Source organism: Mytilus californianus, unplaced genomic scaffold (assembly GCF_021869535.1).
Source record: "Mytilus californianus isolate M0D057914Y unplaced genomic scaffold, xbMytCali1.0.p SCAF_8, whole genome shotgun sequence".
NCBI lineage: Eukaryota > Metazoa > Mollusca > Bivalvia > Mytilida > Mytilidae > Mytilus > Mytilus californianus.
Genome location: NW_026262734.1, coordinates 61,520,454 through 61,664,632, shown reverse-complemented (window position 1 = coordinate 61,664,632; position 144,179 = coordinate 61,520,454). Strand labels below are relative to the sequence as shown.

The 144,179-nt window shown below is 32.5% G+C and overlaps 1 protein-coding gene and 2 long non-coding RNA genes across 5 annotated transcripts; 2 read left to right on the top strand and 1 right to left on the bottom strand.

The window, feature by feature from the left end:
- Positions 1-37,815: 37,815 nt before the first annotated feature.
- On the bottom strand, positions 37,816-104,817 carry LOC127712132 (complement C1q-like protein 2). Of its 3 annotated transcripts, none has more exons than XM_052218398.1 (3): positions 104,748-104,810; positions 39,242-39,378; positions 37,816-38,264 (listed from the first exon to the last, which is right to left on the bottom strand). In XM_052218398.1, the coding sequence occupies exons 2-3, from the start codon at positions 39,375-39,377 to the stop codon at positions 37,837-37,839; spliced, it is 564 nt and encodes a 187-aa protein (XP_052074358.1). In that variant the 5' UTR covers position 39,378; positions 104,748-104,810; the 3' UTR covers positions 37,816-37,836. The 3 variants fall into 3 exon arrangements, with proteins under 3 accessions (XP_052074358.1, XP_052074356.1, XP_052074355.1); XM_052218396.1 differs by lacking the exon at positions 104,748-104,810 and adding an exon at positions 40,571-40,636; XM_052218395.1 differs by lacking the exons at positions 37,816-38,264; positions 39,242-39,378 and adding exons at positions 101,920-102,368; positions 103,749-103,891 and having other exon boundaries at positions 104,748-104,817.
- A 13,699-nt stretch (positions 104,818-118,516) lies between these two features.
- On the top strand, positions 118,517-124,473 carry LOC127712136 (uncharacterized). Its single transcript, XR_007986960.1, has 3 exons — positions 118,517-118,946; positions 121,282-121,375; positions 124,085-124,473. It is a non-coding gene; the product is annotated as an uncharacterized LOC127712136 (long non-coding RNA).
- An 8,687-nt stretch (positions 124,474-133,160) lies between these two features.
- Positions 133,161-140,217, top strand: LOC127712133 (uncharacterized). Its single transcript, XR_007986956.1, has 4 exons — positions 133,161-133,259; positions 137,323-137,367; positions 138,035-138,168; positions 140,122-140,217. It is a non-coding gene; the product is annotated as an uncharacterized LOC127712133 (long non-coding RNA).
- The last annotated feature ends 3,962 nt before the right edge of the window (positions 140,218-144,179 follow it).

Here is a 144,179-nt window from a genome sequence, read left to right as displayed (position 1 = left end):
AGCTCTATAACCTATCAATATTTTTAGCTTATTTTGTTCCTTTACTAATTCCCTTCTGACTTATAGTATCAACTTTTTAAACTCTAGATTTTTTCAATTTTACCTAAGTACATCCTTTATCTGTAATATTGTTTTAAAAACCAATAGAAATATTCGTGCTGTTCAAATTAACATGTACATGTAGTTTACATAAAAGCTTTTGCAAGGAGACATTTCAGACAGGTGTCAATATTTACACACCCAACGATAAGCTGTCATAAATAACGCATGTTGAAGCTGCCATAGGCGGATCCACGGGGCTCTGGGTGGCCCGGCCCCCTCTTTCATTGGAAAAATTTGGTTGATTATATAGGGATTCAATGAAGGTCAGTCAGTAGATTCAATAGCAATACAAAGTTTGCTGGTGACCTTGACCTTGCGATGGGGAGGGGCACGTGGCCCCCTCTGACTCCAAGTAAATCCGCCACTGCAGTGATCATTACGTAAACAAGAATATTTCACCCCCTTTCCTCGGAGAAAATATGCCTTAAAATTGATTCTTACTGAATGCCTGATTACTAGCATGACTAGTATCATAAAAAGAAGAATAATGGTGTATTATTATGTTGCTGTTACAGTATATTAACACTATATGTATAAGCTTTGTTAAAATTGAGGGTGGGAATGGGGAATGTATCAACAACAACCCGACCCTTAGACCCGACCAAAGAGCAGTGAAAATAGATCACGTGTTCACTTAAAAACATGCATTTAGTACACTTAACCCATTATCATGATTATTGACTATACATTTTAACTTGTTCTAAATCACAAAAGATAAAATTTCATGTCTTATACTCGTACAGCGTTTAAGGATTTGAATTTTTCGAATTTTTCGATGTCTTTTAAGATCGATGCATGTTTGAACACGATTAAAGATCATTGAATTAATTCTTAGGTTTTTCATCGTTTATTTCAACAAGCGTAAATTCATTGTACAGCCACAGTTATAAATATTTGTTAATCATGTATAAAACATACCTGTCGCCAATTTTGTTCTTTTTTTCACTTTCACTTCTTTTGTCGTAGATGGCATCAACATTCATTAAAATACACAACAACATATGGCAGCATTGTAAATGTGAAATTTTACGCGTCATTAAGTTGGATGTGCAGACGAGATGATGACGACTATTTCCGAGATCTGTAGTAAAATCATGCAGTGATTGACAAGCATTTAGTGTTGTGGGGAATTATCAAGATTATACAGGCACACAGTAAACCGTACTGTTGTTCGTTATGAATAATTTAGACACTTAATTTTACATTTGTGAACGATAATCATAAATTGTGTTTGGATATTGTGTAGTAAACTCAAGTAGTGAGAAAAGTAAAGACAACAAACCTACCAGGAGCATAAGGAGTGATACGTTCAGGTACATATATAAGATTTAAAATATTTCTTTAACTTAAACTTTTGTAATTTATGTATCATCAGAATACGTATGTTTGTTTCGGTTTTTGTTTTATTTTCAGAGAGATTTGTAGGACTTTATATGGTTTTCTTTGTTAATACGAATAAAATTAGTATTCTCGCATTTTCTATTATTATGATTATACCGGTTTTTTTGGAACTATATAAATATAAGTAGATGTACGTGGTATGATTGCCAATGAGACAACAATCGACCAAAGCTTAAATGAAGAGGATGTAAACAATAATTATTATATGCAACCGTCCGGCCTTCAACAATAAGTAAACCCGCACTTTATAGTCGGCAATATAAAATGTTCCGACCTCAAAATCATGTAACAATTCAATTAGAAAACAAACGACCTACTTCATAACAAAATAGTCGACAAAAAACAAAGACATGTGTCTGTATATCATGCACTGGTATACAGGCCATGCAGAGTCTAGACGCATTGCATAAATCTAATACAACCTTTCCAAGATCTGACATCAAGACCTACATGTACACTCTCCAATGACAAAATAGTATTACAGGCAAGATATATCAAAATATAAAGAAATTTTTTGCACAGAACATCATTTCAAATTCTACTTTATATCAATTAGAACGAAGAAAAGGCATTCGTTTTTTTTCCTAGTTTGTGTAGTCTTCGAGAAATAAAATACGGAACATCGCTGGTACCATTCGGAATATGCATTACGAATAATTGCGCTATTGTAACCTTCAAACTAGTGTAACCCCGCCACATTCTGTCTTTGCCTGTCCCAAGTCAGGAGTCTGTAATTCAGGGGTTGGCATTTCATGCTGTGTATCATATTAGTTGTTGGTTCATTTTTTAGTTCATAATTTAGTTTTCTCGTTTGATTTGATTTACATTTGTAATTTCGGGACCTTTTATAGATGACTATAAGGTATGGGTTTTACTTATTATTGAAGGCTGTATGATGACCTGTAGTTGTTAATTTCTGTTCAATTTGGTCTGTTGTGGAGAGTTTTCTCAGTGACAATAATACCATATATCTTCTTAGTTATATAATTATCAACTATAGCAATGATGCTTATCATGCATCAAAATATATCGGCAATTTATTAGTTATGAATCTATTAGCAGTAGCACTTATTATCGCCTCCTTTGGTTTCCTTTTTGATGTCATCAGCTGAGAGGAGACGATTTGTAGATTTGTAGACTTGTAGATTAACAAAAACATAGGCAATATATGTTAGACTCAGATCGACGTCCGGCCTCTAATCGACGTCCGTTCCTCAAATCGACGTCAAAATCTAACGTCATATTCTCAAATCGACGTCCAATATTTTTATCCTCAAATCGACGTCCAAATCTGATGTCACATTCTAAAATCGACGTCCAATTCTGACGTCATATTCTCAAATTGACGTCAAATATTTTGATCCTTTAGTCGACGTCCAGGCATTACCAAAACAACGACCTATTTATTGTGGTCTTCTGTAATCAATGTCCAATATCAATAAATAATAAATTACTGCACTAACACTAAATAAGGCCTTTACTTTTCTAGTTCAAACATTTTTACATTTTTCATGTGGCTTTTAATCATGTAGCGGCTTTAAATCATTAACATTACCGTATGTTTTTTTTTTATCATTGTTGAAGGCCGTACGGTTGCCTTTGTTTCAACTCTGGTGGATATTTGTCTAATTGAAAATCATACCACATCATCTTATTTTTTTATATAATTTCTTAAATTCCGAAATTAGTATCACAATCTAATTACATAGTTGGTCATTAATTTTAAAAAACATATTTTTTAAATATATTTTATTTGTCACAGAGAATATGTTTAAAAAAATTGTAAGGTCTAAGCTGATATCTGTTGAGTTCAAATTTGTATTTTGTGTTGTCATCTTCTATTACAAATAATTTACCTCTTGACATAGTATTGATAATATTTATGCATCTTCCTCTTCTCCAGTATCCACTAACAAATACAGCTGTTCCCTTGTTCATGGCGGGGTTTGTCCTAAATTGTAACACTTCCCCCACCGTAGGTGTGAATACGTTTTCACAGTCTCCCCCAAATAACTCCAAGGGATATAATTCTAACTGCTTTGCCTTAAAGTATTCCATAAGTCCCTCGTTGACTAGTTGATTTTGTGACGTACATGAGGTAAATATGGTATATGTAACCATCCGGTTATCAGGTTTATCAAAACATTTGTACATAATTCCGGTCAAACTTATATCACGATGAATTACTCAATATGTGGAGTCGTGTGTAATGCTGATTCAAATTATTATGTCTATAAATCTTACATTACTTTGATTTACTTGAAAATTAATTGAAGTTGTATGACTTGAAATTAATAATTAAATGACTTTGAATTGTGCATCTATAGTGTTTATTGGAGAATAGAAATATCATGGTCACCTAGACTTCTACAAGCCGAAAATAAAATCCTTACTGACGTATAGAGTGCATGCGGGATTTATAATTAAGCAACCACTAAATTTTGAAATGTAGGCCTTTCATCCAGATCGACCCCCGGCTTAACCAAAGTACAAAAATACACGACAAAAGGGACGATTTTTCGTTCCTTATTGTTAATTTTCCTTTTTTTTTTTTGGACGGTGGTGTTCCTTCTGCACCATCTTACGGTGTTTATGCATCACAACTCGTTCGCTATGCACGTGTCTGTTGTGACGTTTCGGATTTAAATGAACGTAATCTATTTATAACTGGTAAATTATTAAGTCAGGGATTTCGTTACCAAATTATTTAAAACCTTTACTAAACTCTTCCATAGATATTTAGATTTGGTTTGGAAGTTTGGTTGTATTTTAATCGGAAAGCACACCCTAGTTTTTACGGAGATGTACATGTAGTTTGCCGAGCCTGGAAATTAAGATACATGTACGTCCCGGGTAAACTTATCGTTCCTTTTATTAAACTTATTCTAAAAAGGTTACCAATTCAACGCTATAATTATATCTTTTTGTACTGTTTTCATTGGTATAGTAGTTATCAGTAAATTAAAATCAAACTAAATATTAATTTAAATAGGCACATTCATTTATTATAAATCTTTACACTAAATCCATTATATACATGTAGATGTTGGATGTGAACTTTGATATTATAGTCTTAGATGCATGATTTTATTAGTTATTATTGGCTTTGAACAGCTGTCAATAACTGCGAGTACACTCAGATCTGTACTTAGTGTCTTTTTGTAGTGGGGATGTATAGGTACCCTGCCACGTCCACTCTGCGTTTTTGTAAGATGTATTTTTGCTTTGTTTCGATCTATCGAGTTTAGCCATTTTCAACTGATTTTTATACGACCGCAAAAATTGAAAATTTTTTGGTCGTATATTGGTATGACGTCGTCGTCGTCGTCGTCGTCGTCGTCGTCGTCGTCGTCGTCGTCGTCGTCGTCGTCTGGCGTCGTCCGGCGTCGTCCGAAGACACATTGGTTTTCGCACTCTAACTTTAGTTTAAGTGAATGGATCTCCATGAAATTTTACCATAAGGTTCAATACCACGAAAAGAAGGTGGGGATTGATTTTGGGGGTTATGGTACCAATAGTTAAGGAATTAGGGGCCAAAAAGGGGCCAAAAATAAGCATTTTTGTAACTCCCAGACAATAACTTGTGTGTAAGTGTATGGATCTCTCTGACATTGTACCACAAGGTTCCATATCACAAAGGGAAGGCTGTAATTGATTTTGGGGGTAATTGCCTCAAAATTTTAGGAATTAGGGGCCAAAAAAGGGGCAAAAAACAAGCATTTTTCTAGTTTCATGACAATAACTTGTGTGTAAGTGTTTGGATATTTCTGAAATTGTACTACAAGGTTCCATATCACAAAGGGAAAGCTGGAATTGAGTTTGGGGGTAATTGCCCGAAACGTTTAGGAATTGGGGGCCAAAAAGGGGCCAAAAATAAGCATTTTTCTAGTTTCCAGACAATAACTTGTGTTCAAGTGTATGGATCTCTCTGAAATTGTACTGCAAGGTACCATACCACAAAGGGAAGGCTGGGATTGAGTTTGGGGGTGATGAATCATAAGGGGGTTCAAAAAATTTGGGGGGGGGATTTTTTTTTTTTCTTTTTTTTTCTTTTTTTCCTTTTTTTTTTCTTTTAAAATTTTCCATTTTAAGTTGGTTATTTCTGATTAATATTTAAAAGCAAATAATAATGATATGGTAGGAGATACACACCAAACAGGATGTGTAAATTATTATATAATAAGTATTGTGCAATAGCAAGAAATTTTCAATTGCACAGTATTGCACAATTGTAAGAAATCTTCAACTGCACAGTATTGCGCAATAGCAAGAAATCTTCAATTGCACAGTATTGCGCAATAGCAAGAAATATCCAATAGCACAATATTGCGCAATAGCAAGAAATTGTCAATTGTACAGTATTGCACAATAGCAAGAAATATTCAATTGCACAGTATTGTGCAAAAGAAGATACTTCGTATAAATTGCTTATTTCTTGATCAATTTCAATGGGGTTTTATTCTTGAATTCTTGGGGTTCTTTAATATGCTGAATCTAACCGTGTATTAAGTTTTTGGATTTTGGGCCCCGTTTTTAAATTGGTCCACATTGAGGTCCAAAGGGTCCAAAATTTAACTTTGTTTGATTTCATCAAAAATTGAATTATTGGGGTTCTTTGATATGCCGAATCTAACCGTGTATTTAGATTCTTAATTTTTGGTTCCGTTTTCAAATTGGTCTACATTAAGGTCAAAAGGGTCCAAAATTAAACTTAGTTTGATTTTAACAAAAATTGAATTTTTAGGGTACTTTGATATGCTGAATCTAAACATGTATTTAGATTTTAGATTTTTGGCCCAGTTTTCAAGTTGGTCCAAATTGGGGTCCAAAATTAAACTTTGTTTGATTTCAACAAAAATTGAATATATGGGGTTCTTTGATATGCTGAATCTTACCATGTATTTAGATTTTTTATTTGTGGGCCCGCTATCAAATTGGTTCATATTGAGGTCAAAAGGGTCCAAAATTAAACTTTGTTTGATTTCATCAAAAATTTTATTATTGGGGTTCTTTGATATGCCAAATCTAACCGTGTATTTAGATTTTTAATTTTGGGTCCCGTTTTTTAAATTGGTCTACATTAAGGTCCAAAGGGTCCAAAATTAAACTTAGTTTGATTTTAACAAAAATTGAATTTTTGGGGTTCTTTGATATGCTGAATCTAAACATGTGTTTAGATTTTTGATTATGGGACCAGTTTTCAAGTTGGTCCAAGTTGGGGTCCAAAATTAAACTTTGTTTGATTTCAACAAAAATTGAATATTTGGGGTTCTTTGATATGCTGAATCTAAACATGTATTTAGATTTTAGATTTTTGGCCCAGTTTTCAAGTTGGTCCAAATTGGAGTCCAAAATTAAACTTTGTTTGATTTCAACAAAAATTGAATATATGGGGTTCTTTGATATGCTGAATCTACACATGTATTTAGATTTTAGATTTTTGGCCCAGTTTTCAAGTTGGTCCAAATTGGGGTCCAAAATTAAACTTTGTTTGATTTCAACAAAAATTGAATATATGGGGTTCTTTGATATGCTGAATCTAAACATGTATTTAGATTTTAGATTTTTGGCCCAGTTTTCAAGTTGGTCCAAATTGGGGTCCAAAATTAAACTTTGTTTGATTTCAACAAAAATTGAATATATGGGGTTCTTTGATATGCTGAATCTTACCATGTATTTAGATTTTTTATTTGTGGGCCCGCTATCAAATTGGTTCATATTGAGGTCAAAAGGGTACAAAATTAAACTTTGTTTGATTTCATCAAAAATTTAATTATTGGGGTTCTTTGATATGCCAAATCTAACCGTGTATTTAGATTTTTAATTTTGGGTCCCGTTTTTTAAATTGGTCTACATTAAGGTCCAAAGGGTCCAAAATTAAACTTAGTTTGATTTTAACAAAAATTGAATTTTTGGGGTTCTTTGATATGCTGAATCTAAACATGTGTTTAGATTTTTGATTATGGGACCAGTTTTCAAGTTGGTCCAAGTTGGGGTCCAAATTAAACTTTGTTTGATTTCAACAAAAATTGAATATATGGGGTTCTTTGATATGCTGAATCTAAACATGTATTTAGATTTTAGATTTTTGGCCCAGTTTTCAAGTTGGTCCAAATTGGGGTCCAAAATTAAACTTTGTTTGATTTCAACAAAAATTGAATATATGGGGTTCTTTGATATGCTGAATCTTACCATGTATTTAGATTTTTTATTTGTGGGCCCGCTATCAAATTGGTTCATATTGAGGTCAAAAGGGTCCAAAATTAAACTTTGTTTGATTTCATCAAAAATTGAATTATTGGGGTTCTTTGATATGCCAAATCTAACCGTGTTTTTAGATTTTTAATTTTGGGTCCCGTTTTTTAAATTGGTCTACATTAAGGTCCAAAGGGTCCAAAATTAAACTTAGTTTGATTTTAACAAAAATTGAATTCTTGGGGTACTTTGATATGCTGAATCTAACATGTGTTTAGATTTTTGATTATGGGACCAGTTTTCAAGTTTGTCCAAGTTGGGGTCCAAAATTAAACTTTGTTTGATTTCAACAAAAATTGAATATATGGGGTTCTTTGATATGCTGAATCTAACCATGTATTTTGATTTTGGACATTGGACCATAATAGGTAAATTAAAAAAATTGAAGTTCTTAGACCACATTCTTTCTGTGTCAGAAACCTATGCTGTGTCAAATATTTAATCACAATCCAAATTCAGAGCTGTATCAAGCTTGAATGTTGTGTCCATACTTGCCCCAACTGTTCAGGGTTCGACCTCTGCGGTCGTATCAAGCTGCGCCCAGCGAAGCATTTTATTATAGTTCGTTTTGCACATACATCAGGCTTTCAGTTTTCTTTTTTGAATTGTTTTACATTTGTTATTTCAGTGATTTTAACAGCTAACTATGCGGTATGGGTTTTACTCATTGTCGAAGGCCATACGATGACCTATAGTTGTGTTATTTTGTGTCCTTAGAAGATTTGTCTAATTAGCAATCGTACCACATCTTCTTATTTTTATAATGACATATATAGATTAGACCGTTAGTTTTCCTGTTTGAATGGTTTAACACTAGTCATTTTTGGGGCCCTTTATAGCTTGCTGTTCGGTATGAACCAAGGCTCCGTGATGAAGGCCGTACTTTGACCTATAATAGTTTACTTTTACAAATTGTGACTTGGATGGAGAGTTGTCTCATAGGCACTCATGCCACATCTTCTTATATCTAATATTATGATGATATGGACAAACGAATAAACTATTTAATAACAAAGCCTCGTCTCAATTTTTATGATATTCTATGAAAATTCTTTTTTGATCTCCTTACATACGTAGACGTACAGTGTGCCACCGATTAGTTCCAAATTATAAATTATGTTTATGCTTTGAGTATACAATTCCTTGGCGTTACATAGTATCTACAATCCATAGTTCACAGCTGGTCATAATCATCTAGACTATTCTGGTCATCAGATAAGTTCATGCTGTGAAGACAAATACACAAACGTTTGACTAAATTATTTACTGATTAACTGTATGTGCTGGCTACGTAGGGTTGAAAGGAGTGTCGATATGGGGATAAAAATATATAATCTCATTTTCCAACTACGTCACGTTAATGTTTAAAAGCAACGCAATCCAGTGGCGGATCCTAAAGGGGGGGGGGGGGGGGGTCCTTGAGTTGGAACTCCCCGCCCCTTTTATCCTGGGTTGGGAACCCCTCCCCCCTTTTTGAAATAGCCCCTGCAATCGTCATAATCACACCTTGCTTTTCTGATAAATTCGTCACATCTTAAATACTTTCCACTATTTGCCCTTTGATATCTTTCAGTATGAAGAAATTTCACTTTCAATATACAATAAACAAGTTTGGTCAGATAAATGTAGTGACACCCCATGGCCAGAGATAGATTTATATTATTGAAAAACTGATAAAAAGTTACATTGCCGTTCCCTCTTAAAAGACGCTGACACTGTCATGACTGTGGAATTTCTTTAAATAATTGTTATCATGTTTCATGTATACAAACCGTTGAATGTTAATTAGGTGCAAATGTCAAAATGGTCGGATTTAACTGCATCAAAAATAGATACTGACACCTGATTCAGATACTTACAGTGACTTATGATATAATCAAGCAAATGATAAATTCAACCTATTGATATATGTTATCTGAATTTCTCATATGGAGCCTGAAATAGTGAACTATTTCAGTGGCTCATCCTTACCACTCATTACATTATTACATTAAGTGCCATCCCCCCCTTTTCCGATCAAAGGATATATATATTCGTTTGCATAATGGTTAGGAAGGTCATTTCATACGAAAACAATATTTGTTTTGATTGAATTTTGCGCTAAATCGGTAAGTTAAAAAAACTTACGAAGCCGTGTTACAAAGTAGGTATGCATATTTACATTACGGCATTTATCAGATTATCAATTATCGAAGATTAATATCATTTGTATATATATGTAAAAATGTTGCTTAAATGAACCTAATTATATAAATAAAGGCTAGACCTTTAACTGGGATAAAAAAGCAAATACAAAATTATTTGTCAAAGTTTCAGTTTCACAAATAAAATTAGAACTATTGTATAATGAGAACTGGATTGCGATTGGCATGAACAAATATCTGCATATTTGTTTGAATTGTTTTACATTTGTCATTTTATAGCTGGCTATGTGGTATGGGTTTTGCTCAATGTTGAAGGCCGTACGGTGACCTATACTTGCTAGCTTCTACGTCATTAAGTCTCTTGTGGAGAGTTGTCTCATTGGCAATCATATATGTACCACATCTTCTTATTTTTATATTTATCAAATATTTGGAAAAAAAGAGAGACAAAAAAAGAAACTTTTATACAAATTTTCTAAGTATAAATCTTACAAGCGGTGATCAAAGACATCATTTGTTGAAGTAGAAAAAGGAGAAATAAAATAATTGTATTCAAAATTTTAGAATAAAGTATAAAAATGAGAGAGTTTTTTCAAAGTCGTGTTATCAGACAGCCCAACGACACAAATAACCAAAAGACAGTTGGACAGACAGACGTCCATATTTAACATTCTGATTTCGTGATGAAAGAAAATTTATAAATCATTTGTTTTTGTCCAGAATAAAACTTGATAAAGCAAAGTATAATATATTGTCATTTCTGAAATACGGATTATAAAAATAAAGCATAGCACCATATCGATCCATTTTGCGTCTTGTGAAACATCTTCATAGCAATTATCATTCGTAATGTTAGAAAATTTTGGATAGATAATGTGTTTTTGTTCAGAGTAATTTTTGATAAAACTAAGTGTATATTGTCATATATTCATAGCTTTCGTCAATATAATGATATATATTCAAAGACGAGGAATTACTGCCATGCCGATTCTTTTTTCCTCTTATGAAACAATGTTGTCATTTTTGAAATATGGATCATCAAAATTCCTATTTCTAGCATGAATACCACTACATGTTCTCAAAAAAGAATACCGGTAGTTACTGCGAGAATACCTTACTGCGATACCAGTTCCTTTTTGCGTCTAGTGAAACATTTTAATTGTAGCATATCAATTTGAAGAAATAGTTTGATTGTATCATTTACCAGAAATTAAAATTTATATTATCATACAAATATAAAACTGCTTGTTTAACTTCCAGTGACAAATATTTCAGACATATGCAGAACGAATCCTCTGTCCAAATGACACAATTATGACGTATTTTTCGCTAACAAATAGCTAGTTAATTGGTATAGGTGCGTACCTTGCAAGGTCCTTATGCCCATCTGACAGTTTTCAATTGACCTCGAGCTCATTTCATGGATCAGTGAAAATGCAAGTGTGTCAATTTTTAAATAAAGCATGTAATTACTATCACAACAAGATGTGTTATTTGCTAGATATTTATGATGCATACAATTAAAAGTGAACAGACAATACCGTGCTGTAATCAATACTTGTGGGAAAGTCAAATGACCAACGCTTAGTGAAAATGAAATAACAAACAACCATCAATTCTGAAACTATCTTGAACACAAAAATTCACAGCTGCAGACTCCTTCATCTCTTCTTCTACATTTGCACAAGAGAAATTTTAATAGCAGATACCCGATTTGATGCCGTACCAACCGTAGCACGACATGGAAGCCGAGATTGAACGAAAATAATTGATATATACGCTTAATATCAACGTACGTTTTATGGATCATAATCAACAGTATTGGAAGTATTTTTAGCTGCATCATGGCATTATTTTCACTTGGATATAATACGTATTTATAGCAAACGATAGTGTGTGTACTCGATTATGCTTTCAAGTAACTGTTGCACGAATGGTTTATAAGCAGATTTAGTAGACATTACTTTATATTATATCTCATGCTATAAATATTATGAAAAAAGTATAACATGAATAGGTTGGAATTTTATGGGTAGGATTTTAGAAAACATGACAAAATAAGATCAATTTCAACATACACAAGCTAGTAATCTCATTTTTAAGGTATTAATGCCTCGCACACCAGGATCAAGCTAGCAGCCACTACGCTTGCAGCCAGTTTTCAGATATGACTATAAACCCAAAAGTTGCATCAGATTCAAACTTAGTTAACTTGAAACCGTTTTTATTAATATATAGGGACTCTGCAGGATTTTTTGACGCAATTGCATCATACTTAAACTATACATCATTTTAGAAGATTAATTGAGGCAAAACTGAAAAAAAATATTTTGGCGGGAAGAAATGTGATTTGAATGGTTAAGGATGAGTTATCGCCTTGTTGGAATACAATGTTTATCTGCATTGTTTGAACATGACTTACTTGCAGCATTGTCATGAAAACAAGTAGATTTAACATGGCAAATATCCTTTAAACACTGATTTTAAGTCTTATAAGTCTCTAACAAACAAAAAAGCTTACTACATTGTACATCTGTTAGAAATGGAAAATCATGTCCTCTGATAATTACTGACAGCTTTAATAAGATGGAAGATGTTTGGCGAATAATTCCTAATTCGACTTGCTTGTTTAAAAGCATAAAAGTTGGGTCCAATTTGTTTTTACATTGAACAAGCTCTAGTTAAGCAATGTCAGTCAAAATATTCTGTATATTATTCCTTTACGGACATTTCAAGATTGCGTTAACTTTTTTTAGGTCCAGAATTGAATTTTTATACGTATACAACTTACGTGCAAGAAATTTATCCATATTGTAGTAATAATATGAACAGCGTGTAATTCAGGAGGACCGACTGAGAACAAATGATTACTTTTCATGCTATTATAAAGAAAATGATTAATGAGGGTATAAAAACAACTGTGAGGTCTAAAGCTCCAGATTCTGTAATACAGAAATGATAGCACCGTTAAAGAACTACATTCTACTGACATTGCTATCAAATCACTGTATTGCAATCTATGAAATCAACAAAGCTACTCCTAGTGAGGCTACTTGGTTTTAACTGTGACATGATATTATACTCTATGTGGATGTTTTCTTAAATGAAAACTATGAAAGTGTTTTATTTATTTTTTATATTTTTATATGAAAAAAAGAAGAATAGTGGTATGCGTAAATGAGACATCAGCCCAACGACACAAAAGACATTCAGAGTTCGACAAAAGGTCTCCAACAGTAGACAGAATTCTATCCAATATGTGAAATTCTAAATCGACCAGATTCTTAAAAAAAGTGGTTACTAACTACATGGATTTTCAAAAAAGTCAAAAAATGAAAACTAAAAAAAGATTATCTTAATGTTTATTTTGTATGAAAAAAACACGTGCACTTTGAATTGTTTTTTTTTTCTTTTTTTTTCATGAATTAAGCAATATCTTTCTTTTTTACATTACTATATGTTTATCTTTGTCGTTTACAATTATCATCGTTTGATATACTTCAAGAAATTGACGAAACAAAACGTGGACCTAGTATATCGATAGTTTTCTTTATAAAAACCCAGAATCCATGTATAGGAACCATAAAGATAACTTTCATGGCTTGTATTCGCTAACAGTCAATTCAGAATTAAAGATTGATATTTTCTGCGAGAATGGAGAGGGGTAGTGAGTTCGAACCCCGGCCCGATGGAAACCGAAAAACTTTACAATTATTCCATTTGGACCCGCTTCATTTAGTTTGATATTTGTATGTGTAGTCTTTTGTATCGTATTATATGAATACCTTTATGTGTATATTATACTAATTTATGTATGCATGTATGTTAACTCAAGCTGCCAAAATTAAATTATTACTGGTTTATATTTCCTTTATTTGAAAGCCCCGCAATTTGTAAACCGTGTAATCGTTGTCAAAACCGTAATCTGCTATATAATATGAAAAGTTCACATTATAATGAACAATTGTCCTTAATATAATTTAATGTTGATGAGACCAGCCCTTCATGATAAACTATCTAAACCAAAACCTTAACCAAATATGGGACGGACTAACAGAACAGAAAATATAAGCCCCCTACCCTGTTCTATCGTAGGTGGGCATACAAAAGAATGTTACAACCATAATACGCTCTTCATTATTTCAGATAGGAAATTAAAGCTTCAGTTTCTTTATTGTTAAAAGTTTAAGTTAATACATCTGTACTCAATACTTGACCTTTATGTATTATTATTGGTATCTATTTTTGTCATGCATTTAATATTTCCGTCTATAGGTACTATATCGTGATTTCTATTGTTTTTCTGTCATGTGGTTTTCTTTGTTTGAATCAAACAAACGTCAAAGTTCAAGTATTTCCTGCAATTGTTGTAAAATTGTATGAAAAAAAGTGTAAACAATTATTTCCGCATTAGTTGAAAATTCCTGTTATTGGTTTCACGTTGTTTGATTCGGTGTGATGTAGAGCTTCATATATTGCAATGTTGCACTCTAGATGTCTTCTAGTTATTTGTGTCGTTTGGTTGCCGTCTCGTCGGTATATCGTTTAAACGTACTAATTTGTTCTAGTTTATCATTCAAGTAATCAATCTCAGACTAACAAGTCTGTTACATGTATATTGTATAGAGCTCCCTTTTGACTATCGTGTGTCGCTCGGTACATTTAAGGCAATTCTAAGATATATGAGCTTGTCAAAACATTAAACGATCTTCATAATAAAGAAATATATTTTAAATCTGTACAAGATTATGCCCCACGTTAAGAATTTTTGTCCGTTTTCTACATCTTACATAAAAACGAGATTAAGTCATGCATCTTTATTTATTAATTCCCTGATCTTTCAAAGCAAACAGTTTATTATTTACTGTCATAATCCCCATAACCAGTCATAAAGTGTTTACTATACCGAAAAACAGACTTTTCAAAGAAATCCAAATTCCCCGGCCTCGAGCAATAGTTGATATCTCAGGGACAACAAACTTGCTATTACCCTCATAACCAGTCAATACATGTATAATATTACACCATAACCAGTCAATACGTGTATACTATTACACCGTTTTTTTTTTGTCTTATAGTTTTTATAGTGTCTTGCTTTTAAATGAAAGTTTATGAGAAGTAAATGTCAATATAACTATTTCTCAAACAGTTTTTATTCACTTCATAGTGGGGTGATCACAAACGTATGTATATGAGTAACATGTGTTGGTAAAAAAAAGACTAAATACAAATGCATTCAAAGCATGTTAATACATTAAGCCAAGGCTGGTCATTTCACATCAAATAGTACTTATTATCCATGTTAGCACCATGCTTTCCAGAAATGCTCGAAATTGACATGATCAATTCTAGTTTCTTTTTTGTTTTTTAAAGGTAAAAATAGATGACGTAATCGTGATAAAAATAGACGTAAAATACTACTTGAATTTTTAGTGATACCAATCTCAAATGGAACGCGCTTTTTGTATAAGAATAATCTCTGTACACGACAGTCCGAACTTTAATTATTTTTATCCGTAGAATTGAATGGGACTGGTATAAACTGCGAAATGTTCCACAAAACCCTAGATTTTTCAATAAATCTGAAATGAATGCATTTGTTTGCTGCTTAGCACCATTATTTTGATTTTATACCTATCTTAAACGAATTAGGGTATACAATACTTAATATCTTATGTTTTCTCATATTTGGATTTCTGCATATAAAATAGCGAAATGGTCTTAAGTGCGATGTGCTTGTTAGAATACGACCGCAAATTCAGAACGTTAACAATGCACACATAACACTGGATCATCAAAATCGGACTTTGAGTGCTCTTTTATCGTAAAATTATAGTAGAAGAGTACTCTGTGGAATATTGGTTTTCGCTATATATAATTTTTAATGTGTTGGTTTGGAGGAAAAGTTATTTGTTTTTAATATCAGGAAAAAAGGGTTTGCCAAAATTGCACTGTGGCAGATATAACGTCGGTAACGTCAGAATCCCCCAGAGTCCCTATAATATATGACTACTAAATTATATGTTTTAAGGATACAATTAAGCAGTCAAAGACACTCTGATTAAATGAATTTCAAAATTTCAGTTCGTGTTCATTAATTTAACGACAATTCATTTAATAGTGTCTTTGACTGCTTCATTTTATATATAAAACACACGATTTAGGGGTTACTAGTATATTAATAAAAAAAAATTAAGTAAGAATGAAACTTATGCAATTTTTTTTGGTTTATAGACATATCTGAAAAATGGCTGCTAGCGGAGTGGCTGGTCGTTCAAACATACATTTAATTCGAATTTGAACGATCTTGGTCGAGCGGGTATTACTATATAAATAACACATAGCTGAGAGGGTGATAGAGCAGATTGTTACCCCGAGAAAACATTGTCAACTGAGGCGAAGTCACTCCTTAATGCTGCGTGCTCAGCGTAGTCGCAGCAAATGTCACTTTTAAAGTTTTTGTTTTGACCAAGCCGGGTTTCGATCCCATAACCTCCTGCACTCGATGCAAACATGCTACCACGACACCACTGAAAGTTGTTCTTGTTATTTTTATGCCCCACCTACGATAGTAGAGGGACATTATGTTTCCTGGTCTGTTCGTCCGTTCGTTCGTCCGTTCGTCCGTTCGTCCGTCCCGCTTCAGGTTATTGTTGGTGGTCAAGGAAGTTTTTGATTAAGTTGAAGTCCAACTGTACACATGTTCCCTATGATTTGATCTTTTTAATTTAAATGCCAAATTAGATTTTTGACCACAATTTTTACGGTCCACTGTATATAGAAAATGATAGTGCAATGGGGCATCCGTGTACTATGGATACATTCTTGTTAATTATAATTCATTGCTTCTAGATATTGCTTTTTTCATCGGTAACAGACTTCTAAAGATTTATTTTCAAATTATATGCCCCCGCCGTAGCGGAGGGGACAATAAGTTTTTTTATCCTTGTCTGTCTGTACTTTCTTAAGAACGTCCCAAAATTGGTTTCCGTTCTCTAACATTAGTTTCCCTCAACCAAATGTTATGAAACTTATACACAATGCTTATTACTACAAAACACAGATCAATTTTGAATTTTGGTGGCGTCACTTTTGCCATTCTTGAGTTATGGCCCTTTACAAATGGAAAAATTGCTGATTTTTTTGTTTCCGTTCTCTAACTTTAGTTTGCCTCACTTAAATGTTATGAAACTTATACACAATGCTAATTACCGCAAAACATAGACCAAGGTTGAATTTTGGTGGCGTCATTTTAACCGTTCTAGAGTTATGCCCCTTTACAAATGGAAAAAATGCTAATTGTTTTGTTTCCGTTCTCTAATTTTAGTTTGCCTCAACCAAACTTTATGGAACTTATACACAATGTTTATTACCATAAAACACAGACCAAGTTTGAATATTGGTGGCGTCACTTTTGCCGTTCTAGAGTTATGCCCCTTTACAAATGGAAAAAATTTTGTTTCGGTTGTCTAACTTAAGTTTGCCCCAACTAAATGATATGAAACGTATACACAATGCTAATTACCACAAAACTTAGAGCAAGTACAAATTTGGGTAGCGTCACTTTTACAGTTCTTGAGTTGTGTCCCTTTATAACATTATATGCAAGCGAGGTCAGCATCTGTGTCCATTCCCATTTATTTGGTTTATTTTTTTAGAATGCATTTCTTTAAGGTTTGATTTTTAGCGGAAAAAAACAAATTCGGTGACCTTATTTAATTTCTACTGTAACGTCACCACAACTTCTATACTCTATAACGCTATTATACCATACAGTGTCGTAAAAAAATCGTGAGCGTGAACTATTCCTAACTATTGCCAATTCTCAAGCGTAGTCAATTGATGAGGAAATAGACTTACTAGTTTTTAAGGACATTTCTGCTGCCAATACAAAAACGCACATTGGCAAATATGTAAATATACTGCAAGTCAAAGAAAGTAACTGTATAGACTGTAACTCCATCTTTTCTAAATTAGACAGGGTTTCACATCTATTTTTAAATATTTGTTTTGTCCTAATTTTTATGAATCAAATATCGAGTTTGAAATTGTCCCGATTAACACAGTGTTGACAGAATGATTCTCATGATACATATTCTAAAACTGAACTTATAGTTCGCGCAAACCTCCTCAAAATTTGTTGTATACTCAGATATCAGAATGTCTGTAAAGGTGCTCGTACTCTTTCTAAATGATATCAAAATTGCCCTATGCATGTACAATCTTCTCATTTTATAGATATCAACGTCAGAATGACGATAACAGAAAGTATTGAGACATTCAATGCAGTTAACCCTGTAACGATATACATATAGCAAGCTTATTTATACGTAAGAGAGCTACCATTTGACTTTAATTGGGGGAAAAAGGGGGGAGGATGAAAAATGTTGTCCTGCATTTTTTTTTTTAATTGTAATCTCTGTCCTGCCTTTTTCTGTTTGTTTTTCCCTCTATTCGGTCCTGACGTTTTTTTTCAAATTTCATCCCAGCCCCTCCCCTAAAAAAATAAAATGGAACCTTCCTTATAATATTAACGTAACGTCTCACTGTCTGGTACATGTAGCAATCTTTTGTATCAACGATTTATCTATTTACAGGAAAGGAAAAGAACTTCTACCCAAGGCATAATATATTTACAGGAAAGAAAAAGATGACTTCTACTCAAGGCATGATACATTTACAGGAAAGGAAAAGAAGACTTCTACTCAAGGCATGATATATTTACAGGAAAGGAAAAGAAGACTTCTACTCAAGGCATGATATATTTACAGGAAAGGAAAAGAAGACTTCAACTTAAGGCATGATCTATTACTGCTGTATAAAGACACCAAATAAAGGACAGAGCTTATTTTCTATTTAATCTGTATGGTTTGAATTATAATATTTGCTGTAAATGTTGAACAGTTGAAATTAAAACCACATTCTGCAAGATTATAAACTCACTTCAAATGTGTCAATTTTTTTCATGGTCTCCCATAGGGTGTAATTTTTTTAAAACGGGCTGGGAAATTCACCAGATTAAATTGATTGATTGATTGATTTGTTGGTGTTTAACGCCACTTTCAACACCATTGTGCTATTTCGTGGCGGTCATTTTTTATTGATGGGGGAAGCCGGATTGCCCGAAGAAAACCACGAACCTTCGATAGGAAAACTGACAATCATGGGCCTAGTCAATTAAGATTGGAGTCGAGCGCACCTTGCACGAGCGGAATTCGAATTCATAATATCAGCGTTGACTGGCTAGTGATACAGTAGTTGGACTACTTGTAGCACTTGGCCACCGAGGCCCCGACAGATTAAAACATACGAGTTAATGTATAGCTATTCATAAATAAGAGGATCGGGTATGATTGTCAATGAGACAACTATTCCTCAAAGATCATTTTAAGTGATTTTTAACAATTAATGGCAACCTTACGGCCTTCAACATGAGAAAAAACATACTGTTTAGTCGCCTATTAAAGGCCCCGATATACATGATTACAGTTAAACAAGATTTTGTGAGGAAATTAGCCCATTTCCTATACTGTATCATCTCTATCTCTCAGTGATGTTTGTTGTTTAATTTATCAGTGTGAATGTTTCCCCAGCCAATGATTCCTTTCAATTGTGTTATCTGCTGCTGAAATGTTTCACCGCAGTGACTCTTTTCTATTCTTACAGTATCTGTTAGACGACATAGATCTCGCTGTTGTATACAACGGAATGTGCAATCATTGTGCAATGCATGAGTATTTTTCTTCAAGCCTGTGAACTTATTTTGGTTATCATCTCTGTGGGAATAATTCCCCAGTCTATAGATAACTATTTGGTTAAAATCTTTGTGAAGAAATTTCCCCAGTCTGAATATTTTTTTTGGTTATCAACTGTGTAAGGAAATTTCCCCATTCTATTGATTCCGGTATCGTTCCCATCTTTTTTGGGAAATTTCCCCAGTCTATTGATTTATTTTTGGTTATAAAATATTAGTGATTTCGTTTTCGTTATCATCTTTTTTGGGAAATTTCCCTAGACTTTTGATTTTTTTTTGGTTATCAACTTTGTAGGGAAATTTCACCATTTTAGTGATTTCGTTTTCGTTATCATCTTTTTAGGGAAATTTCCCCATTCTATTGACTTCTTGTTGGTTTTCATCTTTTTGGGGAGATTTCCCCATTCTATTGACTTCTTGTTGGTTATCATCTTTTTGGGGAAATTTCCCAATTCTATTGATTTCTTGTTGGTTATCATCTTTTTGGGGAGATTTCCCCATTCTATTGACTTCTTGTTGGTTATCGTCTTTTTGGGGAAATTTCCCCATTCTATTGATTTCTTGTTGGTTATCATCTTTTTGGGGAGATTTCCCCATTCTATTGACTTCTTGTTTGTTATCGTCTTTTTTGGGGAATTTGACCATTCTATTGATTTCTTTTTAGTTTCATCATTTTGGGGAGATTTTATCATTCTATTGATTTCTTTTTCGTTAGCATCGTTTTAGGGAAATTTCCCCATTCTATTGATTTGTTGTTAGTTATCATCTTTTTGAGGGAATTTCCCAAATTATTGATATCTGATTGGTTATCAACTTTATTGGGAAATTTCCCCAATACTTGTTAACAAATAATTTCTACGTTTCTTGTACATGTAAAGTAAAACGTGTTTATTTCTTGAGATTGTTCTCCAAGTTTTGTTGTGTAGTGTTATTGGATACCATCATCAAATATATATGTTACAATCATGCCAGTTAAATGTTTGTTGGAATATTTTGTTCACACAAATAGAAAACATTGAAAAAAGAGAATAAAATAGAAATTCTCTTTTTCAAATAGATTGCGTTATGTTTAAAAGATATAATCAAATTTGGATAGGTTATTTTTTTTGTGAATTCACTCACAGCTCTATGTTTTCTTCTCTCTGTATCAGGAATTCACATTGCCGCTTTGAAAAAAATAGGGATTTTTTGTTCATGTAAATCATAAATGGCTTCGAAATGAAATATTGTCAGTTCCAGTCATGGATAAATGCAAACAAAGTATTCCTGGTTACAGCCTTAAATTGGAATCAGCTATGACGGAAAGGTTAATTGTTAGCTAGGCACCTATTGTTTGTCCTTACTGAATGCAATATTTTCTATCAGTTCTAACGTGATTGCCAAAATATTTATTATACCCAGGTGTATTTCAAAACAAGAGATTCAGACCGTCTGCGCATGAAACACGATTTTCCCAAATCTTACTGTTGTGTTTCACATATGGTGTAAACGTTGGAAATTGCTATAATTTCCATTTTGTTAATGATATTGCAAATAATTGATTATTTACAGTGAATCTCTTTTTTTTTTTTTTTTTTTTTTTTATTGTAGACGTATCTTACTTTTGTTAATCAGCTATATTGATGTGAATTTCCCTTTCTAATGATAAAAGTCTATATGAAAAACAAAAGTATTCTTATATGAAATAATATGAATAGCTCACTCTATTTAAGGATTTGTAAGAAGATATAAATTAAAGTTATTATTACCTGCCATATCGTTAGCCTGTTGAGTGTAAAGTGCGAAATGTCCGTAAAATATTCTTTTGCTTCCTTCCAACTAAAACGTCCCGGTAACACCTACGCAATGCTTTTTTATTTGTATTTTAAATTCCACAAATTAATGGTGGTGGAAATAAAAATCTACGAAACAAAAACATGGACAAAAATTTACAATTATTTATCACTTTGAAATTGTAACTGAATAATAAGACTACATCAGGATATGATAAAACATATATCGTATCGGAGTGGTTAATAGCAAACGGGCAAATTAAGGGAAAGTATATTTTTGAGCGCTCATTTTCCCAACAGGGTGCGACAGTGTTGAAACAGCAAAACATAATAACGACTAAGTCTTGTAAAAAAAAAACAGTTGGAAAGTACAGCAAAATGACACACGATGCATAGTACCGAACTTGACAACTTCCCATCAAAGAACACAAAAAAAAACGCACACACTAATACAAGAACAGATATTGATACTTCTACCAATCGAGAAAAGTCAATTTGCCCACAAAAAAAACTCACCAGTAGTCTATGTTCAAGGGGACAACACTTACAAAAAAGTAAAAGAAAAGAACGTTTATTGCTTTTCCTCATCGTACACGTCACAGTGAGGTCTTCAACATGATACAAAATCTACCACATATCTGCAACTTTAAGATGACTCGTATCAACAGTTTCAGCATGTTTTTGTTAGATGTCGATCATGCCATATTTGCGGTGAAGAACACATCTTCATTTTTATATCAAAAAATGATACATTATATCAAGTAAAGATTTCTAGCAAATATTATCAGAATTTCATACTCCTGTTTCGTGTAATATACATGTACTCGTTGTTTAAATTCAGCAACACTTTCATGTTACTTTTTTAAAGGATTTTCTGAATGGCTTTTCGCATGATTTTGATTGATTGACGGGTGGTTAACGCCACTTTGAGCACTATAAGTTATTCTTTGGCGATCAGTTTTAATTGGTGGAGAAGAGAAAGCCGGAGTGCCCGGAGAGAACCACCGACATTCAGCAGGATATCTGACAATCCTTGTCAATTAAGATTGGAGTCGATCGCACCTGCCATATGCAGGGTTCGAACTCACAATCTCAGTGTTGACAGGATAGTAATACAGTAGTTGAACTATTTATCCCACTCGACCACCGAGGCCCTGGCTTATTTGCACCCCACAATTGTGTGGGGTTGTCATACATAAACCCATCAAACTTCCTATGTGTTTTATGACTATATCATAAATTCGAAATTCGTTACAAAGCGATTATTAAAGTTTGTTTGTAGACAAACTGTTACAGTATTTTAATTGAAACTTCAAATATCTATAAATATTAATTTTCACAGTTCTACTACAGAGACAGGACAAAGCAGTAACTCGAGAATATTTCGGTTTTGAGTTCCAGGATGGTTTTCCAAGAGACAAGCGTTTTAGATTGAAAATCTAGCATGAAAAAAATGTTCGGTGCGTGAATATATTCATTAAAGATATTCATTCTTTAATATCATAAAAATTGGTTCCATGGAAATATACAGCATTTATATTTTTAACTACGATAATTGTTTGTTTTATTTCAAACGTGCTGGAGTCATATCAGTTTTGGGCGAGTAGACACACAGGGTTAGTAATATAGAAAAAAAACAATACATTTAAATATACATGTCAACAGTTCCTAGACTTTTTTTACGGATAAGTTGTATGTTTAATCATATACTCGTGCATATTTTCCTTTAACCATAATGTGTATGGTAAATTGCGAAAAAAAAAACTTTACCAAATTTGCGGAAATGTTATACGGTCGTTAAAGTTCGGTTTTAAACAGGACGTCGACTAATTTCCGTTTGGAAATCCTCAAAATCCTCAATATTTTTTGGTATGACATTTTCGCTGATATTACTAATAAAAATTATTCATCAATAGTATGTGCATTTTTTGATACAAGAATTGAAGCAATTGTTTGTAGAATAATTTAAGGCACCCCGTAATGACAATGACACATCCGGGACCGTCCGTGAACACGACTGTACATGATGCATTCTACATTTGTAAGTTTCCGGATGTATTAAAAAAAACGTAAGAGATAGAGAATAAGAAAGATTTTAATTATGTAAATTACAATGAATATTAATCGGATACTTTTTAAATTATATCTTGACTGGTTGCTGAAAACGTAATTGTGTCTTTTGGGTTTTGAACTTAAATGATTTTCGTGGATTGTATGGTAGGTGTGATGATGTATGTTAAAGGGATATACTCGAGTTTGTGGGAATGGCATATTTTTTATTATTTACAATTGGATCAGATCCTTATATTGCAGCATAAAGAAAATAGAGAATTATAATTTTCAAATAAATCATTTAAAACTATGAAATCAAATGTTTCCCGTGGCAGTCACGGATATATATATATATATATATTTATATATAAATAATGTCTTCCTGGTTACAACCTTGACATAGAACTAAATACGACAGGAAGGTCAATTGTTAGTCAAGACTGGTATTGCTTTCCCGTACTGGTTGCAGTATTCAGTCATAACTTTATACATGTTTCCCCAAGTGATTCATATATACCCATTTGTATTTTCAAAAACAAAAAATATAAGACTGTCTGCGCATATGAAACATGATTTTCCATATTCTTAGTATAGCGTTTTGGAGTAAACCCATGACAATATCATTTCCTATTTTTTAAATTGTATTTGAAATAAACGATTTGTTAAAGTAAATTTAAAGACCTTGTTCCTTCAACTCCGTTTTATTTATCAACCATGTTGATGTAAATGCATTTTAATTTCAATTTACCATGTGAACACAGAAATTAATAATGAAATGGAAAGAACATATAATATAACAAGAAGGAGATGTGGTATGATTGCCAATGAGATAACTATCCACCAAAGTTTAAATGAAGTGGATGTAAGAAATTATAAGCAACCATGAAAAACCCATACCGTATAGGCGACTATTAAAGGTTCGACATGAAAATATGGAACAATTTAATTGAGAAAACAAACGGCCTAATTTATAACAAACCAATATACGAAAACCAAATGACAGACATGAACCAACGACAACCACTGAACTACAGGCTCCTGACTTTGGACAGGCAAATAAAGAATGTGGTGGGGTTAAACATGTTTGAAGGCCCCAACCTTCCCCTAACCTAGGACAGTGGTGTAACAGTACAACATAAGAACAAACTATAAAAATCAGCTAAACTCATCAGATCGATACAAAGCAGAAAAACATCTAACAAAAACACTGACCGGACGTGGCAGGGAATTTATAATTCCCTAAAAAAAAGACGCCGAGTACAGATCTGAGAGTACTCGCAGTTACTGACAGCTAGTTTAAAGCCGAGAACAATTAATACAAAAATCATGTATTCAAGACTAAAATATCAATCAGTACACATCCAAAATCTAATGGATTTAGTTCAAAGACGTCATTAACAGTCAGAGAAAACCTGACACAAAGGTATTGACATTGGTACCGTGAATGTGCATATTTGTATAACAATAATTTTTAGTATGGTTTTAATTTACTGATAATGAAATCAATATTTATACATATAAAAACAATATTCAAAGATTTTATAACAGTGATCAATTAGTAACCTTTTAGAATGCTTTTAATTAAAGGATTGATAAGGGAACCCGGATCGTATCTTTTCCGGGCTCGGTCATCGTACATTTGAGGATGGCTACTCCCTTTGAAATAAGTTTTCTACAGGTACAGCCAAAATCCAAGCCAAATCTTTGTATCTTAGGAATAATTTAGTAAAAAATTTAGGTAATTTGTGGTAACGAAATCCCTGGCTTAATAAATTTACAAGCAATACATAGATTACGCTCATTGAAATCCAAAACGTCACTACAGACACGGACATAGAGAACGAGTTGGGATATATGTTTTTCATACTTCATATAAAGGTTGTGTAAGAAAATTAAAGTTATTGTTGACCTGTCTTTTTGTTGAAGGTTATTTGCGACATGTGTTTTTCTGAAAAATCTTTTTTCTTTTCCTTTTAGGTAAAACAACTTTTCGTGCCTATATCACCTAATAGTACGTAATAATTGTAATTTGTATTTAAACTGTTAAACCTCAGATATATTAAATTGGATGAAAATGAGAAGCACGATACAATATAAAACACAGGGACGAATTATTTGTTAATATGTCGTTTTGAGATTCCACAAAATGCGTATATACACTAATTGAAAATGTCCACAGAATTCGCACAGTTACTAAAGCGAGCAAAAAGTATCTAACCTAAATTGGGTGCGTGAAATGATATTTCAAACTACACACAAACATCGATGATCGACTTCAGAGAAGATTTCATGGATCAACGCTCTCGGCAAATTAAAAACTCTTGCACCAATTATTTGAGTGGTCCGAATGTGGCCAGCTGTTGAAAATCTAAATTTTTGTCCTTATTCAATATACCCTCATTTTCCAGTGGCATTTTATAGTTTCACGTCCAACCTCACTGTTGACCTCCTATTGCACGACCTACCCATTGTATTTAAATCTATTTGTTATAGTGATGAACATGCATGACATATTTGCCACTGGACGAAAAGCAAACAAAAATCAATCAACTTCATAAATTGTTCCATGTACTTAGCACACAAAGACAAGATCTTAGTAAAATGCTATAATGTACAATTTCCATTTAAATCTTTATGTTTTTTGGGTTTTTTTTTTTCTTCAATTTATTACATTACTGACTGCTTATAAAAAAGTTTTAAATACTTTTTACTATGCTTCTTATCTAATGTTTTAATACGGTTTATAACATATGATGTTTTGTCAGGCAAGGATAAAACTAAGAAAGGTAAAGTTTTTTCAGGTGTTTTTGCTTCATTTAGACAAGAAAAGGGAATAACGGACGACTAGCATAAAAGAGTTTGTTTTCACATAATACATTGAACTTGCGAAAATATCTCAACCCAACACGTTTTGATCTGACCAGTGAAACCTTGTTGATGCTATATATGTTACAATTAGGTTTTTTAATACGATTTTATTCAATGAAGTTTGCATGCATAGTTTTTATCTAAAAAAAAAACAAAAAAAGCAAGATCTATTAATTAATTGGACTGAACAGACAACACTAATTATTTTGCATTCGCATGTAACGTAGTGTTGGCAAATTACAGAATCAAACACAAAATGAACATTTACCGGATGAATATTGTGAAAGGCCTTATACATCTAGGTCTGTTCGATTAGAAATTCTGAAACAAGCAGTTTAAAAGTTAATTGTCGGAAGAATTTACTTACTGTTTTCTAAGATCTGGTCTTTACGAATCTATTTCATGATTACTGACAGATTAAAAACATCAAATATATATAACAAGACGTTGTTGTGCAGAATATTCATTGGTCAGTTATAAATGAGGTCTGTATAGGGTTTTGATTGTCTCATTTATTAAATAAGAAATCGTTATTTCGAAAAGTTGGATTCAAAAATATGAATTTAACCCCTAAGTTTGTAAAACTATCATTTGGTGTTATTTTAATGCTAGCAAATTTATAATAAATAAATAATAAAATGATGTACTGCCATTTAATCGGTCCGTTTCCATTGCAATTTGGTAACTGTTAATTGTACATATCAGTCTGAGTAATGTTTAACTATCAATTAAGTTGAACATCTTTAGACTCGTCCAATTCAGGGGAATTAGGTTTCTGCAAGTGCTTTTTGTGTATTTTTCTTATGTTTTTGACGGTTTGTAAGTCAGTAAAAGTTCAATGATTAAGGTAATATTGACATTAAAAGAACTCCCCACAAAAAGGGCTGTTCAAATCCCCTTGCCCTTCGGGCTCGGGGATCTGAACATCCCTTTTTGTTCGGCGGTCTTTTAATATCAATATTAACTTATCATTGAACTTTTACTATTACTAAAACAACATTAAGAACTGGCATCTAGATATTTACCTGTAATTCACCTGTATCAGTTCTTAAGTAAAATATTGTAAAAAGGGGTATTTTGTTAAAGATATATTAAATAATATTAAAACATTAAGGTTCATCATAACAAAAGGACAAATATGGCCGTATTTTCACCTCAAAACCTAATCTGTGTACAGATTTACCTGTGCAGTTTGGAAAGTTTTAAGGCCTGACATCCACTAGATATATATAAGTTAATTTCATTTTGCATATCAGAAAGATAAAAAAAAATTTTGGATTATGATGGGCATTTTTTTTTTTCGTTCCTGCAGAAGGTGTAAAAATCAACTAAGTTGGGATACAACTTTGAGATGCTCCCTCTCAGGTAACAACTGGTTTGTATTGTATTGATTGTCCTTGATTGGCATGGACAATAGATATCTACACATCTATAGGTGAGTTAAAGGTAGAAACTGAGTGGACAGTATCAAATGCAATTCAGGTGTTTGTTTATTTTTACACCTTCTGCAGGAAGGAAAAAAAATGCCCATTAAAATCCAAAAGCGATTTTATCTTTCTGATATGCAAAATAAATTTAACTTTTATATATCTAGTGGATGCCAGGCCTTAAAACTTTCCAAACTGCACAGGTAAGTCTGTACACAGAGTAGTTTTTGAGGTGAAAATACGGCCATATTTGTCCATTTGTTATGATGAACCTTAACAAAACATTTTTTTTTTTTATTCAATAAACGGTTTTTCGTATACTTTTAATTTAATATAACCAGAAAATGTTACGTAATTTTTTTTATCATATACTTATAGCAAATAACATATAATTTTTACAGTATGATAACAGCAATGAATTTACGTGAATTCCATATTTTTCCGAAATGGTGTTTAGCGGGCTGATATGAAAAATTCATCACATGCATCGATTATTATCTCATGCCTTTCGGTAACGTTATCGCATGGCATTCCGGCGATACTCGACAAATTCCGGAAAATACACCTCAATGGTACGTTTTCAGTGAAAAACATTACAATTAAAGTAGGGTACAAAACAATTATGACGATACAGGATAATATTTTATGTAAAATAAAAAAAATAAATAAAAAATGTTCAAATAAATGCATTTTTAAAAGTTTCCAGTACAATTTAGAAAGTTACTTTACAAATGTTTTTACAAATTTTTCCAAACAGTGTTCATTATGTTTTGTTGATTTTTTTTTATCGTCAATATAAAAATATATCATGCTGTTGTTTTTTTCCCCTCTGTTGAGGCATATGTTAGAAAGATTTCATATCGGATGTACTACATTTTGCGTCCGACGTCCGTAAACTTTTCACTTTTTGAACTTCTACGTGAGAACCACTAAAAAGGATCACTATATTAACTGTTATTTTTCTCTATTGTTGAAGCATATGATAAAAAGATCGTAACATGTCATTTTTCATATCAGATGTATTATAAGCCCTCGGTCAATATCAGCCCTCGAGCCTTCGGCTCTTGGGCTGATATTGAACCTTGGGCTGATAATACATCTGATATGAAAAATGCCATGTAATAATCTGATATTATCCGTGTTTGAATTAATAAATCAAAAAAGTTATTCAACAAAAAGATTTCACAAATAAACAAGGAAAATTCAAGCATTTCTCCTTCAACTGTGAAAATTCCATACAAATGTATCTCAAAAAATAATCTCAAAATGATTTTTTGAAAAACAAAAGTTTTTTTATTGAGAATAACATGACAAATCGAAATGTTCACTGACTGTACCTCATTTTAGTGATTTTTTCAATTACTTGATATGTTTTTGGTTTTGTGTTACATGTAGATATCCAAATATAAAGTTTTGCGCAACAAGGACGTTTTATGTACATATATAGTCATTGAAAGCTGTTGTCTTCTAATGCGAAAAACCATATATCGTCTTCCTGATAGTTCTGTCTGTATATAATAAGAGCCGAAGTCAATTTATCTGGCATTACTGTCTTAAGTAGATGAAAAAGTCAGTTGTATATATGTTCACTTTTTCCTCGAAAAAGGTAGAATAAATATTGGGTACACCACGTTGTGAACTGTAGGATGTTTAACTTTGGAAACTGGCTTGGTGAATTGTGAGCTACAAGTATTCTCGATTTGTCACGTAAGCTTTTGAACAATTAATGCAAGCTAACTAAAAAAATTAAATATACTACATCTTTGATAATAAGCAGCATTTGCTACTTTTATATAAGCCTAATGACTCAAGCTATTATAAATTCTTAAGCTCATAGGATATATAATGTTAGTTTTATTCAAGATCGCAACATTGTAATCAATAATACATTATTATTGAAAAAAGAGAAAAAATATGAAAACAAAGTAAGATTAGAATTTACATCACTGTGCTAGATTATATCGACTTTTAAAATCTTTGGAAACTATTTAAAAAAATGAATTACTGGTAAATAGCAAGATGCCAGTTTTTCAGAGGACCACCCTAATCCTTTATGTTGTTTTAGTCTAATTATCAAATTTTGGATAAACGTGAACACACCTAGTAAATAAATAAAACGAAGGTGAAAGAACAAGGTATTTAGAAATTTACGTTACAAAATCTCAAATACATTCAAAAAAATAAACAGAAATTATGGACATTTCAGGGTTTACTCAACAACGTTAGTCTGAGATTATGAAAAATCATGTTTCACAGGTGCAGACTGTCTTAGATTTTTTGTTTTAAAAAACCACATGGGTATAACATGACTGAATACTGCAACCATCGTCCGCTACACCTTTACCAGTGTTGGAACCACAACCCTGACTAGATTAGACGTGGCATCTTGAAATCGAAACTAACTGTTATGACAAATTAAAATTAGATCATTTTCTATTGGTTTTAAACACATGGAGACTTGTTGCTTGTAAACTGATGAGATAAACTGATGTCTCCCGGTTGTAATATCAATAGTTAGTTATCACATATTGGTATACATGTAGATATTATATTATCTCCCTTAAAGCAGCATAGCAGCGACATACGAGCTCGCCTAAGAACAAACTGTAGCTTCGAAATATGAAGATCACAGACCATAATATCATATAACCATGTGTTGTTAACATTTAGAATTGTAAATCTAACGTCCATACGACATATATAAATCCGACAACTGTATGTGCAACAATACGAGTAAGGAAGCCCATATGGCTCTGAAAAATGGCTGACATCGAAATAATAAACAAACTTCTTAAAATGATTTGAATCTGAAAACTGTTTATTCAGACTATCCGATATCTGGTGTACCTACTTAATTCAAGTTACCATCATCTGACAAGGGTAAGCGTGTAATATTTGAAAATATTGATGAAAATTTGTATGAGGAGACTGCACGCATGGTTGCATTTCGAACCTCAATTGGCCCCTTGAATAAAATGCCTACAACTTTTATATTATGAACATTATGGGAAATTGGCAAACTATACAGTTCATTGGTTTGATGAACCAGACAATTGGTCCAGCAAAAATATCCGGAAACAGAATAGAATTGCATTGATTTATCAACTAAAGCAGACACAATGAACCCTTTGCTCTACTTATTACTGTTTTTATAAACACAGGTCTTATCCAGACCCATGGAACCCATAAAGACACATTTATAGCCAAAGACTTCCCTTTGTATTAGTAATTGAAGACAAAGTGAGTAATTTTAACACATGCCTAACTGATGATCCCACTGACTCCTCTGAAATAACTACAGTTAATTTAAAAGCAACACAAGTTTCTAAGAAAATTGTCAATGATGAACAAAAAACGGTAAAATGTGTAGATAAATTTATTGAGGAAAAAACAGCTGACAAACATGTAGACACAATAAGTGAAACAAATATTCATGACGATGAGAATCACCAAAAAGATACCGATGCGAGCAAAAGTAATGCATCAGACAAAAGTATGGCGCTTTATAGGCCTGATAAGTACATAGAAAATATTCAGGCAAATTTTACAACTGCCCTTGGAACAAAAAAAAATACTCCACAATCTAAACTATTTGACGCTAAATTGAAGGCAGTAGAAGAGAAATTTATACCAAATTACTTGAAAATAACAATAAGAATTTTAATCAGCTTTACTAATAATTATAAAGTCTTTAAAGACCCAACCTGAGACCGACAAATTTAACGGGCTGATTTCATCTCTTGAAAAAGAACACATTACTTTAAAATCATCTGTCAAGGAACTCCGTAATGATTCTTTTTTAGCACTGAATGTTTGAGATTTAAGATGGATAACCAAAAAACACAAATGCAACTACAAAACAAACATATGAAAAATCTGACAAAGATTTACAGACCGCAGTTGATACTCTACAAACATAAATACAGGGAAAGGATGATAAAACCAACAACAAAAAAATGTCATTGGACGATACGACTAGGATTGTTAAACTAACAGAAATTGAAATCTTAATCTTGAAACTAACAATGAGTCAAGACAATACCAATGCGTTTCAGGAAGTTAGAAGTAAACACAAAAATAACACAAAAAGTGACAAACAAGTTATAATTTATAATAGGAACCTCAAATACTCATAGGATATACCCTACAAAATTGTTCTCAAAATTTTATACTGCGAAGATAAATGCATATAATCTTGATGATAATGAATAAGCTAATTAAGCATTACATGATGTTCTAGACGTCCTTGTCTTACATTCGCTTTCAAATGACCTCAAAACAAAACCAACTGAAGAGTGTGTTAATAAAATGAACAAAATTATAGATGATATTCAAAATCAAGACCGTTATCTCTCTTCCTACACCAAGAACAGTTGATGAAAGTCTAAACATTACACCGTAAATGTTGAGCATAAAATTACACTATGCGATAACAGCAATATTGCTTATAAAGGGACAACAATCCAGAATTTCTTTTTTAAATTCTAAAGACAACTACCATTTATAACATATTGGTATTGATATGTTAGCAGCAAATACGCGTTACAGTACTGATCAAGTTTTGGGTTTCCGCCAGTGTTCACCAATCTATGCAGCCAAACGAAAGAATCAATCGAAAGGCACAAAATACTCTTCATGATAAATTTCAAGTTACCAGTAATTAGTATGGTCCAATTTACATACCAAATGAAAATCGACAAGGTTAAAATAGAAGTCGAGGGCAGTGGATAAGATTTAGAGGTCATGATCAACACTTTTGAGGCAACAGTTTTAACCAAGTTTTGAAAACAGTCGCTGTCAAACGGACATATATCCCATATCTCCTTTTACGCCTCACTGATGTAAACAAAAAACTGAGGTGATCGAGATATATGTTGGCTTCTTTTGTTGTTGGATTGTTGTCTTATTGACACATTATCCATATTTCCATTTATTGATCACTTTGCATTCAAAGATCTGATTTTGTTTTATTTAATGGTTTATTTTTTATTTTGGAGTAATTGCCAGGAACATTGAACAATTTTTTATGATTTTACTTACAGAAGTACTTTTTTTTCTTAAACAGCTTTTGAATATAAAATAAGATGATGTGGTCTTGAGAGCAATTGAAGTAGACGTTCGCAACTGCTTTCTTTGCTGACATGATTAAAAGAATGCAAGAAAATACCAATAAGAAGAGGAAAACATTTAATTAATTTGAGAAAACGATATAGACCGAATGAGCAATACATAAGTTCTTCGGTCTGTCGATGTTTTGACTGAAATAAGCTTTCTGTCAGTCGCAGAAATATTTCATCTAAACATGTACATTATTTTCATATCTTGTGTTAATTATAATAACTTTAGATTACATAGAGCATCGGTTTGCATATCAAATGTATCATTATGTCAGCAATGTAATTACCAACCAGACAATGAAATTGTTATAAAATTGAGAATGGAAATGGGGAATATGTCAAAGAGACAACAACCCGACCAAAGAGCAGACAACAGCCGAAGGCCACCAATGGGTCTTCAACGCAGCGAGAAAATTCCGCACCCGGAGATGGTCCTCAGCTGGCCCCTAAATAAAATTGTGTACTAGTTCAGTGAAAATGGACGTCACACTAAACTCCAAAACATATAAATGAAATAAAATTTAAAAAACATACAAGACTAACAAGGCCAGTTGCTCCTGACTTGGGACAGGCGCAAAAATGCGGCCGGGTTAAACATGTTTTGTGCGATCTCAACCCTCCCCCTATACCTCTAGCCAATGTAGAATAAAGAAACACATAGCAATACGCACAGTAAAACTCAGTTTAAAAGAAGTCCGAGTCCCATGTCAGAATAGGTAACAAAAGAAACTAAGCAAAATGACAATGATACATAAATGAACAAAGGACTACTAGCAGTTACTGAAATGCCAGCTCCAGACCTCAATTAAACTGATTGAAAGATTATGTCTTCATCATATGAAAATCAAGTACAATCCCTCCCGTTTGGGGTTTAGTATCATACCATCATAAAATATATGAGAAGAACATAACCCGTATCATGGCAACAACTGGTTTTAGAACAAATGTGTTTATTTCCGATGCAACGACCCTATGAGTGAATCAATATTAATACCAAAATATGCAATCTGGTTTTCGGGTAAGTTACTAAATAAATGTATCTGCATTTGTTTCATTTGATGACACACGACTTTAACGTTTTCAACCGTCAACGCAGAATATGTTATTACAAGAAATATCTTCAAAGCATCTGACAATATTTTTTTCTACTGATGTAAAATTGTTATACGAATATCAAATTACAACCACTGGTTGATCTCCTGGTTCCTGAAAATTGAACAGTGTTAAACTACATGTAAGGCGTTGGACCTTATCTCAATCACTTTTAGTTGGTATAGCATGTCTTTCGCCATCTTGATCGCTAATGATACAACTAATCAGTCCAAAATTTGATAAAATGTACAAATGTCGATACAGAAATACACTTTTTGAGACTTTCGTTTAAATGAAGAAAAGTGTCATATGTGCGATTGTATCTTATGAAAATATAATTTTACCAAAAAAATCAAAAATTATTATTTCAAATAATTTGAAAACTTTACATAGATATCACAGATAAATTAGTTTTATAATACTATGGAGACATATTTAATCAAAAGTTCATCTCTACATTGAAATCTTGTTCACAAGCAATGTAAACTTTATCCCACTTTCAGGCTGCGTCTTTAATGATTATCGACTAGAATGTCTTCATTTAGGTTACTGACGTTTAAAGGTAGAACTATAATCATTCATTTTTAATTTCACGTTTTAAAAATAAGGAGATGTGATATGATTGCAAATGAGACAAATATCCACCAGAATTCAAATGACGTGAAAGAAAGCAATTATAGGTCAGCTTCAACAATTAGCAATACTCATACCGTAAAATTAGATACAAAAGACCCGGACATGACAAAATGTAAAGAAATTCAAAAGCGAAAAAAACGAACGGCTTAATACATAACAAACCAATTTACGAAAAATATACGCGATAGTCGTGAATTAACGACAACATCTGAATTGCAGGCTCCTGACGTGAGAAAGACATATGGAATTTCGTTTTTGAAAGAGGCATCACTGCGTAACAGGAATTTCTAAAATATACACTTTTTTTTTATTGTATCACCGTGAACGGTTAAGGATTTTTTAATGACATTCTGAAGGAAAGGAATGTAATATTAAAAGTTTGAATCTTTTATTGCTAGAAGAAACTTGTACTTATCGGCCATATTAGTGTCGCTTTCGGTTGTAATTTTTTGGTACAAAGCGGCTTACTGTTTTGATACACTATCAACTCTGTTCTTTTATAAAGTGCTATAAAAACGGGATTACCGGCATAACTTCGAAGAATAATTCAGTACTTGCTGCGTTACCTATTGCAAGTCCGTTCCGTAACTAGCAATTGACCTGTGGACAGGAAAGCGTACCATCGAAACCTAAGATAAAAACCCAAAATACATATACATTACCTATACAATCATTGATTTCCAAACAAAACATTGGCTGACAATTCCCGGTCTACACTCATATCGTAAAAATGAGGGAAATAAAACATGACATCCAAACATGCCTACACAGTAATACCATGAAAGATGGCAGTTATATCAATGTGCACGCACATGATTTGTCGCCATGCATGCGCATTACACATTTCTGAAAAAAAACCCGAAATCTCATGTTATGCGGGACGTTGTGTACTGCTCATTGGTATCAATATCATTCGCAACGTCTATACGGTTACTCTACTTAAATCTCGTCATGATCCTTGAACATACGTTATTCTTCCGTTAGTTGACATTGAGGGCCATACTAGTATTGAATTTAAGCGATACTATTTTCGGTTGAACATGCCACCGGATGCGCTTTTTTCGACATCCGTTAACATTTAAATTTGATATCTGGATAATGTCACGTCACTATAGTACGGTTGTCGATGTTTTATGTAACAAAATGGATAATGATTATTTATGTCTGCAGTGTCCGTTAGCAAATTTCTATTGGACACTACGCCTCAGATTTTAATGGTCAAACAGAGACAGTTATTTTAATTTGTGCTTTGATGCGCAGAACATTGTCACTCATTCAAACAAAAATATTGAAAATAAGAGATGAAAAAAAATGTTTTACGCCTTATTTCACAAAACACTTGACTCAACGTGCACATAAATTCAAGAAGACCACGAGCACAAGAAACATCCGTCGTGCATGAATATCTTCAAAAGCATTATAATGTCTTTTGATTTTGTTACGAATATATTTTTTTTCCGCCATTTTTCTTTCTGAGTTGTCGCTTATGTTTCGTAACATTTATTGAGCTTTTGAAACTCACCCTTTTTAAGTAAACTCTTCTTTATGAATACTGTTTTTCTTGTTATCGTTTCTCCTCATAAACCGTGAAAGATATAGCTAAACATTGTATTTTCTGAAGTACGATCTGTTCAGTTACTGAAAGTCAAAGGTCAAGATTTTGTTCCTAATTTTGTTATTGCAACTCCTAAATACCTTTTAAAACATGACGTTTTTTGTCTATTTGTTAGTAACGACTTGACGCAGTGCTAAAACGATTGGGCCGAAATACACTAGTGCCTTTTTAAAGGAGTTTTCTCCACTTAAATATTTAAAATAAACAGTTTGGTAGGATAACTTCTTAGTCATACATATTAGAGACTTGGAGTCTTTTGGTTTGAAAATCTTGATCTCTGACCTTGAAATTGAAGTCAAGATCAAAGTTCAATTTGACTTTTCAGATTTTGACCTTTGGTTTAACTTCTTTCATGTACATGATAAAGCCATATATATATAACATATTGTTTATAGTGTTGAGCGACATATGACCCTGAAAGAAGTTAATCTGAAGTTATATTTTGTACCCAAAAGTGTGTATTTTTGCCCTTATTTCATGTTTAAGTATCAAGAAAACCTATTTTTAGAATCAGTATAAAGTAACCTATCATATGAACAAGATGTAGTATTTCTAGACCGGAAGTGGTCCAAAGAAAAAAAACATAGAAACCATATATTTTTTCGATTCAGTTAAAATGGGCCATCTATTGATATTTTAAAACCGATGTAGATTATTATTTCACTTATTTCATAGAAAAGTACCAACTAAATAATTTTGGAATCTGTGCAAGATAAGTTATCTTCTGGAACAGTTTTTTAAACGAATGCTATATATATTTATTTCATTTTGCATACAAGAGAGGCGGAAGATACCAAAGGGATAATCAAACTCATAATTCGAAAACGAACTGACAATACCATGGCAAAAAACGAAAACCGACAAAACACAAACTAAAGTCTACAAAATAGAACCTAGAAAACTAAAGACAAAGCAACACGAAGCTTCCTTTAAAATTTCTTTATCAACATCTTAGGTGGGAAGACCTCCAATCGTTCTCTGAACAACTGGTCTTTGATTTTTTTAAAGAAATTGGCACAATAAAACTATTTAAACTTTTGGTTGGTAAAATTTAGGCAGATATTTTTAGGATGCATAACTTACTTTTTCCTCTAGAATATATGGTCTCGACTTATCAACGTAAGAAGGTTGTCACATTTGATGCAGTATTTGCTAGCCCTTTCGGAGAGCATAATATCACCTCCGAATTTTGGTTTAGTTTATGTTGCTCAGTCTTTCTTTTGTTTTCTGTGTGTTTGTTTTGTGGACTTTGTTTACAGTTTCACTTGAACTACTTACCTTTGAATGCCCCTTGGTATCTTTCGCCTCTTTTTTATAAGACATAAAAAAATGATGTCGATACGGGCGGAAAAGAGTAAATCATAGACTGAAGAATTAACTAATAATTGAAGTTTGATATATTTTTAGTATTTTGATACTATTTTTTACTGAGATCACATCAAGCGACAACAAAACCAAGGAACTTTGTGTAAAAATATAGTGATGTTTATTTAAATTGGACTTTTAACAAAATGAAGACTGATTTGACCCTTTGCTTTCTCGTGCTGTATCAGGACTATAAACAAACCGAAACACACATGAACACTGTTAAATTTCATTTATTAGAAAACCCTAAAACCCGAATAAGATGACCAGAAAGGGTATATGTGCTTTGCAGAGTTACCATGCGCTGCCACATTGGCTATGTCGCCTTTCTCGAGTTTTACTACTACGGTTTTAGTTGCAGGTAGATACTGCTTGATGTTGTAAGCACTGGCACGATTTCCTGCAACAACTTCACCGTTGACTACAAAATCACTTTCAAAACTGGTATTAGGTGACGTCAATGCAGTCCAAGTAAAGCTATATACACCATCCTCAGGACAACTAAACAATCCGTTTGATGGGTTGTAAGCCTTTCCCATGTTCAGAACGACTTGGTCGAATATAACAACGGCTTTTGGACTCAAATTTCTTATGTCTGATCTGAGGTTTACATGAAATGCAATATTTTTTTTGTGATCAGTACCACTGCATTTACATTTATGTTCTGCAATGAAAACAAAAATTCATATATTTTCTGCATTCGATTGTACTCTCATCGATTGTACTCTAACACAATTTTCATACAGTCAAATTAAAATCAATTCTTCCTTGTCATATAAAATACTAACAATAAAATATGGTCGTGTCCATTGAAAAAAAAGAAAGATAACTCATGCAATACAAGTTATTAAAAATTGTATATCAACAGTCCTCTGACCTCACCTCTGCAAGGGAATTGGAATAAAGTTGCCTCCTTTTTCAAACGATTTGATGTTTATGATTGACCTCAAATTTCTGACAATTTTATATTTAAATCTTGTGTTTAGATTATGGTCACTTTGAGAGAAGGGTGAAATATAATTTTCTTTTTGAAATATATTTACTATAAGAGAAGACTTGATATTTATCTTCAACCGTAAATAACCCAAAAAAGCTCTTCTGTGTCTTATATTTCCATATCCTATATAAAATGTGAATAGATAGCCAATTCTTATTTTAAGTTTCTAACAGATTGCTGTCAAACTCTTCTGATATAGTCTTGTTTATCTAAATTTTGATATTATTAAGGTTGTAATTTCACAGTACGGTATCTGTATCATTCCGGAATTCGAAAGGGTTTATACATGTTATAACGAATAGCTAATTGATAGTCGAAGTACGATTACACATTGCGAAATGGCCAACCAAACAAACGCATTTGTTGTAAATCACTTGTTCATATCACAATGTGATAAGTATATCTTTACGCGGGAAAAAAGATAATAGGCCATAATCGTAAAAGAAAGTATTAACCAATTAATGTAATTAGAGCACTAGGTGACTATGATCATATCATTTGATGTGCAAGTAATTATACGATCTGTAACATTATTTAATCACAATCATGGACATGGCAAATATTATAGCAATATTCATGAAATACATTTTCTTTAAATAGAAAAGGAAAGTAGTTGCTCTAACATTAATTTACTGAAACCTCACCATTTTCTCTCTGTTCTATTTCTTCAAAACGTTTTTTTACAATTTCAAGAAGCTCTTTCATGCTCAGTTTATCGCATTTCTTTTCCAAAGCTCCGGCAGACACAATCGCAATCACAAGTAACACTGTTGCTCTCATCCTAAATAATAAAATATGTTATGGACTTAGTAAAAATTTGAGTAAGATATCAAGGAGTCATTTGTAGATTCTTAATACTTATGACTTACAATTTTTAGTTCCGTCGTATGGCGGAATAGATAAGAACTTCGAACGGCGATATCTGGGGTAATGTTTCATGAAGTTAGTTAAATCATTTTGTCTAGCTGAATGCCCAATCAATTTTCACATCTTTTTCAAAAATGTAACTGTAACAATTCACAGAATTGAATTATGGAATTAATGGAGCTAATTCGTGTTGCTCAATCTTTATTTTTCTATGTTGTGTTTTGTATGCTGTTGTTTGTCTTTTGCACTTTTTTATGCCATGGCATTGTCCGTTTTTTACGACTTACATGTGTATAACTTTGAATGTTACTTTGTTCTCTTTTGCCTCTCTTTAATCAGGTTCTTCGTGTGTTTGGGAGTAACATCGCACTTTAAATCTTTTAAATGACAAACGAATCATATATGACTTCAATGTATATACATATGTGATATATTCGCATTGTTTCTGGTATAAAAGCCCATGGGATTTTTCAAATCCGCGAAAATTTAATTAAAAATGTTATAATATTACCGAGAAACACAGTGACTAGATAGCTTGGTTGATATGATCTGAAGCAGGAAAGCGTATTTCAAATAAGGTGGTATTCTTGTGTTAATATCAATTTAAGTACACAATACAAATAGATATAAGAAGATGCGGTATGAGTGCCAATGAGAAAACTCTCCATCCAAGTCACAATTTGTAAAAGTAAACCATTATAGGTCAAAGTACGGCCTTCAACACGGAGCCTTGGCTTACACCGAACAGCCAGCTATAAAGGGCTCCAAAAATGACTAGTGTAAAACCTTTCAAACAGGAAAACCAACGGTCTAATCTATATAAAAAACGAGAGACGAGAAACACTTATGAACCACATCAACAAACGACAACCACTGAACATCAGTTTCCTGACTTAGGACAGGTGCAAACAAATGCAACGGGTTTAAACGTTTTAATATGCGTCAACCTTTACCTTAACCTGAAACAATAGTGTAACATCACAAATGTTTATTTCTGTTGCTATTGTAAAAAGGTCTATATCATTAATCAAAATTACATTCGTGAAATCTTAGAAACTGTACTGATAATAATTCATATTGATAGTAATTAACATTATTTTACTAACCTGTTTTATTTCCGGAACTCTTTTAGTGTAGAGGGTGATCGAGTCTTAGTGTATGTGGCTATGTACACATACAATACAAAATTATAAACAGCGTGAACGAGTATTTCTTTTGTCACATATGATACCTGTCACGGAATATAATAATTAAGGAAATGTATTCTACTCATGTTGCGTTTTAAAATATTATGCCTTGTTTTTTTCAAAATAACATGGAGTGGTATGTTAACATAATGGTTAGTCATAAAAAACGTTGTATATCGGCAACTTTCCATTTTGCATATGGTCTCTGAGTAACATACACTTAGAAAATTTAAAAAATGAGATATTAAACAACACGACGTGTGCCCCATGTGGAGCAGGATCTGCTTACCCTTCAGGAACACCTGAGATCAACCCCAGTTTTGGTAGGGTTCGTGGGGCTCAGTTCTTAAGTATTCTTTATTGTCTGTTGAATACTGTTGTTTGTCGTTTGGCTTTTTTTGCCATGGCTTTGTCAGTTTATTTTCGACTTATGAGTTTGAATGTCCCTTTGGTATCTTTCGCCTTTATTTTGTAATTGAACTGTTATAATTATCATATTCTTTTAGTAAGCAGATAATGCACTGTGATTTACTGTGATAAACATGATGTTGCTCTGGGATTTATCTGCAGGGGCAACATCATATTTGTAATAGAAGAAAGACAGGTGCTTTATATAAGCAACATTTGAGTGTTTGAAGATAGATGTAGCATGGGTGTTTAGAGTTTTCATTATTACTTGTATCATTGAAATCACTGCCTTGCACGTACGGAATGAGTATGTATTTCTTCTTGTTTGAGTTAAGCCCTATACCAAAGGGTCATTCAAACTCATAAGACGAAAATAAACTGACAACGCCATGGCTAAAAAAGAAAAAGACCAACAGACAAACAATAGTACACAACACACAAGAAATAAAACTAAAGAGGTATTTTCGATTGAACCGATTAATGACAAAGGAAATTATCTAAATTGATGGCACAACTGGTTTGAAAAGTCTGTAACGGACAATATCCGAAATGATAGCTGTATTTGTTTGAAATGGGTATTTGAAATATTGGATCAACAATAAAAGTTGTACAGAGAATAAAGTATCGAAAGGAATCGACCTATAACGGTAGATAATGAACATGTACAGATGGTTTTGTAATTTGCTTATGATTCACAGTAAAAGAAAACAAATTAACAGTATTGTTATTAAGGAAGCTACACAATACATGCAATAGTTTCACTTTTGACGCTAGCCAAACGGATCATTTTATAACATCTGATTTTACGTTGGATATTGTAGGGCTCAATTATTAGTTTTCTGCGTAGTATGTTGTGAAAAGGAATTATTTTGTTTGACTTGTTTTCTTCTGTTGTAGGTTTTTCTTCTAATCATGTTTTGATTGCACTTTGGCATCATTCCATCCTGTTTGATTAACTACAGATAACTACCAGATCGAGTAAAAGACATTTATTATTTACTTTAACAGATGTTCATGAATACGTTGAACGCTGTGTACTAAACCACGTTGATCGAATAATGATCGTGCTAGCGCACAAGGTAATAGTTTGCAGTACGAAGTCGAAAATAAACTGGCCATGGCTAAAAAAGAAAAAGACCAAAAGACAATAGTGCACAAACACACAACTTAGAAAACTAAAGTGGTATTTTTGATTGAACTGATTAATGACGAAGGAATGGCCATGTTATTACGGGGGACCTCAATATTGTTCAAGACCAAGAGGTTAAAAACTTTTTGAAAAAAGAACCAAAATATCGTCCTCCATCTAAAATAGAGTGGAAACAGTGTCGTCAGGTCACAAAAGACGCCCTTTCATCGTATTGTAAAAATTGGTGTAAACGGAGAAAATCTGATAAACAATCTCTTGATTCTTATTTAAATAAATGTATGAATGTTGTGGATATTCGAATATCACATTTTGAAAATAATTCAGAAAAAAATAAAAGAGTACATAATACGCCTATTTCTAGAATAAGAAACAAACTGCAAGTATTTTCAAAGCGGTGTGTCTTTGTACCGGCCGACAAAGCAACCAACAATGTGGTGGTGGTATGCCGTAAATACTACACGGACGTTCTTTAGAATGAAACTTTAAATTCTTCTACAATCAAGTCCGTGCGCTCCACAGAGAGTCATATAGTAAACAAACATACCATAACCACATCACAGCTTAAGGCCTCTTCTGAACATTTGAAGGTCCCTACTATGTATTGGCTACCTAAACTACACAAAAAACCAGTAAAAGATCGTTTCATATCAGCCTCTAGTAAGTGTTCTACAACTAATCTTTCAGTGCTTTTAACTAGTTCCTTAACTACTATCAAAGAACTTATCATATACTTTTGTAATAAAATATATATTGGAATTAACTATTTTTGAAGTCTAAAAAATTCTTTGGATGTTTTAGATAAATTACGTGCTTTTGATGGTCCTTTTGATTCTGTTGACAGTTTTGACTTTTCAACTCTTTACACTAGATTTCCACACAATCTTATCAAACAAAAGTTTTCCTATTTAATAAATGGTCTCTTGGTAAATCTGAATGCAAATATATTTGCTGCAACTCATTCAAAGCCTTCTTCTCTAATGAGAAAGGTAAATATGCTATATATACTTACTGGAGGTGTGATGAGATGATTCAAGCTGATAATGTTATCCTTGATAATATTTATATACGGTTCGGCAATAAAGTTTATCGACAGGTGGTAGGTATTCCTATGGGCACCAATTGCGCCTCTTTATTAGCAGACTTGTTCTTGTATTGTTATGAATCACAGTTTATGTCCAAACTCCGTAAAGACCCGTCTAAATTGAATTTAATTGATAAATTCAACTTCACTTAAATAATCATAAATTTTCTAAATATACTGCCGAAATTTACTTAAAGGAGCCTAATTTTAATAAATCATACATAAACGGTAATAACTGTCCTTTCGAAAATTTAGATATTTCAGTTTTTCACGGGAAACTCTTCATTAAAATTTACGACAAAAGGGACGAATTTTCGTTCCCTATTGTTAGTTTTCCTTTTTTGGATGGTGATGTTCCTTTGGCACCATCTTATGGTGTTTATATATCACAACTCGTTCGCTATGCCTGTGTCTGTTGTGACGTTTTGGATTTCAATGAACGTAATCTATGTATTACTTGTATATTATGAAGTCAGGGATTTCGTTACCACAAATTAATTAAAACCTTTACTAAATTCTTCCACAGATATAAAGATTTGGTTTTGAAGTTTGGTTGTACCTGTAGAAAACTTGTTTCACAGGGGATAGCACATCCTAATTTTTACGGAGATGTTGTTTACCGAGCCCGAAAATTAAGAAACGATCTGGGTAAACTTATCGATTCTTTAAATAAATTTATTCTCAAGGTTACCAGTTCAACACTGTAATTAGATCTTTGAATATTGTTTTTATTGGTATTTATATTGATTTTGTTATCAGTAAATTAAAATCAAACAAAATAATTTTTTTTATATACATATGCACATTCATGGCTCTACAATCTGTCGATACCTGTATCTTGGCATTGCACAAGGTCATGTTTTTCTCTGACTGTTTATGACGTCTTTACACTAAATCCATTGGATGTTGGATGTTAACTGATTGATATTTTATTCATTAGTTGTTATAGGCTTTGAACTAGCTGTCAGTAACTGCGAGTACTCTCAGATCTGTACTTAGTGTCTTTTTGTTGTGAGATGTATAAGTATCCGTCCACGTCCACTCTGTGTTTTTGTTAGATGTATTTTTACTTTGTATCCATCTGATGAGTTTTTAACTGATTTTTATAGTTTGTTCTTATTGTGTACTGTTACACCACTGTCCCAGGTTAGGGGGAGGGTTGGCACCTTCAAACGAGTTTAACCCCGCCACATTCTGTATGTGCCTGTCCCAAGTCAGGAGCCTGTAATTCAGTGGTTGTCGTTTGTTGCTGTGTAACATATATGTTTTTCGTTCATTATTTTTTACATAAATTATGCCGTTAATTTTCTCGTTTGAATTGTTTTACATTTGTAATTTCGGGGCCTTTTATAGCTGACTATGCGGTATGGGCTTTGTTCATTGTTGAAGGCCGTACGGTGGCCTATTGTTGTCAATTTCTGTGTCATTTGATCTCTTGTGGAGAGTTGTCTCATTGGTAATCATACCACATCTCCTTATTTTTATATATCAACTTCTCCGACACCCTTTTCCAACTCTAGTCTAGTAGATGACAAAACATTATATACATTTTCATTTGTTTGGGGTGCCTTTCTGGTTTAACTTCATCATGAACGCTCAGATTTAAACATTCGAATGTCAGGGATGCATAAATACGTAGACATAAACCCATCAAGGGTTAAACTGTTGTACGCCAGACGCGCATTTCGTTTACAAAAGACCCAACAGTGACGGAAGAATAAAAAAAATTTAAAAGCCAAATAAAGTACAAAGTTGAAGAGCATAGAGGACCCTAAATTCCGAAAGGTTTTGCCCAATACAGTTAATGTAATATATTCCTTGAGTAGAAAACCCTAAGTATTTCGATACATTCAAAGTTAAGTAAACAGTTAATTTATAAGTATGACCATATCAATGATAGTTCATGTCATCTCAAAAGTGCTGACTACTAGGCTGGTGATACCCTCGTAGAGGAAAATCCAGCAGCAGTAGCATCTACCCAGTGGTTATAGGAGGTATATGATCAAAATGGACACAAAAAGAGTAATCATATTAATTAAAGGTCAACTTTGGCTTAAGGACTTATAAACTTTTTTTTATTTTTTTAATAATTTCTTAATTTGAATATCGAAGTGGAATGAACACAAGTGTATGTTATAAATCATATCAGCCCCAAAGCACTGTTACTACGCTAATGATACCCTCGTTGACCAAACGTCCACCAACAGTGGTATAGACCTAGTGCTAGTAAATGAAAATAAATCTGATATAAAATTATACAATCATTTCTTTAATTACAGTGAATAAATTCATTCAATCATATCAATGTGGCACATCGGTGGATTGTTCTTAAAGTTTATCTTTGGAAAGTCGTCATCGTCACAAATGTCTGGTATAAAATCAATATTCTCCTGTTTAGACTCGTAAATCATATGAATGATATATTCCTCCTAAAATATATGAGAGCGTTTCTTTTAGTTTCACGAGATCATTACTTCACTGATAATATCAATATAGAAGGATATATTCCTATCGTCGATGCATGAAAAACGTGTTACTGAATGTTGATTTAAAATGACTTCTATAGATTATTGTGCAACCGTTAAAACATAAATCTATTTTCAGATTTATGTTCAGAAACGTGAAATAAATCATTATATTGTACATTATAGATCCTACAAAAATATGAAAACATTTAGAGAATAAACATTTTTTAGTAATGTATAATTCATTTTATTGAAAAAGCTGGTTGAATTGTGAACTTCTGCTAACTTATGCTGTAAAAACATTTGACACCAAAATTTTATTGGAACGATAAATCGACTCACCAACAAACACTCATAAAACGTGTTCAATCCATAGCGATGTTCAGTCACAAGTGGTATTATTCTTTATTTACACAACGGTTAATTTTACTTTTGTATTATATAGAAATAGAATATCAAAACTCTTTTCCGTGTAACTGGTGTTAGATAGATTCCCTTTATGTTTTTTTTTCATTTTCACTGTAATCTTTTGGTGTATGAATATTTGTGTGTTGCACTTATGAAATCGAAGATCGTCAATTCGATAAGATTGATGCAGATTTTGCAATTATGTGAAGTAAAGGGTTGTTTTAAATGCACATGGACTATAAAATGTTGATATGTGACACACTTTATAAAATAGTTTTAAGTATCTAGGCGCAAATCTTCAGTTGGAATTCTCAAGTGAGAATCCGGCGAGATAATGGTAGGGGGTCTCACGGGTGAAAATAAACGATTTAATTGATCACAATGGTAAATCTATAAAAATCACTATTGTCTATATAATAATTACTAGTGTCCGTGATTAAGACTCTCAGAAGATAACAATCTTGTGCATAATAGCATTGTCTTGTGACTTTTAAACATGAATAAATGCATCTTTCATACCTATTGTTTTATGTATTACCGTCTTTATAAATGATCACATACCTTGGGTCTCCGGTGTTTCTTCATCGTCATTGTCAAATATTTAATAAATACCAGCATACCAATTGAACTAGCTACTGCGGCAACCAAGGCAGACACCAAATGATAAATATGTCCTATTTTGAAGCATAAATTGAATTAATTATGTAGTATTCATAGAGAATGGTTTCGAGTCAGTAATGGGATGGTATTTAGTTCAATCTAATCAATAATTATTTATCTTCATCATTACTGTAGAGAAGAATTTCATAAGAATTATAAATATTAAGGTGCTTTACATTGTACCATCACTCAAAATAAAAATCTATGCAATCAACCACAATTCTCGCAGCTGTCAAAATATTGCATTTTAAATCTAACACGAAGGATGCCACATGTGGAGCAGGATTTGCTTACTCTTCCGGGGCACCTGAGATCACCTTTAGTTTTGTTTTCAAGGGGTTTGTGTTGCTCTCGCTCTAGTTATAAATGTTGCTCTTTGTTCTTTGTACTTTTTAATGTGTCAATGTTTGTATTGTTTATACCGGTAAAAGTCTCGTCTATTCTTTGTAATGAAAAACGTGTTTCAATTTCACAATTTCACATTTGGTCAAGTTTCAGGGTTAAAAAAATAGTTTACGTGACCGATGGTTTAGAATTTGGTGATGTCTTCGGGTAAGATAAGAGTCAATTGCCAATCCGTTATTGCGTGATGTCCAATCACTTGATATAACTTATCAACGTTTTTTTTTAATAGGAGTAACACGACGGCTGTCACATGTGAAGCAGGATCTGCTTACCCTTCAGGAGCACCTGAAATCACCCACCGTTTTTGGTGGTGTTCCTGTTGCGCTGCCTTTAGTTTTCTCTGTTGCGTTTTGTATACTGTTGATTGTCTTTATGATTTTTCTTATTTGCCATGGCGTTGTCAGTTTATTTTCGACTTATGAGTCTGAATGTTCCTTTGGTATCTTTCGCCTCTCTTTGAAAATCTTATAAAGTGAAAAAAAAAACACTTCATCAATTTCCGGAACCTTAGCTCCTTAACAATTTCAAATTTATCAACGGAGAATTTACCAGTAAACTGTTATGCATCAAGTCAGTACCGAAGCACTGACAACTGATTTGATGATATATCCTCGGGGAATAATAGTCAATTAGCTGTGGTATAGACCCAGTGGTAGCAAATCGAAAAAATCTTGATTATGAACGTTCAAACACAAATCTTTTGAAGCCAAGGATGTGTAAGACCAAAACACATGCAGAGTATTATGTTTGTTAGGGACCTAAAAATAGCCAAACTCCCTTAAGCTCAACTTTTCATGAGAGAGTCAATACCTTAGTTTCTTAATAATGTCTTAATTATCAACGTAGAATTTACGAAAAGTGTGTTATAAATCATTCCATTACCGAAACACTACTTACAAGGCTGTCAATTATATTTGTGAAATCAATTTGCAAACAATATCGTTTCTATTACCTTCAGTATTAGGGATTGGCACTGGCTTTTTCGCTCCGCTCAGATCTACAAAATAAGAAAAGAGAATTCAATCTTGTATATCATTTCAAAATTTATGTCGATAATATAGGAGCAACCGCATCGTGTTGTATTCAAGTAGCATACAAAAGTAAAGTAGTTTCTTTCGAAGTACGAATGTACAGTTTATGTAACAATTTGAAATGAAAATTAAAGGTAAAATTAATAATAATTTAATTACAAAATTATCCTATTATTTCTCGGAGAGTGGTTTTGTACTTGAGTTTTCCTGATTGAACACTATGCGTTACAAAATCTTATGTAATGTAACATGTGCAGTATTTAGTTATTTGGTATATAAAGTTAATTCATTTATCGACAGACCAAATATGTTCTAGGATAGGAATTTGCATTTACTGTGTGCGTATTTACTTTATCATTCGAGCAATGAGCCTAAAGTTGGAGGAGTAAAACAAAGTTGGAATTTTGTTTAATGCTTGTACATTGTGAAAATTAAACGGGAGCTACCAACAACAAGCCACAACCATGTTATATAACGTGACAAAAGGGAGATACGAAAAACAAGAAAAAACCATGTAACACCACTTTAATAAGATGAATACACCAGCAGTTTTCTATCAACTCCTGATGAATTCTTTGACTTTGCTTTATCATGCATTTTGTCATATTGTATTGTGCGCCAACCAAATAATTATTACAAAATATTTCCATCATGTTTAATTAAGTAATGTTTTTTACGATGACATTATTTTCCATGGACGATTGTGCGATACCGGGTGCGTCAATAGGGTAATAAATCAGTCGTTGTTTTTCTTGTTTCAATTGATCCAGATTTGCAATGCCGTGAATTACTATACGGTTCACTTATTCTTGAATGACCACGCTGACTTTGTATAGTACATCCGCGACTTTTGGTCTGTGGTGTAAAGTTGACTCATTGGAAATGATACCATATTTTATTTCTATACATAAGTCCATATTGTTTTTATAATGTGTATTACTACTATGTAAAACCATTTCCTCGTGGTTTACCAGGCTATAAAGTTATAATACATCCATGAACAGAATCAAACAGTAATGAAATTTACCTTCAGCTGTTTTGGTTTGATTCGTTAATGTTACGTACAATGCATACAGTTTATTCTCTGAAGGCAAGTATATGAAACAATTGGATGATTAAATATACCTTAGACATTGTACTAAATATATTTTGCATTTGATGCATCCACATTTTAGTATATACCATGCAGGTTTGAAATTTTGCATTTATTTTCCATTTTCATTAAGCTGGAAACGAAAAAAAAAACACTAGACCACCAATTTTTCGTGCGTCATTTTTTGGTGGCGTTCGTGCTAGTTTTTTATATATACATGTATATAATTCAATGTACATGACGCATTGTTAAATGTCTCAGTTCGTGATCATCTTGTTTTATTTATACTATTTTGCCTGCTTTTCTTCAACTATCCTCCTTATTACATGTAGTGCCATCCATCTTACAATATTTTAAGTATTTTTTTTTAAACATCAGTGATAGATCAACTGGCTTAAAGGGCCAGTATAAGCTTTTGCTATCGCCTAGTGTCTGTTGGTGTCCTCCGTTAACTTTTACAAAACTCTTCTTCTCTAACACTTCAGGACCAAATTGAACCATACTTGGGAATCTAGTTTTAAAAATGTGTCCAACAACCCCCTGCCAACCAACATGGTTAACAAGGCTATATATAGTACATAGGGGTAAAATGCAACTATTGTCTATTTTTAAACGGTAAAAGGTAGACAACATCTAACATTAAAAAATATGTTCAGAACGTTAAGATCTACGTGCTGTCTTTTGCTATGCTGACCAACATTAGTAGACCACTACTTCAGGTATATCTTGCCTTAAAATGTCGATTACACCTCTTTGTTTTGGTTTTGCTAATTATCTGAAAATCTTTAATAGATATGAAGAAATTTACTAACAAATGTGATCAGCAAGAAAAGATTGACTTATAAATGAACGTGGCTGAAATTGTTAGTCGATTTCTTATAGGAGTTATTGTCCTTGAATGATGGTTTTTAAAATATGTTTTACCCATTTTTGCGAAAGTATAGAAAAAACATTAACACAGCAAATTTATCTCCGAAACGATTGGTATACAACTTGTACAGTAGGCACCTAATAAAACAAATTAAATGTAAAAAGTTTAGATTTTTTTTGTTGCTGTGTTAAAATTGCATAATGCATCGACGTGCCTGAGGTCAATGCTCCTTCTTGCAGTTTTTAGTGTATATTCCTGAGATGAAATCAGTTGTCAAATAATGTATGTCGCCCTCTAGTCTTATTTATTTCTTTTTTGTCGTTGATGTGTGTCACTGATGTAAATTTCTCCTTATTCAAGAGGTTAAATAAGCAAAAAAGCATTTACACAAACAGATTAAAACGTTGGCGCTATTCTGTACCATAACTGGGTATGACATGAAGAGATAAAAATATGTAAAATAAGGAGTAAACAGATTTTTGAAAATATTGTTTTTATTTGATTGCAGTTGGCCGAACATACTTCCAAAAATACAACGATTATAAAGTCCACACACAATATTTCCCGTTGTATTGCTGTTTCAAAATTTAACAACTCTCCACTGATTTATATGAACATTGGACTGGAGAAGATAAAACAGTAGACTACTCACACCAATACTCACGGTGAACTGTCATAGTTCTGCTGCTTTGAAGTAAAGACAATGCTTCTGTATGTTTAGCATTGATAGTAGTACTCAAAGGACTATCAGTTTCCATTGTTGTTTTTCCGTCACCAGATGGATAATCTTCGACAATTCTCGCTTTTACAAGAATAAGTATAGTTATTACCATTGAACGAAACAGTTATAAACGTACTTAAGTATTAATTACTGGAAAAATAAATGACAGTTTCCATTCAAAGCAAAGATAGCTCTTGTCCATAGATGAGCATTTGTTTTTCAAAGTATACTAGTAGTTTTTAGTAAAGGTACTCTACGTAATTTTTTTTTAAGATAATAGGCAAAAAGACAAAGAAAATGGTAAAACTGTCATTTGTGGTCTATAACTCCTGTACGTAGTCAATTAACGGTTTTATCAATGTTGCTGCGTTTATCAATCATGCTGATAACTTTTGCGATTTAAAGTTTCTTTCTACCAATTATAGTTTTCAAGATAATATGCATTCTCATTAAAGTAGGGCAATAACTTCTCCAAGGAGTCGTCTGACAGGTGTTGTCTTAATGGATAATAATTAGTTCTCATCAGTTCAAATCTTCCATATCTTTAGTACTTTACAAGAAAGATAATAGAAAATACTTGCATTTTTATCACTATGTTATTTTTATTTTATTTCTTTGATAGCCATATGAATTGACAGGAGGATTCACTGGGCATTTTTTACCTAGATACACAAGAATTAATGTGGGCAAGTTTTATTTTAGCCTAGTAGTTTCAGAGGAAGAGCTTTGTGTAAAAATAAATGGGAGACGGACACCCAGTGATAGCAGTAGCATACACATGACCTCTGGGCAAGGTGAACTAAAACAAATGTTATACATACATGGAGAATATATAAATCGTTGTACAAATCAAACTAAAGGAATCGCATAAACTCGAAATGGAGTATGACACGTTGTTTAGACATGGTAAGCATTTCCTGTTATGCACATTCTGTCTTGTATAAACGTTAAAGAAACATTTACGACATTTCTGCTAATTTCATACTTGAAGCGACAAATGTTACATACAATCAACATGACTAAGCAGTCTGTAACGTTACTGAGAAATAATTAACGTATATGTTATGGAAGAAATACATGTCTCAAAAAGAAAGAAAAACATATTTTAACATCAGTACCATTAGTTTAACACAAAGTGATGAAGAATATGTACTACCCTCAAGTTATAAAATAAAAACACAAAGGTACAAGTAATATACCTTTCTTTACCATTTTGTTAAGTTTCGGGTAGACTCAATTAATTTACATACGTGTATAAATAAACCTATCATAGGTAGTACATCCTTCAGCTACATGCATCTCATATTGTTTAGTTGTCTCATCCCCATAACTATCGTTGAACGGTAACGCGGCTTCTTCTATGTTCAATAACTGGCAGGTAGAATTCAATTTGTTCCAAACGAACAGTTCACATGGAATTCCATTTTCAGTACTTTCATTGCATTTTAGTAAACAATCGGCTAAGCTGGTTAGCCCGACTTCAAATACTATGTTTAACCCTTGGCCAACAGGTCTCACGTTTTCAAATTGTGTGTAGTAGAATTCCTCTGAAAAAAACACATCAAAAAGGCAAAGTGTCGAATTGTCGTCCTTCAAAATGGTGTTGGTTATGATTTTAACTAGAAGATAAGAAGCGCTTGCGTTGACCGTAAAATTGGTACTGTAATGCATTTGTGTAAGTGTAATTTGGCTCAGCATGATTCAATCGACAATGCTACATACATTTATTCAAAGGCATTGCAAGAACAGACAATTTATCTTTCATTTACTTTGTTACGAAAACAATTGAAACGTACGCAATTGATCTACGTTTTTTTATGTTAATTATTTTGTTAAGTCATTGAGTGATACAAAAATATATTCAATCGGAATTCTATTTGAGATAAATACTTATCAAATACCTCTTTTCAATGGTTCTATTTAATAACACTAAATCGAATCCATACCGTATAAATGTAAATAACAACAACTGAACAGATATTAATTGACTGCAAACCAATTGTTTGAAAAGTACTAAATGTACCGCTGTGAATAAGTCTGAAAATTGACTGAAAAAATGAAAATGAATTAAAAATTCATTGTCTAGTCTTTTAAGACAGGTAAGAGCTGTTCAGATCGAAATGACGGTTTCGTATCAATACTAGTTTACTACTGTCTAAAATAAAGAGAATAAGATGATATTAACAAAAACATATACCTGATTCCCTTTCACAGATAAAACTTCGACTACTGTTTAAACAAAAGTCCGTCATCCAGGTTAATACGTTTTGCTCTAGTGGTCTTTCTATAACAACGTATGCACAGTAACTTCCTCCAATTTCAGCCTTATTTGAGAAACCGTTTATTGGCAATGGTGAGACGGAAGAAACATAATTGGACGTTCTATATTTTGTCCAGAAAGAATTTATCCTACAAAAACATCCGTAACATTAAGTGCGTTTTTACGAAAACCAATGCCAGGAATTAATTTTCTTTTCTCAAACAAATCAACTATGTACCAGGTAATAGTGAATGAATATGTTATTGGGGATGAATTTTCTTTCAATTGCATTCTTATCTATTTATTTCTAGTGTCCTTTAAATACGGCCACATGTTTAAGTCGTAAAATGAGTTTCTTGTAATTATAATAAAATGAGTTTCTTGTAATTATAATGTTATCATAATATTGAACCAATGCATGCATATATACTAAACTAAGTCATGTATGCACGTGTCTTTTTTACTTTTTTTACTAATCTATAACGTCTAATATACAAATAATATTTCATTCAGTGATTGTTGTTAACTTTCGAGTTTTGTTGTCGAAGTTTATTGAATCGTGACATTGATAAACAATCAAAACAAAGCACTTGAAGTACGTGAGAAAAATGTTAATTGATAGAGTCATGATATTTTTTATATTAACCATTCGTTCCCATTTTTTTCCATAACAGGTATTTGTTAAATGATTTGGTGATTTAATTTGTTCTTTGAAAATCAGTTATTAATATTTACCTTCCAGTGGACGTTTGTTTACATTCGTTCATCACGGTTTTCTCCTCGCACTTTCTGTGCGATGGCCGAAATTCTAACAGAAGTTTTCATAGATAAAATCACTGCATACGGGAAAATATCCCCGAGTTAGAGTACGGGAAGACAATAATTTAAAAGCATTACACTTATGAAGATTTTGATAATATAACGGATGTCCTTTTACAAGAACGTTCATGTACACTTGTTTTATAGTTAAACTTAGCCATTCAAGTATATAAAACATATTCAACTTTTTTTTTAATTTGAAGTTTAATGTGGCTTTAAGACTTACTTTAATTTTAAATATATCATTTACTAATATTGGGAGATAATTGTATGAAAACAATCAAAAAGTGGAAAAGTATGGCCCACAAAATATCATGCTCATTTATAATTAAGGTCAGTTACCAACCAAGTGTATACAATAATTTCAAAATAACGTTTAGTTTAAAAAATGCGTCTGTTCTACATTTCAAAACTGAATTTTCTTTATAAAGTTTAGTTACGAACCTTGCATAAGACCAGTGTCCTTTTAGCAATAAATAGTCGATCTCACCATATGTGAACGGCCCGTTTTCTAGCATAAGAGAGCTATTTCTTTCTTCACAGAAATCATTTGCATTTGTCCAGGTTAGATTGGCTGTATATAGTGTCATCATCTTTTTATCTGAAAAAAAATTAAATCAAAAAGACATTAAGTTATATCAAATTATGATGTATTTTCTTAATGATGTTGTTACATTTTTGTAAGTATAAAAACATCAGACGTTTTACTTAAAGCATCTTCTTTAAATTTGGCTAGCAACGTGCATAAAGTGTCACTGGTAAATGTATTTTAGTCTTAAACGGTCATTTTGATCTAAACATCATCTGAAAAGTCTGACCAACAAACAGGTATGTCATGTTCAGTCTTTCAGTCAATATTCAGACGTATCTACTGCAGTATGCTAGTATTCAGTACGGTTCAGATAATTTGCAACCAATTAAGAAATGTTCAGTAGCTTCTTAGATAATTCAGTATAGTGTACAGGTAAATAACAACTATTCAACAGTCTAAACATAGACTGAACATATCTTGATTGACTGAAAGCGAATTGAATGAACAGTACTGCATTTACTGCTGCAGTGGATATTTCTGAAATTGACTGATGGGCTGAAAATGTCTGACTTATTTATTGTTCAGTTTTATTCGACTCCCGAGTTTGAATGTCACTTTGATACCTTCTCTCTTCTCTTTTAAGAGTTTATAAGATTAAAATGACCGTTTCAGATTTAAATTGATTTACTAGTAATTATGTTCAAAGAAAAAAAGACTGCTTAATCATACAATAGAATTAAAGAAGCATTCGGTACTCCATTACACCTTATATTACTTTAACAATATACTTAATTTACGGCATACTGAGAGAGACTTCATCCTCCAGTGCTGACCCATGACAGAAATTCATTTAAATATAAAAATAAGAAGATTTAGTATGATTGCCAATGAGACAACTCTCGACAAGAGACCAAAATGACACAGAAATTAACAACTAAAGGTCACCGTACGGCCTTCAACAATGAGCAAAGCCCATACCGCATAGTCAGCTATAAAAGGCCCCGAAATGACAAATGTAAAACAATTCAAAGTCTAAATAGTCTCTATAACAAACGGAATTTAAAACTTAATATTCGTGTACATAGTCTAAATAATAATAATCATACAAATTAATAAAAAAAAATGTTCAACGTCAACACGTCACTCTCCACGACTATCATTCTCGGTTTATCTAAAAAATTTATCGTGAAAGAAGAAGTAAGCTTAGTCAAGTATTTCGATAAGATCATGACAGATCAGGTATGGGATCGTGAAGGTGATAAATGACATAATAAATGTAAACAAACATGATTTTTTTCATTATATGAATGACTAAATTACTTTTTTCTAAACACTTTCGTTCTATCTAAAAGCTCCAGATGGCTCTCAAAATAGTTTTGAAGTAGCTTTATCAGAAATATTTGAATATTTGAGTAGGTTTGGTATTTATGATCAGAAAAGATTGTGTACCACTTTTTTGAGATCGTAAAGAGGATCGTGAAAGATCCGTTGTCGCTTATTTTTGACATTGAACAAATTTTGAAAGTGTTCAATAATATGAAAATTTACTATGTAATTGGTACAGCAAAAGACTGGACTTTTAATTGAGTTTTTTAAAAGGTTTGTTTTCAGAAAATGAGATGGCTTATAATTGCTTACATCAACTTCATTTTAACTCTGGAGGATAGTGGTTTCATTGGCAATCATACCACATCTCCTTATTTTTGTATCGATGATTAATTACACTCAAAACAAATAGATTCTTATTAAACATGTTAGAAAAATAACTATTGCTGACAATTGAAAGTCGCGAGTCGATAGTTGAGATTTTGTTCAATATCATTTATCTCGATATACATTTGTACCCTTTTACGGTCTTGACTCTTCCGTGAAAAAACAAGACGTTTAAGCCAAATCCGAATATGAGCAAGAAAATTTCATATTATGAAATCTACAAGATAAAAGGCTTGATTAGTACAAATTCATATTTACTTTCTCCTTTTTTACTCTATTTGTCACAAACAAGATATATGCTTTCCTCTCATCATTAAACATGATATGTATTTGAAATATCATAATAATAATCACATGATACATAGCTACCTTTAGGGAATACTATATCGCACACCAATCCGTGACGTGCTTTGCTATCGTTGCATTCGTCTGCCTCCCATCCGATTATTTTATTCGCATCCTCGTACACAAGGAAAACGCACAGCAATAACGACGAATCATCTTTGATGTTGTCAAGCGGAAAATTGTTATAATACCTTCGTGCTTTAACAACTGTGTGGTTACTCACTTGATGAGCTGTCCAAAATGTGATGTTGCTATGATTATAAACATGAAAATAATGAGTATTTAGCTTAATAATGTTAATGTATGATATAAAATGTAGGCAAACAATATATTTCAAATTAGTGTCGTTGTCATGAAGCTTGAATCTTTGATAGTTTCAGTGAACTTGAAATTAAGGATAATACTGATACTAGAAGGACTGCTTCATACCTTGATCTTTTTCTCAATATTGACACAGATGGACGACTTCACACTAAAATCTATGACACACAGGATGATTTCAACTTCCAGATGGACGACTTCACACTAAAATCTTAGACAAACAGGATGATTTTTACTTCCCAATTATCAATTTCCCATTTCTCAGCAGTAACATACCTTCTGCTCCGTCGTATGGTGTTAAAATATCTCAATTGATACGATATGCTCTTGCATGTTCACACTATACGGATTTCATATACAGGAGTGTGCTCCTTACGCAGAAACTCCTCCAACAGAGTTATGAGAAGGAAAGTTTAATAAAGGCAACAGTAGTATATGACTATTTGATTACAACTGCCACATTCCTGACTTGTTACAGGACATTTTAAGAAAAATAGTAGGTTGAACCTGGTTTTATGGCTAGCCAAATCTCCCGCTTATATGGCAATGTTAAAAATCCCGCTAAAATGACAACATTACGTAACAGGAATACAGTACAAATAAACGCAAGAACACTCAGGACAGAGAAATACATAAATAAATAATATAATAGTACATTCCAACATGTAAACCACAGAATAACAACGGACACCTTCCATGAATTTACGACAGTACACCAGGACACCACAATAGAATTATAAACTGTGCGTCACACAAATGTTTCAACGCCACAAAAAAGTGACGTATTTTTTGTGACGTCACAGGTAAATTTCTAAAAATTTCTAAGTGTTTAACAGCGGTATACTACTGTTGCCTTTATTTGTATATATTTATATTTTAAGTGAATAGTGAATCATCCTTACAATGATGTAGTATTTCTGATTCTTTACTTCCACCCAATCATGCCTGGAACCTGTACTTTTTTATCCAACTTTTATGGCAACGCCGCCTAGCAATTCGTATCTTTCGTATCTCTTCCTCCAACTATAAGAATCAGCTTTCATTCTAGGAAGTGTTACCTTTTCGCTGGTATTAAACAAGGACGATTAATCGCAATACACGAGGAGGAAATAAGGCGACTGCGCAATGCTAGGCGACGTTACCATAGAAATTAGAGAAAAAATCATAAGTTCCAGCATCACTTAGGGAGGAAGTAAAAAATCAGATCTACTATAACATTTTATGGTTGATTTTCTAGGCAATCTGTATATAAATATAAATATACGTAAACTCATCAAATATTACAACTTCATGACAAAAACAATAATAATTAAATTATACATGTAATACTTCTGACTCCTTGTTTTTCCCCATCATAGCAAATCCAATGAACAAGGTATAATTTACAGTTGTCACTACACACACAACTATTTTATGTATCTCGCATTTGGTTTGTTCCTACGAGTGTCCATATTACACTTGCCTGGTACTAGATGTATTGCAGATTTGATTTTATATATAGTTCAGTCTAGGTGGCCGAGTGGTGTAGAGCGCTGGACAAAGTGCAGGCGGTGTTGTCACGATATCCCAATAGCATGATAAAATTGAGAATGGAAATGGGGAATGTGTGAAAGAGACAACAACCCGACCATAGAGCAGACAACAGCCGAAGGCCACCAATGGGTCTGCAATGCAGCGAGAAACTCCCGCACCCGGAGGCGTCCTTCAGCTGGCCCCTAAACAAATATGTATACTAGTTCAGTGATAATGGACGTCATACTAAACTCCAAATTATACACAAGAAACTAAAATTAAAAATGATACAAGACTAACAAAGGCCAGAGGCTCCTGACTTGGGACAGGCGCAAAAACGCAGCGGGGTTAAACATGTTTTTTTGAGATCTCAACCCTCCCCCTATACCTCTAGCCAATGTAGAAAAAACAAACGTACAACAGTTCGCACAGTAAAACTCAGTTTAAGAGAAGTCCGAGTCCGATGTCAGAATAAGAAACAAAAGAAAATAAACAAAATGACAATAATACATAAATAACAACAGACTACTAGCAGTTACTGACATGCCAGCTCCAGACCTCAATTAAACTGATTGAAAGATTATGTCTTCATCATATGAATATCAGGCACAATCCCTCCTGTTAGGGGTTTAGTATTATACCGTCATAAAATATATGAGAAGAACATAACCTGTGTCATGCCAACAACTGGTTTTAGAATAAATATGTTTATTTCCGATGCAAAGACCCTATAAATGAATCAATATTAAAGCCAAAATATGCTATCTTTAATGACCTGACAACAGTATCGTAACTATATCCCTTCTTAATAAGTCTGTTTAAAGGTTTTGTTAGCTTTTGAGGTGAATACTGACATTTTTGTGCTTTGTAAAGAATATTACCATAAAATATTGGATGTGAAATACCCGAACGTATAAGATATCTACATGTTGAGTTATATTTACGAATGATGTCCTTATACCGATGATAAAATTTAGTAAATGTTTTGACTAATTTATGATATCGAAAACCCTGGTGTAATAATTTTTCAGTAATATATAAATTTCTCTCGCTAAAATCTAATACGTTATTACATACACGAGCGAATCGTACAAGTTGAGATATATAAACACCATAAGATGTTGACAAGGGAACGTCACCATCTAAAAATGGATAATTAACGAGTTCGAGTTCTAGCGAGCGAAGATCAAAAATTTGCTTCCGCAAATTTGCAGATGTAACATTGTTGTGCTGATCTTTAGAGTAACTATGTACTAGTATATACATATAATAAGAAAAAGTAAGTCAAAATACCATCATGGAATTTTTTGATGTAGTAAACCTGTATACCACAATACCACATGAATATGGATTAGAAGCAGTCGGGTTTTGGGTTGAGCAATTGTCTTCCAAAATACCTGATCGGATAAAAAGACATTCATTATTGAAGGTATAAAATTTATTCTTCAAAATAATTTTTTTGAATACAATTGACAATTTTACATACAGAAATCGGGTACAACCATGGGAACAAAAGATTTGCCAACTTATGCTAACTTTGAAAATAGCATATTTGGAGATTCGGATATACAAATGATCTCAATTACAATTCGGTTCCGATTCCGTTAATGCATTTTAGATAATATATATATATATAGCACAAACAACATTTTCCAAAAGACCAAAAAGTGAAACGTATATTTTAACAAAACGCATTTGACTAACAGGTCGAACAACTGATGTTCTTAAACCCTTATGACTGCCATTGGCGATTGCCAAATTGATTGATCACCAGATGTTACATGGATCTTAATTATTAATTTTAATACCAAACAGAAAACAATAAACTTGCGAAAAGATGGTATATCGCAAACATGAGGTGCCAAAAAATTTTATACACCATATCCGGATTTCGACAATTAATGTCTCTTCAGTGAAGTTAGGGATCGAAACGGTATTTGGAAGGCCATATAATTTACCTCAATTTAGGATAGACTCTTGCTTTTTTAAGAGTCGAAATAGGATGAACGGATCATATTAACCCGAAGGAAAATATAATACAAGCCCAAATTAAAAAAATATAAACAACTCTAAATTGAAATCAACGTTCAAACCTATGATTGCGTTGGATAAAAACCGCAATTTTTATACGTGTGCATGTTAAACAAATTTCTTGGTAGAGGGGTCTGAATACAGCACAAACAACATTTTCCAAAAGACCAAAAAGTGAAAAGTATATTTTAACAAAACGCATTTGACTAACAGGTCAAACAACTAATGTTCTTAAACCCTGCTGACTGCCATTGGCGATTGCCAAATAAATTGATCACCAGATGTTACATGGATCTTAATTATTAATTTTAATACCAAACAGAAAACAATAAACTTGCGAAAAGATGGTATCTGTTGGAAAATGTTGTTTGTGCTGTATTTAGACCCCTCTACCAAGAAATTTGTTTTAAAAAAGTCAGGAATGGGAAACCATACACAGGTTAAAAAACAATAAAGATATAATAATCCAAGAAGCAGACAAGGGAAGTGCATTAGTTATTTTAACGTCAATTATTATACTAATACTGCAAATACCAAATTACAATATAACATTTAGTATTAAAAATTAAAGAACTACAATCAGTCAAAAATATGAAATAAACTTATAACGATCTTTCAAGAAAAAGTAAGTAAAAAAAAACTACCATGGAATCTTTGATATAGTAAACCTGTATACCACAATACCACACGAATATGGATTAGAAGCAGTTGGAGTTTTGCTTGAACAATTTTCTTCCAAAGTGCCTGATCGGATAAAAAGACATTCATTATTGAAGGTATACAATTTATTTTTCAAAATAATTGTTTTAAATGCAATGGCCAATTTTACAGCCAGAAACTGGGTACAACCATTGGAACAAAAATTTTCCCAACTTATGCATGTTATGCAAACTTTGTAAATAGCATATTTGGAGATTCAGATATACGAATGATCTCAATTACAATTCGGTCTCCGATTCCATTAATGCATTTTAGATAATTTGAAACGTTATTTGGATGACTGATATACGTTTCAAATTCATTTAAGGGCATTATTTGTTCATTTGTTTTTTGCATTTATAAAAATCAAGTTGCACAATTACATGCAAAATGTCAGTTACGTCTTCCTGTACGTTCTGTATAATAACTTGTATTTAGTCTCAAATGAGCGACGTAAATCTTGTTAAACAGATGCATCAAAAGCATCAAAAGCGATTTTGTCTAGCTGGATTTGCCGCACTTTTATATATTTACTTTGTAATAAATTTAACCAGATCATCATGATACGAAAATCCTAATATACTGTGTTTTTGTCATACGAGGCATTAACAGGCTTGCATCGAGCTTGTAGATGGTGCAAATACACAGCACCAATTAGATATTCTTGCACCAAGTGCTAAACGTAGAGTTCTATTACATTTGCTAAAGAAAATACCAGTATATGTATATGACTTGCTTACTCAAAGGCAGTCTAATACACTTTATGATGTTCAACTTCGAATTATATTATTTGTTAATCGTTACTTAACAACCACAAAAGTCAGCTAGAAAGTTAAGACAAAATTCCAGAATTTGGTGGCAAATGTAGGATATTAATGTTGTTTAAATTGTCTTTAGTAAGTTTAAATGAATAAAAATTAATTACAAAGGAATTGATTAAACACAATTTGGTTCAAGTGAAATACATTCAAATGATAAATAAGGAATTGCTGGTAATGAAACCATTGTTATGGAAACACATGAGATGATAACAAGTTTTGTTTGCTGGATTTTTTAATTGTTATCACATTTCATATCAATCCATGACTCTTGCAATAGTATTAAAACATTTGACTTTTCACTTTACACAAGTATTCCCTATCCCAAACTAAAGAATTTGAAAGAGTTGGTCCTGCTTTGTTTCATAAAAAAGAATGGCCAACGTAGATACAAGGATCTTGTCTTAGGGGGAATACATTCTACTTCACAAACAAAAATCACTATGATTCAAATAAGAAATTCTCTGAAACTGATATTATCAAGATGCTCGATTTTTTTATTGACAACATATTTGTAACGTTTGGAGGACGTGTTTTTCAACAAACAATCGGCATTCCCATGGAAACAAACTGTGTCCCCCTTCTTGCCGACTTATTCCTGAATTCATATGAGGCTGACTTCATACAGAAACTTCTTAGGAAGAAAGAAAAGAAGTTAGCAGTATCCTTTAACATGTTTACCTTTACTTTCCGCCATATAGATAATGTTCTCTCACTAAATAATTCAAAATTTGGTGACTATGTTGAATGCTTCTATCCAATCTAACTTGAGATAAAGGATACAACAGATACAGTTAAGTCTGCCTCATATCATGACTTACATCTAGAAATTGACAATGAGGGTCGGTTGAAAACAAAACTTTACGAAAAAAGAGATGATTTCAGCTTTCCAATTGTGAACATTCCATTCCTGTAAAGCAACATTCCAGCAGCGCCTACACACGGAGTATATATCTCCCAGTTGATACCATATTCAAGGGCATGTATTTCCTATCAAGATTTCCTTGATAGAGGGTTGCTGCTCACAGGGAAGTTATTAAACAAAGAGTTCTAAGTGGTGAAGTTGAAATCATCCCTTCGTAAGTTTTACGGACGCCATCACGAGTTGGTTGACTGTTATGGAATATCCGTTTCACAGATGAAAGCGATTATGTTCTTTATGTCGTAACTACAATCCCGTCCCCTTTTTCCGAATGTGACCTACCGAATTAGACTGATTAACGGTTTGTACTAACATGAGCAACACGACGGGTGCCACATATGGAGCAGGATCTGCTTACCCTTCCGAAACACGTTAGATCACCCCCAGTTTTTGATGAGGTTCGTGTTGCTTAGTCTTTAGTTTTCTATGTTGTGTTTTGTGTTGTATTGTTTGTCTGTTGGTCTTTTTCTTTTTTAGCCATGGAGTTGTCAGTTTATTTTCGACTTTTGAGTTTGAATGTCCCTCTGGTATCATTCGCCTCTCTTTTTCAGTAATGCTCGAGGCCATAACATTTTGAAAGTCAAAAACCAAATACATATTTTGAAGAGCTGATAGAGCCTAAACGAACCAAAGTTAAAACCAAACTTAGAGAAATTCATGAATAAAAATGGAATAAGAGAAGATATATTTCGAGATAAGTTTGCACATTCAAAGGAAGTGATGGAGCAAAATGTGCAGTAGTTAAAAAGAACAAGGCTTTAATGAGGTAATAAACTTATCTAATGACTTTTATCCAGATCAAATGTAAAGTACAAACATACAATGCATGTTCAAGAACTCCTAAAAATAATATTAAACTTTCTTATTGCATAAATGCAGCCAACGAAAAACACGAATTAAAGTACTGTGCTTATGCAACATCATCTTATTTATTGTGCTAGTTTTGTTACAAAATTAACCTTAACTATGTGATGAAGTTATGAAAGAGTATCTTAATAATGCAGAATAAGAAAGTACGTCACATTTGCAAGTATTAAGGTTGTGTTTATTTATATATTAGATATTAGTCTTTTCATTTTAAGCTTAAGCATATACCTTTAGTGTTCAAAAACGATAGTTACCATTCACAATTCATAACTGCGTACATATACTGAATGTCTGCTCGTACACTAGGAGATAAATATATAAGCCTTCTTCCTAGTGACTTGCAATAATCATATCCTCTCCGCCATGTCATCTGTTCTTCTACTGGTAATATTGATAAAGGTGACTCCACTGTAAGTTAAGTACAAAACGCTGGTCTATATTTCTATTCACTTGCTTTAACCGATGCAAAGACAAAAAGTGTGCCTACTAAACATGTATCCTTAGGTTCAAATTTAACAAAATTAGTAAGTTAGTTGTATTGACCGATGTCTTTCTTCATTCAATGAAATACAGACATCATGTTGTTTATGACTATGATCAGCCTTTTAAAGGGACATTAGCTACGAGATATACCAAAAAATAAAAATAAATGATTTTTATTTTGTTCTATCATTAATGAAAGTGAAATAGTGAAATTATAATCCGCTTTTAGCAGCTAGTTTGGTTCAATTTTGTCAAAATAAGATAAGAAACATCGCTGATAAATTATTCACTAGCAAGTGAATAATTCGACCTCATTGAATCCGTATGCATGTGACCTTCAATTCAACCCCTTAGCTAGAGACAGGTTACGCATAAACTAAGCGTGTTCAGCTATCAAAAGAACATAAATGTCAACATTGAAGGTGAAACAAGGGAAAACCATTTGGTTGTCTGATTCGATCCACAACAACTCATTCTTATACAGGTAAAAACGATGATTAAAATATTTGTTAACCTATAATATGAAATCAAACAGACCTACAAAATACATGTTCACGTGTTCACGCTATCTATTTATTTCCATGTTTATGTTTACATCGGGTTGACTGACCGTCGGCAGTCTTCGGAGGTCACCTCGATGGTTAATTTAATGGCGTCTAGACTTAAATACACACGAGATGCTGATACTTAATATCTAGTCCATGCATCGTAAATTGTTAACTTTATACTTTTATAGTTTGGATATACGTTTCTTATAAATAAGAAGAAGTGGTATGGGTGCCAATTAGACAAATCTTCATCCAAAAACGAGAAACGAGAAACACCTATGAACCACACCAACAAACGACAACTACTGAACAACAGGTTTCTGACTTAAGGCAGGTGCATAAAATGAAGCAGGTCTAAACGTTTTAACAAGCGCCTACCTTTACCCTAACCTTTACCCTAACATGAGACAGTAGTGTAACATTACAACATAAAAAGAAACACCATGAAATATCAATTAAAATAGCTTAACTCGATCAAAAAGACATTAAAACAAAAACAAGTAAACATACACTGAACGAATAAGTTTGATCTATGTCACAATATAAATACAATATTGAAACGTAGGTGCCTATATAAATCAAGTATAAGCATTTGAGTCAAATCGGTGAACATGAATTTAACAGCTAATGCCCCTTTAAAGAACCAATATAGGCTATACTTGTATAATACTTTCAAATCTTCCATTCAATTTGTATGGCTATGGCAGTCACACATAATGATTGATTTGTTGTTACATTGTATTATGTCAAAATCATGAATTATGTGTAGCTAACAGTTGAACAGCCAGATGTTCGTAGTTATCTGTAAAACAGATATTAATGTTAATCAAATCATAATGTCGTCTGTAAAATGTTCGAAGTGTTGATTTACAAATAAGAACCATTGGTTGAAAGGTAAAAAGCTAACTTTTGTGATTTCAGTCGCAAGCCCTAAAAATCGTATCATTTTTTATTTATATATTCCGTATGCAACTGTGGTAAAGTAAGTGCGAAAACAATTGAAAAAAGCATCGTGTGACGTTTAGTTGTATTTCTCAATATATCGACGACACTTTCTAAATGATAGTCAGAATATGAATTGCACCTTACTGGTTTGTGGTATCCCCTATGAAGTCAAAGGAAAATATACGATCTTCACCCTGTGAATTATTCAGTAAGATTACTTTTACTTATACTATATAAAAGAACATTGAGATCAAAAATGAATGCTAGCTTTTATTTATTTTTCTCTAGGACACTTGTATTAAAACTACATCAAATAAATAAAAAGCGATCTGTCATAACGAGGAAGATCTAGTTTGGTTTTTTTTTTTATCTGTATTCAATTATTCAACATTTTTATACAATAAATATTTTACATAGATTTAGTTTTAATAAAAATGTCTAAACGTCAAATAAACGTTATAACTGTTTTTATTTCTTTTTTCAAAAGAACTTTTTCGATGATATCAGTTTCCAACATTTTGTTAAAAAAAAATCTTTAAATACGAGCTTTTATTTTGGCGAAATCTATCCTGTCGTTATTTATATTTAAATAATGGCATGAATAAAAAAACAACGCAAAACATGTCAGAATTTACACTTTTCGTTTGTATAAATAAAATTAAGTGGAATCATTCTTGCAATCTGACTTTATGGATGGTGAATACGTATTTATTGGTAGTAAAGTCAAATGTCTTGGCTATTACCAAAGAGGAAGACCACAGATTGTATGTGCGGATCATACAGATGTTTTGATTTTTTAGGATGAATTTCTAGTTCCCACCACTCTTGGAGTACAAAATCACATGTGTTGTCCAGCGGTACATCATTTTTGTTACAAATTGAGTTCAACTAATTGACTAAAAAACTATAAAAATGTTCTTGAATAAAGAAGGTTATGTGATGTAAATTAAGGCGACAATAGTTAACGGACGTTCAAATCTCGTAAATCAATTAGGAAGAGACAAATCATAATAACAAACACAAACTATGAGAATGGAATGAACTCTAAAAGGAGTCAGAACGGATGCATCGACAAGTAAAGAGTCTACTGCTATATATGAATCATCCGCCATTCGAAATTGTAAAACATGTACTAATACAGGTATAATGAGATGCAATACAACCTAGCTACAGAAGCAGACTTATCATGCACTCTTTATGCTTCCAACGAGAGTTATTCCTGGTTTACGATAATCAAACCTTTGAATTAAAATTCAATAAACATAAACTATATTTCGTCGCCCAAATGTCGTCTATATATCGGCAAAAATCTCGATTGATTACGTCTCTTATCTTTTATATTGTAGCTAACAGGCAATGTGGTTAATTTTTTCATAGGACAAATTACTTTTGATTAAACATTACTTAAACTGAAATTCAATATAGCTTCAATATTAGGTGGCACCAGGGTACTCATTTCTAATGTAAAGACTGTGTGATTCCCACACCCCTGCATAATGACAAAATATATCCACAACCGTAAGAATATAATTGCCACTGATTTCTAACTAATTAAACGCATTCAACTAACCATATGATGTAAAAAGAAAACGTATTACAAAAATACCGAACTCCAAGGTAAATTAAAAGGGTTAGTCCATAAATACTGAAAAAATCAAACGTTAAGACATTATCAACCAAAGGAAAGAATAGAAAACAACTGTGATATTCCTGACTTAGCACAGGCATGTCTTTTCTTGTCAATTGACCGTAATGGTAATGAATATGAAAAATAATAAAACCTTACAGCACAAGTTTATTCACACTTTTTCTATAAGCTAAAAACTATTATGGGGTACATGTCACATTTTACTCCGCAGATCACAATGGATTATGCTTTACCAAAATCAGATGTTTCGGTAATCCATTTTAAGGGCAATGTAATGCTGATTCTACACTAAGTTTTATATTGAGGTAAATTTTGTAGGTTAAGCAATTGAAAATTTGAAGTTAAAGAAATGATCTCTTTTTTATTCCCTTTATTCTCACTTGCCTTCATTTGTCTGAATAGTGATCAATCCCGTTAACAGTATTGCAATCTGTAATAACATAAACAAATATATATACTTAAATCACCATATTAGGGGAGTTAGTGTGTATATGGATATGAAAGATTAGGGGACATACACTCTGTTGCATGAGTATTTAAAACAGAAATAAGTCTCGCCTGTCGGTAGAATATTCAGAGAGAGACAATCTAATGGACATCAAATTGCTAATTAGTTCAAAGTTGAACGACATGACCTACTGGACAGGACATCACGATAGTCGTCAGACTAAAGTGTACTGATAGAAATACATCTTTAAAGAAAATAGCATTGATATATCACAAGTAGTTTCTATCAAACTTATTTGAGCAGAGAACTTGACATTGAAAATTGCTTACTAATTGACAGTCGCTGGAAAATGACCATGGGGACAGGGCCTCGAAATATTTGGCCCTTTTCTAGTGTAATACAAGTGTGAGACTGCCAAATAAGCTACCAAAATGTAGATCTTTATCAATAATTTTGATCTACACTACAATAATCATTAAAGGCAGTTCACCTGTTCGATTTTTATGAACATTGCAGTAATAAACTTTTATCCATATTCAACTCTTCAACAATTATATTGAAAAAATATATAATTGATAATTTAAAAGATTAAACTCAAATGAGACAGTAACCCTAAATCCCAATAATATAACAGATACATGTACGTACCATGTCATGTCAAACAATGGTAAACAAAATAAAAATGCACAGATAACTATATATTTTTTTAATTATTATGGATTTCTATAATATACAGTTTCAAAATCATGCTGCAAATATAAATGGGATTCTAACGCTATTCAGTAAACTTCGTTGTTGATAAAAATAATAAACACTTTGCTTGGATCAAGCCAGAAATATATAGTAAACATTTTTAAGAAAATAAAATAAACGAAGATGAAATAGCCCTTAAATGGTCAATAATAATGTTGAACAAACATTTATTTCATCTATCACGGCATAAGTGTGTACAATTAACATGATTAACAAGCCTTTAACTCGTTAACCTGTATATTGCTTAAAACGTACAACTTACCAAAATAAACATTTGAAAACTAATAATGTGCTGTATACAATTTCCACATCTACTTCAAACAGACATAAAACAAGATTTCAATGAAAAGAATTCACATTTCCTGCCGTTTTTAAGAGTGTATATATTTATAGTAATCTTCATTTTTTTAAATTAATTGTTTGCTTTCAAAATACGTCTTATTTAGTCAAACGAATTATTTATGAAACTTCAGAACAAATATCATGATAAAAATTGATAGCATTGAAGTTTATTTTACTTGAATTTATGATATTGAAAAAAATACTTGGACATAAGATAGAATTTTAAATTCGAACTTCATCATAGCTATCACATTTCGATCACATCAGTCATTTTACTTTAATCTTCTACATGCTATGTCAAGATTTTATACAGCCAATATATTTGAAGTAAGTTGTTCCTAATTTTTTACTGTTACATATAGTGTTGTAAAATTTTAAAAACTACGGAATATTTTCTTCATGGAATATTCGTGCATTTTCATTCTCCCAGTATATAATACAAGTAACCCCCAAGGGTGACTGGGGGATAGAAGTAAGGTCACCATTGGTCTTCCTCCGACCGGCAGTGAAACCCTCGCCAAAGTGGGGCGTCCGTTTGGCTGTGCGGGATGTAAAAATTTGCAGCCACGTCCGGTCAGAATGGAGACTTTAAATCAGATGCCTTGTGTAAAGAGAGTGCCACGCTCTTTGCACGTTAAGAACCCTTGTAACAACTCTTTGAGGGGTCCGTATGTGACCTGTTGCAAGGCTAAATTTCTGTTCCTATCCAATATATCATCTTTTGCCGTGGCAGTCTAAATTTTTCCGACCTTAATCCCGGACGCCTTTATTACAGAACCTACCTATTGTATTTATTGTTAATTTGTTCTAGTCCTGAACATGCATGCAATATTTGCCACCTGACGTTAAGCAACCAACAATCAGTTAATCAATTTAATACAAGTGCGAGGTTTATATTAAAACAAGTCTAACCCGCTAATCCGCCATTTTCTTCGGAAAATGTCCGTCTCAATTAAGGAATATGACAGTTGTTTTTTTTTCACTCGTTCCGTTGGTTGATAACGTTTGATTTTATCAGTCTTTATGGACTTCCCCTCTTTAATTTCCCTTGGAGTTAGGTAAATTTTGATATATGTAGATTCTACCACTGCATCAAGTGTGATACGATATTCATCCACTTGAGACAGTCAAATGTTCAAATTTAAAACGCGAGGCTCGCCGAGCGTTTTAAATATTTAAAGTTTAACTTTCAAGAGTGGATGAATATCGCATTGCACGAGATTTGGTGGTGGAATCTGTTTCTCTAATGATTTTTAGACGATATACAAACAATCTTAATCCTTCTTTTCGAATGACTTGCAAATATATGTGTTCTTTCTTTATGACGCCATCAGGCATCGTCGCCTTTTTTCATGACGTCAAAATAGGAAATTCAGAGGAAAGCAAGAAAATATGACGTCATGATCGAGTTTTTGACCAATGAAGAACTTAGAACAAAAGAACAACACGTTGATTGATTATAGAATAATTAATCGAAGAATTAAAATAGAGAAAAATATTCAAAAAAGTAACCGTACACCACATTAATTCACGAATGCGCGTAGCGCATGAGTTAATTATCAGTGTTGTTCGGTCACGAGTTGAATATTTTTCGATATTTGAATTCTTTGATTAGTTATTTTTTTTATTACATTGGCAAATGGCTTTCTTTTATGAAATTAAAGTAGAAAATGTAAGGAACTATATCTGTTTCTACGCATTCAAAATTTGTTTTGATCCGACGTAATCGACGTCTTGATATGGAACGCCACAGCTGTCTTATGTGGAACTCTGATATTACGTTATGTTGTTCTGTTATTACTTGATGATAGTTTGTCTTTACATAATATGATTTTGACATTACGTAATGATGTTTTGATATAACTCAATATGGAAAAGTCATTACACAATGATATTCCGATATTACATGATATGGTTTCGTATTGACTTGATATAGTTTTGTCATTACTTAATATGGTTTTGTCATTACTCGATGTGGTTTCACCATTATTTAATGTGGTTGTGTCATTAGGCAATGTGGTTTTAACATTACTTGATGTGTATGTGACTTGACGTAATGTAGTTGTTTCATTACCTGATGTGGTTTTGTTATTTCGTAATGATGATTTGCCAATTCTTTATATGGTTTTAACATTACGTAATGGTGTTTCAAAATTTGACGATTTTACACTACACGATGTGTTTGTTTCAGTATTTGATGTGGTCATGTCATTCTTTGATGTGGTTATCTCATTACTACTACGAGGTAAAACCACGTGACCATTTTGGAAAAAATATGTTCTATTTTTAGACCAATTTCCATATGTCGTTTGTGTAATGCGCTCTGGATGAGTACCGCTATCCATTAAGTTAAAGTTCAAATTAAAGTTCAAGTTGTTGTTCAGAGTTATTTGGTATGAAAAAAAGGATCGATAGACAAAAATAAGAAAACAAGTACTAAAAATTAACAGTAATTCGGACATATCCCAAACCATTTGGTCCTGCCGTTTTTTCCTTAGTTCTCCAATGGAAGCTGTAAATTAATAAATAAATTAATGATTCTTATTAACCCTGTGTCTCGCCGGATAATTCTGCTGTCAGTGTAAAAGCGTAAATTAAATTGTGACTGACTGTACATTAACCGGTACACTAAACGGAGGAAAACATGTTTTTCTGTAGATACTTTTATCTTGATCTTGAAGAATAACTCCTATACAAGTTTTATAACAATTCATGGAGGTTTACAAATTTATCATGTCAAAACAGTTTAATTCGGTAATATTCAATGCATTAAAAAAACCTTATATAGAAATAAAGAAATGTGGTATGATTGCCAATGAGACAACTCTCAACCACATACCAAATTTGGAGTTGAACTTCGAGTTTGAGTCACATTTAAAGATAGAGTTCCGAATTACAATTGGACTTCAACTTTAAATTTGAGTCACCTTTTGGCGTAGAGTTCGAGGTAAACCCTTATTTGAGTCTCATTAAGATTAAGATTAAGATTAAGAGTTGAAATTCGAATTATCTAATATGAGTTCTATTTTTTTTTATCGTGGATCAAGGGCTTTTGCTCGAGCTTCCGAAAAGAGGGTTCAGGGGTAGGTATGCGTACAAAAGATAAACAATTTTACAGCAAACAAAACACAACATAGAAATTGAAATAAATTTTGATGTGGTGTGATTGCCAATGAGAAAATTATCCACCATAGTTTAAATGCAGTGGATGCAAGCATTCATAGGCAACCGTACAGCCTTCAACACACCGTATAGTCGGCTACATAAGACCACCACGTGAAAATGTGAAACAATTCAAACGAGAAAACTAATGGTCTAGTTTATAGCTAAACAATCTACGAATAAACAGCTGCCCCATGAGCGCATGATACGCACGTCGTCTTGTGTGTGAATTTTAATGCAATAATCATAAACAGTTTCTGACATACTGCGCGACATGCGAAACCCCCCCCCCCCCCCTTTTTTTTAAAAAACTCAATATCTCTAAAATCAAATTTTGAATCAAAACCAAAAGTATACAGATCTTAAGATTAATATAACTAAGAAATGTGTAAAATTTTAAGCAATAATCATAAATCGTTTTTGAGATACGGCGCGACATGTGAAAACCCCCCTTTTAAAAAAAAACAAAAAATCAATATCTCTAAAATAAAATTTTGAATCAAAACCAAAAAGTATACAGATCTTTAGAATAATATAACTAAGAAGTGTATAAAATTTTAAGCAATAATCATAAATCGTTTTTGAGATACGGCGCGACATGTGAAACCCCCCCCCCCCCCCCCCCCCCCCCCATCTTTTTTTACAAAATACTCAATAACTCAAAAATAAAATTTTGAATCATCACCAAAAAGTATACAGATCTTAAGATTAATATAACTAAGAAGTGTGTAAAGTTTTAAGCAATAATCATAAATTGTTTTTGAGATACCGCGCGACATGTGAAAAAAATACACACACCTGTTTTAGTTACTAAGTCCCGTAACTTAAAAAGTTTTAATCTTATTTTCACCAAAAAGTATACAGATCGTTTGACCATCATTAGAAACAACTATGTTAAGTTTCATGACATTTGGATTAGTCGTTCTCAAGTTACGGTGCGACATGTTTACGCCGGACAGACAGACGGACAGACGGACAGACGACATTTGTATACCATAATACGTTCCGTCAAAATTTTGTCGGGAGTATAAAAACAAATATGACACACATGAAACAACGACAACCATTGAACTACAGGTTCCTGACTTGGGGCAGGCATTTGAAGAAAGTGCACGCGGCCGAGTTTAACATGTATATAAGCGCTAATCCCTATCCTAACCTAGTGTATCATAGCACAGCATAAGAAGAAAATGTAAAGACAGTTTTGATTGGCTCAACTAAATAGATCAGTATGACTGGGTAACATAAATCCATCAGTGTGATCTCGGGTGCTTTGGAAGGGTAAGCGGATTCTGCTTAACTTGGGTCACCCGTCGTGTTATTCGTGAAAGTACAAACCCATTGATCGGTTTTTTTTGGTAGTTTACATTCGAGGAAAAGATGACGGGATTGTGGTTACGACAACTGGAACCTATTCGTCGTCACCTGTGAAACAGATATTTCAAAAAGTTGTTTTTTTCAATTAGTGTGTGGTATATCAGAAAATAAAAAAAAGTTTAATATTCATATTTCATATGTTCAAATGAACATACAAGCTAAAGAAAACCTGGAGAATTCTTATTTTATAGAATTGATGCTTTGTTGCTTAGCCACGGTAGTATCGTCGGCGTCTTCATCATTTAGGTTGTTAGGTTTTTAGTTTGAACTGTTTTTATATTTTTCATTTCGAGACCTTTCTAAACTTACTATGTGGTATGAATTTTGCTCATTCTTAAAGACCATACAGTCACACATATATGTTAACTTCTACGTCATTTGGTATTTGGTTGAGAGTTGTCTCATTGGCAATCATACCACATTTTTTTTTATTTCTATGTAAGGTTTTTATTTGGCAGTGAATAATACCGAATTAAACTATTTTGACATGATAAATTTGTAAACCTCCATGAATTGTTATAAAATTTGTATAGGAGTTATTCTTCAAGACCAAGATAAAGCAGTGTTCCTTTAAATCATTTACGAATTTATTATAATACTGCTTCCATTTGAGAACTAAGGAAAAACCGGCAAGTCGTTTTGGGATATCCCCCTTATGTCCGAATTACTGTAAATGTTTTAGTACTTTTTTCCTTAATTTTGTCTGTCGTTCCCCTTTTTCATACCAAATAACTATGAACAACAACTTGAACTTTAATTTGAACTTTAACTTAATGAATAGCGGTACTCATCCAAAGCGCATTACACAAACGACATATGGAAATCGGTCTAAAAATAGAACATATTTTTTCCAAAATGGTCACGTGGTTTTACCTCGTAGTAGTAATAAGATAACCACATCAAAGAATGACATGACCACATCAAATACTGAAACAAACACATTATGTAGTGTAAAATCGTCAAATTTTGAAACATCATTACGTAATGTTAAAGCCATATAAAGAATTGACAAATCATTATTACGAAATAACAAAACCACATCATGTAATGAAACAACTACATTACGTTATGTCACATACACATCAAGTAATGTTAAAACCACATTGCCTAATGACACAACCACATCAAATAATGGTGAAACCACATCGAGTCATGACAGAACCATATTAAGTAATGACAAAACTATATCAAGTCAATACGAAACCATATCATGTTATATCGAAATATCACTATGTAATGACTATTCCATATTGAGTTATATCAAAACATCATTACGTAATATCAAAACAATGTTATGTAAAGACAAACTATCATCAAGTAATAATAGAACAACATAACGTAATATCAGAGTTCCACATAAGACAGCTGTGGCGTTCCATATCTTGACAACGCCTATTGTTGTATGACGTCAGAGGAGTGAAATAACCACGTTTATTTCACATGTGAAATTATCGGTTTTTATTTCACTGGGAAATCAATGTAACTCATTGCAACCAATGTAATAAATAAAAATAATCAACAGGTCAGGAAAAGAATAAATCGGGTCAGAATTAGAGAAACTATTATACTCAATTAATGGCAATGTTTACAAGAATCAGTTTCTGTAACGAAGAGGTAAGACGCACAACGCGTGGGTTTTTTGTTTGTGATAGATGCAAAGGAACATATCCCGTCGTTCGAAAATGAAAGTAAACTATAACCTCGTGTTAATAGTGGAACATAAAAGCTGCTAGCGTCCATCATTTCAAGTGAGCTAAATTTAGAGCCACTGTTGATGCATGCATACTGATCTCACGATATTTTTTTTCAAACGTCTTTAGGTGAGCAAAAGAAAAAAACTTGAAGAATAAAAAATACTATTTTTTTTCTGATTGATAAGTTTATGTGACCATTAAATTTTCAAATGATCATATTTTCTGTGTTTCATTTTTTTCACTTTTGGTAATTTTTAGCAAAATGAAGAAAGACAAAAGAATAGACAGAATTCGCTTACAAATCTAAAAAAATGCATACACAGCTAATGGAATGTCTTTGAGAGGTGCTTCACGCCAGTACATTGTACCAATGCATCCCTAGAATGGCTTACATTTTAAATGTTTTAACCTCGCCACATTCTGTTCGTGTGTGTCCCAAGTCAGGAGCATGTAATTCAGTTCTTGTCGTTTCTTGCTGAATATCATATTTGTTTTAGTCTATTATTTTGTACAAAAATCATGCCGTCGGTTTTCTCGTTTGAATTGTTTTACATTTGTCATTTCGGGGCCTTTTAAAGCTAACTATGCGGTATGGGTTTTGATCATTCCTTAAGGCCCGGTTTCGCAAAGTGTTACACGGTCGGGAAAACCGGGGTGGGAAATCTCGGGTTTTCCAGGTCTGGGCAATACTCCCAGAAATGGGTAATAAGGGGCAAAAGTGGGCAATATGAATTTTTAAGCTTATTCCTATACAAAATTGTAAAGACATGCTGTAGTTTGTTAGTATTATTGTAACGGATTAACCAACACCGACTGTCCCTATTGTGAAAGTACGTTTCGTTCTTGACAGGAATAGTAGTAATAAAACTATTTTTGTATATCACTGCAAATTATGACATCATTAACTAACTTTCATACCTTTCAATTCTTACTAACTTATTTCTATTTTTTAAATATCTTTTCACTATACTAGGAATTTTAAGATACAAGTATGACAACAAAGTCAAGTCACCAATTAATTAATGATTGTGTTTACATGACATGCATGATAAAGCTGTGTTTCTTCGTAAGGTTTATTCTTCATAAATGTGGTTATAAATGGCATAAACATATAATTATAGGCTCGAAATATTATTGGTGCATTATTACTTTTGTATTCATAGTTATGTTTAAACATTAGGGCATGATTTCTCCAAATTATGAGGGAGAAAGGGATATATTGGATGATTTTCATCAATTGAGTCAGTGTTACTTACCGTTTTGTATTATTCGGTTTCATTAAATTATCCTTTGAACATGTATAAATGATATTCCAATGTGGTATTTTTATCTGAATTAATTGTTTCTTGTCATAAATACTAAATATGTATTGCTTTCGCCATATTTTCACTGGGTCACAAACACAACTAATGACGTTAGACATTTTGTTTAAATTTATTTTACTGCCGTAAATCAGATTGATTGTCGTAATCGATAATTGTGACGTCATAAGCAAGTGCGTTGGTATTTAGTATAAATAGAGAACACTTTGTTAAGTTATCTTCAGTCGTGATTCGGCTCCTGAGGTACTAAGTACTCTCAATTAAAAGTTATCAGTTTGTGATATATATTGCAACAGTCTTTTCTACGCTCAGCACATTTAATAAATAAGTTTCAAGATGATTATATTAAATCATATAAGCATACTTTAGGTCTATAAAAAGACGCTATAACTGCACAAATTAAAGATTCATCACATTTAAAAGAGTCAAGGCTATTTAGACCAAGAATAAATGACTCAGTCGTTTACCGTTTATACTAAAGCCACACACAGTCACTCGACGACTTTTTGACACACATAAATTGTTTAACCATTTAATTGCCGTTATTCATAGACGGGAGAATAGACTTCCAAAACTATGTATATATATTATTGAATTGAATTGTTATTTTGTTAATTTGTTACTGAGATAATAAATATTTCATTTATTTATTCTGTCTTGATCATTCACATTCGCAATAGCTGCCTGCTCAGAACATTGGACGTTGTAAAGTAAGAGTTTGTCATTGTTGCCTAAAACAGGATTAACAAATTTACCGTATTGTTATAATTTCCAGCCGTAGCGTGAAAACGTTACATCTGTGGCCAATGTGGGGAACCTTTAAAATTAAAAGGTCAAAAATCGGCTGGAGTAAAACTTGATTTTTCTTTTTATTAATTTGTTATGCATGTTTTGTTCTATGCTAATAGCTGTCGGCAGCCCAGCTTTGTAATGTTTGATCAGTCAACTACACACAGTGATGATATGGCTACAACAGCGGGAGCGGCTTCACGACTCCCCGCATGAAGTAGGAACATAGACTCAAACATAAATAACACACATATTTTAGAGATGACGCCATCGGGTGAGGTCCAAATGCGGGTAATAATTTCAGAAAGTCAGCAAGGTATCTCATCTGACATTTCATTGGCACACACTGATGAAAGTTTAAATATGCAAAAATTGCAACAGGAATTGGTTAAACATAGGGAGGCAGAGAGAAGGATAATAGGTTTATTGGAGAGTCATTCGGATGAAAATCATCGTCAATTGTCTTTTGGGTTATCCTGTGGAGGGGGGATAGTCTTATGAATGAGAATAGACAAAATGGTCTCCGCGGTCAGAGTGATCAATGCAATGGGCGCAGCATTAACTCTCCATGGAAGGCGCATCCGAACACGCGTGTCGGGGGGTGCGGAGCTGTCCAGGTGGACATAAACAGGTGTGACATAAACTCCTGATAGAAGGAACACAATACTGGGGAATGGCATTAATCATGTTAGCTCCTACCCAATGTTACCAATTAATAGTAACACATCTAGTCATCCAGTTCCACAATCGAATAATATATATAAGGCAAAGAAACCGCCAACATTTGACGGAAACACTGGCTGGCAAGATTTTCTTGTACAGTTTGAAATGGTTACCGCTGTTAACAATTGGGATGACCATACTAAAGCATATGAGCTTGCCACTAATTTAAGGGGGGTGCTCAAGGGATTGTTACTGAAATAGAGCCTTTAAAAAGGTTTGATTATACTTATTTGGTTTCTGCCTTGACGTCTCGGTTCGAACCTGTGAACCAAGAAAATATGTATAAAGTTCAAATGAACTCATATTATAGAAAACCTGGTCAAACTTTGCCAGAGATCGCACAAGATATCAGAAGAATAACACGTTTAGCTTATCCAACTGTACCTGTAGACATAAGAAATCAGTTGGGAAAAGACTGTTTTGTGAGGGCATTAAATGACTCCAAAATTCAGCTTTCCATTTTTCAAAGGGGACCAAAGACCATTGATGATTGTATAAGCTTCGGGGTTGAATATGAAGCATTTACTCTAGATCAAAAAGGAATCAATAACCCAAAACAAGGGTTACGTTAGATAGATGAAACGAGGAATCTGATGACGAATTGGTAACTCGACTTTCTAAAATAAGTGATCAAATAGGAACCGTCAGTTTTAACACTCAGAATTCAGACAAAGTAATTACTTGTTTCTATTGTGGAAAAAAGGGTCACATAAAAAGAGAGAGTAGAAAATTGGAATGGGACAAGAAACACAACAGCGTAAAATCTGGGAAAATACAACAAACCCCTACTTTTATGAGTACTAGATATACTCAAGGGACACAATCTGATAATTATTTTATGACTTCGGGAAATATTTAAGTGCTGGAGATTTGGACCGGTCACCAGCGACTGATTTAAATGAGTCAAGGTCTATACATATTACTAAGAAAAATAAACAAGAAAGTTTATTCATTAAATGTTTATTTTTGGAAATCAATATAAATTGTTAAGTTGACACTGGGTCAACTATTTGTATCTTGCATCCTAGGAAATATAATATGATACCTTCTGAATTAAGACCTGAAATAAAGAAGCATAATACAAAACTTTGTTTACCTGACGGGAGTTTTATAAATACAATAGGTTATGTATACTTACCTCTTCAGATAGGTAATTTCAAAGTTACCAATCAATTTACAATAGCCAATATCGATGTGCCAGCCGTCATTGGATATGACTTTTTGCACCAATACGAATGCACTCTTGAGTTAGGAAAAGGTGTACTCATTATCGGCCAAAATTATATACATTGTATTAAAGAGAGTCAAATCGAGTCTGTGTCCAAGGTTTCTATAACAGAAAAATTGACTATTCCACCAAATACGGAAGTGATTACTTCGTGTGCTATAAAAGGATATGCTAGTAGTATAATGAATGCCATGACACAAGCTATACCTTCAAAGCACACTGATAATTCATTAATTGCAAAAGCAGTGATAGACCCGAGTTGCGGACAAATACCAATAAGAATGGCAAACATTACTGACTTTGAGCAAATAATTCAACCAGACACACATGTTGCTATATGTGAAGCAGTCGAGGTTAATTTTGACTCAGCTCATACTGATATAAATAAACTGATGAACGTGAGTTCTTTTGATGAATCAAAAGAAATTCCGAGTCATTTGACAGACTTAAAAGAATGAAGTAGTGAACACTTGAGTGAGGACTAAATAAGTCAATTAGATAAATTTTTGATATAGTACGACACAACGTTGTCTAAAAATAAAAGTGATTTGGGGAGGGCTAGCGCTATCAAGCACACAATTAGCACGGGAAATGCAAAGCCCACAAACAAGCACCTTGTCGTCTACCACTCTCTAAGAGAGAGGAGCTAAATGATGAAATACAAAGATTTTTCGACTGTGGGGTCATTGAGCCTTCGAAAAGTCCTTGGGCATCATGCATTGTACCAGTTACAAAGAAGAGTGATGGTAGTACAAGAATATGCATTGATTTTTGTCCTTTGAATGATATAAAGATACATGATTTCTACCCTTTAATTCGCATTGATGATGCATTTGATGCTCTAAGAGGCTGCAAATGGATGAGTGTCATGGACCTCTCTAGTGGTTATTTGCAGGTAGAAATGGAAGAAAAAGATAAGGAAAAAACGGCATTTACGAGTAACAAAGGGTCGTTTCATTTTAATGTAATGCCGATGGGTTTATGTAATGGTGTTGATACTTTTCAGCGACTCATGGAATATACTTTAGTCGGACTTAATTGGCAGACCTGTTTAATATACATTGATGATATCATTGTATTTTCAGATTCCTTTGAATCTCATTTGACTAGGCTCGGAGATGTTCTAGATCGTATTGCAGCACAAGGTCTCAAGGTTGCCCCTAAACAAATGTTCCTTTTTTTTTAAATAAAGTTTCTTTTTTTGGACATATTGTCTCACATGAAGGAATTGCAGCTGATCCTGAGAAAATTGAAAGTGTTAAAATGTAGCCTATACCCAAAACAATTACAGATGATCGGAGCTTTCTTGGCACCTATTCTTATTACCGTAAATTTATTCAAAATTTTGCTAATATAGCACGACCTTTACATAAACTGACTGAGAAATTTTTTTCATTTGAATGGACTGATGAATGCAACATGGCTTTTCAGAAACTGAAAAATGCTCGTATATCATCCCCAATATTAGGTTATCCAGACATGTCAAAAACCTTTATTCTAGACACAGATGCCAACGGTTCTGGCATTGGGGCCGTACTGTCCTAAATTCAAGATGGTAAAGAAACTGTAGTTGCATACTTTAGCAAGTCACTGAGCCAAGCTCAGCGACAATACTGTGTTACCTGAAGAGAACTGTTTGCTATTGTTTTAAGCGAAAGCACTTTCACCATTATCTGTATGGGACCAAGTTTTTGGTACGTACAGATCATGGTGCTCTAAAATGGCTTCTCAGATTTAAAAACCCTGAAGGTCAAATGACCAAATGGCTGGAAATTTTAAACTCCTATCAGTTTGAGGTGCAGCATCGCCCAGGCAAACAGCATGGCAACGCTGATGGTTTGTCACGTCGACCTTGTGTCGACTGTAATTATTGCTCTAAGCAAGATCAAAATGAATTTGAAAACTCTCAAAATGAGCCTCGTGAATTTTTCAGGAGAACCAAGAAAACGTCTAGACAAGAAGACTTGTCCAATGAAGACGAAGTCATGAACATATGGTTTAAACATAAAACTGATAGAGAAATGTCTGAGTCTCAAGACCAAGATTTGGTTCTTTTTCAGTTACGTACATTGAAAATGGTGTACAAAACAAGACCGAGTTGGTCTTATATAGCTGTTGAAAATGTCCAGCTAAAAAAATATTGGTCTCAGTGGGGACGCATATTTTTGATTAATGATGTTTTATACAGAAAGTGGATTCATGCCACAACTGAGAAAACTGTTTTGCAATTGATAGTTCCAAATGACTGAAAACAAGACATTCTCGAGATGTTACATGATGACTAACAAAGTGGACACCTTGGCATCCATAAAAGGGTTCAAGATCGGTTTAATTGGTTAGGATACAAACAAGATGTAATGACACACTTGCAAAACTGTATTGTTTGCAATTCACGCAAACGATCCTCTACAAGGTCTAAAAGCAAAATGAAGCAATATAATGTAGGCGCCCCATTAGAAAAGGTTGCAATGGATTTAGTTGGACCTTTTTCACTCTCATATAGAGGGAACAAATATGCTTTAGTGGTCTCAGACTATTTCACTAAATGGGCTGAGGGGTACCCATTGCCTGAAATGGAAGCTCATACAGTAGGCGATAGTTTTATTCAAAATGTTATATGTAGGTTTGGTATTCCACGCCAAATACATACAGATCAAGGGGGGGGGGGGGCAATTTGAATCAAAGCTTTTTAAGGAGTTATGCGAAAAACTACGCATCCTTAGAACAAGGACGACTACTTTTCTTCCACAAAGTGACGGACTAGTAGAACGTTTAAATCGTTCTTTAGAAGACATAATCAGTAAATATGTCTTTAAAATCAGAGAAACTGGGACGAGCAGCTGCCTTGGGCCTTAATGGCATATCGTTCATCTGAACATAAACCACTAAATTATCACCATGTATGCTCGTGCTTGGTCGTGAAATCGAACTCCCTTTAGATTTAATTGATGGACCCCATCCACAAAGGGATGAATTTCCCACTGAAACTGAAGCAGCAAATGCTTATGTCCAAAAAGTACAAACACCCATGTGGAATGTACAACAGAAAGCGCGTAAACATATAATTACGGCTAGTAATAGACAAAGGCGTCAATATGATCTAAGGGCAAATCAAAATTCTTATAAAGTCAATGACTCTGTGTGGCTAAACATATTAGCTAGGGTAAAACATATAAGCCCAAAGCTTCAAAAACAATGGGATGGTCCCTATATTATAACAGAAATGATTTCTGATGTTATTTATAGGATTCAAAAGAGTCTTAATTCAAAACTCCAGGTCGTCCATCATTATAGACTAAAACGCTTTTACCGGAAAGTCGACAATGGGTTTGTCAACTAAAATATATGTAAAAATCAAAACTCTAAAGCACTGTATGCATGTCTCATGTCTAACTTAAGACAAAACACACAAAAAAGAGAAATATTTATATTTATAAGAATAAATGTATGCATGTCTATCCTAGAAGAACAAAGCATTTAATGTTTTCGCTGATTTTCAGATGTTTGATTGTTTTAAGTGTGGTGCTCAATACAGGAATAGGCAGACCCTGATGAGGCACGTAAGGACCAGTCATCCAAACAAAATGCTGAGATGTAATATGTGTCCTCATCTCGTAGCGTCCACCCTAAAATATAGGATGAAGACTCACAACAGAGTTTGCCATGGTGTAACCAAACTCAATGTTACTGAAGTGACAATACCTGCCACACCCTTTGCTAGGGCAGAGAGAGCAAGGAGCACAATAAGGCCATACAATGGAGATTTTATGTCCGGAAGACCCAAAGTTAAATCATTAGTGAAGAAAATAAAAACATCCAGTGCAAACAAAATCAGTCCTCAGGGACAACAAATTGACTTTGCATCAGATATAAAGGTGGTTTCAAGCACCACAACCTCACCAGTAACAATTAATCTGGGTATTGAGGAACACATGAACAATCACTAGTAACTGTTTTTATTACTGAAACGGTCATTTTAAACTGAACAACTCTTAAATGCCTGAAATTACCGCAAGGAAAAACGTCAAGATCTTTTTCAGTTGTTCAGTACGTGTTCAGTACACCAACTACCGCGATCGATTAAGTACCAGTCAGTACTGGTTCAGGTAATTAAGAAAAAACGCCTAGCAGTAAATCCAGTACTGTTAAGTACATTTTAGTACATGTCAGTTCATCGATAGAATTTTTGTCCAGTACTTTTCAGTGTATTAAAATAACATGAGGATTGTTTCCCTTTGAATAGCAGAGGAATCGAAATTATAAAAAAAAAAAAAAAACACGAAAAAAATAATGAATAACATTAATTAATAACGAGACATAATCGGCAACTGGACTGTAGATACACGTCTATGTTTTCTTTGTTAACATTTGTTTTTCTTCCATAAATAGATAAAAGATAACACAATTAATAACTGATTAAATATTTGTATGGAATAACTAAGGATTTGTATATAGTAATACTATATTAAACCCTTGCACTAACCAAGGACGTATAATTAACTTATATACGTCCTTGCAATAACCAAATAAAATTCTGATAATTATTCTTTAATGGTTACGCAAATATAAAATATTGATGACTGTAAAATGAGTCTACTATAGTATTATCCAGCGGGGTATACAGCTGTACGTATAAAGATTAGAATGGTGAAAACCCCCGATAGCTTTCGAAATTATTAACCCTATGATTTCGCGCCATTTGTCTGCTGTGTCCGATTGAAAGTGTCCGATTGAAGTAACATTTTGACGGTTGTGATTGATATTTATATACATTCCTCCCTTTACAAGAATTTTTGTTTGATTTGTGAACCTTGAATGATCATTAACTGTTGATATGATCGACCACTCAAATCAAACAAAAATTCTTGTAAAGGGAGGAATGTATATAAAAAAAGGGGGGGGGAGGGGGTTGCTGTTCATTGAAATTCCCGTTCTTCGACATTTACATTTCAAAAAAAAATAATCTCAAACTAGCAGCTGATCATGGTTTTAAATTTAGCTTGAGCATAAAAATAATCATGGACAGTAAGGGCGGATCCAGCCATATCAAAGAGGGGGTCAAACCCAGGACTAAAAGGGGGGAATGCCCCAATTCAAAAGTATAATATTTATAGTCAAAAAAGGGGGGTTCCAACCCCTGGGAACCCTCCCCCTGGATCTGCCACTGGGCAAATCAGCGGGGGTAGCAATATTGACAAGCATGACATGGGAGCTTCCTGTTGGACCTATACTAATATATCTATCATGTCTATAGGTGTCATAGTATTAAATCGGATAGTATAATTTAACATTGTTTTTGTGGAAAAAGGAAAGCATTTGCATGAAATGGTTTTACATCATTTTATTTGTACAATCAGAAGTCAAATTTAAATCTTTATACACCAGTATCAAGTTGTTTTTTAGGGGGGAGTTATATTACTGCACTTTTGGTTCCTACTGTGACATATTAACATAAGCGTTGACACATGAAATTTACTAGAAAGCTAGTGCACACGAACTTTAAAGTTGACTATTTTGAGCTAAAAAATGGCACTTAGTTATATAAAAGTGGCACATGTGTCTCTTTCGGTTTGAAAATTTCCCATTAAAAGATATGTTTTTTTCCTAAACAGCTTAACTGAATTTCAAAAATGAAGTGTGGTAGGAAAAAATATAAAATTTACCATTTGTCAATCATTATTTTGTCATATCTCATGATATTTCTTAACAATTTCTCTTTCTGAAAGGTGCATATCTAAAACTGCTTAAATGGGTGTAATGTCACTCCAACTTCCTCCACCAGTATACACAGACCTCTAGGAAATAGCACAATTATAGTCATGATAGTGCTGAAAGTGGCGATAAACACCAATCAATCAAAATACATATATATAATGCTTTTCATGAACTTGTTTATCATTTTTGCTGGTTAATCTATATAAAATAATGTGTTTTCAATACTTGTTGATTTTTTAATTTGCTTGTAAAAACAACCAACTATGATACATAGAAGAAAAGGCTGTACAGCTTATTGAAAAATATGCGCCTCACACATACACCTTAACCCTCTTGCTGCCAGTTGTTTTTCAAGGTTACCAGAAAATACGACCGCTCGACGTTTGTGATGTCCCATGCTCAACAATGACGTCATTCGATATATGACGTCATGCCCTAATGACCGTTACATTTGGGAGCCATTGTAGAAAAATATTACACTGTTTAATCTTTTGTCTTTTATTTGAAAGAGGTACAGCAATGATGAGAAGCTTGCATAAATTAAAACATGGACATATGTGACCCTCCGGCACAGCCGGTTTTTAACACATGTGTCCTTCCGGCAGCAAGAGGGTTAATATGTTTTTGAAATATATGAATTTTAAGTTTTACTTAACATCAATCTACTGACTAGCTTATAAATGATCAGCGTGGAAGATAGTCTCATTTCGAAGTCATACCACATCTCTTTACTTTTTGAATAGTGAACCTGAGATAAATTATGATTAATTATAAAATAATCTCAAAGCTCGAGCTTCGCAATTATCAAAGTTTAAAAGGAGCATCTCCAGAACGATAAATGACTCGCTGCCTAACTTTGATCTCTGTGTGTGTAACAGTGTTGTTGTTCTTAGCATTGTGTATGAATTTCATAAAATTTGGACGAGAAAAACTTTAGTAAGAGTGTGGAAATTATGCATCAAGGTACATACGTTTTGACGTCTTTTTGGCATATTACTCATTATCATACACTTTATATTTGAGTATATATGAGACTATGCGAAGAATAAACATTATTCCCTAAATGATATTGTTTACACCAAAATGGATATAAAGGCTAAGATATTAAGAAAATATGAAAGACAGTGGAATTTATTTGTATGCCCCTGTCACTAGGTGAAGGTGGTATTAAGTGTTACTATGGTTACCTTTGATCATACCATTTGAAGAAAATTGCAATTTTTAAGATATGATAACAACCACAGTTCAACATGTTCGGATTTTTAGGATTTTATTTTTTTTAAAGACAACCCCAATAACAAGGGATTTGATGAGTTTGTTTGACATGCCAAGGAAAAATGGTGCCGCCTATCCCCCTACTCCAAGAAGACAAAGAACTATTGAAAATCATCCAATAGAAAAGAAGGATAGTAGTCATTTGGCATTGCCTGACAAAGCCGCAACAGAGCAAGGAAAAAATTGCAGAGGTTTTTAGCCACCCCCCCCCCCCCCTCAGTCAATTTGACAAATCTATAAAGGCTACAGAGATCTTTCAAATCAGGAAAGCAGCCGTTCAGAGTGATAGCTACGTTGGCTCAGTAATTCCGTTCGGCTATGGATGTGTGAAAAAAGAAGAGAAAGTGGTCTTCTCTGATGGGACAATTTTCTCACTCAGTGCTACTTGGGTAGCTGATCCAAGGCTAGTAGACATGAAAAGTAGCAGGAGACACAGTAGAAACAATTAATGTAAACATTGAGGTAGACAATTCGTTTGATTTGTAACATGTTTATATATTATAAAGTAATTGTGTGAGTGTTGAGTGACCAGTATATATAAGAAAATTAGGTGTGTGATTTTTTTTATTCAAAGTAGTAGCTTTTCTAAAAAAAGCTGACTTAAATAATAAGGTACTGTCTTAATCTTATGACTTAAAATTGAATCCTGTCCGGGACGAACAGTTCTTTCATGTAGGGGGCAATATAACGGATTTACCAACACCGACTGTCACTATCGTGAAAGTACGTTTCGTTCTTGACAGGAATAGTAGTAATAAATCTATTTTTGTATATCACTGCAAATTATGACATCATTAACTAACTTTCATACCTTTCAATTCTTACTAACTTATTTCTATTTTTTAAATATCTTTTCACTATACTAGGAATTTTAAGATACAAGTATGACAACAAAGTTAAGTCACCAATTAATTAATGATTGTGTTTACACGATAAAGCTGTGTTTTCATCGCAAGGTTTATTCTACATAAATGTGGTTATAAATGGCATAAACATATAATTTGTAGGCTCAAAATATTATTGGTGCATTATTACTTTTGTATTCATAGTTATGTTTAAACATTACTTCATGATTTCTCCAAATTATGAGGGAGAAAGGGATATATTGGTTGATTTTCATCAAATGGGTCAGTGTGTTACTTACCGTTTTGTATTATTCTGTTTGATTAAATTATCCATTGTACATGTATAAATGATATTCCAATGTGGTATTGTTATCTGTATTAATTGTTTCTTGTCATAATTACTATATATGTATTGCTTTCACCATATTTTCACTGAGTCACAAACACAACGTTTGACGTTAGACATTTTGTTTACGTTTATTTTACTGCCTTTAATCAGATTGATTGTCGTAATCGATAATTGTGACGTCAAAAGCAAGTGCTTTGGTATTTAGTATAAATAGAGAACACTTTGTTAAGTTATCTTCAGTCGTGATTCGGCTCCTGAGGTACTAAGTACTCTCAATTAAAAGTAATCACTTTGTGATATCTATTGCAACAGTCTTTTCTACGCTCAGCACATTTAATAAATATTAGACTCAAGTTTCAAGGTGATTATATTAAATCATATAAGCATACTTTAGGTCTATAAAAAGACGCTATAACTGCACAAATAAAAGACTCATCACATTTAAAAGAGTCAAGGCTATTTAGACCAAGAATAAATGACTCAGTCGTTTACCGTTTATACTAAAGCCACACACACAGTCACTCGACGTCTTTTTGACTCACATAAATTGTTTAACCATTTAATTGCCGTTATTTATAGACGGGAGAAAAGACTTCCAAAACTATGTATATATATATAATTGAATTGAATTGTTATTTTGTTAATTTAATAATGAGATAATAAATATTTCATTTATTTATTCTGTCTTGATCATTCACATTCGCAATAGCTGCCTGCTCAGAGCATTGAACGTTGTAAAGTAAGAGTTTGTCATTGTTGCCTAAAACAGGCTTAACAAATTTTGTTTCAACGAGCAAAAATTTATTCCAACATTTGTGACCTAGACCATTAACTGTAATTTGACCGAATTTGAAGAGCATTGATGACCGAAAATTCCTAAATTTTCCGGAATTTATTAGTCTTAACTTGCCTTAGGCTTAAGTATGTTCTTTTCATCTATGGGACTTTTATGATATTGTAGTTCTTTTTACTTGTATAATACATTGGCAAATTGACAGCTGGAAGTAAACGATGAATGTATTAATCTTTTCTTTTCTACAGGCTACAGGTTGCATGATCTTGATATAACCGTTGGACCTCAACTTGATCATTTGTCGATGTGTGCACATTACACAGGACCCGGCACTAATGGAGAGCATCTTGTATTTCAGTGCAAAGGTTGGTATATAGAAAGTCGTTTTGTCAAAATGACAATCACCAAAGGGTCAGAATATTTACAGTTTGTAGAGATCGAAGTTTTCGGTTATCTAAAAATAAGATAATTAACAATAACTTCAAATTGTTAAATTTTACAGTTAGCAGAAGTTACAGATTTCGGTTGTCTGACATTCAGATATATGGATCACAACGTCAAAGTATTCAGCTGTTATGATTTTTATTTTTATTATTTTTATATTCATCTTCATTATTTATTGTGATTACATTTTGAACCTCAAACATTTGAAGACAATCTATTTCGATGTAGACAGACAATATGTAAATATGTTGCTGTAAATGAGAAAGTGTCAACCCTCGCAAAGCTTAAAATATGTTGGTAGGATAAAAGATTTGAATAAGTTTTTGTCAGGTTTGCCATTTTACTGCTATTAATCATTAATAGATGCCTAATCACCATATAGACAAAATAGAAGTATATCAATGGGTATCATTTATGGTTAACGTTAAAATGTTTAGCAGGATATATTCTACAAAAAAGTAAGCATGGCTGAAAGGGTAAGTTGACTCCTTTCGGGTTTTCTATTTTAGTTTTCCTTCTTAATTTTAAGAGGCGAAAGATACCAAAAGGACATTCAAACTTGGTAAAAAATTGGTAGAATTCACTTATTTTTAAACATTGGGTCAATTTAGTACTTGACCAATATCAAATAAAGATTTGCATAATTTGTACATATCATATTGAACCTTTTACTTGTTTGATTATGTCACCATTTGAAATCTGTCTTATTTATTATTCAATGTCGCCTAAAATAATTATTCTTAATATGATATTATAATTCCAGTTTTAATAAACTTTATTTCTTTTGTAACATTTTTTAATAAAATTTGCATCAATTTGGGTTTTTTTTTTTCTTTTTTATAGCAACTGGGGCATTAAGTGTTACCCTTTACCGTCCGTCCTTCAGTCCTTCCGGCCGTCCGTGCCATGTTTTTTTCCGCACTCTAAATTAAGTGTGCATCATGCAAATTTTATGAAACTCATACCCAATGATTAAAAATAAAAACTTGCAGACAGAGTTCAAATTTGGTCAGTGAGTCATTTACAGTTCTAGAGTTAAGCCCTTTATAACTTTGAAAATTGCATTTTTCATTTCATTTCCGCTCTCTAACTTAAGTTTATATCATACAAATTTTATGAAACTCATACATAACCATGACAATGCTAGGAACCACAACATAAAGACACAGTTCGAATTTTGATTGGGAGTCATTTACCATTTTATAGTTTAGCCCCTTTTTATCTTGGAAAATTGAAAGGCTTTATTGTCCTCACCGGCATTCTTCATTTTTTCTTTATAAAATTGATACATTTTTATTACAAATGGAAGTTCATCAAATATGTAACTGGTAACTCGGGGATATTCAAAGAAAAGCGTGGCAATTACACTCAATTCGGATTAAACATTAATACATTTCATTAAATTTCACAGATAACAACAGTACCTTGTAGCAAGTATGGAAAATTAAAATTAGATTTTGAAATAACATAGTTGCAAAGTTGGATTTTCAAAATTACAGATTTACATACATGCAAATTAAGAAATGGGACTAAACGAGATATTTTGTTCGATTTATTAAAGCCTAAAAGACAAAGATGACTTGTGTATCCAATAGCCCTGCCTTACCCTTTATTTTAATTTTTTTTTATTTGAACAAGCACTACTAAAGTCCGACTCTTTCTCTGATTTAACCAATCAAAAACTTTAAAAAAAAAAATAGTTGTCCACCTACCTTCCCTTCCTTACACACAATTTATTATAAAATAAGGAAATATATTCTATTTTTTATCGATTATTCACTGATTTCCCTGATTTTCTTTTACATTATCGTCTATTATCATAACTTATGCATATTCCGTTGGAATAGAAACTATTTTTTTTTTAGTTTTAAACACAGAAATATATCAAACAGATGAATTGTATCATGCATGTGTACAAAACCGGGTATGGGTAGTTTTCGTATAAAACAACAATATATTTGCTAGATATTAATTTGATTGATTTGGTGTTTTATCTTGCGCTGTGGTGACACATGCACGAATTAGGAGTTGCATGTCAGAAACCGCTTAATCATTCCTAGCTAGGACAGTGATGCAGAAGCGCAAATAACAACAATATGAGAAAATGATTTGGTAAGGCCTTGACACATCGACAAAAAAAATAAATAAATAAAAAGACACAGTACCTATCTAGAAATACTCACTATTTCATACAGACAATTTCAACTAATTACAATATATAATAAACCTTTTCTCAGGTAAAATATAAATCTGAACACATATATTAAAAACCTATAATACTAACTTATTCAATAGATCAAACTTATTCCATGGATTGCATCTCAATAAACAACATAAAAGTCAAACTTACGTCGGTATGTTCCGCTGCAGTAAGTTTTCTACAATTACATTCAACCTTCAAAACCATCTGTTTGTGTCTATATGAAGGGAATGTGTAAAGCTTTTCAGTAATTTGCATTGTGTTAACGAAATTCCTAACTTGTTAATTTTCTGCTAATTGTTACGGTTGCATGTCGCTTTTTTGGTTCATTTATTTATCACATTATTAGTTCTTTATAGGTTTATTTCGCAAAAAGGATGAATATTAATATTTCATTACTGTAAATATTTTCCATTCATAACTGTTAATGACGAAGCAACCTCGCATTGACCTTCAAAATATGTTCCCCTTCTCAAACAATCAGAGCTCGATTGATTTCCAGCAGAATTTGGCTCGTGCAATGATTGTCCTATGAAAATTATTTAAGGCTCAGATTTTCAGATGTTTGGGCCTATGTAGGTAAAGACTAAAAATATATGCGATTTTTAAAAAGTGGTCTTGGTGAGGTGTTACGTGCATTTTGGTACTTCATTCATTTCAGAAATGTAGATTTCGACATTGTTTTACTGTTTAACTTTTAGTGTAAAATTCATAATAGATTTGTTCGCGTTGATTAAAGTTGAGGATCATTATTTGTTGACATTTATATATATATATGCTTAATTATAGACTGCTGGTGAATTGTCAGTAAATCAGTACATGAATTAATGTGGCGTTTCAGCTGAAATAATATATGTGTATCATCGTCTATTAATATTGTGTTGTGAAATAAAAATTATATTTCACGCAATTACTTATAGATAAGAACCCTGTCCATGTCCTGAGTATTTTTTTTTATTAAGATTATTCCCGGTTACTACCCTTCGTGCATGAAATTATTTAGGTTTCCCTGTATTCTTTCATGAAGTGATATTTTTTATGCTTGCATATTCCGAATTTTAGTATTTTAAATTTGAGCTGCAGAAATGGAATTTAAGTAAATAAACTTAAATTCAGTTATCGCTGGGGCCTCTTTCGGATTGTGTTTCATGTTTTAACTTTACCTAACATGAGTGACGTCATATTATGTGACGTAATTTAGTCCTTCACAGAATTTCCCAGCAAGCAAGCTGTTTAAATTTCGTTAGCGGTAAAATTGAAAAAGAAAAACAAGGTTTCAGAAAGTTTTTTTTTATGGTAAAGTAGTGTTGTTATAGTATGATTTTAACGTGTTTTATGTTTCCAATGTTGATTAGCAGTAGTCTTAGAAAGCAATTAATTTTATCGTCATTTTTTACCATGTTCCATTCGAAATTTATCGCCACGTGGTGAGCACATGCTTTCGAAAGAGCTGAATTCTATTATTCGTTTTCCATTATTATTTTATTTTAACAAATATAACTTATTAGATGCAATATTGTCCTAGTTTTGCAGCTTAAAATTATAATGATTTCGTCCTTATATTATAACATTATATTAGAACTCATGTAGTCTGGTACACATATGAAGACGAGTTTAAATTTGTTTTTATATTACGTTTAGCTTTTAAAAAACCATTGTGTGATGGCGTAATATGCTGTAACAGATAAGTGATCATAAGTAACTGTTATAGTATAAGTAACCGTAATAGCTCACGGGACTTCAATGTTTATATGTTATAAGGCAGGCGTTATCTGATGAGCTCCTGAATTACTATTAAATTTTCCTTAAAAGGGTATATATCGGGAATTGTGTATCCAGATCTTCCATAGCAAATATTCAGCAAAATATCTCAGCAAGGATATGAACGTACCAAGGTGCGAAGGGACGTACCCTTTGGGGCGAACGGACCCACATTCATTAGTGCAAATCCGGAAGTTCAACTTTCGGTACAATGTTAACAAATCTTGGAAATCTTGCACGGAGATAAGTAGCAGTAGCCCAAATCGTCATGCTTAAATGATAGACTGCTTCTGGAGTTATATCTTTATTTATCCTGCTATAAGTTTTGCGTGTACCTACACGCTTGAAACTGAAAACTGAGGATCGAGTCGGTCTACATGTATAATTTCTACTCTACTCTCTAGCCTGGACTGGGTCGTGATGGTATAAATGGTTAAGATAAATCACAAATTAAGCCATAATGTCATCAACAGGTCACAGCTTGAATTATTGTTGTAATAAGTATTACACTATGTCAGTAGGGATTTAAGTATTGATAGAATATACTATATTTTTAATTATTTTTACTATCATAATTATGCGTATATGTTATATTTTTTTTTTATATTATTATTTCGTTTAACACTCATTTGATTTTAGTATGCAAATTTTATACAGAAACACTTTTTGATGTGTTGGTTTAGCATAGTGGAACTACTTTTAATATTTGCTTTTTGTTGAGTTGTAGCATAATTTTGAGAAGATCAGCAAGAAAGCGAAAAGTACAAGACCTTGCTCTGCCAAGGAATACCACCACAAGGGCTTCGATTGTAACAATTGGACCAGAGACACAGACAACAATGACACACACAGTTTATGCAGGTCGTTCATCAAACTGGACTGGTTCCATGCCTCATCATGCCACATACTCAACTCATTTAGGAGGTCACGTATCATCATCAGGCGCCATTTATTCAAACCTACAGAGCTCTGCATCAGCATGTACAAAAACAGTGTCCAGCTTCACTCGGCACCCAGTTAATAATGTACCAGTACAAGGTAATCAGTCAGATTTACAAAATCAGTACATTACTTTAACGCCTACATGTACGTCTAACATATAACAAATGTATATTCCAAATCAGATATACAGAATGAATACAGATACTACAATAAACGTACCACAAAATATAAAGGACACATTTATTGAAGTGAATACATAGATATGGCTATATTATTAGCACTAAACCTGTTGTCAGATACAACAAACATGCAGAAACTAGTAGTACAAAATGGGCTGCTTTTCTTGCAGTCTGCTCCAAACCAGTCAAAAATATTCAGTATTGAGGTGTGGACAACAGCTTTTATTATATATACTAGTATTCATTGTAATCTTAATCCTGGAAGATTTCAGGAGTTGCTCAAATATTTGAGTATTATACACTTAGGTGCCAAGCGTTGTAATAATTTAGGCTGGAAGCATTAGGACGAGCAATATCGTTTGCGTAAAGCCATTGACCCTACTGGTTCCTGGGCTATAGTTGATTCCGAATTATGGTTGATATATATTAATGATAGTACAGAGAACAACAATTATAGTACTGTTGTACTTCAGTTAACATGAACACTGGGTCTTATTTGAAATGTTATGCTTTTAATTATGAGGGTAGTTGTTTCAAACAAGCTTGTTTTTATAAGCATGTTTGCATTCTTTGTAATGCAGGGCATCCTATCATAACCTGTCCTAATAGGCAGACATTTGCATTGCATAATTAAAGACCTTCTTATGTTAATCCAAGTTTCAGGTCACCTAGACCTCAAAACAGACATGATTTCTCATTTAGGCAACCTGGTTCAAACCCAAGACAGAGACCTGCTAATGCATTTATGGGACAAGGGACATACCTCCATAAGAATTAAATGTTTAGAAGCATGTTTGGTAAGTTACCCAAACAAAGAGGTTGCTGCTGAAATTCTAAATGGTTTTTTACTTGGATTCAGACTCGAGTATACAGGTCCTCGCATTCATTCTTTTTCAAAAATTTAATTTCAGCTGAACAAATAGTGATGAAGTTTAACACAAGTTGCAAGGCGAAGTAAGTCGTGGCAGAATGTTAGGGTCTTTCAAAGTTATGCCTACTTCAACCCTCGGTATAAATCCTATATGTCTTGTGCCCAAATCAGATAGTAGTTGGGGACTAATAACACATTTATCGTTCCAACCAGGTGAAAGTGTTAATTCATATATTGATCAGGTATATTGCAAGGTGAATTACACATCTTTAGACACTTTTATGAGCAGTGTTTCCTTATCTTGTGTTTGTAAAACTAATTTAATTTTTTTTAAAGCTGCCTTTTCACGTGCTTTTTATGAATTATTTAGGGTCGGAAGAATTGGTCATTACCAATTGTTTACAGAGCCATACATTGCGGGTATCAGACATACAGATTTTAAGGGGTTAGCTTCAAGTGTGCATTCCTTCGTCCAAAACAGACCAGTTGGGCAAAGGTTCAAATATTTGGATTAATTCTCAATTAGATTTGATGGTTTGTCCTATTAAATTGGTCAGCGAATTTTATTAAGTTGAGACCCCCAGTTTTGGGTCCTCACTTTTGTCATTTTGACGGTAGTCTTTTATCTAGCTATCAGTTCGTGTCTTTATTAAAAAAGGCTATAAATTTGTCTGGTATTGATCAAACTAGTTATAGTTCACATTCGTTTCGTATTTGGGCAGCTACTACCTTGTCAATGGAAGGGGTGCCTGATTGTGAATTAATGAAGTTAGGTCGCTGGAGTTCCAATGTGCTTTAAATTGTTGATGTATTTGTATTATATGTGTAACATAATACTTACATGTAGCTAATTGCTATACAAGTATTGTAGGAGATCATATAAATGTTTGAATAGTTGGATCCTCTATAGTAAAGCACGCTCGTCCAGGTGGGGTTAACTTAGGTCTAGGGCGCTTGAATGTGTCTTTGTGTTGGCATGGCAAGGGTGGCTTGATTGTGAAGCATGTTAAAAGTCATCTCAGAACAATGATAAAATATGAGGATCCACCACATTTCTTAATATTACACATAGCGGGTAATGACATAGTTAGTTCTAGAGTGGGTTTTTTGCATAATGAGATAAGGAACGTGATCAGATGGATTATGTAGGAGTTCACCAACTCTAAGTTAGTATGGTCTCAAATTTTAACCAGATTGAAATGGCGTCATTCAGACGACCGCAAAGCAATGAACTTGTGTTGCTATAGAATTAACATCTCTTTTGTTGTATTTATAATTAGCTGTGGGGTTTACTTACACTTAATGTCACCCTTAGGAAATGAATCGTGGTTGAACATCTTGGAAGGAGCAATAGAACAGTTCATTCTAAGAAAGGACCGTGCTTCAACTTTTGCGTGTGAATTATATATTTTATGGTATATACAAATACAATCATCTATATTGTGGTTTGTTGTAGTTTTGGTTAGTATTTTAATCTGTGTATGTAAACATGTTCATAAAAACGAATAGATTATTTAACTTAATTATTTGGTTCACAGCTTTGCAGCGAACCGCCCTTTTTATGGCTGTTGACAGAGTCTGTGTTTTCCTCTGTCAATGTGGCAGAATTCGCTGCATATAATCTTAAATTTAACTATGACATTTTAGGTTTTTGGATATTTACACCTGTGTATCCCACGGTGCATTCTAAATTTAAAGCACCAGTGTATCCCATGGTGCATCTTTACATTTTCATTTATCTTGAATCTATCTGCAAGGTTGCCATATTATATTCAGGTAACCAACCATTCATCTATCTATATATACATCTATCTATCTATATATATATATATAATATAAATCTATATAATGAATAAAAGCTGTGGCCAGATATCGCCAATCCATATACGTATTTTGTTTTAATAGCACCATCTGAGATAACGCATTTTCATCATTCAGACCGTTTTTCTATAAACCTATTCAGGATTAAACGAGACTGCTTTGGTTGGCTTTTCATTGAATAACACCCTTAGTCTGAATAAATTGAATAATTGGTGTTCCGGATATTTCACTGGTTTTAAACCTGAAAGCTAAACTTCAAAACGTCGAGCTATTATTTTGTTTGTTTCCTTGAATCGACCCCTATCGTACGACGGCCAATTAAACGTGTTTGCTCTGTCTGTTACACCTTTAACAGTGTTGGAACTACCTGTACAACCCTAGACTAGTTAAGACGTGGAAATTTGAGTTCTTGTCATGACAAATTAAAATAAGTTAATTTTTTTATTAGATTCAAACACACAGACACTTGTGGCTTGTAAATTGGTGAGATAGATAGTTCAAAAATTTGTAAAAGTTACACCACTCGTGATTTAATAAATTATTATCAGTGACTTTGTGTTGTTACATAGCAAGGTTATGTCGTGTCCCCGATTGCAATATCACAACTTCAGTATCACATACATAGGCATACATGTAGCGACAGATTCAAAAAGTATACACAACGGATAAAGCCGCCAAAGGAACATAACCTTAAAAAAAACTTAACAAAACAGACTCTTAAATCGTTTTAGTCGTATTTTTGTGCATGTAGTTTCTCATGTGCAACTGCATTTCCAGAAAAGGACATTTATATATTTCCGGTTTATTTTGTTGGTTCGTTGTTTAGGGCAGTCCATTCTCATTGGTAAACATTTGCAATGTTATTCAAAATTGATGCTTAAATATTTTATTTTATTTAAAAATGAAGCATATCATCAAAGCAACAGTAAGTTTATTAAATGTTTCAATAAAACATAATTAAGACGGCTCTTTTTCAATTTGATAAACACTGTTATTTACAACATCATATGAACAATTCTGATATAAGAGAAGTGCAGCTGATGCCGATATAAATAAATAGAACCTGTCAAAAAATTGTATCGCCGAACCGTTCACGGATAACATCATAGTTAACAGTTCCAGTAACTATATCAAGCTCAAGCGTTACAGAATTATTCAATTCGGGACCTTAAAAAATAACGTATTGTACTATGTAAGCGATTTAAAATCTGCCGAGCAGTCACTTCCTGTTGGTAAGATTAAATTTTTTGACAATGTTTAATAACGAGTTAGGTGTACATTTACCTTGCATGAAATCATGTGCACTTCTTACTTCTTGATAATTTTCATACTGCAAATTGTCAATCTTCAAATAAGTGATAACCACAATTAGATAAGAAGTGTAACAGCTAATGACACAAATAGCTTACACTAATAACCGAATTCATGCTGAATCATAAATTCTTTTATTAGTGATGCTCAATGATCAGAAACACGGTATTGACAGTATTTGTCAGTAGCTTTATTACAAACTACACAATTATAAACACATTTAACCAAATAAACAATTACATGTAAGATAGTTATATATATTAGATAGTATATATCGTAAATAGATAATTGAATAAACGTAGTCAACTTTCATATTGGCAAACTATACAAAAAGATAACTAAATAACTAACAAGATGGCGCAATATTTACAATAAATAAAGCATCAGATTAAATGAATACTGGGAAATAGAGATTCTTAAACTTTGTGTGGTGGCTCCTGTGATACAGAAACCCACAATACCAAATGTTTCGGGTGCTAAATGAAAATATGACACACTATGACGCATATTTAAAGGAAACACAGCGAAATGTGCCAAATTTTCAAAGGCATTTAGCCCAAACCTAGCCATTTGAAATGTACCCAAATTTGTTTCACAGTCGATGGATTCTGATATACATGCATTCATCATCCCCTTCATTTTGTCTTAATCACTATATATACGTTTTAATGTATATAGACCATTAATTATCTTTTCAACTGGCAATTTTGCTCCGACATATCTTGTTTATTAGTACCGAACTCCAAGGTACATGTATATTCAAAAAGGCGAAGTCTAAAAAACTGATGAAATCAATGTACGTTATCAATCAACGAAACGTGTGACAAACACTGTCATAACCCTTGTTACAGGCGTTTTCCGTAGAAAAAGGGTGGGTAAAATCTGATTTTATAGCAAGCTAAATCTCTCACTTATATGACAGTTGTTTATAGTCCGTTATATTGACAAAATTGGGCAACCAAAGCAGACATTATAGGTAAATGTGAAAATTGTTGGGACCCAGAAGCCAAAATTATGTAAATTTACATCACAACTCACAAAACATTTAAACAAACATTCATAAGATGATGTAGTTGATAGTAAACTTGACAAAGACGCCAACAGAAAAAATTACACTCCACCAATACTTTACCAAGAGAAAAACAACTAACAACTCATGCCTTAATGTTTTTGAAATATTTCTAGAAGATGACGTAAATATGGCAACATACAACCTAAGCGTTGCCAATAAAACCTTACATGGTAAATTATATACTATGTTCGAACATAATCAAACATATTTCTATATTGCTCAAAGCTCGACCCTGACTTCATTACAGTTACAATTATCATAAAAAGCATTGTAAAAGAAAAGAAAATGGTAATCGACATGCATGATAAACAATTGATTTTATCTAAAAGTAAATCGTTTATCATCCAAATTGACAATCCATATGGCACTTTAAATTACATTTTAATTCGCATTTTTTATTAACTTTAAACATAATTCATATTGTTTATAATGCTTCGTTTAAATGCTGGTGGTGGACTATTACTCCCCTAGCCAACTTTCAGCACAGTAATGAGTCATAACATACATTTCATTTTTGAATTCGCATTTATTCACAAACAATGGTTTAAAATCTCTTCTTACTCTCGTATAAAAAAAATATATATATTTACCCTTTACTTAATTCTTTTTGGTTTAAGCCTTCTTAATGAATGTACACGCTGATCAAGAAACGAGATTCGAATGCAAATTGTGTAAATTGTTATTATCATTTTATAACAAATAGATTGAAGATATTTCTTTAACTTTTCCTTATCAAATATTTATCAAACTATTTCAGATATTTTACAAATTGTATTGATTTTGTTTTTTTCTAAATATCTTAACAAGATAAAGTTTGAACACATCGAATGTTAATTATTGTATTATTCTTAGGTTTACATTCCTTGAGTAAAAGGTGTATGTAGAGGGGTTAAGATGTTTTGGCCAGGTCCTTTCGAGTTTAGTTCATCTTAGCGCTTTATATGTCTAACTCATCAGGTTTGGCCATTGGGCATACTTGATTAGTCTATTGCATGTAACACTTTTCGAGCTCATACATATACATATGTATATCATATATTCCTAACATCGACCTTGTTGCGATCGGAGCAATTCTTTGTTGACAATCTATTTGTCTAGTAGATTGTGTTCTAGTTTTCGTATTTCTATTTTATTTACTTGGCATCATTCCGAGAGAACAAACTAGGGGAAAAATATTGAAACCATAAACTTTTGTATGCACTTTACAGTTGTTCGAATTCCATAATGCATTATGTCTTGATATATAAGAGATACAAATAATTATTGGCTTGAATAACAAGCTCAACATATATTTTTAATTGGATTTGCCTATTAATACACTTGCAGTGTTTTAATCCCTAACGTGCACATAAATTCAAAACAAAAGATCACGTGCACAAGAAACATTCAAAATGCGTCATTCGTGCATATCTTCAAAAGCAGTATTAAGTCCTTTTGATTTTGTAATGCATATTTTGTTGTCTTTCTGAGTCGCTATGGTTTCGCTATTTTTATTGAGCTTTTGAAACTCACCCTTTTTATCCAAAGTCTTCCTCCCGAATACTGTTTTTCTTGTTATCGCTTCTTCTCGTAAACCTAACACCAAAGAAACCGTAAAAATTATAAAAAAAATAATGTTTTGTCAATTTATAAGTATCGACTTGACGCAATGTTATCTCCCCTTAAATATTTGAAATAAGCTGTTTGGTAGGATCACTACGTAATCATATGTATTAGAGACTTAGAGTCTTTTGTTTTGAAAATCTTGATCTTTGACCTTGAAATTAAAGTCAAGGTCAAAAGTCAACTCGACCTTTGCTTTAACTTCTTACATGTACATGATAAAGACAAATACATAATATATATATAACACTAACTTTGTATAGTATTGGACGACAGAGGAGTCTAAAAGAAGTCAATCTGAAGTTATATTTAATTTGTTTACCGAAAGTGGCAATTTTTGCGCTTATTTCACGATAAAGTACCTATAAACCCTATTTTTAGGATCAGTATGACGCAACATATTTTCTAGACCGGAAGTAGTCAATTACCCCTTTTATTTCAAAGGAAAAACATAGAAACCATATATTTTTCGAATCGGTTAAAATATGCTACCAATTGACATTTTGAAACCGATGAGATGATTATTTCACTTATTTCATAGAAAAGTACAAACTAAATATTTTTCGAATCTGTGTAAGATAAGTTATCTCCTGAAATTGTTTTTTAAACGAATGGTATATATATATTAATTCTTTAAAATTAGTTTTTTGCATATCTATATAATAAAGAGGCGGAATATAACAAAAAGATAAACAAACTCATTAATCGAAAACGAATTGACAATGCCATGGTATAAAACGAAAAACGACCAAAGACAAACAATAGTCTACAATACACAATCTAGAAAACGAATTAAGACAAAGCAACACGATCAACATGTAAAGTGGATAGATTTGAATCGGTCTCTGAATAATTGGTCTTTAATTCTATTAAGAATTTGACATGGTTGAACATTTAAAACTTTTGGTAGGTAAAAATATAGGCAGTTATTTTTAGGATGCATAATTTATTTTTCCCTCTAGAATATATGTTTTCGACTTATCAAAGTGTTTATGCTAACCCTTTCGGAGAGAATAATAATATTAAGATACTTAAAATATATCATTCAATTTTATGACTTATTCAAAAGATACTAAGGGGACATTCAAAACTAAAATTCCCAATTAAAGCTGTAAACGACATAGCAAAATGAAAAAAACGACAAAAATAAGATTATCCCCGAATTTTGTCGCTCAGTTTTTCATTTGTTTTTTTGCGTATTTGTTATGTAGACTTATTGGTCTTTTTGTCGTTTTTTTCATTTTGTTCATTTTTCATCATTGGGAATTTTAGTTTTGAATGTCCCCTTAGTATCTTTTGAATAAGTCATAAAATTGAATGATATATTTTAAGTATCTTAATATTATTTGTGACTTACATGTAAATCACAAATACGACAACAAAAACCAACGAACTTTTCGTAACAATATAGTGATGTTTATTTAAAACTGAAGACTGATTTGACCCTTTTCTGTCGTGTTGTATTAGGGCCATAAACAAATATAAACACTCATGAACACTGTTATATATAATTTATTAGAAAACCCTAAAACCCGAGTAAGATGACCAAAATGGATACATGTGCTTTGCAGAATGACCATGCGCTGCCACATTGGCTACGTCGCCTTTCTTGAGTTTTACTACTACGGTTTTAGTTGCAGGTTGATACTCCTTGTCGTTGTAAGCGCTGGCACGATTTCCTGCAACAACTTTACCATTGACTACAAAATCACTCTCAAAACTGGTATTAGGTGACGTCAATGCAGTCCAAGTAAAACTATATACACCATCATCAGGACAAGTAAACAATCCGTTTGATGGGTTGTAAGCCTTTCCCATGTTCAGAACGACTTGGTCGAACATTACAACCGCTCTTGGTTTCAAATTTTTTATGTCTGATCCGAGGTTAACATGAAATGCAACATTCTTTTTGTGATCAGTACCACTGCATTTACATTTGTGTTCTGCAATAGAAACAAGAATAAATATACTTTTTGCATTTTATTGTACTCTAACACAATTTTCATACAGTCAAATTGAAAGCAATTCTGTCTTGTCATATAAAATATCAACAATAAAACATGGTTGTGTCCCTTGAAAAATAAAGAACTGCGCAAAGAGCGCATGAGACGCCCGTCGCTTTTTCAAATAATAAAGTTTCATAAATCCTCAATGTCATATCAGAAAAGTAACGGGAGGTTATTTTAATAGATATAAACCAGTCACCATAGTTTCATGAAAACTTCTCAAAGCACTTTTGAGTTATTGTCCGAAAACTTGAAAATCCCCCTTTTTAATGAATAAAATCCCATAACTCGGAAACGTAAATTTTAAAATTTAAAAAAATCGAAAGGGAACTCACGTCAATAGATATAAACAATTCACTAAAGTTTCATGCAAATTGGTTAAAGCGTTTTTGAGTTTATTGTCCGACATGTTGACTGACGACGGACGGACAGACGGACGGACAACAGTATACCATAAAACGTCCCGTAAACGGGCGTATAAAAAGAAAGATAATTAATGCAATATAAGTTTTTAAAAATTGTATATCAACAGTTAGTTAAGTGATAGTCCTCTGTTCTTACCTCCTCTGCAAGGGAATTATAATAAAGTTGCCACTTTTTCAAACGATTTGATGTTTAGGATTTACCTCAAATTTCTGACAATTTTATATTAGAATCTTGTGTTTAGATTATGGTGACTTTGAGAGAAAGGTGAAAATATAATTTTCTTTTTCAATTATATTTACTATAAAAGAAGACATGATATTCATTTTCCACCGTTAAATAACTCAACAAAGCACTTCTGTTTCTTATATTTCCATATCTCCCCATTGAAAATGTGAATAGACGGCTAATTCTTAAATCAAATTTCTACCAAACTCCTGTCAAACTCTTCTGATATAGTCTTGTATGTCTAATTTTTGATATTATTAAGGTTTTAAGTTCAGAGTACGGTATCCGTATCATTCCAGAATTCGAAAGGGTTTATAACGAATAGCTAATTGATAGCTGAAGTGCCATTACACATTGCGAAATGGCCAACCAAACAAACGCATTTGTTGTATATCACTTGTTCATATCACAATGCAAGATGTATATCTTTACGCAGGAAATAGATAACCGGCCATAATCGTAAGAGAAATGTATTAACCAATTAATGTAATTAGATCACTAGGCGACTATGATCATATCATTTTATGTGCAAGTAATTACACATCTGCAACAGAATTTATTCACAATGATAGACATGGCAAATATTATAGCAATATTCATGAAATACATTTTCTTTGAATAGAAAAGGAAAGTAGTTGTCCTAACATTAATTTACTGAAACCTCACCATTTGCTCTCTGTTTTATTTCTTCAAAACGTTGTTTTATAATTTCAAGAAGCTCTTTCATGCTCAATTTATCGCATTTCTTTTCCAAAGCTCTGGCAGACAATACAAACATCGCAATCAGAAGTAACGCTGTTGCTCTCATCCTAAATAATAAAAAAAGTTATGGGTTTAGTAATAAATTGAGTAAGATATCAAGGAGTCATTTGTAGATTCTTGATACTTATGACTTATAATTCTTTAGTTCCATCGTATGGTGGAAAAGGTAAAAATTCTATCGACGATATCTGGTGTTATCTTTCATGACGTTAGTCAAATCATTTTGATCAAAGGAAAAGCAAAATCTGGCAGAATGATCAAACAATTTTCCCATCTTTTTAAAAATTTAGCTGTTACAATTTCCATAATTGGATTAAAGAATTGATGGGGTTCGTGTTGCTCAGTTTTTAGGTTTCTATGTTGTGCATGTTGTGTTTTGTATACTGTTGTGTGTCTTTTGGCATTTTTTTTGCCATAGCGTTGTCAGTTTTTTTTTTCGACTTCCATGTGTATCAGATTTAATGTCACTTTGGTATCTTTCACCTCTCTTTAACCACGTTCTTCACGTTTTTTTGGAGGTAACATTGCACTTTAAATCTCTTTAATTATATGACTTCAATATATATACATATTTGATACATTCTCATTGTAACATTTAAAAAGCCAATTAGAGTTTTCAAATCCACGAAAAATTTATTTAAAACTGTCATAACATTAACGAGAAACACAGTGACTAGATAGCTTGGTTTGTTTTGTCTGAAGCAGGAAAGCGTATTTCAAGAAGGTCGCCGTGGTATTCCTGTGTCAAAATCAATCTAAATACATAATACAAATGTTTATTTCAATTGCTATAGTAACAAGGGTTATGTCTGAAATCAAAATTACATGAGTGAAATAAAAGATACTGTACTGATCATGCTGATAATAAATCATATTGATAGTAATATACATTAGTTTACTAACCTGTTTTATTTCCGGGACTGTTTAAGTGTAGAGAGTGATGGAGCCTCAGTGTATATGGCTTTGTACAAATACTATACAAAATTATAAACAGCATGAAATAGTATAACTTTTGTCACATATCATACCTGTCACGGAATATAATATTTCAGGAAATGTATCCTTCTCGTATAACATTTTTAAATATTATATACAAATTAGAAGATGTGGTATGACTGCCAATGAAACAATTATCCATCCAAGTCACAATGTGTAAAAAGTAAAAAATTATAGGTCAAAGTACGGCCTTCAACACGGAGCCTTGGCTCACACCGAACATCAAGCTATAAAGGGTCCCAAAAAGACTAGTGTAAAACAATTCAAACAGGAAAACCAACGGTCTAATCTATATAAATAACGAGAAACACTTATGAACCACACCAACAAACGACAATCACTGAACAACAGTCTCCTGACTTAGGACAGGTGCATAAAAATGCAGCGGGTTTACACGTTTAAACAGGCGCCAACCTTCACCCTAACCTTAAACAGTGGTATAACACTACAACATAAAAAAACACACAATAAGATATCAATTGAAATGGCTTAACTCGATCAAAAAGACAGTACACAAAAACAAGTAAATATACCCTGAACGAATAAGTTTGATCCATAACACAATATAAATAAAAAAAGATGTTTCAATGTCAAAAAGAAAACTAGGACAGAATGGCATTAAAAAAAGTAACGTACACAGGTAAATTTAAACATAATAATGTTGTTGTTAGGAGTACAGAAATATTTTTTTCAAATTTGTTGTTCATAGTACGAGTACAGAAGTGAAATTTTTTTTCGTCATACTAAATAATTATCAAAGGTCGTTCATATAAAAAAATAGTAAGACGAGACATAATATAAGATAAGTAAACACCGCATAACAGAAATGAATCACAAACTGTGTCAACAGGTCAAATTAACACGAAAGTACGATTTGAAAGTACTCGCAGTTACTGAAAGCTAGTTAAAAGCCAAAAACAATTAATAAAGAAAAATCATGCATTATGCGTTCTTTTTTCAAAATAACATGGAGTGGTATGTTAAAATAAGGGTTAGTCATAAAAAACCGTTGTATCTCGGCAACTTTCGTTTTGCCATATGGTCTCTGAGTAACATATACTTAGAAAATTTAAAAAATGAGAAATTAAACAAACTCCTTTCAGGGACAATATTTTGATTTTGAGGGAGTACCTGCAAATTCTGTCTAGCCATAAAATTTTATTGTTTTGCCGGACATATTAACATTAATGTGTTGCTTATTTAATTGGAAGTAGTCATTGTTAAGACCAGTCAGGATATTTATTGTACATTTTTTTTGTCAGATTATTGATGATCACCCTATTAGTTATCAAGTCTTGCATTCAAAATATGCAAAATATTGTTAAAAATTTTACCAATGGACCTAGTAATCATTGAAATACCTCGGTCATTAGATGGCTGAACCACTCTCTAGGATCTTCAGATTCAGAAATTGGTGAAATATGACCATATTTTCGGATAAACTCCTTTCTTGGCACAAAAATCTAACAATTTGTATAAGCAATATATCATATAGATATAAGATTGACTAATTTTTAACATTTCATTAGAAAACATACCAGCTATCTAAATCACAGAGGTATTACAAGGATTACTAGTTCCGTGGGTAAACATTCTAACGATATTTTTAATATTTTGAATGCGAGACTTGATAAATGTTTGTATAACAACAATTTAGTTCATAATTCTTAGATTGACTTTACTAAAAATACAAGAACCTGGGATTTCTTGTTTATACTGAAAACACTGGTAGACAAATAGTGCCACGTTGAAGAGGGTTGACTCTATATTTGTTTTGTAGGCTTCATTTTGACAGTGTCATTAATGTAGATCTTAAACTGAAAATTAATAATATGAAAGTTGGTACTCTATTTTATAATATTCATATCAGATATATGTAAAAATTAAAGCATGTATTCAAGTTGGAGTTTCCCTCACTGGTTCATTTAACAGTAAAATATGTGTAAGACCAGGAGACAATCTGAGACCCTTTTTGTTTTTTAAATATTTATGAGTGACTTTCTATCTTATCTTGACTCCTGCTTTGATGCAGTTTCCATTCACTTAAAGAAATCAAAATGTTTGATGTATGAAGATAAAATAGTGATTATATCAATATTGCCAAAGGTTTTCATAGAAAATTATTGTGATGACTGGTGCCTGAAAGCTGATTTATTAGAAGAAACATTAATTATTATATTTAATACAGCTGGTAGAATAATTAGGCTTATTTTCGGATGCAGAATACCTCAATCGAATGTGTTTCTAAGTATAAAACTTAAGGAGTTTTATTTCCTGCATTAGGTATTGTTTTCGTCTAAATTATATAATGACTCTATGAAGGTCTGATATAAATTTAGAATAAAATATATATTTAATAAAGCTGGTAGAAATTTCAGTCTAATTATCGGCTGCAGATTTCCTCGATTGAATGTGTCTCTAAATAAAAATATTTAGGAAAAAGTGAAATAACAAAAATACCGAACTCCAAGGGAAATTCAAAACGGAAAGTACTTTATAAGATGGCAAAACTAAAAACACAAACACTTCTTACGAAGGGAAAAACAATTGTCATATTCCTGCCTTGGTACAGGAATTTCCTTATGTAGAAATGGTGGATTAATACTGGTTTTATAGTTAGCTAAACCTCTCTTTTGAATAAGTTTCATTTCCTGCATCAAGTAAAATATTCATCTAGCTGAACTATATAATAAAGGTTATGAAGGTCTGTCATGAATTTAGAAAGGATTTAATATACATGTAATCAGGAAATAAAGCATGTTATTTGTTCATATTTTTGTTATCATACACTGAAACCAATCTTTATATATAAATGCATAGCCTGAGAAGGTTATTATTTTTTTAACTACATCTTGGTTCTCATTTGATTCAAGTTATTAGAAGATTTTGATATAAAAGACGAATTAAAATATTTCAGACAGTATAATGTTTTTAATATATTTAGTAAATTGATACATGAATAATACACAAAGTATCCTTCAATAGCAGACTGATGGAGGAACAACAGTTATATAGGCCATATGTGACTAAAGGCTGATTAAGAAGCTTACGACGGACCAGAATATCCCACAATGCGTAAAAAAAATAGACAAAAGGCATACAAGTTGTAACGCTCTGACGGCGAAGATTTATATAATTGTTTTAATTATTTAAAGTACTTGATGATAATCATAAATGTTTTAATTTATTTTAAAATAGAAGATCTAAGATCTACAACATCAGTTGTTATAAAATTTTTTGCAGTTAAAATGTTATATAAAGTCGTATGAACCTGCAAATTTAATAAAAAAAAATATTAAGTTGTGCTTTATATACCTCAATCAAGTTAATGGCTAAGTTTTACAATAAAAACGTGAACATAGAATCTCTTTAAAAGAAAATTCTTTTATTTATTTAAGTCCTCATAAATGTTCGCTATTGAATTAATGTCTTCCCGTAATATAAATATCCACTCGAACAATAGAATTAACAAGTGGGTAACCCCTCAGTTGAAATTCTATTCTGTAGAAATTTCAATGAGCGTACCTAGTGGTTAAATTGGAGATGATAAAAATAAATGCAAAAACTTCTGGAATTTTTAATCGAAATATTTAGATGTCGTCAATGGACCAGTATTTTGTTTACTTTGTCATGTTTTCTATATCAGTGAAAGATATTTTTAAGAAAACTTGGTACGCCTTACTGGCTGATCATTGCATTTTTGGCACATTCACAGTAAGGATGTATCCCCTAAGTGTTTTAAAAATCCAATATATCAATCCAAGCAACCTTTGTATTGCATCATATCCTGCTATGTATCAAACTATTTTAGCTGTGTTTATTATTATGTTCTTTAATAGATGGTTGCCTGTTAAACCGTTGTATAAAATGTGTATAACTTTTATATTCATGTGCAAATAAAAAAAAATCCTTATGAAAAAAGGAATAATTTTTGGTAGACTATACTGAGCAGGAAGTTCAACCCATCTATGTAAAGGCGAGTATACAACAAATGTTGTCAGCTGTGACAAAACAAAATCAATTTCAGATGCATGTGTACCATCTATAGTCATTTGACTTTGTTCCACCATTTAGGAATAAAAGGTAATCTTTGTTCTCAAATTAACAATATGATTTACAACTGATTCAAAAAAAAATATTGATCTTCAGAGCCTGCATTGAACCGAAAAGCAAATGGCATTTCCCCTTTTATGTCTAGAATCCTTTGGTGCACCTTTTTCTCTCTGACATAATATATCATATAATGGTATACACGCAGCCTCTTATTTTAATAATAATAGGGATGCACAGATTTTCATTTGCCAAGGTAAATCAGTTGGTTTGAAGTAATGTAATTCCATATATGCTTTTGTTTCTTGTATTTCATCACTGGTGTTCTGTGTTTTTACGCTTAGCATTATAACATAATACATTCGTTGTTCTATCCACTTTCATGTAAGTTTTTTTTTTATTAATTTTCAAGATTTGATCTAAAGAGTCATTTGTCATACTTCGAAGCAGATTTTGTAGAAACCTTCCAGAATTGTCAAACCCTTTTAGCTTTTGATTTTTGAGTCTTTATAAACAATATAATTCATCGATGTTATGATTAGTAGAGTCAAACTTGTTCAACTTCTTTGCACATTTTGCAATTGTTACATCATTCACAAAATCAAATATAAACAATGCATGTCTTACTAAATTCTAAGTTCTGTCGTAAATTAATCTTAGGTGTTCGTTGTTATTCTATGGTTTACATGTTGAAATGTACTACAATGTATTATATTATTTATTTATGTATTCTCTGTCCTGAATGTTCTTGCATTTATTTGTACTGTATTCCTGTCACGTAATATGTCATTTTAGCGGTATTTCTAACATTGCCATATAAGCGGGAGGTTTGGCTAGCCATAAAACCAGGTTCAACCCACCATTTTTTCTTAAAAGTCCTGTATCAAGTCAGGAATATGGCATTTGTTATCACATAATCCATTTCTATGTATGTTGGCGTTTGTTTTTGTAGCAGTTCAGTGTTTCTGTTGTTCCGTTTTGTTTCCTCTAATAGTTGACGTGTTTCCCTCAGTTTTGGTTTGTGACCCGGATTGGTTTCAGTTAAATCGATTTATGACTATTGAACAGCGGTATACTACTATTCCCTTTATTTACTAAACTGCTTGGTAATTGGTCTGTAATTGCTTATTCAAAACGCACAAACAATGAAAACAACACTTTATCAATATTATACGTACGAAGCGCTTTTTTGAATGTACTTTCATCAAGAACGTTTGAAGTCGAATATTTGAAAGCCAATGATGTATAAGAACAGAAACAGTTGAAGAGCTGTGTTGTGCTCTGGAAGGGAAGAAAATCCTGCTCTACATTTGGAACCAGTCGTGTTGCTCATGTTAGTACAAACTTGGTTATAATTCTAAGTCGTTGATGTCACATTCGACGAAAATATGAAGGGGATTGTGGTAACGGAAATTGGATGTCATGCGTTGTCATATATGAAACAAAAATTCCTTAACGGTCAATTAACTCGTTATGGCGTTCTAAATATTTCCGAATGGATGACTTCAACTGCAGCAACTTGGTACTCTTGGTTTAATCACGATAAGAAATACAAGCTTTGGAATTTCGTATCAACTTGGAGATATATGCTCTATATACAGGTGCTGCGGGAATGTTGCTCCATAGAACTGGAAAAGTTCATAAGGAAGCTTAAACCATCCCTTTTTGTTGTCGTAAAGTTTTGTTCTCAACCGACCGTCATTGTCAATTTCTAGATGTAAGTCAAGATGTGAGGTAAACGTAGACAATAAGTCTAAATTATTTGTGGCGACACTTATATTTATAATATGCTATATGTCTTTTTAGCTTATATGTTCTAACAATAAGTATAAAAGCAATCGTGCTCATGTCACATTAAAATTGTCATCATGGCCTTTTTAACTTAATAATTTATAAAACATACTCACGCCTTCTCGTCTAAAAAAAATCAGTATTTTCCCTTTATTTCTATATTGTACATTGCTTTCAATGCACTATAAAATACAATACATGAATGACTTTTCATTGTAGATAAATTATAAATGTAAAATATGTATCACAGCACTAACGAAGTGATAGTACATCCCCTTAGGAAGTTGCCACAAAAGGATAGCAAAATAAAAAATCATGGGTACTGTTGTTTGTCTAATTATTATAAATGAACAAGGAAATTGAATTATAAAAAAACATTTTGAATATTGTAAACGTTATTTATATTGGTACATGTTCAAAAATGGAACGAAAACAAATTGGGAAGGGTGCAAATGTGAAAGTAAAATAACATTTAAACTTATTGACATAAGAGACAATGATTTATTTTTAAGAAATTATAGCTTGGTATATGTAGTAAAAGAAATTTAAAAAAAACAATAAATTCATCAAGAAAAAAGTAAGCATATGAAAAACTATAAAACCATTGAAAAGTTAATTTATCTTTTTCAAAATGTAAGAATTTGAGATATATATGTATTAAACTAAACCTGAAGCCAAATTTTTTTTTTAAACAATTTTTGCTTTTTGTCCACACAAAACCATCTCATTCCTATTGTATTTCATCTGTTGAAATGACCTCTTCATGTGATGTACAACCCTTTTATTAGCCATGTTAACACTTTAAGTGTACTCATGTCATAGTGGAGTGGCAAAGACAACAAATTTTCAACTTTAATGGACCACCCTACCTGCAGGCTAAATTATGATTTTTCTTGTAGAAGAATGTTTAAACTTTAATTTTTGCCTGGTCGTAGAATCGAAAAATGGTGCATTTTTTTTAATTTGAGGCCAAAGTTCGGTAGTCGAGTTTTTAATTAGTGTTAAAAACTTTCAAATGGGGTTATAAAAAGGCAAAACATAATATCCAAATTGTGTAATAGATAAGACATTACTCCTTTAACGAAAGAATAAACAATAACAATTAATTTCCGAGTAAATTAGAAAAACAACTTTGTCACCAAATGCCAACTTTTAGGGTAATTTAGTTTGCAACTAGAAAAAGCCAACATGAAATTGCTTGCAATTGAAATTTCTTCGTAACACGTACATTTAAAGATATGTTTCTGAATTTTAACGCAATTTCTTATAAAACAGTCTAATATAATTTTGATTCTGTTTAATTAAATACCGGTTGCCAGCGGCAAATATTTCACTAGGTAACTAAATAAAATGGTTTGAAAAAAGTACTGATAGGTTAGCGTACATTTTTGTTATGACTTATGTGATTGTATGGGTTATAATTGTGACATCATCAGCCTACTATTTTCCCCCAGAAAGAATTGTAAAGGTCCTTTTACACGCGAAGTGCACACCATTTTCAGAACTCCGGGCTTCTCATTGTTTATCCATGGGTTTAAACATGCCGCATAGTCAAAGCTGTATCAACCCTTCATGAAATCTACTGTGATACCTCAATAAGAAATAATTTTCCCAATATTTCTGACATTGATTATTTTGTTCAGACATCGTTTTCATCGTCGTCTTCTCTTGAAAATGCTTATTGAGTAAGATGATTTCAACATACCGAGGACCCTCCACATGATGAAATACTTGTACAAGCTATATTTTGTGTGTAGCAGACTCAACTTTTATGTTAAGCTCTTTACCCTTGCATGTTAATATAATAATGTCTTGAAGAATATCCAATGACAAAAGTTCCTCGAAGAAAATCGGTTTGTGTTCTCAATTCTACAAACACATGTGTTGTTTTTAAAAACAGTAACGAGATCTTGAATGCCTTTGGTGCACTATTTTTTATACAATTTATGTCTCTGAATCAATTTAAAAATGCTTTAAATAAAGGAACCATAAAAGCCTCATAGGGCAGTGTTAATTCTGTAACACCACGATTAAACTGTTCGCAAATAAGAATCTGTTTACTGTATTTCGAGAATAAATTCCAGATTCAAAACAAAAGTCAGATAGACAAGCTGAAGTTTATAACTTACCAACTGTTGCTTTATAAAAGATGAAACCCATGAAATCCTCATATTCTATTTATGTGGGAGTATAAAACGTCTGCAATAGACCATTTTTGTTATTTGGCAACAGCAAACTGCTGGTTAAAATTTTGCTCTGCATTTTGCTGAAACACCTTGTTTCCTCATATGACATCTTTGGATTCTGCTTATTTCCAAATTTTCTAAGCTAGTGTGATATATTCGTACTTCCGATTATGATTCACAAAAGCCATGGAAATTTTGATAGTCAATCATATTTGTTTATCCAACTAATGGTGTAGTTGTTATGCCAAGAAATGGGGTAAATAAATTATCTTCTTAATGTAAATATACACCTGCTGTTGTCAAGATTTTTCACATGGTGTCGTCAGGAGGTTCAAAAGCATTATCCTTACCATTTCAAGCTTAAGAATCAATTATCCATAACAAAAACTTCGTGAATAAGCATGGAGTGTGTTGTGGGGAATATGAAATATATATTTCAGATGGTGTTGGCCATGGGTAAGTCCCATTTTATGTATCTAAGGACTGCATTTAACTAGGAACTGTTGAAGTGGCTGCATGTAATGTTTGGTCTTCATTAATAGTTATCCAGATTTTAAATGGCTAGCTGCTTCAATGACTTTATACATTTAGATTGAACTACTGAACCCTACTTTTGATTCTTCCTGCCTTTTCTTTTTACGTATAATGATTGATTTTCCATAATGTTTTTCTAACCTACACTGTAGTTTGGCTGAAGTAAGAAGCAGCAGTATTTTCCCATAGGAAAAAACACAACAAAGGCTTTTCGTGAACAAACAAGCCTTCATGCATGTCACCAATAAGGCTATAAGATTCCTTCTCGTTAAAAATTCGACCCCTTTGCGACAACTTTTCGTTTCCAGTGTCAAAGTGATACCTAGAAGTTGAACATCGAAGTCGAAGCCTTCTGGATCGAGCACTTAAATTTGTCCTCGTCTTAAATATGCATAAAATATTTGCCAATGGACCTTCAGCATTCATCCATTGATTCATTTTTTATGACATAATCCTAGCTGATTTACCTGGAATTTTTAAGAAGAAAATGATGATATTGAATCGTATTCGTAATTGTGGCTTTTGTTTTTTTTTTGTTTGTATTCATGGTACATTCCCGTTTACAGGTCCACGCAACAAACTTAAAAAAAGTAGACTTGTTGCTGTCAATGGTATTTTCCTAATCAATAGTACATGCCACCAGGAAATCTGAAAGATAATTCTGTGAAGCCCACTAGTTTGAATAAAGGGAGACCGTAAAATGATGAATCGTCGTTATTTAATTCTTTTGCTTGAAGTTACTTTTATTTCTTAATTATTTATTTATTTTACATAGGCTTTTTGTGAACAAGCAAGTCATCTTGGATATCACCAATTAGGCTATGAGAATCCTTCTCGTTCAACATTCAACTCGTCGCTTAATTTTTTTTTAACCAGAATTCTAAGAAAAAAATAACCACGAAACATGTGAAAGTCTTGCTTTTAGACATGTTCACCATAAGCCGATACCGAAACCGAAATCAAAACCAATACCGAAACCAAAAACTGTAGTGAGGTAAATGGTAAATGTTTATAATGTTAATTAACTCAACCCTTTTACTCCATTTTATTTGTTTGAAATTTGAATACACTAGATGGAGTATTACTTCAATTCATCAATTCACATGAATCTTTCTAAAAAGCAAAGTTAAATTCAACCATTATTCAATACAATAATGTAAGTAATATACAATAATATTTAAAATGTTGATACAATTTATTTATGATGTACATTAATCATGAAGCAGGTTTCGTCGTAGGGAAAGAGCTGCACATAGTTCTACAATAGGTGCAATATCGTTCCGACTGTGTCTATAAAAAGAACCTATTACTTTATAAATTTCATTCGTCTTATGGAATGTTCTACATAAATAAAACTGAGAATGGAAATGGGGAATGTGTCAAAGAGACAACAACCAGACCATAGAGCAGACAACAGCCGAAGTCTTGCACGAATCTTTTCATTGACAAATTTGCGTTGATCGCGGATTATTGCATGTAGCTGCCTTACAGTATATGGTGTTGCAATAAGATGTTCAGATGGATATATTGTATCGTCAAGTAAGTAACAATCACGAGGAAACGGTAAGATCTCGTGTGGACCGATCGCATCCATCAATCTGTAAGGCATCGCGTCATAGTTATGACCTAGGAAACCAGATTTGATGTACCTTATTTTCTTTCTTGTGTCTATTATGACTTGCGTATGAAAACAGTGTATGTATATGACGATGTGCACTATAAAACAATGCCTGGTTTTCGTTTGGGCGATTTATTCTATGGGAGGTGCCATAAATATATCCAACTGCTTCTTCCAAATCTGGACAATCACCCTTCATAGATTCCCATTCTTCAGCTAAAGGCCATGTTATCATTGATCTGAAAGCTTGATGAAGAATTGGCCAAATTTCATGGATAGGTTTATAAACTAAAGTTTTGCTAACATCAAAGCCATTTGTTCAAATGTAGGGTAACATCTTAAACAAAACAAAACCATTAAAAGTTTATTTTGCCAGCTTATAAGTACCGCATCTTCATTCCTCTGTCTTATTCTGCTAAGCGTTCTCATGAGTATCAAATATACTTCATTAAAACTATCCACTGTTTCACCGGTAATTCCGAAGAAGTTGAATTCATGTCTTATACATTGCTGGTAAATATCATTTCCTTGATATGGGTATAAACTTTCATCAGGTAGTAATTGGTCTCGGAAGTCTTTTCTACATCAAATGAATTGGGAAACAGACATGCAACCAAGCACATCAAGAGGGACAATCAAACGTGCTTCCAGAAAAAGAATAGAAAATGAAATGGAGAAAGAAAACATCAAAATGTATACAAAACTGTTGAAAGTAATTTTCCCGAAAGAACACACGCTTTTTGGATCCTCCTCTTCTGAAACAGATTAACAGTAGTCACACAAAACCGAAATAAAAATGTTTGCCTTTATAAGTATTTGTTTTGGATCATTTGTAAATAAAAAGGTTCTCTTTATATATATAGTCGGCACGATATTACACATATTGTAGAACTATGTACAGTTCTTTCCCTTCGACGAAACTTGCTTCATGATTAATGTACATCATAAATAAATTTGTTTCCACATCTTAATTGTATATTACTTGCATTAGTGTATTTAAGACTCGTTGAATCTAACTTTTTTTGATAGATTCATGTAAATTGTTGAATTGAAGTAATACTCCATCTAGTGTATTCACATTTCAAACAATAGAATGGAGTAAAAGGGTTAAGTTAATGAAACATTATAAACATTTACCATTTACCTGCACTACTATTTTTGGTTTCAGTTTCGGTTTCGGTTTTGGTATCGGCTTATGGTGAACATGTCTAATAGTAAAGGGGCTCTGTTTTAATGTAGTTTCACTGTATACCGCCATCTAAGATTGTTCAATATCAGTGCACAATCGGCCAAGTTCTTTGCCTACATCTGCAAATTTTGAGACAGATTTGCAATTAATGTGTAAGACTGATTATTTGCATAAAGAAAAATAAGTGATTTACTGCATTATCCAAAATGTTTAACCAAGTATCTAATATTTGTGTTTTTCAAATCAATTTTTTACTTAGCCTTTTAAGGGGAGATTACTCTTATAGTAAAAATGTTATACTAGAATGATAGTGAAATTTTAATTTTTTTCTTGCAGCAAGACACAAGTTCGGTGACACATTTTTTATTTTTTTATTTTCTTAAAGCATATTATAAAACCTATCTTCTCATATTTTATTTCAAAATTCTATCTCTCATACATTTCTTTTGATTCACAAAAATGAGTTTTTTCTTGAACAATCTATGCAAATTAGGACAATTTTGCACGACTTGTAGCTTGAAAAATAGCACGGTGACCCATTCTTTTTTATTATATTTTTAAAAAAAGCATAGTAAAATCTTCATTTTGGCAAAGTATAAGAAAATTCTATCTGAGGAAATATATACCGACGATCCACCTTAAATTCTTGTGAAAAAGGATTTTATTTCTAAATGTCAATTTGCCTGTTAAAAACTTTTTAAAACATTGTTCAATAAAACTATGATACAAAATCGATCCTAATATATTTAATAGACACAAACACGAACAATGGTATGATGTAATGCTGAAGCTATTCGTCAATAAAATGTAAATGTACTTCGTATCGGTAAAAGAAATAAATCCGGAAATTCACTGAATTATAATGCCTATCAAAAATGTCAAAGAACGTGAATTTATTAGAAAATCTGAGCCGGAGTGGTTTCATAACTTTACCAAATGAAGTTTTGTTACTTTTTAGCACAAAAAGTTTGGAAAATATCGATGTAATGTAAATTACAATGTTGTAACCACTCAGTGGAAACGAAAACATATTCTTAAAACTTAGTGAAAACGAAAAAATTAGGCTAAAAAGAAAGAATTATACTTTTACCATAAGAAATAGCACTTTAACTTTCATAAAATGCAAACTCAAGAGTTTGAGGACTATAAAAAAGAAACAAACGTAAATATTTTGTCAAGTTGCATTTTGAATGAAAAAATCAACATGTCTTTTTCTTTCCATTTTATGAAAAACTACACTGAGGAAATGGCTATGACCGGGCTAAAAGTAAACTTAAGGTATTGGCTTTGCAAAAAAATCATGTTTAGCCTTCAGTTATGCTGGTCCAGTAAAGTCGTAAAATAAACACTTTTTTCTTGATTTGTCACTCTACTATTAAGGTTCGAGTATCACAATTGGAAAGGCTAACTTTTGTAATTTCACTTGAAAGTGAGAATATGGTCTAAATTGTTCAGATAATACTTAGTCATTTTTATGAACATTTGAAGCCCGAGGCATATAATTAAAAGTCTTTCTATTGACCTTGAAAATGATTTCATGTATTGTTTAGTATAATGCTTTATTTTCGGTGAATTTACCAGGCCAAATAGGCAAAACATATTAGGACATGTTTTCCTCTATGTTGTATCAAAGTATACATATTAGTATATAATTTATTGGGATATCTTAATTTAAGTATTAAAAAGCTGACTACAAAAAGAAATAGTTTTAAGTTTCATTTAAAATGGGATTTGGTTTGTCTTTGCCAATATAAGCCATATCGTCCAATGCATTATCAATCATCCCGTATTCAAGCATAAACAAATAACACATAAAAGTCATGACATATTCTTTTCCCAGAATTTAGCTTGACCGTATTTATTTTTTGGTATTTCTGGGCAACCCTGTTTGTCATTATAATATGAAATAAACAACACGTACAAGAACGTATTGGTTTACATAACTTTAAGCTAACAAATTATTGATATTAACTCATTTTCATAATAAAATCTGTAATATCATGTCATACTATGTTTTTCAAGGTTAATTGTTATATGCTCAGCAACACAAATAACACACAACTGTTTCCTATATAACAGTGGTCGGGGTTTTTGTTCCTACAAATTTTAAAACAGTAGTTAATTTCAAGCATAACCTTAAATTTTTCAATGGTTTACTAATAGTATTTTCGTGCTATTTCCGACGATGTAGATTTCTACCAAAAACAATTTTGAAAACTTATTAACAACAGAAACATTATCTCATTAGAAGTTATATGGCTGGTGCGCTTCTTTAGCTGTTAAGTATAATGTTACGGTTTCAATTGAAAAACATTTGAAGGGAAATCTAGATCTAGAAAGTTTTAAATATTAGAAGAAGTTAAGTGATTTTATTTCAATCGCAATTGCAGAAAATGAACCTTAGTATTTCTCTAATGGTTATCTACAGTAGACACTTTATACTGCTCCTACTTAATAAAATTCTGCAAATCTCTGCTGAACAGTGCACACCTGAAATCTTCACGGTAAATCCAGATAAAAGGGATGTAAAATTACAGGGATTTATCTATCGTTCGTTTGATCAAACACCACCAAGAGCTTGCTTCATAAAATGTATCCGACGACCACGATGCCATTCTTACAACTATAACAGGGTCCATCTTACATGCGAGATTAATCTGAAACCAGAGTATCTTTATGATGTGTACTTTCAACATGCCAACGGTTATATCTACGTTGTGATTCAACATTACAGAGGGGTGAGTTTAAATCGAATTGAATCAGTTAATGAATGGCAACAAAACAAACTTTCAAAATTTCAGAGAAATCATTTGGTTACGTTTCAAATTCAATTTTATGATTCGAAACTAAATAACGTAATGATCACCTTCAATGCATTATATTTAAGTGATAATTAATTGACACAATTAGTGGCGTTTAACATATAAGTGACATGTTTCATACTATGTACTTTTTTTCAAAATCTGTTAATACCATGCAATACATAAAAAAAGAGATGTGGGTTTACGTCTGGAGCAACCACGTTTTTCGTCATATGAATAATTTTATTAACTGGTGGTACTAAATGTTCTGCTCTTCAAGAAATCTGCTTTTTATCAGAGACTTCAAAATAAGTCCATGGTTAAACGTATTGTTTCTTGGAGAGGTCCAATTTACAATGTATCAGATGCCTAGCAATGACCCTAGGCCTTCAACCTTAATTCACACACATAGACGTTTGCTACCATAAGCATTCTCTATACCCCTTTTGCTGTAAATAAAATTGCATCAATGGTTATAATGAATGGTATTGGTGCAATATAATTCAAAAGCGAAAGGTCAGTACTTTATGGTATACCTTGTATGTTACAATTGGGAATGACACAATTTATATGATGTGTAAATAAGGGACTATGCACAGTGTAACGAGCAAGTAGGAAATGCACACAGATAAAGGACTGTATTTAAGCTACCTTTTTCAGCAATTATTTGCAAAGTAAATACTTATATAATAATCAACAAATTAAATAGACATACACGTGATGCGCATGCATTAAGTATAAGCAGATATTGTATTATATTATAACAAATATGTGTTTACTTTTATAACAGGTCTTTAATAATAAAAAAAAAATGCTATACAACATCTACATTAACTAAGGGTTAAGAGCAGATCAAACATTGTTTCCCGAAGCGACGCATTATTCACTGTTAAAATAAGGATTAAGAATGAAAACATTTTAAAGTATTGCATATTTAATAATTGCTTAGTGTGCACGAAAGGATAACAATTAAAATCACATCATGAAGACTAATTGTAGAAATGATATATTAAAATAGCCTAATCCATTATTAGCAGATGCAACATTTGATTAGTTTCACGATACAATATATGGGAAAATATAAATGGTTGTATACCGCGGAAATCCAGTAAAATGGGGTGGTAACCTGATACCACCACAATTTGTCGGGTATTGGTGATTTTGTACCGTCGAGTATGTATTTGGAATTCCTGTTATCCTTTTTTATATATTATAAAATGACTCTATTTTTATACCGTGTCTCACTAGAATGACAGGTTTCTGGAGTTAACAGCCAGAAGGCAATTGCATTGTGCAGTACAGGTTGATGTTCATTGACTCTATGTTAGTGTTTGCTCATTATTGAAAGTTTGTACAATTTCCTTTGGACTATACTAGGTCGTTTTGTTCGTGTACTGCTCGTGACATTCTGGTTACCAAACTGATAAGAGGTATAAAACAAATATTAGAGTGGAAAAGATTCATTTAATTCAGACAATGAATAATAGCCATTTCATTGGTGTGTTTGGTTACTTTATCACTCCCAGTTTTAGGTTAGATTCGTGTTGGTCAGTATTCAATATTAATGTAGGATTTTGTGAACTTGTTTGTTTTGTCGTCGTTCTTCGTTTTTTTTTTTTTTTTTGCCATAGCTTTTTCAACATATCCTGACTAATGAGTGTTGAATGACCTTTTGATATCTTTCATCTCTCTTTTAAACTTTGACCCTAAATATATTTTTTATTTGTATTGTTCTGCCATGTCTTTCTTGATCCGTTGTATTTTGTTACAACGGTTGTTTTAATTTTGATTACTGCCGTCTCTTTATTCGAGAGAAAAGTGTAAACAAAGGTAACATGTGTAATGTTACCTTCAGATCTATCGGATCTGCCTTGTTTGGATTACTCTTTTATGTTGAGTTGGTTAGATCTATGATTAATTTTTTCAATATGAATTTCAATACCTTGTTATCATTAATTCGATATATTTCTAGATTTTACATTGATGCATATCAATCATATAAATTTAATTCAAATTCAATATCTCCATGATCAGGATAATCTAGTTTCATATTTTTTGTATGGAATATGTGCATGTAAAACAAGTAGTTGTTTCATTTTTCATTCATTTATAAATAAGTCAAATCAGTTTTACATATCAGTTTTACAATAGCCTTGGCACAGAAGTGAATATATATCATAAATTCTAAATTCTAACGACTATAGAACACACATTAATAAGAAAAATAGTTGACAATCGTCTAACTTATATTGAAGTTATATATAAATTTTAGAATACCCTTTTTGACCCGTGTGTAGGAAATCTATGCAGCACAGATGAAGTTTGTGCAAGCCTAAAGAATAAAAAGATTATTTGTATAAAGGTTGGTACGTATGAAACCATTTAATAGATAGCAGTAAAAATAGTTCATAGTTAAATTTTTCCTTTTCCCCATTGTGAAAAAATGAAAAATATTTTATAAATTTAATGCGTCTGTAGAGCTTTCTTTACTTTCATTAGAAAAGTATAAACCTAAACATTTGCAAGCCAGTGAAGTACAATTACGTAAACATATAAGCAGCTTGATATGTGTGGATGACTTAACTGCAGTGTCTGTTTTTACATAACAGACGGTTAATAATTCACATTAAAAATGGACAAACTTTAAAAATACTTTCATTTGTTCTTCTTAAAGACAAATTAATATGATGTCCTATAACTTACATAAGCTAAACAAGACTACTATAACGTAAGAGCGCGACATTGACAACACATCCGTGCCTAACGAAAAAGACTAATTAAATGTACATTAGATGGACATATCGAAGAGAGCGAAGAATCGCAACTCCCGCATTAAAATTAATCCCCACTATACCTATTTCAGCAAATGTAACAAAACAACAATTTAAAACAAAGCAATAGTTAATTAATTTATGTAAATCAATGTGTTTTTTTTTTTTTTTTTATTTCATTTTATCTTATTTTATTTCATTGACATTTATTAATTGTATAAACAATTCGGTATTAGCGTATGATAATAATACAAAATCATGTACGAAAAATTTATCTGTGTATAAACTCACTAGCAATATGTTTTTATATCCTTCGATACCAGAATAGTCGTCGTATCTGTAAATTAAGCGATTATGTCCAATTCCTGATTGTCAAATTGACTGCATGACTGAATCGCATGGCGGAGGATGCATGCATATCATGAAACGCTTAGCAAGTCGACGAACCTGTTCCCTTTTGAAGTCGAAGCGATTCCCTCAGTATTAGCCAGTTTCCTTGATTTGTCGTCTTCTTAATGGATTGATGAGATTTGAACGTCTGTAGAAACTGTTGCCTTCATTCACAAGATTGTAAAATGTCATAATGTTCGATAAGGTCAACTCCAATTAAAAATTTTAAGAAAATGATAAAGTCACTCAATAATCCAATCATTTAACTGTAGTATATAGTTTAGTACTATTTTTTACAATGAATACTTAACTGTGAGAAATTTAGTCCCCGTACCTCTGTGCATTTCTTTTAAGATCTGATAATTTAGTTAAATAATGGCACTAACTATCCAAGATCGTATCGGACTATTCTTACTATTTAATCTTTTTATTTTACAAATGCCCTACAGGGTAAACAGCTCATGACTTCTATCAAGACTTGAATTGCTCGAACTCATGGCTAGTGAGGTGTTCCAATTAAAATCATTTAGATCTGTGCATTTGTCACTTCTATCCTAGAAAACATTCTGACAATTTTAGACAGTTCTATTTTTGATCTGATCTCGACAGTTCTACCTCAGAACAGTTTTTGAAAGTTGTCCGTGTACTCTGCAACTTATTCTGAAAGTTCTATCCTAAAGCCTTTACGGGGTATAAAAGATGCTTATTTTACGTGTTACTGTTGTGTTAAATATTTTCAAACACGAGACAGGTATGAATGTTTTACACAGTAAGGAATAAGAAATAAAACCCTTTAACTGTCTTGATTTATTTGCGTATGCAGGCGATGGACACTAGTTAACCAAAATCAGCATCAAATTATATACATGTATATTATAACAAATTTTTTGTCCATTATTAGGTTCATAACAATTTCGCCACTTTTTCCCGAAGCATTTATCCCCAAGGGTGACTGGGGAATATAAATATGTGACGCTTGGGTCTTTTTCAGATTGGCAATGAAACCCTTGTCAAAGTTGAGCGTCCGTTTGGTTGTGCGGGATGTACAAGAACACAGACACATCCGGTCAGAATGGGAACGTTAAACCCGTTGCTCGTGAATAAAGATTGCCATGCTCTCTGCACGTTAAGAACCATTGCAACAGCCCTTTGAGGGGTACCGTAGATGACCTGTTGCAAGGCAAAATGTCTGCCCTTATCCAATATATCATCATTTTTCAGACGCAGTTGAAATTTCAAATTTTCCGGACGGGCTCTATTACAGGACCTACGTATTGCATTTATTGTTAATTTTTTTTCGTCTTTAATATGCATGAAATATTGTCCACTGGACGTTAAGCAAACAACAATCAACCAATCAATCGTAACATTTATGGCTGGATATAACCATGATGACTTTTAAACGGCATGCCAGTTTACGAATTGACAGCAAAAGATTATATACTTACAATGTCACTTTATCGGACTTTCTATGTTTCAGGATGTGCAATTTACACTGCATATACAGTACTGCGTATATACCATTTAACCTACAATATGAAATCTAATCTACGATTCATATTCGACACGTGTAATCCTTGCCAGAGAAAATACATTTAGTCACTTGTAAGAACAGAGGTCAATCAAATCTTTGGAGGACTACTTCAGCCTTTTCGCCTTTTTATTGTGAGCGTTTATATATTTCATTTAAGAAAAACCATGCTTGGTTACAGTATTGATTTCAATTTTGAAGGAAGGAACCGTCATCTTCGGTAGAAATGTATCACGGTAAATTGGTTAAATCTTGTCGATAGAATGTTAACCGAAATAATATGACATGTTTTCCCATCACGTATTTTTTTCGATCTTTACTTAAAATGTTTATAATAACAAATAATAAAAATAATAAAATTGTTAATTAATTTATATTTTCAGATGTTAATATACCGAACGAAAATCCTGAAATGTGGCGCTTAGAAAGCCCACCCAACAAAGCTCAACGGCACGGTCAGACTTTTCTGCATCTAAAGCTGTTGATGGCTTAACACATACGATTTCACACACAGACAATAATTTATCACCATATTTGTGGATTGATCTGGAAATCATTTACAACATTTTTCGGATTGAAATTATCAACAGAAACAGATATGGTACGTTTTTAATGTTAACCAAATAAATTTTGAGTAATATTTCAACGCTAAGTGTTACATGTGAAACCTTGGGATAAGATCAACTGGTAATTGCAACGATGTGGTCTTCCTGCAAATATGTCTGATTGTGTGGTGTTTTTTTTTTTTTTTTAATATATTTTGTACAATGTTACGGACCTTCAATCCTTTCAAAGTTTGCATTAAAATGATACGTTTTTTTATATTTATGATTAGACTAAGGTAGACCTTTCCAGTTTCTTTTTTTGTATAGACATCTGATATATGGAAGTAATCTACATCTAAACAGCAAGTTAGTAAACACGTTTATTTCAGATCAATAGTCACGCACAAGTTGAAACTATGAAATGTTGTAAAGTCATGAAGCAAAGCAACTTGTCCTGTTGATCATATTTTTACTAACTCGAGTTGCGATAATAAACTCAGCGTCGATACCAAGCTGAAGTTTTGTACGCCAGAATCGCGTGTGGTCTTCAAAAGACTCATCGGTGATACTCCATCAAAAAAACGTTATTAGGGACAATAAAGTACGAGGTTGAAGAGCATTGAGGACCAAAAATTCTGACAAGTACAGCTAAAGTAATCTATTCAGGGGGTAGAAAATCCTTAGTATTTCGAACATTTCAAAGGTTTCGAAACAGTTAATTTAAAAAGCTAGGAAGATCAAATCAAAGTGACATTTAGCTTATTTGATTCAGACTTGTATTAACTTATAACGTTGAAATATGCATGATGGACTCATACCTACCATTCTTAAGAGCAAAAGCTATTGCAAACTATAGTAAATAAAAATGTTGATCCATTTTGTTTTATAGATAGATCACCTTTTGAAAAGGTTCATTCATCATTCTGTAAATACATATTTGGTGTTAGAAAATGCTCAACACATTTTGCAACTCGTCTTGAAATTGGAATGTTACCAATAGAAAGCTATATTAAAGTCCAGTTTTTATTATATTTGGCTAGGCTACATACTAAAGATATTAATCCCCTAGTATTGGAATCATTTGAAATCTGTAAGATGTTGGATGCACAAAATGTATATTCCTGGTATACATATGCCAAAGATATTATCCCTCAAGAGATAGATGATCACAAAAAGATGTCTTCATGCAAAACTATAAAGGAAGTCAAATCTCTAAAACATGTTATCAAAGAAGGAATTTTTAATAAATATAAAAACCTCTATAAAACTGATATTGAAAACCTATGTGAACAAAATAAACTTTTTCTCTACAAAGATCTCAAAACAGATACTGAGACAGAATTTTACTTGTCAAATTCAAACTTTGAATTTCGTAAACTTATAACTAAATTTAGAATATGTAATCATAATCTGGAACGTGAATTGGGTAGATATAAGCAAGTACCACGAAATCTTATATTATGTAATTGATGATGAATTTCATTACTTCTTTCATTGCGGAATAAATAAAAATTCAAGAAACAATTACTTCTCTGAAATTGTTTCTAAAAATATTGACTTTATGAGTTGCAATAACAAACAACACTACAATATATACTCAATCAAACACATTTTAACAGGTCCAAAGTCTAGGTTCCTCTTGATTAACTGGTGGTTAAAAGATTTGTTGTATATATGTTGTAATTTGTATTTTGTTTTGTCACTATCTTTTATGCTTTACAACAATTGATATATATATATTAACAAGTCTAAACTGAAAACAACGTTCAAACCTATGATTGCGTTGGATAAAAACCGCAATTTTTATACGTGTGCATACAAAAAAATTTCTTGGTAGAGGGCCTAAATACAGCACAAACAACATTTTCCAAAAGACAAAAAAAGTAAAAAAGTATATTTTAACAAAACGCATTTGACTTTCAGGTCGAACAACTCATGTTCTTAAACCCTGCTGACTGCCACTGGCGATTACTAAATAAACGGATCACCAGATGTAACAAAATGGATCTTATTACTAATAAATTACAAATCAGAAAACAATAAACTTGCGGAAAAGATGGTATACCGCAAACATGAGGTGCAAAAACTTGTACACCATATCCGGATTTCGACAATTTATGTCTCTTCAGTGATGTTAGGAATCGAAACGGTATTTGGAAGGCCATATAATTTACCTCAATTTAGGATAGACGCTTGAATTTTGAAAGAGTCGAAATAGGATGAACGGATTATATAAACCCGAAGGCAAATATAATACAAGCCCAAACGAAAAAATATAAACAAGTCTAAATTGAAGACAACGTTTAAACCTATGATTGCGTTGGATAAAAACCGCAATTATTTATACGTGTGCATACAAAAAAAAATCTGGGTAGAAGGGTCTAAATACAGCACAAACAACATTTTACAAAAGACCAAAAAAGTGAAAAAGTATACTTTTACAAACCGCATTTGACTAACAGGTCGAACAACTGATGTTCTTAAACCCTGCTGACTGCCATCGGCGATTGCTCAATAAACGGATCACCAGATGTAACAAAATGGATCTTATTAATAATTTATTACCAATCAGAAAACAATAAACTTGCGGAAAAGATGGTGCAAAAATTTGTACACCATATCCGGATTTCACAATTAATGTCTCTTCAGTGATATTAGGAATCGAAACGATATTTGGAAGGCCATATAATTTACCTCAATATATTATATATACATATGAGTGTATGGTTTTTGTTTCAGTTTGTCACAAACATGTTTTAATTTGTTTATATGACAATAAAGATTATTATTAATACTGCAATATGCCAACACAAAAGTGCTGACTATTGGGTTGGTGATATACACGGGACCAGCAGTGACATCGACCCAGTGGTTATAAAACAAATCATCGAATATTTAATTTTGTACGTCGGGCTGTGCATTTCGTAATTAAGATATCAATAAAGGGTAGACAGTTTCTGCTTGAATGGTGTTATCATACACTAAGGACTTCCTTGACCTAATGAAAGCGGCATATGTTTTGGTGATTATAAGTATTGATTTTATAACCAATCAGTGAGTAACATTTAAACCACTGTGTAATCATATTCATTCATGATGGTTTGTTTAGAGAACAAACGCTTCTGCAAACGGCTACTGAAATAGAGTCCCCAAATCGTTCGCTATGTTCGTTTGATTTAATAAAGTTTTAATTGGCTTTTATACTGATATCTCTTTTTAATTGGAATTAGTTTAAAAACTGACTTTTGACTTTTTCAAATCATTATCCACAATGACAGGGGTTTGTTTGAACGTACTTCTTGAACCAATAAAGTGTGACTGTTCATGAACACTTTTCAGCAACATATTCGGTAATATTAAAATGTCGATTTGATATATGTATATATGATACGATACAAAGTAAACATTGTGTGCTTTCTCCATCATAGATATAAAACTAACGACGATTTTATATACTGTTGTTGGTAGCCTTAAATGTAAGACAAAATGAAGAATAAAGTGATTCGGACGCATGAAATTTATGAAGTGTTGTTTTAATTTTTTAATTTAGCAGTCACACTTTTAGATGTCTTATGATTCTTTTATCTCTCTTTGAGTTATCACTGATACTTTGCCAATAATAATAATAGATCATGATCACTATTTCTCTGTGTTTGATTTTATTTAATAATTGCGGACTATTTCAAGAATAATTTGTAACATTGTTGATTTGATTCTAAAGGCTATTTCATATGTTTCAATGTTGTAAATATTCGCACAATAAAATTAGTGTCGATCGAAAATCTCAAATTTTAGTAATATTATGTTTAATTGAAAATTAGTTCATATATGTATTATATCGCAATAAGGGATAGAAATTATTCATTATACTGTTATTTCATACGGTGTAAAGCTTTTTTATTTTCATCTACAATGAAAATCATGAACGTGACTGTATACGTCTAATCGATAGTAGTATTAGTGCATCATTAATGAGAATTATATTTAATTGTTCACTATTGAATCATCACAACATAAGGTTAAATACGAGACACAATGGATAAGTGTAGTTTGTTAAAAAAAAACTACATTCTTCCTCGCTCAGACATCGGACTCATTTTTTGTTTTAGCAGTTAACGATTAGCCATACTTAATTCGAACACAGATACCGTGAAGTAGGGTGACTCAGCTGTTTATTTTATAGAATTCCACATGTGGCACATGTGGAGCAGGATCTGTTTACTCTTCCAGAGCACGTGAGATCACCCCCATTTTTTGGTGGGGTTCGTGTTGCTCAGTCTTTAGTTTTCAATGTCGTGTTTTGTGTACTATTGTTTGCTTGTTGGTCTTTTTCTTTTAGCCATGGTGTTGTCAGTTTGTTTTCTACTTTGAATGAGTTTGAATGTCCGTTTGGTATCTTTCGCCTCTCTTTTCCAAAGATCCGATAGATTTCAAACAAAAACACTATCAAATTCACTCCTCATGTGAACTTCACCCTTTTGACGCATATCCCACAAACATTTGATCATATAAATAGTTTTCATAAGTTTTTTTTTTCATGTAAGAAATGACGTATACGTTTTTAATTCTCGAGTTAATTTTGTATTTGTTTTTGCGTCTAAACTATTTTCCAGAATTTAGTAGTCTTAACTTGCGTTAGGCGTTAAAATGATCTCTTCGTTTATATGATTTTTCTGATAGTATTGTTCTTTTTACGTGTATTGAACATTTGCAAATTGATTGCTGGAAGTAAACGATGAATGCAATCATCTTTTCTATTCAACAGGCTACAGGTTACATGATCTTGATATAACCGTTGGACCACGCCTTGATTATATGTCGATGTGTGCGCATTACACCGGACCCGGAAATGATGGAAAACATCTGGTATTTCAGTGCAAAGGGTGGTATATAGAAAGTCGTTTTGTCAAAATGACCATCACCAACGTCCGGGAATATTTACAGTTAGCAGAGGTTAAAGTTTTCGGTTATCCTACACTTAGATAAATTGACACAAACAACATGAAATTGTTCAAGTGTATTATGAGTTTTATTTTTATATTCGTCTTTAAATATGTTGATTAGATTTTTAACCTCCAAAATTGTGAAGACAATTTATCTAAGTAAATTTAAAGACAGACATGTAAAGATTTTGTTGTAAATGACGAAGCGTCTACCATCGCAAAGGAGAACATATAATGCTATTATAAAAGATTTAAATAAGCCTTTGTCAGTTTTGTTATTTTATTGCTATCAATTATTAATTGATGCCAACACCTCATAAATAACAAATAATTTCTTGTATTCACTTTAATATCAGAAGGAATGGAAAATCTTAATGCTTGCATGGTCTTTTATCTATTTCCCTCCAGGTTCTGTCGATTATTACAGTTTTGATTTTGTTATGAACATATGAAATCATTATATCTTCAAACCACATGCTTTTTTTGCAATTTTTCATTTGTATTACGTAATATTTTTAAACATTTTTTTTTATTCAAGTGTTTTAATCGATTAAAAAAAATGTTTTCAAGGATCTGACAAATAGTCATCAACATACCCAGATGTTTATATTTACGTCTACTTGAGACTAATCATTGACACTCGAATGTAACTAGAGTTGGAAAGCCAAATCATCTCCAAAGTTGAAGAGCATTCAGGACTTAACCTAAAAAGACCACCGTAACTTTTAAGTTTTAAACCTCCGTCTATCGAACGAGGCTTAATATTTAACGATCTTTAAATGTAAAGAATATGACGAATTGCAATGACTTTTATGACAGCAGATGAATGCGTACTACTTGACTGGTGATATCGTCATGGGGAAAACGTTTATCAGTGGTTTCGAGCCAGTGGTTGTTAAAACTCACCAACAACACACAACTTGTGCGAGAGTACACAATATATGCGTTTAATAATTCATAGGCACTCGTATCTTAACGAGTGTAAAACAAAACCAATAACGAAGTAAGAGACCACTGAAGAAAACAAATTCAATAAATAGGCTAACATTTAATGAACAGTAAATTTACAGAAAAAAAACAATGAAATAGTTAGTCGACTCCTTATTGCATTTTTAATTTGTTTTTTAGTTTTCTCGCGGAACGTAAAGTGACAAAAGAAAACTGTAAATCCCAAAAAATTATCACCTAGACAAGATCTACGACTAAGTTAGCATTTCCCTCAACCAAGACATATTTTAAATACAAGTCTCCCAACCTCACCACTCAAATAACCTGTTATTTTTTAGTGCAAGTTTTGTCCTAATGAAGGTAATCTGTTAGCTGTTGTGCTGTTGTCATTTTTTGTATTCTTGTGCTTCAATGTTTCGTATGTGCTTTGTCTATATGGCATTTTGTTTTTCTTAGTTGACATATTTGTTTGTTTCATAGTGATTGAGATTATAACACAATGTTGACTGCTGTACCCCTATCTTTGACATTTTTATCTATTATGTCTGATTGTTATGTTCTCACATTGTTGTCAATATAATGGAATTTTATGGGACTGTGATACAAGTGAGATATTTAGTTAGTTTTAAAACCAGGCTTAATCCACCATTTTCTACATAAGAAAATGCCTGTACCACGTCAGGATTATGACAGTTGTTTTCCATTCGTTTGATGTGTTTGAGCTTTTCATTTTGCTAATTGTTAAGAGACTTTCCGTTTTGAATTTTCCTTGGAGTTCGGTATTTTTGTTGTTTTACTTTTTAGCATTTGTTTCTACTCGAGTGGTTATGCATATCATATCTTTTTGTGCGTATTTGATGACCAAGAAACAGCATACCGCTTAGCATTGAAAGATACGTTTATGTTCATTTTTTTAGGAATCAAAGTGTTTTTGTAAAATTTCATAACATGTCTCGAGTCATTCCCCACAATCCCAAGAACATTGTTAAGGGTGTTTGCTCCTCTTGTTTTGAATTTTTGCCAGATATTCAGAATCCTCTGGTTTTATCTATGTAATGCCTTTTAACATTTTGCCGGCTTACCCCTACTTTTCTTTTCATAAATTTATTACATGTAGTTTAAAAAGTCATATTTGAAAATCTTATGAAATCATTGTTATTTATTCATAGTTTTTAAAGAATACAGGTACCAATGTTAAATGTATGAAACATCTAGAGAGAAGCATTTCCCGCCAAATTTTCAATGGCTTATATCTCGAAAACAAGCACACGGACCCTTCATTTGTTTCTGCTTTTTTAGTTCCTTTATTTATATATTATCAATGTATAACAGTCTTTTAAAACGCTTGTTATTTTGATACAGAGTAGCGAACATCCCTAAGAAGCCAATCACATTGAATGTATGACAATAGACCATTTTCATATCACCGACTTTTGACTCTGGATTATACAATTTTTCTACAGGTTACCCTCTATGTGGTAGGACATCCTGGTACTCGGTCAGGTAAGTGCAATAAAAAGGAAATAAAATCAGACATATAATCGGTGCAATTTGGGGGAAAAGTTTACTGTTTTCTGATAATTTTGTCGTGTATAGAAAATATAAAACAAAACATGTCCCCAAAAAATTGTATCGATTGTTAGCTTGGTTCTACTTCTATAAGTTGCTCATACTTGACCGAGTACCAGGATGTCATACCACAGAGTAGGTAACCTGTCGAAAAAATATAAACTCCTGAGTGAAAAGTCGGTAATATGAAAATAGTCCATTGTCTAACTATTTCTACTTTTGATCTTTTATCCTTAATAATAAAAATTATGATCCCTACGTGTGGTGCTTAGTAGAGTCAAACTTGTCCATTTTCACAATCAAATTTCAACAACGTATGAGTTAAGTAACCATATCAACCACTCGAGAGAATTTTGAGACATATTCTTATTACATGAATAGATAACGCAGACAAAAACATGAGAATGTGAATATGTAATAACTCTTGTTCGAGAAACACGTATCGTGCACAAGTGTAATTGTGCCATGCGTTTGCTTGACATTGGTCGGTTCCGCTGCTGTAAGAGTTATAATCCATGAGGCTACTATTCGCCATGTGTAAAAAGTAAAATAACAAAAATACCGGACTCCGAGGAAAATTCAAAACGGATAGTTCATAATCAAATGGCAACATCAAAAGCTCAAACACATCAAACGAATGGATAACAACTGTCATATTACTGACTTGGTACAGGCATTTTGCTTCGATAAACGGAGGCTCTTAATAATGTACAATTATGTGTCGAGTGCCAAATTTGTATTTCTGATAACATGGTTTTACTTAGAAAAATCCAAATGCTTCAGAAAACTGTTAAACTAGAGACTTGTTCGTTTTAAGCCCATATGACCGGAATATTTTATCTTGAAACTAACATCGAAATCTTTGAAAAATAAATCAAAATGAACAATTGAAATGTTATCAGTACGGTAAACCAGCTGGATAGCGCATTTTTTTGTATAGTATTTTAGACAATTCATTTCAAGATTAATATATCGGTCTTCACGCTTTGATTGATTACAATTCACTCAGTATTGTTAAGCAGTTGGTCAAATTAGTACTAGACCTTTTAAATAAACATTTGCATAACTCTTACATAACATGTTGAACCTCAAATTTGTTTATTTATTAAACCATTAAAGTCTGTCTGATTTATTATCCAATGTCGCTAATTGTTCTCAATTTAACATTAGAATTGCATTTTTTGTATTTCAGATTATATTGTCCAGCTTATATTTCACTTCAACTGTAATACCTTTCCATTTATTTGATAAATTGTGCATCAACTGACTTTTTATGCAATCCATATTGTAATAATTTTAACATTATATTTTTAATTGTTGGACACTATTGATTTTTCTTTCCAACTTTTCTTGGAAATGTTAAATTGTGTTGATAAAAATGTAATTTATCTGTAGCCAAATGTTACAGACTAGAGAAATCTGAAACAAAATCAATAAAAAAATCAGAATTGTTGTTTAATCCTGTTCTGTCATTTCAACGTAGCGCATGATGAATCTGTTGGTTTGGTTAATAGTGGCCTTTAATCTGGGTTTATGTTTAAATACACCTATCAGTAAGTTTGTTTATTGTTATTTCAAATATTATCGAAGAAATCCGTTTTATTAAATTCATACATCTGTATTGAGAATGGAATTTCATAAATTATGTAATTGGCACAATTAGAGATATTCCAAGAACAACGTGTCGGTTGCACTCAACTGCGATTATACATGTAAACATTGATAATGCTTGAATAGAAAATTTCCGTATCAACTTATTTATTGTTAAATGAAAGAAAGTAACATGACGCCGAGAGCCTCGTGATAATATATTCAAACAATCAGAATACTTTCTTCCTTACTTAAAATTTTAGACATATAAGTAAAGGACGTCCTGTAAAACAAATGCCAACACACTTGTTCTCTTGCTTCGGTTGCTTGTAAAATACCATTTAATCCCTGCCTCAGAACAGATTTTAGACAACTTAATAGTACTAACTAGTAGTGTACTTATTCATAACATCATGTAAACAGATTTCTCCAAAAGTCCGCATTATATGAAGCAGATGTCTGCTCATTTAAGATATAATATTCAATTATTCTACGTAAGTCATGTGATTGAGCACAACCGAGATTTTAGGAAATGGTGTTGAATAGTTTTCAACTTCAAATCTCTTTTAAGAAAAAAGCAGAATTAGTATTTGAGTAAAATACATCAACTTTCTTTTTACCATATTGTTACGGCCAGAAATAACCTTTAAATTGTAGCCAAAAAAAGACACAAATCAATAATAAAATTTAACAAGATTTATTATACACAAGTTACCAGGAAGTATTACACAAAAAGAAATGTCAATTTAACTGTCAAAATATATGTCCAATCTTTTTGTCTTTTCTTTATCCGGAAATCTTTTCGGGAATCCAAACAGAATATTACGTCCAATAGGTCACAATCTAGTATGATGTTGTTCGTAAATAAAAGTGTCAATCCAATTGAGAGAACTTCTGAGAATATTAATGTCTATTGATGTCTATATCTGAAAGTTTAACTTTAGTGTCTGTATATACATAGTTGTCACGGAAATCTCTAGAACACTGTAGAAAGGAAATGTAAGAAGTTTAAATTACGCATCTTTTATTATGATCATTCTGGAATCGTTATGTAAGTCAAATAGAAAGTTCTAATCATTCTATCAGTCTCTATGATTGTTGCAGTGATTTCAAAACTGCACAGTTATAAATTATTTTGTAAACATGTTATACATGTTATAAGGCCACAAAAAACAAATAAGGCCAACCAAGTAAACATGATAGTTACAATATCATAACACCTCCCCCTTAAAAAAAGTTTAAGTGTAACAAGAACTTTTCATGAACAATATATATAAAAATACATAGTATGTATACAGTGTTTAATAAGATCTAGATAAAGCATCTGCTAGTACATTATCTTTACCTTTAATATGTTTAACAATAACATAATATTCCTGTAACAATAAACTCCACCTAATCAACCTCTGGTTCTTGTTTCTCATTTTATGTACGGAGGTGAGAGGGTAATGATCAGTATAAACAAGAATAGGATGCATAGTGGGATTTAAATGTACATCAAAATGTTGAAGTGCAGACAACAGTGCAAAACACTCTTTTTCAATAGTTCAATACATTTTCTGATGTTTATCTAATTTCTTAGAAAAATATGAAATAGGTTTCTCAACATTATTATCTGTATCTTGATATAAAACAGCTCCAACTCCTACATCGCTTGCACCAACGGCAAGTTTGAATTGTTTTTCAAAGTTTGGAGAGATCAAAACTGGACTATTAATCAAAAGTGATTTGCTATTTTGAAAAGCATTTTGACAATTATTACTCCAGATGAATTTAGAATCTTTCCGTAAAAGATGGGTCAATGGTTAAACAACAGTAGCAAAATGTGAACAGAATTTCCTGTAAAATCCAAGCATGCCTGAATATCTCATAAGTTGTTTATTATTTGTAGGAGGAGGAAATTTGGTTATTGCATCCACTTTAGCCATAATAGGTTTCACTTGGCCTTGGCCAACTATATGCCCTAAATAATCAACAGTGGCCTGGCAAATTCAATTTTACCAAGATTAACAGTCAAATTTGATTGTGACAATCTATCAAATGTATTATATAAATGTGTCCTTCCAGCTATCACTACATACAATAAGATCATCAATATAAGCATAACAGCAGTCTAAATCTTTTATAACATTATTGATCATTCTTTGAAATGTAGCTGGAGCACTTTTCATACCAAACGGCATGACAGTTTACTGAAATAAGCCGTCTGGTGTTACAAAAGCTGATATTTCTCGAGCTCTCTTTGTCAATGGTACTTGCCAGTAACCTTTCAATAAATCAAATTTGCTCACAAATTTTGCTTGTCTATGGAATCGGATAGAAATTAGATTTTGAAACTGAATTTACTTTTCTGAAATAAGTCACGAAACGAAAGGTTTTATCTGGTTTGGGCCCAAGGAGCCAAGGAGAGCTCCACTCACTGTTACTCGGATCAATAATATCATTGTCAAGCATATATTTAATTTCTTGTCTCATAAATTCAAGTTTTAGTGGATTGAGCCGGTAAGGATGTTGTTTAATTGGAGAAGCATCACCTACATCGACATCATTACAAATAGCAGTGGTTTTGTTTGGCACATCTGGGAAAAGATTTTTAAAAGAAAATACCAAAGTTTTCAATTTTTCTCTACGATCAAAAGTCAGATGTGCAAGTTTGGAGTCTAAATTTAACAAAATTTCTGAATTTTTCAATCTAACTGTTTGTTCAATAGTCTTAGAATCTAAAGGTGGTTTATATCTGGTTTGTCATGATTATTCTCAAATTTAACCATGGCTAAAGTGGCAACTGGTTAGCTCTCCCCTTCATTAGTACGCTCAAAATATGGTTTTAACATTTTAATGTGACACACTCTATTTTGTTTACGCCGACCTGGTGTTTTTACAATATAATTCGAATCATTGATTGTTTTCTCTATGGTATAAGGACCACACTGTTTATCCTGTAATGGATGTCCAGGGACTGGCAAAAATACAAGTACCTTATCACCAGGCTCAAACACTCTGTCCCTGGCATCTTTATCATACCATATTTTAATCTTATTCTGAACAGTTTTTAAATTGTTCTGAGCAATATGTAATCAAACTGGTGTTCTTGCAAATCCTCTTTTTGTTGTTTTTTTGCCGTCGCCCTAGTAACAACACAAGCTGGATACAGTTCAGCATCATCTTCCGGTGATTTAACATCCACACCAGTTTCATTGGTAACAATTGGTTCAGCAACCACTTTGTTCCTAGCTAGATCATTTCCTAGCAATAATGAAACACCCTCAACAGGGAGATTAGAACGAGCACCCAATTTCTGGTACGGCCAGAAATAACCTTCTGAGCAATTTGACAAGCAGTATACAATTTTTCTTTAAATCTAGATACATAGTCTGGAAGATTCAAGTCAGTGTGTTCAGTAAGCCATTTTTCCTTAACCAATTTTAAAGGTCCCCTGACAGTATGACCCAACACCAACTCAAAGGGACTTAAACCAAAGGATTCTTGAACAGCCTCTCGGATAGCAACGGGGTTACCAATTCTTTCCATAGTAGTTACAGATTTTTACTGGTGCAATGTGTTATATCATATTTATCTTCTTTTCCTTAGTCATGACTTACCACCGATTCGAGCTGTCATTCGATAATTTTTAAACGACTAGCTCTAGAAACCCCAATCTTTTTGGAGCATCTACGTTAACAACCTAATTTGCTTTTTAAATGGAAATTGCGTTACTTTAGCGATATTCCCTTTGGTCTAGAGTTTCACTTTATACGGCATTTAGTTTTTTATAAATACTTAAGGTCAAGACAAATGTGGTAAACTGTTTAAAATTGCTTTACTAGTCTGTGGAAGTAACACTATTCACATGCGATTCCTGCAATTCTTCTTGTCAATTGCAATTACTGTGAAGTTCAAAGTTATGTTGAAATAAAAATAGGAAGTTTTCATTTCGTATACGAATAGTTTTTAAAATTAACACGCTAGTTGTGAGAAAAGTTTAGAAACATGATGTATAAATATTTTGTACAATTTATTTTTTAGAAAAATCAAGTTTCATTGGTGGTCCAATGATGGACCGAGGGTACTGTAAGTATATTTTACGAAAAAAAATATGATTTCTTTGATTCAATGTTCTAAAAATGTATTTTACAATGGGGATAACTCAGATAAGAGTAAATTTTCATATTTTGTTATGTATCTAGGACAATTATAACATGACTTTTTTTTTCTAAAAGCACATTATAAGAGATATTTCAATAACCTATTTTAATATAGTATCGTTTTGTTTTTCGTTCTTTCGCACAAATGTGCTGTTTTCAATTATAGTTCTGCGGTCCGTTCTTTTTGTTATAAAATGGAAAGCTACTTGTTGGCAAAGTATTTACCAACTTTTTAGTAAAAACGTTTTTACAAAAATTATTACATATTGCCATATAATATATATACTATACTTTCAATTTGTTAAACATTAGTTACAGCAAGGCAGTAACATGTAAGCTATTCTTATATTGTCAACCGATTAATCTTTGTTGGTTGATATTTGTCTTTCGGGAATGCCCTCTGGGTTTATATTTATCTCCATTAATTTTTTTTTGTAAATGCCTATTCAAAAAGAGGTTAAAAGTTTGAAATAAAACAAGCGGAAGGCATAGCAAAGCTTATTGATTATTTGACAACTAAAATATATGTATTAAGTAAAATGTTAATGATGTATATTCACGTAATCACAAATAACAGTATATATATGTAACAGGGGTAGACAGGCGATGCAGATCTTATAAAGGAGTGTGTATAGAAGTTGACAATCCTTGTGAAGGGAAAGTTATTACAGGATATGGACTATGCCATGGTCGCCATATAAAGAAATGCTGTGCCTACTTTTGATAGGTTGTATATTAGCAACTAAATATTTGAACTTACACTGATTTAGAATATGTTACTATATCTTCAGTTCCACTAATTACAAATTTGCTGGATTAGAAATTAAATTACTGTATAGTGGAAATAAAAAAATACGGGATTTGAATTATTTTGTTCATAGTTAACCGCCCAACTGGTCACGCGATGGCTAATCAATGTCCTCAATTAAGGGAGCCAGGGTTGAAACTCGTATGTTTAATCTGTGATTATAGTAAAGGCATTTCCTTTTTTCTGAGCGAAATAAAAGGATTTTGGTGTAAGAGCAAAAACAGGACAGCTCTCGAAATTAAGCGACAGGACAAGGTAAAAGGTCTTCCTGTGGACTTTTCTTTTTCAGTTACACTGTGTAACAAGCTAAATATGCTGTGGTTGGTCATTTACAAAGCTAGATACAGGTTAACAATATTTAATATTACGATATTATACTCTTAAAATATTTAATTATGCATTTAATATTTTGCCCTGAACATGCTGAAGGTTAAATGCATATTAAACACTAAAGTATAAACTGCAATGCTTTTACGTATTTATGTTCGACCTTTTGCCCGAAGTCATACTTGACGAAACTCTATACAGAAATATCAAACAATAAATAATAGTGTTAACATGAATGGTAATTTTTCCTTTGATTTTCGAGTGAGTTAACTTTTGTTATTTTTTTAGGAGTGCGTTAACTGAATGAATATTTAGTTAATGCACTCTCCAATCCCGCCTTTGGTCGCTTCTCGTTGAAATAACAAAGAATGGGAGGGGCTTAAACCAGTGCTCTAACTTCCATCTCAGAAGTTGTTAATGCACAGTCTGGCTCCGCCTCCTTAGAGTAGTAAATAATGATAAGAATAAAACAAAAAGTTAATAATTTAAAAATAAAATGACAAAACATTTTCCTACTGTCATTTAATTGGTTGGATACCTGTTTTTATAGTGTCAGAATTAATGTTAACAAAATATTTGTCACTGGATGTTCAGTAATTTTCTCCTTTTATAAAGGTTTATATCCGTGAATTGAGCATGCTTCAAGTATTTGTACCTTGACCTTAAACACAATCAACAACCAATCAATTAACCGATCTTTTCCAAGTTGTTGGGTTTTTGGGAATGGAAGAATAGTATTATCTTCATAGTTGGTATTAAAAAAAAAGTTTCCTACTATCACAACGTTAAAACTCATTTGAAACTACACGTTCTATTCGGGTTTGAAGGCAGTTAAACACGAATAAAACTTTGCATCAACACGCTCCGATACTTTCGAGCAGAATGATTCATATTTGGTCAGCAGCCCGACAGTGATGTGTTGCAACTTATGAATCCTTTCTGGACCTTTTAGACAAATATTTCCTGTTTGCTGTTTCTTTGACATTTTCTATATGTTGAATGATCTCTTATGTTTTCGTCATACAAGGTTACAGAACGAAATGACTTCATATTTCGTCGGCAGCCCGACAGTGACAAGTTTTTAAATCTATTAGACAATTTCTTACTATGTGTCGATACTTTCAACATTTTCAAATATTTGAAAGAACCTTTTTCGTGCCACTTTTACTCGGTACTACTGAACAGAGTTAATTCATATTTAGACCACAGCTTTGCTGATATTAGAGCTCTACATAAAATTCAGACACACCTTTCTTGTTTTTTTATCTTTGATTTACGAGTGATGGCATAGCACAAAGCGTTCAGTGTTGCTATCATATAAATACTGTAACTGCGACAACAGTTCAAATCTAAATCTGATGTGTGCTTCTTTGTAACACGCTTGAACGTTATTGGTTTTATATATATCTTACTTGAAGTTCCCTATTATGGAAATCTAAACACAAATCATTATATTTCACAATAAAGAATAATAAGAACATTTGATATCGTTTAAGTTAAATTCTAAATCATTAAAAAACTTCTTAATCTATCTTTTTATTTCAGACACAAGGTTAGATCTTTAAAATGAGAAAGAAAGGACGGAACTTGATCGATGGTTTTACAGTTAAAAATTTACCACATTAAAACTAATTTCTTATATATCTGAATATTGTATTTGCCTACGATTCTCTTTGTAATTGCCTATTCGAGATCACACTATTTTCCACTATTTCTTATGATATTGTTTTTGTACAATTATATTTAATCATTCTTATTCCCCTATAAATTGAAGACCTATGTTTAGAAAACTGAATAATCTCTTTATAGACTGCATAGTTCAATATTCCAGCATTTAGCTCCTTTTACCAACTTTTAATGGGTCTCCTTAATTGTTGGTATAAAATCATCTAAAAGTTGCAAATGTATGACTCACAATGGATTAAGACGCACGCGAGTTTGGAATATGAGATACTTAATTAATTCATTCCTGCTGAACATAGCAGCAAATAATTCATGTACTTCTTTTAAACTGAATTTTACTGCACGTATTGCTGTGTGTTTGGCTAGAGGTATAAGGAGAGGGTTGAGATCTCACAAAACATGTTTAACCCCGCCGCATTTTTGCGCTTTTCTCAAGTCAGGAACCTCTGCCCTTTGTTAGTCTTGTATTTTGTTTTTAAATTTCATTTATATGTTTCGGAGTTTAGTGTGACGTCCATTTTTTCTGAACTAGTATACATTATTGTTTAGGGGTCAGCTGAAGCCCGCCTCCTGGTGCGGACTTTTCTCGCTGTGTTGAAGACCCATTGGTGGCCTTGAGCTGTTTTCTGCTCTTTGGTCGGGTTGTTGGATCTTTGACGAATTCCCCGTTTCCATTCTCAATTTTATGGAATATTTGCCACTGTATATATAAGCATGATGGAGAGTTGTCTCAATGACACTCATACCACATCTTCTTATTTATATGAAACAATCAGTCAATCATCTTATGTCATGTAAACTTTATCGTTTAGCGTCTGGTAGTTCTTCTACAATTATCACTAGCCTGTCAAAATTTTGTTTGTGAGTTCAAACGCCGCTCGTGTTTAAATTCTTCGCACCGCCAAAGTTTCTATAATAAGATCCTTCATATATATATAACAGTTATAGATTCTAGAGAACTTATTTACATGGATGAATGATTGATTGATTGGTTGTTGAACAACAATACACATCTAGGCACCATGGATGAATGATCAAAGCGCCATCTCAGAAACTAAAGTATTATGGGTAATATCATTATTCGTGCCATTAAATGAAAATAACCAAAGTCAGGACGAATTGTCATTATTTAGGACTTATATAACCAATCACACCGTTTTGTGTACGCCTTTGAAAACATTTCCTGGAATGCATTAAATTCTGCGACGATGAATTGAAAATAAAGAATTTTTCAGTAAAGACTCTTAGGAAACTCTATCTTATACCGTTAAAAAAAAAAACGTATACCAAGAGGAAGGAGGAGAATTTGAATAGTTAACTATCTCCCCTCCCCCAGTTATACCAGATCTCATGATTATTAAGCTATTGATGTCGATCTAACTGACTTGGTTTTACATGTGTTTCAGAATTTTGTTCATGTTATCCAACGTAATTGATACCAATAATTCCTGAAAGAGTTTCTTCAACGTTATATATCTTTTGTTATAATTATTATTTGGAGAATTTAAGAGTGTCTGAATGGGGGTCCTTCATTTCCGAAATTATTTTGTCCATTATTCTCTATTTATATTTAAGCTTTCCGTTATTCTTTGGTTTTTTTCTACTATTTTTCTCTGTGATTTATTTTTCTCTTTATTTTCCTTTTTCCACACGGATCTGTAGTCTATTAACTCCAACCAGACCCTCATTCAGTCACATAAATAACCATTTGTTCTGCAGTGTGGTGAACAACACTTTAATATGTTGACTTGTTAATTTTAAGTCATTGCATCTTCAATATTAGAAAAGATATTCACAGTATGCTTTTCTAAGTGCGGTCGAAAAATGCTTTTCTTTGTGCGGTCAAAAAAAACACCAAATGTTAAATTCATTGTAAATTGATGGCCATTGCGTGTCCAATATTTGAGATAGAAATTCATAGTATGCTTTTCTTTGTGTTGTTTTAAAATCACAACAAGATGTCACGTGCATTGTAAATGTTATGGTCATTGCGTTTCAGATAACAGAAATATTTATTCACAGGATTACATGTATGTTTTTAGTGCGGTTGGAAAAACACACCAAGATGTTACATACATTATAAATTTATGGTCATTGTGTCTACAATAACATATATAAATATATAAATAGAAATTCACAGTATGATTTTCTTAGTGCAGTTGGAAAAAAACACATCAAGATGTTAAATTCATTGTAAATGTATGGTATGTGCGTCTCAGATAACAGAAATAAATATTCACAGTATGATTTTCTTAGTGCGGTCGGAAAACCAACACCAAGATGTTAAATTCATTGTAAATGTATGGTCATTACGTCACCAATTACTAATTTGATGAATTATAAACGCAAGATATTATTACACTTCGTCTTTCAACAGTACAAGCAGCGAATTTGAACTTTCTTAAACACGAATAACGACTTGTGATATAAGGGGATGACCATTTAATATTCTGGAGAGATGGTGTTAGGTTAGGAGGATTTTGGAAATGCGAATTCTGACCTTGTAATGACTTAGGAAAATTTTTCATTCCCATGATAGGATGACAATGAATGTTTCATTATATATAATACATGACAATGCAAGAAATACTTGTGGTTGTAATTAGTGAAAATAGAAAAGCCGTACTTTCAACTAGTGTAAATTAATATTCCATCCTCAAAAATCCTCCTGTACCCTCCTTTTCCCCCGAAAATCATATGATCGACCATAATCAAAATATTATTATTTTTCCTCAGCACCTTGCCATCTTATCTTTCTCCGATAGATAATTTAACATCAAAAAGATAACAACAACTACCAAATATATTTGACAGTACATAATACCACACCAACCACTTAAAACTCGACTCATCTGACAAACAAAAACGAATAAACAAAGACAACCAACAAGGAACAACACACGGCAGAGATAGCCAGACTTTATACAGCAAACATGTGATGAGTTTCATCCAGTCTCACATGCACTAACACCTCCTTTTTTACCTTTTAAGGTCATATGTTGTAGAAATAAAACACACAACACAAACCTGAACAGTCGATATACCGACAAGAAGACCACTAACTTAAATATACAAATGCAATCAATTCGGAAAGCAGGGCCAACATGTGCTTGCTATTTCAGTAATGTTGCTTACTAGGTAGAAGCTGTTGTCGCTTTTACTAAACTTGTTCCAAAAAGGGTCGGGAAATTCAAGATGCATATATTAAGATTTCGTTGTCATTTTGGCATTATTTTCTTATTTTACATTAGCTAGGGATGTAATAAACAAAATTCTCTTTTTTTTTTATTATTCAATCGTATCCAAGCTATCCGACATATTAAAGACTTTTTCTGGCTGTTCATTATACTCTCACATATTCCTCCAATGACACAATCTGGTTCGATAAAATTACTGAAATCAACAAAAAATGACATGGTTATCGAGTAACTTTAATTGAAATTGTTTACATGTGTTTGTCCATAGAACAGACTTGATAGAGAACATTGACACTGTCTGTGCAACACCACACCGTTTAACATGTTTAACTGGAACAGTATTGTTGTAATAATAAGTTTGGTGTATCCGAAGCGCTTTTCTGTATTAAGGATGTTCGCTACTCTGGTTTCAAAATAACAGGCCTTTTAAAAGACTGTTATAAAATGACAGTATATAAATAAAGGAACTTAAAAGTAGAAGAAAATGAAGGGTCAATGTGCTAATTTTCGAGATATAAGCCACTGAAAATTTGGCGGGAAATGATTCTCTATAGATTTTTCATACTTTTAACATTGTCCGCTCTTTTAAAAACTATGAAAAAATAACAAGATTTTTGTAAGATTTTCAAATATGGCTTTTAATACTATATGTTAAAAAAATTGAAAAGAAAAGTAGGGGTTAGTGGACAAAATATTTTAATTGCTAAACGTGGATAAAACCAG

What these genes read in the sequence shown, in the direction of transcription:
- LOC127712132 (XM_052218395.1), bottom strand. Translation starts at nt 103,890, where the DNA reads ATGAGAGCAACAGCGTTACTTCTGATTGCGATGTTTGTATTGTCTGCC. An exon ending in AATAAAACAGAGAGCAAATG is followed by an intron (nt 102,369 to 103,748) that starts GTGAGGTTTCAG and finishes TTTCTATTGCAG; the next exon opens with AACACAAATGTAAATGCAGT.